At 36.1% G+C, this 144,179-nt stretch overlaps 2 long non-coding RNA genes across 2 annotated transcripts; one reads left to right on the plus strand and one right to left on the minus strand.

Moving 5' to 3' along the window:
• Positions 1 to 53,317: 53,317 nt before the first annotated feature.
• Positions 53,318 to 90,349, minus strand: LOC128090912 (uncharacterized). The gene is made up of 3 exons (XR_008211146.1): positions 90,129 to 90,349; positions 78,362 to 78,439; positions 53,318 to 56,781 (listed from the first exon to the last, which is right to left on the minus strand). It is a non-coding gene; the product is annotated as an uncharacterized LOC128090912 (long non-coding RNA).
• LOC128090911 (uncharacterized) lies at positions 85,798 to 109,474 on the plus strand. The gene is made up of 6 exons (XR_008211145.1): positions 85,798 to 85,843; positions 95,550 to 95,602; positions 97,404 to 97,535; positions 102,436 to 102,606; positions 106,626 to 107,797; positions 109,279 to 109,474. It is a non-coding gene; the product is annotated as an uncharacterized LOC128090911 (long non-coding RNA).
• Positions 109,475 to 144,179: the final 34,705 nt, after the last annotated feature.

Here is a 144,179-nt window from a genome sequence, read left to right on the forward strand (position 1 = left end):
TAAAAAGAGCCTTCCGTTACATTTACACAAAGAACAAGTCTCAAGCATTTCGCTTCTCTTCAAAGTAGCACTGTTTTAAATAATGAACAGTTGCCAGGAGGAATAACACAGGCTTATTTGTGGTTGTGTATTTGTCTGTCTGATCATTATTTCTGCTCTTTGTCCATCTCCAACCCTGCAGGTACAAGTAAATCCTCAGAGCTTAAAGCCTTCCTACAGAAAGTTATTTTCTTCAGTTACCTGTCAACAACATCTGTGGGTTTTTTTTTCTCTTCTTTTTTTTCTATTTTTATTTCCCCCCAGTTTCTGTTCTGATGTACACTTTTTTTTTTTCTTTCTGTGTGTGTTTTTTTTTTTTAAAAAAAGACCAAGATACTGATATCCAGCAGTCTCTCTGACTATAATTTCTGTGAATATAACTTGATGCTCTACAGATAGGAGTTGAAAAGCATATATAAACCAGGATATTGCTCAATATTCTTAAGAACAAAAAGAAAAAGGACTAGTGCAGTAGTAAAATGGCTACTGCTTTTAGCATTCTATCTTTCCAAGTATCAAGGCAGTAGTAAAAGAAAGAGTGTATGCATTAGTGATGAGCACTCTTTCTCTGAAAGATAAGTCAGGTGCTGGAATGGGCTGTCCAGGGAGCTGGTTGAGTCACCATTCCTGGATGTGTTCAATAACTGTGGAGATGTACTAAGGGACAGGGCTTAGTAGGAAAATTCGGTAAAAAAGGTGGTAAGTGGATGATTGGACTGAATAATCTTGGAGGTCTTTTCCAACCTTGGTGATTCTGTAATTCTGAACCTGAGCTGCAACTGGTGCAAGTAAGAATGGTTCAGTTGAAATCAACGCATAATTTTCATTACTGGCAGAAATAGCACTTTCTAAGAATCAGCAATAGATTTTGTATGCTCCAATAAAAACTTGTCTTTATACAATTTTAATGCTATTATATTTATACCTGGTGTAGGTATTAAAACATTGAAAGTGGGAAGAACAAATTCTGCAGATTTAACCTGAGTCTCCACCGCTTTCCCAGGAAAGTATCCCTTGTGCCTAGGATTCTCAATAAGCTTGCATAGCGGGGTTATTAGGTCTAAAACACATTTTAATATGGATTAGAAAGAGATGGCCTCCAATTCTATTAACAACCTTCTTATATACCTGAGAAGTTGTAGGTGTTTGGTATGATTGTTAAAATGGAAAGTTCTCATAAAAATATTTTGTCTATCATTCATAAGCATAGATAATGAGAACAGAAGGGAGAAAATAGTTGAAATGGATAAATAGTCCATGCTACACTGACAATGGGAGAGAGATGGGGAAATCCCATGTCTCTCTACAGTGTTTTTTTTTAAGAATTTGGTCTTCTGGAAATGAGGAAATTTCAAAATATGAACCAGATTTTGGTTTTCTGAAGCTCAATTTCTGCTGCTTTAGGGGTGCAAAAACTGCAAAAGATCTTTCCATCAGTTATTGCTGCTCTTTTGCTGAACACTTTCAAATCTTAAACCAACAAATTTACCTTTCTTTTGGATTCAGGAGATATTCTATAAGATTATGTAAAGATGGCATTCGATTTTCTCATAATCAGGAAGGTTTGCAAGTGTTTTTTTTTTAAACTTAACTTTTCTGTGTTGTCACAAAAATCAGCAGATTTCAAAAACCAGTGAGCTTGTCACACAAAGCATGGCAGTCTGAACTTAACTCTGGAAGTTATTGATCAGTTTTCAAATATTTCACCTCAATATACTTTGAATGATTTACTTTAGTAAAAACTACTTTAGAAGTTATATCCCATAAGATGATTTTCTTCCTAAAATTTGCTGGTAAGTGACACAGCAAATTCATTAATTTAACTATTATAAACATCCTCTACATCCACCGAGTGATTATATATATTAACTGGAGCATTAAAAATCTTTGAAATGGCTAAACTATTAATATTAATTAATGACTAATCTAGTTTATGCTTGAGAGAATACAGTGCTTATTTATATGATCAGATTTGATTTAATAAGAAAAAAATTATTGGCTTCTTACAAGTAAAGTAGGACAGTTAGGAACACACTGAAAGCAAAAGTCAATTTTGAACACAGACAGGGAGAAGTAGAATTGCTTCCCTGATGTAAATAGTTCAACTTTACCGATAATTATTCAGACAGTGAATTCTGGAATTGTACAAAAATACTAAAATTTTAGGAGTGAATTCACAAACTGTTATTAATCTTAAAAATTCTCCTAGAAGTTTAATATGCTGTAAATTGCCATCCTCTAGTCTTTGTTCTCTAGCTTTAATGATTTAGTTATCTAGCTGAAAGAAAAAATATCCCAGTCAAGCCACTGACATAGTAACTACTAAATAATCAAAAGGAACGTGTCATAAGGAAATACTATGCTGAATATTGTTTACCCTATAAATATACTTATTGAGATCAGTATTAAATGTAGCAACTAATGACTAAGAATATAAATTTGCACAGATAATTCAAAATGTTTTCATCTTGAAGTTTTAACAGTTTCTTTGTAAAGCAGGAAAAAATTCCAAGGCAACTACACTCCAGAGAAAAGAACAAAAGTGGAACCAAAACTTTCACTTACACTTCAACTCTTTAAATACTGTAGCAAATGAGTAATATTTCATGGAAGCACTAGTGTCTCAATAAGCAAAATATCCTCTTATAAGCCATCTAGTGACTATATGGAGCATGTCATGAAAAATCTTGGTGCTTCCTTTTCTGTTTGGTCAGATGAAAGTTCTGCACATTAATCTGTCAGTTCAAGCAAAACCATCCCAGATCTCACCTACTCCAGCTTTCTTACAGTGTCACCTTCATGGCTGTCTGTTTTGAAACATCAGAAATAAAAATGGGAAATTAAAATGGCTCAGAGCTTATGACTAAATGAATGAAGAAAAGAAAGAAAGTGGAGGATTCTGCCCTGCTGCTACTTCAGGAGGTCTGAGAGCTGTTGTTCATAATTTTGAGATTCAGGCTTTATTATTATTATTTTTTAATTTATTTTTATTTTTGCTAAGAGCAAACTTCCTCATATACCCACAAAAAATAATTTATAACTTCATAGGTCCTGGAATATTAGAATAAATAAATCCTGCCTAGACATCATTAGTCAGTTTCCTACTACTGCTTAAAAGAATAGTTGATAAAGACTTGTTCTGTAAAACACATTTCAAGTTGGAAGTATATAATTATGTCAGCAAATATTATGGTACAAATCTTAGAGAAACTAAATGTTTCTGTTACTTTGAGTCAGATTTGGAACAGATTTATACCAGGTATAAATTTTTCCTATTTTTTTTTTAATATATATTTCCTTCCCAGATGAATATTATTGTTGACCAGTATCTAACCATAATTATCTGGCATAATTTTACGTCAGACAGAGATGGCCATAGAGTTCACGTAGGTAATTTCTCTTCAATTGTAGAGAGTCACTGTATTTTTTTTTTCTTAATGTATTTTGCAAAGCTGCTCACACCATCAGCAACGAGAGTTGTTAAAAGTTATGTATTTGGCAAGCAATCATATCTAATGGGCCTTTCTTTTAAAATATATACATACATTTTTTTCTCCCAGCTTTGATGTTTCTATGGCAGTATTCAGTTCCTCAGTAAGTCAGCCATCTTGCTAAACCAGGTCTCTTGCAAATGAAGTTTGGTTTTCTAAACGAGGAGCTGGTTACAACCACAGATTTTTGAATCTACATAATCTTGGTGTCCTTATCACAAAATATGGTAGAAAGCCTTTGGGATGCAATGCTCACAAACTGTCTCAAGATTGCCCTCCTTCACAGTGGTTTCTGAAAGTCTTAGTCCCTGGATTTCTGTGCCATTTGGACTGGGAGGGTGACAGTAACTGAATGTTGACTGATGTCAGCCCCCATTAAATGGTTACCTGGGAAGACAAGTGTCCCTGTGAAAATGAGATGACAGCTGAGCTTTCCTCCAGAGTGCTAGAATTATTACTCCATTCAGAGTCACTGAGTGTGCAATGTGTAGGTACTGAAAGAATTCACTGTAGCATGGTACATGGTACATGGAGCTGCAAATAGGGTCATTCTTCTGTTCAGAGCCCCAGTGCCCAGAGTAATTAACTTCACATGCCATGGCTGAATGCTGAGGCTGAGTTCAAGTGAATTGGTGAAGAGCCCAGCCCAGAAGGGCATGGTCGCTTGAGTTCTTTATTACAAACACAATGAAAAATGTAATAATTTTTGCTATAGAGTATTGCAGTGCTTCTGCTCAGGAAATGAATTTTTATGTGTTTTGTATCTCATGAATTCTGCAAATTTTATTCCCTAGCGTTTAGTGTAAAAATCACTTTTTGTATTGCTAAGTCATATGACTAATTGTACAAACAAAACAAACTAGCCTCACACATTATAATGTTGAAATAATGGAAGCCATTAGGAGGTCACCAGGAAAGAGTGTCTATGTCATTTTAAATAGTCCTTGCACAGCAAACAGAATACTTTAGCCAATTTGTGTCTTAAGATTAATGACAGCAAATTTTATGTTTAATTTTATTTTTGAACTATCCCAGACAAAAATTGTCATCACTGCAGGTTGAGATTTTCCCTGTAATACCTTGTGCATACTTGTGCAAATAAATAACAGGTGCTGAAACCATCAAATCTCCCCCCAATATAACAGCATCAGGAATGCCATGATCTGACTAAATTATAGCAGTCTAGTCTGGATAATACAAAGCCTTCCTTCTGCCTCTGAGCAACCTGATGTAGCTGCAGGTGTTCGTTGCAGTGGACTAGGTGACCTTTAAGTGTCCCTTCCAACTCAAATAATTCTGTAATTCTATGATTTCTGTGTGGACTTTGGGTTGGAGCTGGTTGCTGCCTGAACTCAAGCAGACCTTGGGAGAAGACAACTTAGAAATCCACAGATTTAATATCTCAGACCACATTAAACCTCCCCCAGCCCCTTCTCATGTAAGCTAGGGGCTCCACTTACTATAAGAGAGGAGCATATGGGGAACTGGATGAGAAATAAGAGGGAGGTTATGTAAAATTCTTTAACAAACTTGTTTGTTGCAAGCAATTTTGTTGTGCTGTGTATCTCCCACAGATTTCAGTGAATTGATGCAGACAATCAGCATGTAAATGGCATACCTGTTATTTAGTCTCCTGGGGAAGTTTCATATCAAAAGAAATAGAAGTAGCTCACAGCAGAAGTCATCTACAGTGAGCAGTGAATGAGTGAAAGTTTGTCTTGGAGATTATCCTTATTATAGGCTTCAAACCTCTGGTTAGACGTCCTGATGAGTGTGATAATTGGGTAACATCTTCCAGTACTGAGAAGCTGCTTGATGAATGTTTTTACTATTGGGAAACCATAGAGTTTAAAGTTCTGTATTTGCAAAATGTAGTGGATGGAACATTAGTAAATATTTTAAACAAATCATAAAAAGGCCTTCAAAAGGCCACAATGTCCATCCTCACCCTTAAGACAGAATAAACTGTATCTGTACCTTGTTTTCTAAAAATCGTTCATTCCTGCAGAGAACTATTTCACATACTGTGAGTTATGATTAAAAAGCTGTGGTGAATTACTGAACAGTCTGTATGTGTTGGGGAATTTAATTTGTAACCTACTGAAAAGCAACCTGGATCTATAAAACAGGTTGAAGGACAGAACTCATTATCCTTCCTCAACCAGTAGCCTCTTAAAAACTTTGCACATCAGAAATGTCAAGACGAATGTCTTTGAGGTTTCCAAGGGAAAGGGCTCAGTCACAACTCACTGCAGTTGCAGCAGTGTGACCTGAAGCATTCTGGGTCTCTGCCCTGGGCTCAGTAAGTTGTTTAAAGCGGATGGCTGAAAGTCTAAGAAAAATTCACGCTGTTCTAGGATTGATCCCCACATGGAGCAGGAGTTGGGTGAGTGCCTTTCAGGGAGAGTCTGGTAGTGTTTTTCTCAAAACTTATAAAATCCCAGTTATAAGCTGTGATTGAAATCACTGGCTGAAGCCCTCCCTCATTGTGTTTTAACTGTACCTGTGGATTACAGAGCTGCAGTCCGGATGTAGTTGCTAACCTCCTCCTTTCATCTCCCTGGTTATAAAAACATTCTGTTTTTCTTTACAAATAGGATGAAGTCTTGACAAAGGGCTTGGTATGTAGTGGAAATAGTAAGTTGCATTAGTCTGCTGTAAAAATATGGCCAGTAAAGCAGCCTCTTGTGTATATTGTGTAGTGTATACACAGCTAATTATTAAAAATAGAATCAAGATGATGCTACAAATGCTGTTCTCAAGACTGAAAGATGATGCAGTGCTTGTTGTGGCTAATTGGAAGTGATCGTGAAAAACAACAGTTTGATGGTTCTGAAGGAGAGAAGAGAGAAAAGAAACCATAACACTACAAGACAGTTATAGGAGGTCTGACAAATACATACATAAAATATGAACTTGATTTGGTAAATCAAGCAGAGGGAATTTAAAAAAGTCTATGTTTTTGCCATTTTTTTTTTTTTGAAAAAAGGAGTATTCTGCTTTTTGAATGCATCGGAGAGTGATAATTAAAATATATGAAGGTAAATCTTCATCAGCACGGTTATTCAGACATTATAGACCTTATTCTCCATTTACCTATTTATTGCTTGAGAGGTACTTTTTATAATTTACAAAATAGAGGGCTCCCTCAAATATCAGAGAAATGTACTCCCAAAATCAGTTCCCAAAACCAAGCTGTTTCTCCATTCTGAATGAATGAGCTCACTAAAGTTATGAACAATGATCTGAAATTTTCTGGAAGGCAAGTGTGTGAAGTTAAGCTTAACTGTGGGTTCCCTGTCAGTTTGGCTTTTGTCTTTGGGATAAGCAGCAATGTCATTGAGCAGTAATACAGTGAGCATAGTACTACCTAAAAACATTAGGTACTTATTAGATTAGTTACGGGGAGAAGAGTACTTCATCAAATCATGACTCTGTTCGTTAAATGACTTCTAAACTTATGCACAACTGCATGATTTTGAGGATACAAAGAGATATCTCCATATAAATTAATTTAAAAAAAGGAGAACTGACATTGCATGTGATGTCAGATTTGTAAATCTCAAAGGGTAATGTATGATTTCATTATCTCGGATACATTCTCGCTGGATGATAAAAGAGTAACCAACAGTAAGATTTTTAACAGTTGAACTATGCCTAATGGCATGGGTACAGCACGGTATATCTTTTTATAATTTACAATGAAGTGTTGAGAAAGCTCTAGCCTACCTGGAAGATTCTCACTTATTCAAGTGGTTCTATTTAAGTCAATGAAACTGCCTGTGCCATGGCTTCTTAGCCTTTTAACATTAAAGGACTCCTTGAATTCAGCTGATTTTCAGATTTGAATTTCAGTGATAATGGTCTGAATATTTATTAAAGTTTTTGGAAGCTTAATATTCTTGTGATCATCAATATACAATTTTTTTTTCTATAGAAGAAATGACTTACTTTATTTTAGAACTGAAAGTTGGAAGATTTTTGTTATTTATTTTATGTAGTTTGTATCAAGGCATAACAAATCTCACTGGATTAAATTCTGTAAATTGCCCAATACAAAGTTTATTTGAAATTGTTGTCAACGCTAGTTAAATTTCATATATTTTTCCCCCACATTCATATTTTTTTTTTTAAAGTTCATTTAATATTACTCAGAACATTACTATCTACTGGGAATCATAGTATGTGCGATAGAGGTACCAAGATTTAGATACTAAAAAAATAACAAAAAGAACAGAGAAATAGAGAATTCATAAATTCAGCAACTGAAATAACTATATTTGGAAAGCATGATAATGGTTCTTAAAAGACAACATAGTTGTACATTCATGCTAATCAGCCAATTTGCTATTGCTTTCCTTAATGGTGAAAGGTATTTTTAGTGTACAGAATTCTGCTCTATGAATGTCAGGTAAATATTAAATCATCAACAAATGTCAGATTTCCTCTGAAAATGGAACTGTGTGCCTATACACTAGTACATCCATATATGAAATAAGGATGTGAAAAAAACTTACTAACTAATCTGTTCTAGGATGTATAGTTGCATGTCATGGAAGCAGTTGGCAGCACTTTGACAAAGGGACATGCAGCTGTCTGACAGCTGTGTGGTGCTCTGGTAATGCTGGTATAAGCAGAGAAGCAAGTACTTTGAAATTGGGTGACTGCAGAGATGAGTCACAGATGGTTTGAAAGAGCCCCAGTTTGGAGCTGAGCTCAAATGAAGTGAGAGTATTGTCAGCTTTATGAAAGTCTAGTGGTTGGTCTTTATGAAACTTGGCTTTCTACACCTTGTCCCATTCTCAACTGAGACTGTAGTTTCAAACTAAATAGGTGCAATAACAAGAAAAGACACAGCCAGGACCTGTGGGTTATCTCAGCTATATTATTGGCATTAGGCTGATGATGTGGTTGCTCCAAAAGTGCAGAGAGAGCATAAGGTGAATGTGTCTCAGAACCTGCTGTCTGTGCTGGAGGCAATTAAATGTCATAGACGTGCTGGCACTGATCCTCTGAAGTCATCTGATCCATAGTAAAAAGCTTATCTTTCATAGCTATCTTATTTGCTACATCTGTGCACTTTTTGCTCCTGCTTGTATCAAGATATAACTGTAATAATGAGGTGCTACTGGTTCAAGTGACCATATGAAAGTAATTAATAATCAGATAGGGAGGAAAAGGAGAAGAAGCAAACATAGCTCCTTCCTGCTAAGAAAAACTGAGATAATTTAACTCAACTCACTTTAGAAATATCTTTACCTCCTTAAAATAAGTGTTTTTGAGTTTTACAAGAAAATAGAATTCTACTAAGTACACTCATGGCAAATTGCAGAAGGTTATTTGTTGTAGATAGTACTGATAAAAGCTTTACAGAATTGTTGCTATCTGTCACATTGGGAATATATCTTCCAGGCTTCCTACTTAGCTGAAAGCAGAGCGAGCAAGCATGTTTATTATTTTAATATTACTTACTTCTATTTGTGACTAGAACGTGGCTTTCCGTGTGGGGAAAAGAAAACCAAAAAAACCAACAGCTCTTTCTTCATTAACCAAAGCTCGTTCTCCATTTCTTGGAGTCTCTGTACTACTGTTCCAGATGCTCAGGGAGTAAGGGCTGCTCCTGAATCCAGATGTTTGCCATTTGTCTCATGAAGATCTGCAACTTGGGAGAAGCTGAGTACTTTCCACTTTTAGGAAAAATAATTATTATCTCTCCGCAGTCAGTGGGCTGACAATACTGCGCTTTCAGAAGACATTTAACTAGCCACATAATACTATACAATTTTACACTTACTTTATTAATCTTCATTAGTTTAATAAACCATTTCACAATATGCACCTGTTGAGATAGATACATTTTGTCCTAAAGTTTTAATGAATAGTAAAAAAATAATGGTTAATGTCTGGACTTTCAGAGGCATGCAGTAATTGTTGGCATTTAGTGTACAACACAGTTTTACTGAGATAAGAATGTTGAGCAAAAAGGAAAAGGAAGCACTTCATGGTCGTCTTTTTTTTTTTTTCCCCTCACTCACTGTATAGATTTCAAGCTTTTAGAATAACGAGGACATAATTGTATAAGTGCTGCTTCCATTAGAGAACAGCTGATAAGGCTAATACTTTTGAAACTGTGCAGTGGGAGTTGGTAATATCTGAAAATAGAGATGCCTTTGAGAGTCTTGTATCTTAACTCTTGGAATACCCCTGGTTTTGGCAATAAATCTATTCTGAACAAGCAGTTTAAAGAACTCTGGAAAAAGAGATGGACAGCTGAACTTTGTTTTGGGCCAGATGACATTTTCCAAGATACTCTATGGGATATGCTGGGAGTCTGCCAAAGAAGGAACAAGAAGGTCTGAAGACTAAAGTTGTAAGGCAGTAGTCAGCATTTAGATGATTATTCAGTAAAAAAAAAAATCCAAACTTTATCTTGCAGCTATAGCTAAAATCATGTGAAGGAAATGATAACATTAGAGTGATGTTGAAAGGATTGGTTAAACATTGAGCAATTTGGGAAGAAATCACTTCCTTTGAGTTTGGAAGCATCTGACATTTCTTCCATGTGACCAACAAAGATATGTTGCATTATTTTTTTTTTTCACAAGCCCAGTCAAAATTCACACTGTGTTAAAGAAGATAACTCTTCTCAAAATCCAGTTAAAGAGACCTATCTTTTAAGTAGGGAGTTTAGATTTTGATATAATCAGTTTTGTAATTCATTCTACTATGTTCCATGTAAAAATGTATATTTACATAATTTGCATAAATAATGTACAAATAACACTTTTAGATCAAGGCTAGTATGTTATATTTACCAACTATCAGTATGACTCTGGTCAACTTCTTTGGTGTCATGGTGGAGACTTGCTCAATTGCTGTTGTGTATATTATGTAAGTTCTCCAAATAATTGAATATGATCCAATACTGACTAATTTGTTTTGAAAGTAAAAATTGATTTCTTGTTCTCTCTATGAACAGATTTAATCAGTTGCAATATTGTTTTGATAGAGTTTTAATTAGAGAAGGTTCTTTTTTCATTCAGATGCACATGAAACCCATAAAATAATGTACATTTTATTATTTTTTTTTTCATGTCATAATATGAAAAAATGTTGAACAGTGTACCTTGAGCAATCAGAGGCAAATCTGCATATAATGACCGTAAGTAAATAATGAGTTTGTATAGTGCATGAAAAGTAGAGAAATATAAGATGTAAGTCAAGAGTTCTAGGACAGCAGTAGACTTTGCAATTAACAACACAAATTTTAATTCTGTGTTTTAGGCTTATCTACGCAACATGTTTTCTCAAGCTCTACTTGTTTCTTAATTGGTAGAGGGGGTAAATACTCATGTGCTGTTTATTTAGGAGCTGCCATTCTTATTATTATGTGTTAACCAGATATGCACAACACTTCTGGTTAGAAAATATGCTGTTTACAATAAATAATCTGAGCTATTTTCTGTAGCTAAATATGGACCGATACAATCCTTCAAAATAAGCCATGTGCCACCACCAGAGTGGCAAGATTGGCACATGATAGGACACTACAAAAAGTCATTTTTCCCTTGCTGGTGAGCTACTCAAGCAAACTCACTATGCTTTACATTATGGACATGTATCTAAGCAGCTTTTGCGTTGGCAGCTTGCAAGTGGAAGGAAATAAATAGTGCATGTCTATCTGTCTATCCGTTATTTCTGTAAATATCATAGCTAACTTTTGATGCCATAAAACTGACTGTCCATAGCTAACTTTTGATGCCATAAAACATGACCACTGTGGACATCACCGTGGTCATGTTTAAGAGCTAAAGGCATTTGACCTTGAGTGACAGAAAGTATTTATAGCACTTTGATTCAGTTTTTCTTCATGTAGATCTGGAAACTCTTCTGTAATTAATAACATTGTACACTTGGTCTAGCTGATTTTCTAGTAATAGTCTGGAAAACTCATAAGGTAGGAACAATGTTAGTAATGTCAGTTGTCAAAGAAGAATATAATAGCATTACTGTGAAAGCCAGAAGGCTCATAAAAAAAGAGATGTGTTCATGTCCATACATTTGAGAGACTTAAAAAAAAAATCTAGACCTCAGGTATTTGAAAAGGAATGTCATTTTTCTCTGTGCACGATGTGGTCCAGAGGAATTAATTAACTTAGCTAGTCCATTTCCAAACCTAAAATGCTGTGAGGACTCCAAAAGCCCTAAACGTCTGTTACCATTGGTGATCTTGTAGGCAAACTGTGAAAGTGGTTTTTGCTTTCAAATGGCATCATGCTGGTTTGACAAGATTCTGAGGAAAGGCCTGACTCATAGACTGCTGCACATTGGAGTAAATATTTCAGCAGCACCTGGTAGGTGAGTTTTTCATAATACGCACTGCCTAGTAATATTTCTGACAGTATGCATGCATCCAGACAAATTCATTTTTGTCTGTTATTTCATTCTTTTCTCTCTTTTCCTATACAATTGCCGGAGAAATGCTACTTGCTTTAAAAACTCACAGTATATTGCAGGGCCATTAGCACAATCCCTGAAGAACATCTTGGCACATATGGTGTCTGGGGGAATAGTGAGACAGGCATAGGTTCCACAGTGATAGTCAGCTTCAAGGTATGGAAATGACTGTGATGAGGACATCAGCTTTCAGGAAAATCTAGTCAAGGGGAATAAAGTCCCATCATTACTCAATTGCATAAGCTTGTTGAGTAATGAAACTTTTTCTTGTCTTGAGACCAGATTGCCGCAGAACAGCAAGGTGTGTTTCAGTTCCTGGTTTGAGCCTCAAGCTGCTCCCTTGCTCAGGCCTGTTGTGTGTTGAAGAAGCTTTGCAGACATTTAAAAATGGAAATAGTGTGCTTTCTCAGGTGCTGACAGTGCAAGGCAGTCACTGAAAGAAAGAGAAGAGCTGAGGTATTGATCAGATGGGCAATGCTCATCTACAGTAACTAAGGGCTATCAGATTCTTGCTCTTTTCAAGACATAGCTGCATTTCGTAGTAAAATTGTTCTCATGGACTGAAACGAACTCTTAAAGACCCACAGAGACATTTAGGGCATGCCTAAGAATGCACTAAAGCATGGGAAGCTCAAGATATGTCGACCTTGTTTACCTGACCATGACTTGCCTCCCATTATAATTGTAATTACTAGTTTTCTTATATCTAACAACACACTTCAGTTCAGCTAGCAAGAATCAAGTCTTGTGGTTTTGGTGATAAAAAAGTCTATCAGTAAATGTAGCTACAGATAAGTTGCAACTAATGGTGACCAAGATCTTTTGCACTACTTAAGTATACAATTTAAGCCGAAAAAAACAGATAGTATATAACAGGGGAAGAAAATTACTGTAAAGTTCAAAGTTACTCCAAAAGAAGTTAGTCCTTAGTCACTCTAAGATCTGTTTATATAACTGTTTGGAGTTTTTTGTTATATTTTATGACGGAAATCAGTACTTTCCCATTAACATTGAACTTCTGGAAAATCAGGCTAGAAACATTCTGAATTTTATACATATATATTTTTAATAGATACTTCTTTTTCTAAAAATACTAATAAAATTCATTCTGAATAAGAGGATGCTGCAAGAAAAGAATATGTAATAATTAAGTTCCTAACATTCTCTTCCTATCCTAATATTTTGTGGAGATGAACAATAAATTAGTTTAGATGGGTAAATATAAAGGAAGATTTAATCTGAATACATAATAATACTAATGGAGAAGAAATCAGTGTCATACAATTTTTTTTCCTAAAGAAAAGTCTATCATAATTAATCTTGTAGATAAAAGGAGCTTGAATTTTGTAATGCCTTTTGAAAATAAAATACATAAGTTTTTCCAATAATTAAATAAAAAAGTTGTAGTTGGAAATTAAATATGTATCCTGCTTCTAAATATAATAATAATATTAGACATATTCAAACCAGTCCACACTATGAAGTGGATGCTATCAAGTACTTCAGAGACAAGCCTAAATACCTAGAAGGAGCCATTAATATTTTCTGACAGAGAAAATTACTTTTCTCATCCTACCCACTCAGGTGACATCTAGTGTTTGGATGCCAGTGGATAAATATAACCAAGGTAATGTTGGTTTTAACTGTGTCACAGTCCTCGTGCTAGTGCTCAGCCCTGTGATGAACAGTTTATGGTCTTATACTTGGTGCCACATCTGTATTGAAGATGTATACAGATTAATTGTCTGGACCTAAAGGATTTCCTTACAACATTTAAGAAATTGCTGTATCTCCACTTTAAATGTATGCTTCATCTCAATAAGAGAATATATGCATGTATAAATATATTAAACTATTTTTCCTCTTCTGAATATAAATTTACTCTTTTAATTTTCTTTACTTAGAATTTCAGCATTAATTTTGGGTACTGTCCTCTCGTGCTTCTTCCAAAGAGAAGAAAATATCACTGCCCTATCTCTTGTAATTCCTCTTTTGTTTCCTGACACATCACAGTTAATTTGGTGCATACTGAAGTTTATGAACTGAAAAGACAAATCAATTCATACCACATGCACAACAATGTTTGGATGCCAAATACAACAGGAAATCTATAGTAGAACATGTATTAGCAACCAGGTTAGTACCAGCTTTAAATGTTTAGTTTGAAGTCGATATGCCTATAAGCTCTGAAAGGAAGCTTATGACACAAGTAGACAAAGGACATGAAAGAAATGAAGGAATTTAAATTTGACTAAATGTAAAAATATAGAATTAGCTCTTTTCTTATGCTGTTCCTTTAAACATCTCTCCATCTGCCTCCCCCAGTAGAGAAATCAATAAAGTCATTAAAAAGACTTATCTATATTAAGGTAGAACAGAAATTCAGATGGCTTATTTGACGACTCGTCAATACTTTTTTTTTTAAATCAGAGTACCTGTGATTTACTAATTTTATGGATTATATTAATAAGAAATATCTGCTATCCAATCCTGCAACCTGGAATTTTCTTTTCCAGTAATGGTTCCTGGACGCACATTGAGAAACCATCAGCTGAGAATCAACCTCACATTTTCTACAGTTCCTACGGCAACTTGTACTAATAAAAATAGTTTCTTTAATAATTAGTTAGCAGAAAAGTCTCCATTTGTGTGATAGCATTTGACATTCTCAGCATCATGTGCAGAATGATGAATTACTAAATGTGCAATTTAAGAGGGTAAGTGTCAACTTTTCTGCTCCTGAATATCTTAGAATAAAATTTCAGTCTGATGGTGTTTTAGGAAGAACAGATCAAGCTAAGGGTAATTTTCTCTTCTAAAAGGTGTTATGTTTTTTCCTGATTTACACTCCATCTCAGCAACTCACCTGCTTTCTTCTGTTATTTGATTATCTTACAACCCATTCCAATCTTCTCTACCTCTCATATTCCTTCATAACAGCTTTAGTGGCTGTTAGCAGTCATTTAGATGCTAAGATTTATGGAGTAGGAAGCAGGAGTTTACCTTGTCATGTCTGTGTCCCGATTTTCCATTGATCTTAACTTCCAAAAAATTAACTTTACAAACTCTGACTAAGCAATACCATGAAATTTCTTGGAAATCAAATACAAAACAAGATTGAAAAAGATAAACGGGAAATAGATACTTGTTCATAACTGAAGTCACTGAGTGTGGAAGTGCAAATACCCATTGTGAAGTTAGTTTTCCTCATGCTTCGACTTTTATTCTTCTGTTTCTTTCTGCAAAACTACTGATGCTTCTATTTTGTTGACTAATCTTAGTGAGTTAAAAAGTAGTCTCCTGCTGATTTCAACCATAGTTATGATGCTTTTACTTGATTATGGGATTTTTACTACAGTGACACAAATGCTATTAGATGATAAAATTTATTATGAATATACTAACAGGTAGGACAAGAAATTTTCCATTGTAAATAAGTGTCAGATACTTGATAGATATCCACCAACTTAGTCTCACACTAGAAAGTGTAACATGAGGTTTTACACTTAGAACTAAGTTTCAGGAGAAATCAATACATGGGCAGGAAAAAGGAGCTACTACAGCTTGACCTTTTGGTTGTAACATGACTTGAAGGCAAAGAGAAATAGATAACTCTATCCTTACAGATTTTCACTGTCATTCTCAGCTCATTAATACCATTGTGTTGTGGAGACTGCTAGGAAATGGTTGCTAAATTATGTCAGTTTAACAAAGAAGAAGCAGTAAACAAATTAGGAAAATTCAATGCTGCTTATCTGAATTCAAAACAAGAAATTAAATTGAGTGCGGGCAATTTTAAATTTGGTCACAGTTTAGATAAACAATGATGAGTAAATATGTACAACATTCGCAAATATGTGCAGCATTTTAAAACATTTTTTTTCTAAAAACCAAATATTTGCTCTATTTAATAGCTATCTGTTTATATCTGTGCATGAAATAATTGCTCAGATCTTCGTCTTTATTAAATACTGAGCTTAGAAAATATGAGTTTAGACAAACAAAAACTCAGCTTTGCCTATATCATGTCAAACTGTTTAAAAAGTAATCATGCTTTCCTTATAATCTGGTAGTTTTTATTTCAGTTTTTAGAACGTATCCAGATACACACATGGCTTAGAACAATATAATACTAATAAAATGTATTCCATAAAGTATTAAAGTATTAAAACATTTTGACACAAACTTTTATTCTCATTTTTATCTGATATTTCACAATAATCATACTTTAATCCACCCTTTATCTTTCTAAAGTAGAGCCATTGAGGCTGTGGAGAGTTCTTACACGATAGAGACGTCACGTTTTGAAGCTATCCAGAGAAATAACTGGTACTTTGAAAGGTCACATTCAACTAAAAATAAAAATACATTCCATTTTAGTCTTTTAAAGTCTTCAAACAGCCTGGTCTGATCTTTCAGATCTGGTAGAGGTAAGTATAACTTTCTTTTTCTTTGCATATATTTCTATAGTAAGTACAGATTCATTTATTTGAGAAACACTTCTAACTATCAGAGGACAAGCAGGGAGCTGAAGATATTTAGTAATGCAGTAAAATGCTGAAATAGAAACACCATCCCTCAGGACAGTTACTTCTTATGAGAAACAAATACATTAAGCTCTGCATTCAGATTCATAAACTTGCACTTTCCTGGAACTGCCAAGACATGCCAAGCAGTTAGTGTTGCTCTGAAGATCATCTGTTGATACCAACACCTCATTTTAATAGGAAGTGTCATTGCTGAGGGCTGAGTTCTGCATTTTTTTCTTAAGCAAAACTCCCAGTGGAGAATTTGCTTAGCAAATTTAGTAAGATACTACACAATAGTACATAGTTAATTGTTTTTCTCTCTTCATTCTCAACACAAAAGAATTGTAGGTGCAGTTATTTCTTGAGATCCCTTCCAACCCCTGTGATTCTGCCAAAAAGGGGGAGATTTTACCAAAGCAGCAAGTGTTCAGAAATCACAGAATTGTAGGGGTTGGAAGGGACCTCCAGAGATCATCGAGTCCAACCCCCCTACCAAGGCAAGTTCCCTACAGTAGGTCGCACAGGTAGGCATCCAGGCAGATCTTGAACATCTCCAGAGAAGGAGACTCCACCACCTCCCTGGGCAGCCTGTTCCAGTGCTCCGTCACCCTCACCGTAAAGTTCTTACGCACATTTGTGCGGAACTTCCTGTGCTGCAGATTCTGGCCGTTTCCCATTGTCCTGTCTCCACACACTGCTGAAAAGCATCTGGCCTCGCCACTCTGCCCCCACACCTTAGATATTTGTAGACTTGGGTTGAAGGGACCTTAATGATAATCTAGTCCCAACATTTGTTTCCACAAAAAAAAAAACTTGCAATATACAGTAGATTGTACTGTGACACAGGGAAGACCACTCTTTTCATGGTTTGTTTATCTCAGTGAAAAACTATGGTCTAGAAGGAAAGACAAATTCCTTTCTTCTTAAGTTTCTGAAATAAATGTTGTAAACACATTGTTACACCTGAGTATCCATCACAAAAGTTGTCAATGTAAGAGACACTTCTCCCCAGATTTGGAAAAAGAACCTGGGTAGATATGTTTCTTCTGTATAAATAAATCCAAGATCAAGTGCTATACTGCAATACCAAAAAAACCTCACTCTGTTTTTGTTGTTGTTTGTTTTAAATAAATAAAAATTCTGCTGCATAAAAATATCAAACATCAGTATTTTTGTGACAGCATTTGGCATATCATATGGCCAAACTGCCGCCTTGTGACTTACTCTTCAATGTCCAGGGCATTGCTTTTGATGGGAGTTAAAATAAGAACAATAGAGACATGAGAAGTTACTCATGGAGAGAAGTTTTCAGAAACAGTTCACAAACAGATTTTTTTGCAATATTTCAGGCAGTTGCCTTCCAAGGTTGTTCACATGGTCTTATCTTAAAGCTTTTGAGCTCAGGAATTACACAAGCAATTTATCTTTCATTAATAAATAAATAAATATTACCTTTATAAAATTTATCAAGACTCTTTTTTTTTTAACCCCTACATTTATATTAAACATTCCAATGAAATTTTCATCACCTGTTAAATTTAAGAAACTGCAAAGAGTTCTGAAGATGGAAAAAAAAAAAAAAAAAAAAAAAAAAGGAAAATAAAGAAAAACGCACCTTTTTTTTTTTTTGTCAGTGATGGTCCAAACTGGAAAAAAATCCCTCAAACATGATGAATTGATGAACACATATTCTGACATTTTCTGATTGATCATGGCAAGTTTGTGCATTCAATTATAATTGCAACTGAAAGCAATCAGCAGTCATCTGATTTTCACAGCTGGTAGTAAATTTCCTTATCCACCTATGAGCAATAGGAAGATTAGTCATTCAGAGCTATTCAGCTAAGGTGCTTCACCTTTGGCTTCAAAAATGACCATGAGGTATCTCTCAAAAAGGCATGCTGATATTCCATATCCATCAACTTCTCAAAGGAGAACATCAGTGAAACCAGAAATAGGATGCCTTTGTGTAACACCATGTAGAATTCAGGTTTGTTTAAACCACAGTAAGTTTTCAAAATGCAATTAATAAACAGAATTTACATACATGTAATAGGAAAGGCATGCCTCATTTATGTTTCTAGGGAGTGCAAACATGTGGAAAGATATATATATATTTAATATGGAATAATTTACTTTGATTTTTTTTAGTATGTCTTAAAAAAACCAAAGCATTATTTTGTATGAGGAAATTACTTCAAAGGATTGCTATGTGAATCTCTGTACGTTTAATAAGGATTGCTGTGAGAAATAATTGCTTTAGTTCTTTGGGGGAGGGAGGGGCACAATAAATAATTAAAAGAGACTGATAATATAACTAATACTACGTTATGCAAATATACAGCCCAGGGAGGTTTGGCACAAAACTCATTTAAGTATATGTATATGTTGTTTATAGGCACCTTATCTTTCTGCTATGTTATTTATAGGCTGGATTGTGCATTTGTTTATGTGGCAGTGTATCCAGAGAAAAATGAAGAGCTATTATATGCCTTGATGTCTTCACCCATTTCTTGTGCTGAAATGGTGATCTGATCTTAGATGCACTCATAGGCATCATGAACTTTGACCTAAGCTGAGAACCCTCAGATTACCTCAAAAGGATGAACAAATACTTCAGTATTGGAAGTTTTATTTTTAATTTGGCTAATCGGTTAAAGTAAAGAACATTCAATAAGTGGAATTTCACAGTACTCTTCTGTTAAAGTAAGATGTTCAGTCACCACATCTATTTATAGTGAAATGATAAATACTGATATTTTTCAGTGTGGAATCTCTCTTTCTCAGGATTGAATTTAAAAGAAGAAGAAGTTCTTTCTTATTTACAGAAATGTTGGAAAAAAGTACAGGATGAACTAGCATAAATTTCTTAGCTTTGAATTTGCTTAAATAATTTGTTGAATGAGGCAAGATTTAATCATGTAAATTGCCATTGATCTGGACCATGCACCTCTGTATAAGCTAGATATAAGTAGGGAGTGCAACAGAGGCCTAATTCTAGAAACCTACAGAGTTAATGAGTACATTTGGTGATAACCCTGAACACTAGCAGTTTCTTTTTGGTCTTGAAATGATTTGCTGAATTTGTAAAATGCAGATTTTGTTCTAGTTCATACTAGTGACAATGCATAGGAGAACTAAGTTGATGTTTGTTCATCTGATGTTGCTTCCACCAGATGGAACTGATGATGTTCGGCCTGTTCTGGGGACGTAGCTGTCATGGAAACAGTGAAGAGCCATCAGTTGGAGAGGACTTCTCAGTAATACTGTGATGGATCAGATTTATCTCTGAACTTAAATCATATAATTTATCATTAATTTGTAACAACTTACTTTTTTTACTTTTAACCACTCTAATCTAAGTTGCTAATCATAATTATTTAGTGCATGCATTACCCTTTAATATAAATGTGGGGAAAAAACTGTGAATAGTAAAGAGAATTAATCATAAAATGAGCACCACATACTTAGAGAAGTCAGTAGTTTACTACATTTTCTCACAGTGGCAAAAGAATAGTTGAGTTTTGCAATGCTGTCTTTTATAAGGTAGATATTATACCAAGGAAGACTGAGTAGTCAGTAAAAAGTAGCTGAATACATGTGGCTGTGGGCAGCTTGTTCTAGTGTCAAGCAACCCTGCAGGGAGCTTGAAACAACATTGATCATTATGGTTCTATTCAACCCAGGCCATTCTATGATTCTATGTATACCAACCATAATAAGTAAAATCTCTGGAAAGCAGCAACGCAATGACAAGACAGTTTCCTTTAAAACTCAAAGCCAGCAGGTTGACTCTGAAGTGACCCTTCTTTAGTATCTTTCTGATTTTATGCAACTGGGGAGAATGCTCTCTTTATTAAAGTGACACTGTTCCAGAGCTAAGAATTTGAAAGTGTAAATCTTACTACATTCACTGGCTTAGAAAACAATGATTTTTTTTTTTTTTTGTTGTTGTTGTTGTTGTTGTTGTTGTTGCATTCTTTTCTTTCCCTTCAGTTCAAAGGTCTTAGTAATTGACAGGGTAAGCTATGAAGTACTTCTTTAATCTGAATCAGAAAGCATTTCACATCAGGTTAACGTGTTTTTTTTTGTTGTTGTTGTTTTGTTTTGTTTTGTTAAGGCTTCATTTATCTTGCCAATAACAAAAAGTGAGGAAAAAATTATTGTGGGAGTTCCGGTGCATGACTGAGCGTTGCATCTTCCTGTGATTAAAAGCTGTGTGACATTTGAATAATTGGATGTTATTGTTTGAAAATTAGGACTATATGCAGTACTTAAATTGAACTCTAAAAACATAGGTAATCAGTATAACATAAAATTTGTTAGAATTTGAGATGTCAGTAGAATAGCCATGCTAGAATCAAGTGAAGTCTTGTTTGGGAGGAAAAACTTCTGGGACATGGGTCATTTCCTCCTTATCCTGGGAGATCAAGGGTCATCAGTTTTAGCACTGATCCTGGAAATATTTTTAGATGGCTTTGCTGATCGGCAGTTTTGGATTGTAATGTACTGTATTACTTTCTCTTTTTCTTTCATTAAATAGACATTCTTAGTGAGCCAGTACATTGAAAAATGAGGGTAACTTAATCTCTCTTTTTCAGACTTTACATGTTAATGAATTGCCACATGAGAAGAACCTTAAGTGTCTTCAGAGCTCCTATAGTGACTACACATCAATGAAAGCTTTTTAACTTTCCAATCTGAATTAATTTCCCATGCTTTGTTACTAATACTTCAGCCTTAAAGACATGCATATCTTTGACCTGCTTTGACAGACATACAACTCTTCGTTGCTTTTTCATGTCTTGCTATTCTTACCAAAGATGAAATGTAAATATCCCAGAGGAGCAGCTAACATCTGATGAGCTAGCACAGTAACACTACACAGACAGGTTGTGGGTGCCCCTTCTGTAGAGATGTTCAAGGCCAGGTTACATGGGGCCCTGGCCAGCCTGATCTGGTATTGTATCTGGAGGTTGGTGGTCCTGCCTGAGACAGGGGGTTGGAACTTGATGATCCTTGAGGTCCCTTTCAACCCAAGCCATTCTATGATTCTATGAATAAACTAATGTTGTCATAGCATTAAACTGTAGGGCTGAGTATTAATGGAGGAACTTGTCTCTGCTACTTGATAAGATGCAGAAATTTTCTTGTGCAAGCTGTTAAAACTGCCTTCTCTTTGGAATATACTTGTTTTCTATCTCCAGTATACGTTATATAATAACAAATCTTTTCTTTTCTCTAAAGCAATCAGTTTTTAGATTTGTTTCAATTAAATCAATGATACTTTTATTCTACCAAGTGTCTTTTAAAAACAAAAATAAATAATTAAATAAAAATGTGCCTTCAAAGTCTTATTTTTTCATAATTTCTAAACGCTGTCAATATGCTTCGTCTACTTTTCACTAACAACCTATCTTTCTCAAATAAGATATAAATCAGTCCTCCTTGACTCAATAGTCTTGTATGTTTGTGCTATTACATCTCTGAATTTTGTACACTCATAATCAAATTCATCATACATACTCTGTAGATGTATTAACATTTACAGAAGTATTAAACTACACATTTTTTGACTTTTTACCCTTAATAAACACACTGTCCAGATTATTTCTACATTACAAAGGAAAAAGCAACCTTTGTACATGGTATTCCATGAAGGTTTTAGATTTGATGAAAGATGTGGTGATGGCTTTGAAGTGAATTTCTAATGTGGTATCAAGTGAGTGTAGAAATTGGTAATAAGAGAGTCAGCATTTTTGGCTACCTCTACCTATAATTACCAAAACAAGCAAACCACCACAAAAACAGATTAAAACTACTCATCAGTTCTGAGGCATAGTTATATAATAACAGGATCTCACTTCTTTGTTATTGCAGGGGCCTATAAGTTAGTCTGTGTCCAGTGATATAGCTCTTGTATCTAATGATAATGTGTTGAGATCAGAGAAACTGTGCTTCCAGTTCTTACGGCAGCATATGTTCTTTTTGCAAATACTTTCTGTTGTAGTTATTATCTGCAGAGGTGAGCCAGTTGGAGCAAGAGAGAATTAATGTTGAGTTTATTGTAGAGTTGATGGTGATGCGAGTGCTTGCTGTGTGCTGCTGATGAACTGCTGGCATTTAGAATGCCCACTGTCTACTTCTGTTAAAATTAGTTTGGTGCAGTATAGTGGTGAGAATGCCAGAGGTCATCAACACTAAATGTAGCTGAAGTTTTTTTGTTCCCTTAATTGCAGCAAAGGCGACTTTGGCAAGGGCTCTGTAGCAAATACGGGATGACAGGCCTGTGTTTACTGTGGCCTCTCAACTGCAGATTTTCCAGTTTTCTAAGAGCTTAGATATTGGAGGATAGTGTTATTTTCCTTTTGAGGAGATGTGCTTATAATGTTTGGGTTTTCAGGCTTCTTATAATTTGTGTTTTATTTCAGGGCAATATAAACCATTATCATATCAAGAAGTTATCTTTTGGTTTATATGTGAGTACCTATATTATTGAAGGAACACAAAGCAATGATTATTAGTCCAATTTTTTTATTATAGGAACTGTTTCTAAAACTGCAGCATTAGTATCTAATTTGAAAAGAAATGAGATTGCTAAGGGAAGCTGTGTTGATGTGCTCTAGTTGTAAATGAACAGTGCCATATTTCAACAATGAAGAAACTTCAGGTCCAATAGCATACAAAGTGTGCTGCATAAACAAAAGAAAACACGTCTCACTTCCTTCAGTGATTTACATATGTAAATGGAAAGACTAGGAAACCCGGATTCCACATGGATTTGTGCAAATCCAAATGCCTATGCATTCTTGAAACAATGAATGAATTAAAATTATTTTGGTTGATTCTGTGGGATAATCATATTCTTCAGTTGAAAAGTCAGTGAAAGATAATTCAATGAATTAGATGTTAGGAACAGAAAATTTATTTTAAGATTCTCAAAATGTTGGATGTGCTTACATTTTCTCTGAATATTGGTGAATTTAAAATCTTGTCATGACACTACCTGATAAGAAATGTCTGAGTAAGCTAGAAATAATGTAATGAAACATGCAGACTTTAAAAAGTACAATGAACTAAATGTGAACGCATTTCAGCCAAAATTATGGTCATAAGCTTCTCATTAATGGTTAAATTTATACACCATAACTTTACAAATGCACAGTTGAATAATACCGTATGTGTTATAGTTAATCTTTCCTTTTAAGGTATGGAAGGATGCAGGTGTTTATCTTCCAGTGATGTTTGGTGTTTTCACAAATAGTTCCTGATTTATATGGGGAATGAAGTACAACTTGCAAATGAAAATACTAACTTATTTTAAAACTCAAAAAAGGCCTGCTCTTATTTTAGATGAACTGATTAGCCCATTTGTAGTAATAATAATGATGACTTATTACTGTGTGACTCCTTTGAAGTTCTTTGATGAATATCTGATCCTTAAAACAGTGCCAAGTTTTGTGTACTTAAACCCATTTGCTATGGGCTTTTATATTCATCATAACCATTTCCCTGGAGATATTTTTGTTCTGGATCCCCTCCTGTGAGGAGGATACACCTCCTGCTATGAGCTTCCTTCAGTCTCTGAAGACTCCCTTAATGAGAGATTCCTTCGTGAGGAATGACACTTTCCTCTTGGGAAGAGAAAGGATTGGCTTACAAAATGAATGGGAAGTTTAGATGAAAAAACAATGCTTACTTTGAGAAGACTTGTGTTGGCTTAGTGCCTGAGCTTCCTAGCAGTTGATTCCTTAGGTGTAAGACTCCAGCATTTATAGGTGGTACTGAAGGAAGTCTTCAAGTCAAACGTGATGAGTCATTTACTTTTGGGCTGAGTGAGGAAGAGACAAGAAGTACAGCTTATGGCTAAAATATATATTTTTTTCTGATATAGGCTATTCATCATCTTGCACGGTTAGTAGGTGTTTGTAAAAGATTATGGCATGCATGTCCAAACTGCAGGCTGCATATGGCCCTGCACAGCTGGCATTGTGGCCCTGCCACTGTTCCACAACCCCTACCCCACTGCTTCTGTGGCTCTGCCCTGCTGAGTGGCCCGGCCTGAGAGAGCACCCATTGCTCAGCAGCAGCCAAAGGTTGGTGCAACACTGTCTGAGTTTGAAGCAGGGCACAGGGAGGGTGCAGTGCCATCTCAATTTATAGCAAATAATTGCATGTGTTTTGATTCATTGGCTGAACACAGTCCTGTGAACAGCAAAATATATGCAACCTTGCTTTTGTTCTGAGAACGGAATTTGAGAACAGGTTTCAAGACTCCCTAAGAAATTATTTTTTTGGTAGACTTGCAACTTCATTTTCAGTCAACATAAACATATTATCTGGGAATTTTCAAATGGATAGCACAGAGTTGTAATCAGGCATACAACACGAAATCTGGCTCTGCCTCCTTACTTTTATAAGCCCTCTTTTACCAGAGAAAAACATTCCTCGCATCACAGTCATGCTTTATTCATGTCATCACTTTGAATCGGCATGTACATTTGTGAACAAATGTTTTCAAGGATGAAGCACAGGAAGAGTAAAATTTAATCAAAAGTCTCTGATGAACACTCTGAGAACTCACTAAGAATTGCAGCCACTGTCATCAAAACAGATATTGATGCAGTATTTTCAAAAAAAACAAGATCACATATTCCACTCATTCTGTCTTTCTGAAGCTCTCTTATTTATTTTAATAAAAAGTGTTGAAAATTAAAATGTTTTGTTACGTATATACATGAACTATATGAGTTCTGCTCTGAAAATAATGCTTCCTGTTTTATTATATTGGCCCACAACATCACAGGCAGATGTTGGTGGTATGGCAGTAGGGGTTGAACCTTCCCACCAATATCCTGACAATTCGTCTTTATTCACTGCAGTTCAGACAAGCCAACAGCTTCAAGACTCATCCTAACTGGAGATCTAACTCCATTTAGGGCCCCTGTAGCTGTGCTTCTTTCTTTGCCGATACAATCAGAGCTTCCAGTTAATCATTCAAATGCTTTATAATCCATAATGCAGATTGATCTTGGTTTAGCGGTTAGATGGATCATAAGCAAAGTTAGAAAATGGTTTCCAACACCAGAAAGAGTTATTAAAACTTCCCATTTGGAATTACTATGGAAAACATTGCTACAGTTCCGTGAAATCATAGAATAGAATCGTAGAATCATAGGATTGCTCAGGTTGGAAAAGAACTTCAAGATCATCAAGTCCAACTGCAACCATGCTACCCTAACTCCAACAACCCTCCACTAAATCATATCCCTGAGCACCACATCCAAGCAGTTTTTTAAACACGTCCAGAGATGGTGACTCAACTACTTTCCTGGGGAGCCTATTCCAGTGCTTAACCTTCCTTTCTGTAAAGAAGTTTTTCCCAATATCCAACCTAAACCTCATCCGGCACAACTTGAGGCTATGAGACATCATGCTAGACGTCTCAAAGACCACAAAGAATGCATCATTTTATCCATTTGATGTTGGTTTCTGAGAATACTGTGAAAGCCCAACAGTTTCTTGTTTACTCTGTCATTCAAATCATCTAATAATATATGAGCATAATGTATTTAATTTCTTTATCCCAGAACACTCATGCTCTATCTGGGCTTTACTGGTGCTACAGAGTTCAGCTGAGACAGTACTTCTGTCTTATGCTTCTGTCTGCTGTCAAATGTCCTTTAGCAAATCATACCCCTTTCAAGCACTACATTTCCCTCTGAATTATTTGCAATACTACTGAGTGGTATGTAGTTTGTTCTCCACCCTAGCAATTCTGTTTCAAAAATAAATGACAATATTTTAGATTAAAAAGGAATCGTCTGAAAATAAAGACTGACAGTATGTCATGCATGCTAAATCATTTTGAAAATTCTGACCTCAAACAAAATGTATTATTACTCTAAAACAAAGAGATCCATTATTTTAGTCTACTGTTATTTTGCCAGCCCTTCAAGTTAGATTTAAATGAACTCAAATCAAAGAAGTATGAGAAAAATAAAGTAGGCTTAGAGACACTGCTCAAAGTAACTGTTGACTGCTCTCTGAATTTCAACTTCTCATATTAATAAGAAAATTTGTGAGAAAGATATAAACTATCCTTGAGGGGGTAAAACATAAGCAGAGTGGACTACTAGAAAGAATTTATCAAAATGTTAACTGAATGTTAACTGACGGTATTTCTCTTCTTTCAATGCCCATGATTAGCTGAATTTTTTATATCCATTACATTCAATCATTTCTCCTTCTGCTGGCATAAAAGATCAGATTCAGGTTGAAATTTGAGATGAAAAATATTTTTCCCATTATCTGCAAATCAGTGCATTATTGAAAGTGGCAAGGTATGTGAATAAGCATTGCCACCAGGGAGGATAACAAAACTAGCAAACAGAAAGGTTTTTTACAACTTAGAAGTCAAAACAGAGATCGAGTTTCTACAGTGCCTGGTTTTTGTTTTGCTTTTCCATGCTTCCACAGGAAGAATTTAAGTCATTTTTTAAAGCCTGTTGAATGGCACAGCACGGTCTAAATGGTTGAAAATTCTACCTATTTGTTTAAACTGTGAGTAACGCTCTGCAGAACTCAGGCTATCCAAACCTTAGTGATTAATTGAATCTCATTTAATTTGCTTATTGTATTTGCAATAAAACAGACTCTAAAATCTTACACTCAAGAGTTTGATCATGATTAACTATCTCTGTGAAGTCTGAAGGCAGGTCACAATTCCTGGTGATTCCAGAGCTAAAAGCCTCCTCAGTGAGGAGAGTACTCCCTTCTGAGAATGTTTGGAACTCTTAGCAGAAGCCAGTGAAAGAATTTCCTCCAAGAGATCTGGAGCAGACTGTAATTTTGGCATAATGTGTAGTTTGGTTCTTTTGAGTTTCTGGGTTTTCTGATTTCTGAAAATATATTGACCTTTTGAATATTCTGCCATTCTCCAATGCCTATAAACAGAGCAAGGATGAGGCTTCTTACTTTTTATTCACAGATAATTAAATAAAAAACATCTCTTTCTACACTTTTAGAACTCTGAGTTTCATCTCTTGTAATTTATTAGAAGTTGTGAATCCTTACGCTTTCTTCTGAAACCCTGAAACACATGGCAGGTGCTACTTTATAGTAGTTAAACTCTAAAATTCATGGTCAAGCAGGTTACGGTAGGGCAGCTTGGAGTGAACTTCTGAATGACAGCACACTGCTGTTGATGGGAAAGTGTTGCAGTTCTTTGGAGCTTTGGGCTCTTATTTTCTTGGTGCAAGAAAATATGCAAATGCTCTTTCTCACTTCACCCATGGACACTGTTCTTGTCAGCTTAAAGCAGAGAAGTCACAACGATCTTTGAAAACTACGGCAGGATTAACTTTAGCTGAATGAGACTTTACTTGCAGGTTGAACTGCTTACTGAAGAAGGGGTACTACCTCTGCCAAGATAGCCATTTTGTAGTCTCAGAGAGATACATTCAAATAATTTGGTGATTGGCACAGATAACATTCATGTGAATGATGTCCATGGACCTTTGGTTGCTATGACAATGCCACAAAGTGTACTAAATCAAGTAGTACTTTATTCTACCATACAGTAATAAGCATGTAGTTATATTGTAATTAAAGAGCATTTATTCACTGGTGCCTACTGAAAATGTCTTTATTGGTAATTCTGAGTGTGACTACCATGTAATTTGTAGACAGAAATAAGAGTGCAATTGTCCTGTTAGTAACACAGTAATTACCAAATACATCCAAGTATATTTCTGTTTTCTGATGTGGAGTTAGTGACACCTGCAAGACATAAATATCACACCAAGTACATATGCACCTGCCAAGTGATGTACAGTACAGTGAATAGATGGCAGACATAATTTCAGAATTAGGATTCATTCATTAGCATAAAAATGGTGTAACGGAGTATACTCACATCTGAAATAAGACCAATACACTGAAATTCACAGAACTGCACTGGCTTAGAAGATATGTAAAGATGTGGTGAATCAAACCCAAGTCTTTGGTTTGATGGATATAGTAAAATATGTTGTCATATTCACAAATCTGAAATTATGAGCTTATCATTTCCACGTAAACAACAGATTGACTGATCCAACCCAACTGAAAACTGAGGTTCTGCTGATAGGTTCCTATCACAGATCACTCAAGAGCAATGCAACTTTGCTCTACGCTAAGCCTCGTATTTCAGCTTCTCACCTCTTTCTTATTTCATTGCTCCAATGACATTTCCAAATAATGGCTTTGACAGACGGTGGGCCTCAGGCACTGGAACTTATCAGGTGAGTGGGAAAGCAGAAGCAAATACTCCAGGGCAAGAAATGCCATAAACATTTCATAGAAAGCACCGAATACATTATTTTGAAGCAAATGATGTGTCATCTTTGTGACTGATGCAGGTTACATCCATTCTTGTGAAACGTACCCCCACACCCTGTTCTAACAAAGTGCATGTTTATTACACATAAGTATAGCCTTATTCTTAGGCAAACATCTTGAAACCCAACTGACTACTCAGGTGTTTAAAGCTAAGGATATGTTTATGCAGCCTGCCACAAACACTTATCATCTTAGTCTTGAAACTTGTGCATCTAAATCTCACACTGCACATCAGAAGATCCATGTAAAAAAAAAAAATATATATATATTAATAAAAAACCCTAAGGCTCCTCATAACTAATTTTAAAAAGGCTTGGTGTCCAGAACTTAGTACAAACTCTGAGTGTTCAGAATGCTCAAATATCAGGCCAATTTTATACAAGTGCTTAAATAAAGATCCCTGTTTTAAGTTTATGTATTACTAGTTTATTTAACATGAAAATAGTCTTTGTTCTCCTTATAGAAAAGATGAAAGAAGTGGAGAAACACAAGACTGCAAAAGCCTTCCTGGACCACAAAGTCTAACCCCCAGAAAGGAAGGAAAGAAAGCTAATCCAGTGTGATGCAAGACAGCTTGCTGTTATTCAGGCAAAATATAAATATTTCTCTTCATACATATTGCATATCCCTTCCTTGGACTAAAACTCAACAACATAAACAAGTGTATCTATTTTTTAATCAGGCCTCTGATTTCAGTTATTATACTCATTTTGTTTAGCATTTTCCATTGCTTTTTATATGCTCTCTGAGTTTCTTTACCAGTGCCAGAATACAGCCACTTAAAATTTATGGCAATTCATTTAATATTGTGTCACACATCCAGATTTATAGCAATACTGTCTGGAGATGCCTGAACCCTATATAATGAAACACAAGGCTATTGATTACAAAATAGGATGATGAAAAGGGGACTGGATTGTCTTTCAAGTAAGTTGTGGAGGAAAATATGAGTCATGTAAAATACCCGTACAAAAATAGATCAGAATAAACCCTCCCTTCCCATATCGCTGATAATTCAGAGCAATATGGATGACTAAAGGGTTCTCCAAAGTCTGTGGAGATGTTGGAGTACTGTGCTTTCATCCTTCTCTTTTCTGTCCAAACTAGGGTGATTCAGGGTAATTAGTTGTTAATTGGCAAATGTCAAAGTACTCTAAAGCATATTTTACTGAAATCATACAGTCATTGTAGCACTGGCCATTAATTTTTGCTTAGCCTTTTTTGCAGAACCGTACTAAGAGTAGAGTTCATGTCTTATAATATACTTGAGGTTCTCTAGGGTACAATAACTTGCATTTTAGCTGTTAACACTCTTGATTAAAACTTTGAATTAAATGTAAACAAAGGTAACTGTTTTCCTGAGAAGAACAGACTGCACTAAAATGGTACCTATCTATTTGTTTCCTCAATACAGTAAGATATGTGGCACATATGATATAGAACATATGATATAGAACTGAGAACACATATGATATAGAACTGAGATCAGACTGTATTCCGGACATCGGCAGCACTCTCTGCTTGCTGCTTATGTAACTCACAAAAGAAAAAGAGAAAAAGAAAGGAAGGAAAAGAAAACAAATAAGATAAAGAAAAACAACAACAACAACACCTTCTGCTTAACTAGCTTCCTGTGACTGTGTTGCCAAAACAGCTAAAAAGTCTGTAAACTGATGGCATGGACTTTTATTGACAATGCAATTGCTGCTCAGTTCCTATGGCCTTGTTGTATCATCGTTACAGTCCAGTAGTTGTATTTCAACTACAATGCTTTTGGAGTTGTTGTGACATTTGTTGCTTCTGGAAATATCTAGAAAAAACAAATTCCTTTGACACTAATGGATATATCTGCAGCAGTGTAAACAGGCTAAAAGCTGATAGACCATGAAAACTGAAGCATTATAGTGTATTAGAAAATAATATAATATCAATTTTTATTACTGATGAATACTTTATACCAGGACTAACTTTGTCCAGTTTTTGAATCAGCCAAAGCAACACTGGACACATTTAACAAGTTTTGCATGCAGGATATATTTAGAGAATCTGATTATTTGGATTCAAAGAGATTGAGGTTTGTTCAGATTATCTACTAAAGGTCAAAATATATGACTGCACTCCAACACTTAGAAGTTTCCTTCCAGAATTGTGCTGAGAAAATTCGCTCGTTGCCTGTTTTTTGCCCATTATATGGATAAACTGAAACCTTCATTCTCCAGAGCTGTCATCCTTGTATCTTTCATGTGTACTAAAATCACACAAAAAGTGTTTCAGAGTGAAACAACAAAAGTACTTCATAGCTCATACACTTTAATTGGTGTCTTATTGAAACCTGAGGCTTTATCAAGAAATCCTGATGTATTTGTGCTTGCAGGGACTTCAGAAACTCTGTGTCAGTTTGTGTCTTCGTTGATATAACTTTCATTCCCATATATTTTTTCATAATAATATTCATTCCAGTATAATTTTTGTTTTATTATAAAACATTTATAGGTAAATTTTTGTTTATGTATTTGCATATGTAAATAAAAGTTTCAGTATAGTCAAGTGATGAAAAAGAGTTCCTTAAATTTTTGTAGATATTTCTTCCAGACTATCTAACTAAGAAGTACATAATTATTTAGTTTTAAACTAGCAAGATCTTCTAAAAGGCTTTAAATTGCACTACTTATTCTTAAAATAATCTTTTAATAGGTATAGATAAAGAGATTTATTTTAATGCCATAATCCAGGGATCTCCAACCTTTTGTCTTGCTTGGGCTACAGTCATTAAACAGGAACTGTCTTGGGCCACATATGCATAGGTTGCTCTAAAAGTAATGCCTCCTAATTATTTCTATGGAAACTGCAACTGAAACCAAGAACACAAAAGCACTATTTGACAGAGCAAAATCCCAGCTACAAAACACTAATTTTCAACATAGTCACTACCATTAGCTATGCATTTCTGCCTCTGCCAGTGATGAAAAAGAGCCCGAATGCAATGCTCTTCAAAATCTACACCTGTAAAAGTGACCCACGGTCACTGTTGCCATGCTAAAAAACACCACCCACCACCTCTCTGTGCTCACATCTACTGTTTGATCTCCACAAACATTCAGCAATCATCAGTGAATGGTAATGGGTGCAATTTTTTTTTGCATGAAGGAATTCAGCGACATGTCTTTGCTTCCATGTCAGACACCATTTTATCATACTGCCTCTCTGCTGCCATCTGTCACACAGCAGCAACACATAACAGGATATTGGTGGGAAGGTTCAATCTCTATTACCATAACACCAACATCTGCCTTCGATTTTGAGAGCAAACATCATAAATTAGGAGGCATTACTTTTGGAGTGGTCCTTGTAAAATATAAAATATAGTTGATAGGTAAGCAATTAAACTTTTGTTTATCAATATTTTTATGAAAATTTTTAAAAAAGAAAGCAACTAGCAACTAGCGGGATATTTGACCCTGTTTTTTGAAACTAGTGCATCAATATCTGCTTTAAATCAGTGGTTGCAATTCTTAGTGAGTTCACAAGGTGTTTGTCAGAGATTTTTGATGAAGTGTTAGCCATGTTTCATCCTTGAAAACAGTTGTTCACGAACACATATACTTCAAAAACATTGACAGGAACAAAGCATGACTGTGATGCAAGGGATATTTCTCTCTGCTAAGATAGGGCTTGTTGAAGTCAGGTAAAGAGACATAGTCAGACTTCTGAGTGGAATACCTGATTGCAACTCTATATATACCATTTGAAAATTTGCAGGTAATTTATTTATATGGACTGAAAATGGTCTTGGGAACATATATTGATGATTTTTTTTGGTCAATCTTGAAACCTGTTCTCAAATTCCTGTATCAAAACAGAAAGCACAGCTGCATGTTATTCTTTGTTCATGAGACTGTTCAGCCAATGAATCAAGTGCATACAATCATTCGCCATAACTTCAGTTACCACTGCATTGCATCTGGTTTCAACTGAGACGATGTTAATAGCACATTGCTGTTTGGTTACTGCTGAGCAATGGGTGCATGCCCAGGGCTAGGCTAGGCCTCTTGGCTGGGCCCAGCTGCTGTCATGATGGCATGGGGCAGCAGGCGGCTGCACTATGAGCTGTGCTGGACTGTGGGTTTGACATGCTTGAGTAAGAGCGTATATACTCAAAAACCAGGTTCTTGGAATAAAGGTTTTCACCTTTAAAGTTTTTTGCTGCAGCAGCAATCTTCCGCCCAGAGAACCGAACCAAAGAGGTATTATACAGAGTGAAGAAAATCAGCAGTTGATCTGGAAGAAAGCCCATTTAAACATGGTGCATTCATCCTACAATGATCAAGTAAAACGTTCATCGTACATGCTCTTGATTTGTGCATGCTCCATTAATGAAATAATTGAACCTTGAGTAGTTCCACTAATCAAAAGAAATAAAAAATCAAAAAATCAAAACATAGGAGGAAAACAAAGAAGAGGATGGAGAAGTCCAGTTGGCTGAGGCAGAAACTATGAAGTAGGAGATCTGAGATTACAGCCTACTTCTGTCTTAAATTTATGCCATTTGCACCAGTTATTTAAACTTTCTGTTACTCAGTTCCCTAGGTATGTACAACTCAGGAATAATACCCTCTCCTTTCATTATCTTAACTGCCGTGTTTATTTAGCCTGTCAGATGTTTGGCACATGGATCCACCTCTCTCAGCATTCCAGTTTTGATAGAGATGTCTGTCTGACACAAATAATTGATGCAAACAACAAGAATCAGAAGTGTCTCACATTGACTTTCCTGTGTGGCTAGAATTGATAGCAAGTGATTCTACACAGCAAACACAGTATGGTACCTTCTCATTCCTTCTTTGCACAATCTTTGAGTCCAGATTCTGTTCATTTGCTGATATCTTACTGTGAGATTTAAGAATATCCTTTTAAAATTCTACTTTTGATTTGCTTTCTTTATGTTCTCGAACATAACTGTAAGTTCAGGGATGCCTGATATTTTAATGTACTTAGGTGTGATTTTTTATAGAGGTGTGCCTCCTTACCTAACCAAACTTCAAGTGAGTTCATTATAAGAAATTTAAAAAGAGCATGGTGTGTAATTAAGTTAGTATCATGAACGTAGTGGGTTTGGGTTTTGTTATTAAGAAAGGGTATTACTTACTTAACAGTGTCTGTATGCTGTATCTGTACGTGGCCTAAACAGAAAGACTCAGGAGAAGTCTTCTCTGAGAAGAGCTGGTATGAGTGGAGTTCTCTGCAAAATATAGATGTGGATCTGATTATACCTGTTTTACATGTGAGACACTTTATAGAAGCAAACTGAAAATGTGTCCAGTAGTAAAGAACAGCACGGAAGAGAGAGGAATATGATTAAAGCTACAAAGGAGGAAAAGCATGAAGAAGTGTTTGAAGAGCAGATAGGTTGGTAGGCTGTATTGTCTGAGTGGGCAGTGACAGCCGATGAGAAAATAGGGAAGGAAAATTGAAGGTTTTTAATTGGATGGAGGATCTAGAAAATAGTTGTCAGAAAGTGGCATCCAGGAAGCCGTTTATTTTCCCAACATTTTTCAAAGAGCTTCCCATCTTGACCAAATGTTCAGAATTTATTTTACAGAAGTCTTTACAAAGAAATTAATAGTTGTCTACAAAGTGAAACTTCGCTATGATATTTTGTTGTATCTGTAGGTTTGGATACAAAGGATAAAAAAGCATTGCATGCATGCACAGTGGAGAAAAAATGTGTTACAAATAACCAGAGGCTCATAAAGAGCATTGCATCATGTCCAGAAAAAAAAACCAAAAAAAAACTTTCAGGATTGTAAGCATTATTTTAATTTTATCATAACATGTCTCTATGTTTTGTAACACACATCAAAAATTAATATTTATTTTTGAATGGATGGACTTAGCTAAGCATCAGAAAGAATTGACTCTCAGCTAGCAAATCATTTTTATATTAGGCAAAGCAAAATCTTCACAGCAAATGTATGTAAATCATTAACTTTCAGTGCACCAAAGGGAATGTACTTCATACTACAACCTAAATACTAATGAAATCAACTGAAAATGATAGTCATTAGTCAACTGTGCCTTGATAGGATTCCCTGTGGACTGATATAAATTCACCATTAGAAATGGATTCACTCATAGTCCACAGCGATCATTTAATCCCTCTGTAAAGCAGATTTAAATTCAATGTTTAATATGTTTTTTTTTTCTCCTTCATTTCAGGCCTCATGTTTCCATATTTACAGATTCTTTTAATCTTTTTTTAAGTTACTTTAAGTTTTTATCTGTATTTTCTTGATTTTCTATGAATATTGTTGGCCTATGTGAATCATGCAACCACAGATATTAACGATCATCAGTACAAGTGAACTAATTAGCACAGAGCTCAAAATAATGATGCTTCTTGCAAGTCAAATGACTCACTTTGGTTTCAGTGCATTAAAGGAATGTGTTACCATGTTGAAATACAGGGGTAGCATTTTGAATGATACCCAAGAAAAAGCTATAAAAATTCATTTTCTCTTTCCTTACATGCAAATAATTTTAAATACCCTTTCAGTATCAGATTCTGACAGCTTATATGAGAATGTTAGTAGAGACTCAGGAACACATGCTTTTATACAGTTTTTCAAACCTTGGCTGAGGTTATTTTAAAAGAGTGAGAACTAAGATTCTTGCTACATTCCTGAGTCAAATCATGAGGCATGGCACTAGGAGTATATTTTACATAATCAGGTTTTGTACCACTGTGATGTGCTCATTTCATTTCACTTGTCAGATCTGTGTAGGAAACATTAGTGGAGCAGCACTAAGCTGTTACTAGAACAGAATCTTTCTCAGGGAACACTCCCACTGAAATTAGTAAGAATTCTCTACCTAGGAAGAAATATAATGAAATAAAAAATGTGTAGTATTTCTTAGGAATATTGTATCTATGGGTTTTCATGGCTCACTGCCATATCTACACAATATTTATGTTAGATAGTCATCAGACTATGCAAGTGACAATGTCCTGCATGCATTCTGCTTTTGTATATTCTCCCACAGTAACGGTAATTACTGTGGGCAGTGTGTTATGTAACATTGAAAATCATAAAACCAAACAAGAGAATGAACTCGAATATGGACTACTGATTGCCGATATACTTAAAAGTCAGCATGTTCCCTGGACAAGTTTTGGCACATTTTGGCTAGGACTTTTATAGTGAAGAACTAAGCATGGCTTTTATCATTCTCTAAAGGCAGTAGGGGCAGCACAGCAGATTTGATTCCCTCCAAATCTCCACAGTGATCTTCAATATCTTAAATGCCACTCTATATCATCCCACTTTACCCTCAGAATTGCAAAACATATTCCATCTCCCCTTTCATGATGTTTTTTGTCCTTTCCCTATTTCCCTAGTTTTTTTAAGACAGGTATACATCAAATATAATCACCCAAGTCACCCTACATAAAAACAGCAACAATAAAAAATTCTTAAAAGTGTATTATATACTTTGTAAGTCATAAAGTATAAATCATAATGATTTTTCATACTTAATTTGAAGCAAATACAGAATCACAGAATTATATAGTTGGAAGAGACCTCTGGAAATTACCTAGTACTACCCTCTGTTAAATCAGGTTCCCTACAGTACGTTGCACAGGAAGTCATCCAGGTGGTTTCTGAATATCTCTGGGCAGCCTGTTCCCATGCTTTCTCACTCTTAAACTAAACAAGTTTTTTCACGTGTTCAGATGGACCTTCCTGATGTTGAAGACTGTTACAGCAGTACAATAACTGCTTTTTGTTTCTCTCATAAGCACAAAGACATCCTTGGCAGATGAATGCTGGAATGCTAAACTCCTGCTCTTTAATGGAGTCCAATGTCATCCTGGTCATGATGCAAGCAAGTTGATGTGAATTACTTTCTTCCTAGAAAACAACACCATCTGTCCTCCCTCCTGTCTTTTCAGTCAGACTAGTTCCCCAATCCTGCTTTAAATTAAACAGTTTATTCTGACTGGACAGGAATTATGCTCACTCGTATTTCTACTTGTAAGTAAGATAAACTCGTGGAAAGCGCATTCATAATTAATTCATTAAGTTGTGATGCTTGAATTTTACCAGCAAGGGAAAAACAGACAGCTTTTGTGAAATCTATTGGTTTAGATATACTGAACCACATTTTGAAAAAGTTTGGTCCTTAACCTAGTAGACTTTCTGTGCAAAAGTCACAAACATAAAACCTACTGTTACTGTTATTAAAAATCTCAGCTCAGAGCAGTACTCAATTTATGTGCAAAATCCATTCAGAATGCATTAAAGAGAAAGAGAATGCTAGTTAGATCAGCCAGAACTGAAGAGAATTCAGCTTTGTCCTAGTTTACACAAGATTGGATAAGAAGCTGTGGGCTTGACATGCAATTCTATCTCCCTGTCCTTACATGCATCCTTGTCATCTCGCAGTCTGTCATCTTGCTTCCCCTGGCTCCATCTCTACTCTGTTTGTTTCCTACTTTTATCTTTCCCTGTGGTCTGAGCTCTGTCCTGAGGAGAACAGTTGGATGGAGAAGCATGGGGTAAGGAAGAGCAGTGAGTAAAAAAAAAAGCAAGAGCAAAACATGATAAATATGTCACCTAAGTTCAGCTTGCAATTAAATGCCATTAAGGCTAAGTATGCTTTTTTATGACATTTTCTGTTTTCACAGTTGCTGAGCAGGAGATGAATTGAGAATTATAGCCTATCCTCCAAATCCAAAACAAATCAAAAAAAAGCAAATTTAGATCTTTTTATGCAACCGCCCTTCCAAATAAATCTGGAGTTTCTGTCTGGTAATTTGTGCCGGGTTGATGTTTGTTTTCTGAATGACTGTATTGGTCTATTTCTAGAGGTATCTGCCTGGAAAATGGGGGAAACAGAAGACTGTATTAAGTTTTACCACTCTTCAGCAAATACTTGAGGGAACAATCGTTAAGTTGGTTCAGTCTTGTGAACCTTACTAAGTCTGGAAGACCAGAATCGAAGAAGAAGCACTTAGGGAGTACTAATGACAACAAACAGGTTTTTGGAGAGTGCTGTCATTGCTGTATGGAAGAAATTAATTCTGAAACTGGGAAATGAGAAAGCTTTTTGTAAAAAAAAAATGGTTTATGTACTGTTGATCTTTTAGAACAAAATAAGAGACTGAAAAGGCAGGGACTTTGTTGCTACTGATGACATATACATTGTTTTATAAAGATTTCTAGACAGAAGAAATGCAAGTTCCTGAGCACACTTCAACCAATAGATGATTACATCTCCATATACTTCATATTTTGGTCCAGAACAATTTTAAGGAACATATAATAATAACTTTTTTGTTGCATGTATTTATCAATTATATCAGTCATTATGTGCTCTTTTAACAGCCAAGACTTCGGATTTGATACAATGACTTTTCATCTCTATTTTATAGTTTCTAAAGTGATCTCTGATGGTCAAGAATACCAGTAAAATGAAGAAATAAAAGGAAATAGAGTCATAGAATAAATACTTTTTTGAGGTCAACTACAGTACAACCTATAGTATATGACCCCTTTTTTTATATAGCTAGCTTATCTTCAGATGGTGTAGTGATGCTTAAGACACCTGGTCTGAGTCACTTTTGATAACTTGTCCCATGTGCAGAGTTGTAGTGCCCAGCATGGTTCTTCTATGGGGAGCTGGTCTTTCCACCTTCATGTGCCTCAGACAAAGTGGGGAATCAGAACCTGTCAGCAACAGGGACCCACATGGAATCAGTACTGAAGTATCACAGAATCATGGAATCACAGAATAGCCCAGCTCCCAGGGCCCCATCCATCCTGGACTTGAACACCTCGAGGGACAGGGCATCCACAGCCTCTCTGGGCAGCCTGTTCCAGCACCTCACCACTCCCACTGTAAAGAATTTCCCCCTGACATCCAACCTAAATCTTTCCTCCTTCAACTTAAAACCATTTCCCCTTGTCCTTCTGTTATCTACCCTTTCAAAGAGTTGACTTCCCTCTTTGTAGGCTTTATAGGGTTTATAGACTTCCTTTAGGTACTAAAAGGTTGGAATGAGGTCATCCTGCAGCCTTCTCTTTTCCATGCTGAACAAGCCCATGTCCCTAAGCCAGTCTTCGTAGGGGAAGTGCTCCAGCCCTCTGATCATCTTTGCGGCCCTCTTCTGTACTTTCTCCAACATCTCCCTGTCCTTCATGTATTATGGGCCCCAGACCTGGACACAGTACTCCAGATGGGGCTCACAAGAACAGAGTAGAGAGGGACAGTCACCTCCCTGTCCCTGCTGGCCACCCCTTTTCTAATGGAGCCCAGGACACCATTTGTTTTCTGAGCTACAAGAGCACACTGCTGGCTCATGTTATGTTTTGCATCCATCAGGACCTCTGGGTCCTTCTCTCAAGGACTTCTCCTTCCAGTCTGTATGGATGCCTGGGATTCCTCTGGCCCAAGTGCAAAACCTTGCACTTTGCTGTGTTGTACCTCATTAGATTAATCTGGGCCCACCTTTCAAGTCTGTTGAGGGCCCTCTGTGTGGCATCTCTTCCTTCCACTGTCAACCGCACCACTCAGCTTGGTGTCATCAGCAAACTTTCTGTGGGTGCACTCAATTCCGTCAACGATGTCATTGATAAAGTTGTTAAAGAGCACCTGTCCCAAGACAGAGCCCTGTGGGACGCTGCTTGTTACTGGCCTCCACCTGGACATAGAGCCATTAATCACCACTGTCTGAGTGACCTTTCAACCAATTCCTTATCCATCAGGTAGTCCACACACCAAATCCCTCCAATTTGGAGATAAGGATGTGGTGGGGCACCATGTCCAAGGCCTTGTTCAAGTCCAGGTAAATGACATTGGTCACCTTTCCCTTGTCCACCAATGCTGTCACTCCATCATAGAAGGCCACCAGGTTGTTTAAGCATGACCTTTCCCTGGTGAAGCCATGTTGGCTGCCTTGGATCACACACTCATTCCTGATGTGATCAAGCATGTCATCCAGGAGGATCTGCTCTATGATCTTCCCAGGTACAGAGGTGAGACACTCCGGCCTGTAGTTCCGAGTCCTCCTTGCTCCCTTTCTTTTAAATAGGAGTGATGTGACCATCCAGTTATCTGGGACCACACCTGATGGCCACAGCTTTTCAAATACGAACCTCAGCCATCACCTTCGGAAACTTGGAATCTTGTATCCACATGGAATCACACAATCCTTTAGGTTGGAAAAGGTATACTGAAACCATAACTAACTCAGGAGATGTTAATGGCCACTAGATGATGTCTTCCAGTAAGTGTGACCTGGAAAGGTGAAAAGGTTCACTCTTTGACCTTCTTCAAAGACAAGAGATTCTTGTGCCTCGGTTCAACAAAAAGGTGGAAAAAGCTTGTGATATAATTCTTAAGAATCATCTGCAAACCACTCTCCTTGCTTTCTCTCCTTCCCCTCAGGCCCTGCACACAGTCTGAAATCAGAATTTACTGTCATTTTGTTGATGATTCAAGAGGTAGTGACCTTCTTTCCCACAGAAGTAATGAGTCATCAGCATGGAGAACAGTAAAACGTGGTCTTTGAGTAGCCCTTTATCCATGTCTGGCTATTTATCCCAGGGCTGCAAAATACATAATGAGTATTAACGCCCATAAATTAACTGGCAGAAGGTATATTGATGCCTCTAATCCAGAGTAGTTTCCTGATGCCTATAGTGGAATCAGCTCTATCCTAACCCTTACCACTCAGCACTGTGTTTATTTAAGTGGTGAGGAGACACTAATGATATTAAGCAACTTGCCGAAGGTCTTACTTGAGCACTGTGGCAAATCCACTGATTAACACAGGGATTTTAAGTCCCACACATGTGCTTCAGATACATTTGCTTCTTGGTATGCTCCATGAATGTTACTCAGACCACTCAGAGGAAACAAATACTTTTGTTGACACTGTCATTTTTCTAACAATAACATGATTTTAGTGTGATGGTTATTTGAGTAGCATAAATGAAAGGAAGCTGCATCACCTACTCATGTTTTTGTTATATTTATTTGAGAGTTTCTTATAAGTTTTAGCTTTAAATTGTATTTTAAAGGCACCTTCTGGGACCACTCACAGTAGCACAGCAGATATTAATTCTGACTATCTTGCTTCTCTTTTTCTATTCCCTTTAACAAGTTTTTTACTAGCTTTCGTCAGTGCAGATGAGGCCTGTGAACCTGGCAAATATAAAATAGATTTGTGAGGCTTGCTCATTAGACACATTTTACTTAAACGGGGGTGCAGATTGCTGTGGTGCCAAGTCAAGCAAACAAGTGAGCAGTCCAGCCAGCAATGATGAGAGATGGGAGCTGGGTTTGCTCACTGCTCTGTGTTGCCCTTGCTGTCACGTGCATCGGTGATTAACCTGTATTACTCACACAAGGCTAGACACACTGAGAAGGCTGTACGGTATGTACAATTCGAACATATAAATCCTAAAGCTTTAACTTCGACTGTGCATCGCTATCCTTGAAACTTAAATCATTTACTTAGGCATACAGCTCAGGATCAGAATGTTTGCTATTCTTTGAGGGTTAAAAGTTTTCTCCTTCCTTGAGCAACAGTGCAGTTTGATACTAAATAAACGATCGATACTGATGGTCACGTGTCTACACATATGTGTTTGTGTACATATCTATATGCATATTCTGCATATTCTGTGTTACACATGCATGTATGGACAATGTAGTTACTTACAAACAATACATTTATATATGAAATCTATGCAAAGCTTATTAGATTTCTCTGAAGCTCTGTGAAATGCAGTTTTTTTCTTAACTAAGCTGAAGAAAAAAAAAACAACAGTATGATATCTTTTTTATTTCCAATGTGTTTGGAATTAAATAATGCAATGCAAATGCTGCTGATTGACAAAAATTCCTTATATGTAAGTTTTTGCCATCTGATATTCAGTATTACATGACAGTTCATTCCCTTTCCCCTCTCCTCATTTTCTTACTTCCTATGTCTACCTGTTCTATATGCTTTTACATGCAGAGGTTACTATGCCCTGTATGTGTGGAAATTACTTGGCAATTTAGAAACATGACCTGGCTAATCATGCTAGTGATAAAGAAATATAAATGATTCGTATAAATAATAATAAGTGCATAACACTTTATTGATTTTGGAAGAAATATGTCCATTATGAGATATTTTGTTCCTTATGCAGCCTTTTAAGATCTCTGTAGTTTTATTCTTACTTAGTTTTTGCAGTCCATTAATCTAGACCTTGTTTGCATCACAAAGACTGCAAAGGTAGTAGGGAAAGATACAGTATACCTTTCTATTCCTAGATTAGGTAATCTTAAAACTTGATTAATTACATCTCTTTTTACATTAGATCTGCTTAAAATTTCTATTCAAATTATAATGTTATCATAAAGAATCCCTTCAGCATGGCAGGACTGACAGTAGTTCCAGTATGTAATTAGGACATATAAAATATTCACTATAAACAGAATTTTAATACCTACAACATCATCAGAGGAGAGATTTTATTTTATGGAATGCTTTTATCCTATTTTGAGGCTCTAGCATAAGCTGGTGTCTTATTAATGTGCAATGAAACAATGAAAAGATCAAGTCCACTGGCATCCAGATTGTCTTATGTCAGGAGCTGTTGTGGTTTTTTTTTCTCCAGCAGCCTCACATAGTTCTTCATTGCTAAAGCAATGCCACAGCAGTTCTGATACAATATGCAAAATTTAACATCTAAGATAGCATTCCACTCTTACTTATCCAGTCACTGTAATTTATTTTCCATTACTGATCTATTTCTTTTCACTAGATGTGAAGATAATAATAGAGCTAACTATCATTTTGAATAGATAGGTATTAGGAGGGTATTCTTTATCTTTCTATCTGTATGGATTTAGCCAGAATTAATTTTCATTTGCAACCCTGATTGCACAGAAATCTCATCCTTATATTGCTCTGTTCTTACTAGAGTACAGAGGTGTCAAATACTATCAGGTACTAAATTAGCAAGGACATTTTCACTGAAATTGATTTCTTGAGTCTTTGGAATCCTTGAAATCACTCAAAGTCCTTGTTGCTTTTCAGGTACCCTATTAATCTTTATAGGGCTGTATTGGCATTGTTGGCTGCAGCTTTCCTGCTTTGCTCTCTGGACAGAAGTAAACAAACCAGAAATGGGCAGAGATCCACTTTTAATTCAGAAAAATCCATGTACGGTTTTTAACTGAACAGAAAAGTCATACTAAATGCATTAGTAATCACAAAGTGTAAATGAGAAGTAAGGTGCTGAATTACTTCTGAGTTAAGATAGTGTTCATGTCAGTCTCACTACTGACTTACATTTGCTTATCTCTCAGTTTGGTTTGAAATCTAATGAAGACATTGTTCAGAGCGAGGTGAGAGATCCTCATAGAAACTCAACATATTCTAAATATTAATGGTATTAGTGGGGAAAAAAAAAGAAAAGGGAAGAAAAATGGCTTGAAACAAGGAGTAGTGAGTCTGGTAGAGAGAGAGAGGAGGAGGTAGACTGCAATCGTAAGACCCCATTTGCAGGGAAACAAAGAGCAATCAATGTAATAGCAGTATAAAGCAGTCAAAAAAGGACAAAGGCTGCAGTCTGACATCTTTTATTCCTGAGTCCAGGTGGAGCTATAATTGGCGGTCCCAGCTTGGAGATGAATGCAGTGTAAAAGAGCCCTCTCCTTGGAACAGCAGACAAAGAAATGCCCTGGTTTTCAGAAGAACAGTCAAAGAATATCTCTAGTTCTTTAGGTGCGAAAAAAAGAAAAAAAAAGGAAAAGCCCCCCCCTCCCCTTCCGCCCCCCTACAAAGTCAAAGGGGCCATGGGGAGAATAAAATCTTGGCATGTTGTAAAACCTGTGTCTGGAATCTGGGAAATCCAGGGCTGTTTGAGCTCCCATTACCTTCCTGCTTGGAGCCTTTATGGGCCAGTGAGAACAATCAGCTAAAGAGACCCTGACATCCTCACACAGTGTTGCTGGCTGTATCCTCTAATTTGGGTGCCAAATGCTAACTCCTCTGTTCACAGTTAGCAAGGATGACAGAAAATCTGGGCAGGATCAGTCACGATCACTGACATTTAGATTTTACTAAGGTAGAATGACTGGTTGCTTGCTATACATGAAAGAAAAGACATTTTTTCTCTCAGTATTCTCAGCTGCTGTACAAAATTCCAGCTATGAGGTACACTCCACAAAGAATACATGGCAGCTTTTGTGTTGAAACATAGGAATACTAAATATAGGCAGACGAATTTATGTCCTTTTCAATGCAATTTACTACCACAAATTTGCTTCTCTATTTTTTCTCACTTTAACTCTGTTTTCTTAAATTTATGAAGTACTTCTACTGTACAGACCACAAAGTACATAGATTTGATGATAAGGAGTGCTTTGCTCTTTTTTTTTTTTTTTTAGAAAAGGAATAACAGACCTCAACAACAACAACAAAAAATAAACAAACAAATAAATAAATAAATCTAAAGTATCTATGAAAGACAACAGCAAGGGAAGAATAGCTTTTACAGCCTCTCTGAATAAACTAGTTTCTTAGGGAATAACTGTATTAAAATTAGTCAGACACCTACACTTCAAATTAACCAGCAAAAACTGCTCATTTTCTTTTCAGATGTTCTAATGCAAGTATGCTTAATTATCATTTACTCAGTGGGGGACATGGATAAAAAAGACATATAAGTGTATCAGTTTACTCCTGTCTTATGGCCAAGAACAGTTTGGGAATAAAGGCTTAGTTCTCTGAGATTGTTAGTTTGCTATCATTGACCTTTTGTTTCAAGTTTTAATTTGAAGTTTGGATGAAGATTTTTAGAACTCCTAGAAAATTCAGCTGTTAGTTGTTGAGCTTACAACAGAAAGTGTTTCTTTTTGTGTGTGTGTGTGTCTGCCTGTATTTGTGTTTAAATCTGTATAAGGACACACATCACAGCTTAGAACAGAACATAGTAGCCTGATTAGGTCTACTACTAGTAGTGTCTTGCCAGCATTGCCCGTTAGTATGTGCTTAGAGTAAATGCAGTATTTATATGATGTTTAAATTTGATATTTTCCCAACATGCAATTATTTGCTGTTGAGAGAATTTACTGAGCTGGATGTGGTTTCTGTGTGCTTAGTAGTTCTTGCTGAGATTATTATTCATGTATTTGTCCAGTGTATTTCTGAACTCATTTACACCTTTCAGACTTACAGAGCTCTTTCCAAAGATGTTAGCTGTTTTTTAGAATTTGATCCATGCTGCTTAAATTCTGCTGTGATTTAGGTTGGAACATCATGCAGAGATGTTCTTAGGAAGCCTGTCACTGGTTTCCATCTAGACAGAAAACAGATTCTCCATCAAGTCCCATTCTCTCAGACTGCTGGCAGGGGAAAGACTAAAACTACACAGTTACATTGGAAACTGTTGGATTATTCCCTTCCAGTGATGTCAATAGGCATAGGAGCTCTGCCTGCATCCATATAACAACCTATTTTACCCTTCAACGCTGTTACCTCATCTGTGTGCCTATTTAGAATAGTCCTTGTCCCATCTAATTCTCAAAACTTAATGAAAATTGTTAAGTGAGTGTTCATGTTGGGACATAAATGTTGGTCAAAAATAAGCCAGAAGCGATTCTAGAAATGTGATGCTACAGAGGAAAAGTTCCAGTGCCCAGGTACTTTACCAGATATCCTTTCATTTATTGCCATCATTGCAGTCTTTCAGAAGCAGTAACAGACTTCCTTGCCTTATTTATTGACCTCTCATGCCAATCCTAATAGCCATTCCTGAACACACTCCTCATACCTACCAGTGTTTGAATCCCTTCTACTTCTGCATCTTCAGCCTGATTTCTGTCTCTCCCCTTTGGACTGCTCATTATGGAGTTAAAACTCCATGCAGCCTTATAACCACAATATTCAATGATCCATACAATAAAAATGGAATCCCATTTAGTTATTTTCAGTCTAGATCACACAACGCATTCAGCAGCAATCTGTTCCAGATCCTCATCTTGACATGTAGCCTGTGTTATGTAGTCTTTCTTCAGAAAAAGGAAGGAAGACTGGAGAGGAAATCTTTATGAAGAGATGTAGATGTACATTTTGCAAGTGTTTCTTCCTGATGGGGAAATCTCCACTTCAAAAAGCTATGTCTAAGCATTATTATAAAATAGATCAGTGACTATTATTTGCTCCTGAGTGCAAGTGGTCTGCCCTGATCACAGTCTTCCTTTGCGTTTCAAATAGGCATAGCCCAATTGGAAGTGTCAGTTCAGTTAATTGAATGAGAGAAATCTGTTTTACTTTCCAGCACCATTTTCAGTATGGTAGTTGATTTTACTAATAGTTCACATTTCTAGTGAGTCCTCTAAGATTGTTGGGCCTGAACTTCAGGCTGCACTGGTTGCTTGCTTCACATCACCTGTCAATTATGATATCGCATCTCTTAATGGAATCAATTTAATCAGGTTGACAATATGTAAACTGTATACTGAAATTACAATGAAAATTAAGGGATAATTTCTAGTGAGTGCATATACTGACAGTGACTCCAGACAGCCAATCTGTCACTCATTTGTAGTTCTACCGGTTGCTCTCTGGGCTACTTTTTGCAACCTATTTATCTAGCTTTTTCTACAGCCTCTTTCCTATTCTTGCACATATAAAGTAGGACAGTGATGTTGAAGTATATCAATATGTATTAGCTGTATACATGCACTGAACTCAGATGTACAGGACAAAATAATTACATTCACTTGTGATTGGACGCATTCCATGTACATGGAAAGCCTTATAATTTATGATAGTCCTTGTAACTAACTTTTTAAAAACTTTTTATGTAATGCATATACATATGGTTCCTAAGCATATCGAAACTGTTATCATATTTTTATTAAAGAAATTTATCTACATGCAAGTATGAAGTTTTTTACCAAAAGAACTTTAAAATCATCTGCTAAATTTTAAAGCTGGTGACAGGAGAAACATGAAACTGAGGTGGGAAGTTGAATTTTGATAAATTTTACCCAACTTGTTTTTCAGTCATCCACTCCTGTACTATTTGTCGCTTGTGTTTACCTGCTGTGTTTGCCATAAAGTCTACAAGTGCCTGAAGCAGGGAGTATTTTCTGGTTACATGTCTGTATACTACGTAGTACAATTGAACCCTGATTAGGTGCTTAGGTAGTAGTGTGATGTAAATAAATAATAATAACATTACAGTGCATGGTCTTTTTTGACTGAATGGGAAGGTGAAATAAGTGTACTGTATATTGTAAATTGGAATCAATAAGAATCGTAGAATCATAGAATGGTTTGGACTGGAATGGCCCTTTAAGATTATCTAGTTCCAACCCCTTTGCTATAGGCAGGGGCACATCTCTCTAGACCAGGTTGCTCAAAGCCCCGTCCAGCCTGGCCTTGAGTGCTTCCAGGGAGGGGGCATCCACAGCCTGTGTGGGCATCCTGTTCCAGTGTCTCACCACCCTCACAGTGAATAATTTCTTCCTAATATCTAGTCCGAATCTCCCCTCTTTTAGCTTAAAACCATTTCCCCCTGTCTTGTCACTACATGCCCTTATAAAAAGTCCTTATCCAGCTTTCCTGTAGGTACTGGAAGGCCACTGTAAGATCCCTCCAGAGCCTTCATTTCTGCAGATTGAAGAGCCCTATGTCTCTCAGCCTGTCCTCACAGGGGAGTAAACAGCCATTATAGTCCCAGAATACATCAGAAGAACAAGAGGCTCAAATTGAAACTTTATTTGGTTTGGAAGAGCCAATAATTGACACTTATTTATATTCATTGTATTTCATCACATAATTGGAATGAGCTTCCATACTTATAACCACGATCCAGCTGGATTTGCTAGCCCCATCTGACAGACACTGGAAGCCAATTTAATTTGAAGTCTAATATTTTTGTAAGACAGTCAGAGAGTCTTTTCTAATCAACACTTTTTTACAACAACTGTAATTTTTGAACTCTTCTTGTGAATGTGTTATATTAAAAGCTAAACTGAAAGGGATGTTATTGAAGATATGGAACTTTGTGACCGGAACTGCTACTCTGCTTATTGGCACTGCTTGGAGAATGAAAGGGCTCATAAGAGTTCATACTCTATTAATCCTTGTGCTCTCTAATGGTGTAAAAGAGGAATTCTCTACTCGGCTCTTGTGAGGCCCCATCTGGAGTACTGTGTCCAGGTGTGGAGCCCTAAGTACAAGAAAGACATTGAGATTTTGGAAAGGGTCCAGAGGAAGGCGACTAAGATGATCAGGGGGCTGGAGCACCTCCCCTATGAGGACAGGCTGAGGGAGTTGGGCTTGTTCAGCCTGGAGAAGAGAAGGCTGCGGGGTGACCTCATTGCAGCCTATCAATACCTGAAGGGAACCTACACCCAGGAGGGGAGTAAACTCTTCAAAAGGGCTGACAACAGCAGGACTAGGGGAAATGGATCCAAGTTGAAGGAGGGAAGATTTAGGTTGGATGTTAGGGGGAAGTTCTTTACAAGGAGAGTGGTTAGGCCCTGGAACGGGCTACCCAGGGAGGATGTGGATGCCCCGTCCTTGGACGTGTTCAAGGCCAGGTTGGATGGGGTCCTGGGCAACCTGATCTAAATGTGTACGTTTGGTGGCCCTGCTAGGCAGGGGGGTTGGAACTACATGATCCTTGAGGTCCCTTCCAACCTGGGTGATTCTGAGATTCTGTGATTCTGTAAAAGAGGAATGTTAACTATTAAAAACAATGCAAGAAATATATGAAGTAGACACTTTTTCACTTGGACAATATTTAGAATAACATACTCGTAGGAAGACGTATTCATCAAAGAATAGTGAAGTTGTAAGGCATTTGTGATCATGCCCAACTGGTGTTCATTTTTCACAATCCTATTCCATTAGTTTTAAAATCAAAAGAATAAGGAGTAATTTAGTAGTTGGCAGCTCAAAAGAAACGTCAGTGGGCAGCTGCCAAACTGTGTGGCTGTGCTCTAACTCTTCCTTGATGATCATGTTACTCAGCCTCAACTATCTGAAAGGACAAATGTATAGTGTTGTGAAAATCATCTTCCAACAGTTATCACAGAATTTCTGCAACAGCTTTTAGCAAATACACTACAGCTTAACTGTCATAAGGATTGAAGTAGTTTTTAGGACTCTTGGAAGTTAGCAAAGATGGGACATTTACAGGATTGTATTTGCCCTTGAACAACTCCTGAAAGTGTATTTTAGGGCTTAATGAGGTCCCTGAGGTCTGAGTGATGAAACTGGCTGCCCATGATAGCCCTCACTAGACAAAACTACTGCATCAGAGATTAGTTTATGGAAGTGCCTTTTACTGATTTGTTCTGTAGGTCTCAGTGACACTGGAAAGTGGGATGAACTCCCCACCTGAGAGAAATTGTTGAAATAGCTCTGTTGATCACAGAATTAAGGAAAACACTGCACTGCAGTAAAACCTTTTGGGAAAACAGAGCAATCTAGAATGTCGGTATATATTAAACTAAATTATGAGGCAAATCTCACTTCTCAGCATCATAGCTGCCAAATCTTTTAAAAAAATCTCCTGTAAATTATCTTTATTTCTGTTTTATGTTGATCATGACTGTTCTTACCCAAGTCCCAATGTCAGGAAAATATTCAGACAAAGATCTCCTGGAAAAGGAATTCAGAACTGCCCTGACGACAGTGATGATATCACCACCTTCACAATGACAGTGCTAACCTTATCCAGTGCTCTTGACTGCATGTTGAAAATGAAGGGTTACATGGAGCCTTTTGGACTTTGTGGGGCTGAGATATTGCCAGATCTCATTCTTGGGAAATTCCTGGAAGCAAGAAGCTGGGCCAGACTGAGTAATCCCATCCAAGCTTGGTACTGTCTGGCAGTATAAAAACTGCCTGCCTTGGAGAGTCAAAATGACCTGAGATCACTTTAACTGAGACACATTTCAGACTGATCAAACTGTTACTCTCTATAGTTTTGATGAGACAAAGCTACGTCATTTTGACAGCACACTGTTATTTAGCTCAGGGAAGTTCACAATAGAAAACAAAACTGCGAAAACAGCAATTAAATCTGAAAAAGTCTTGAGATGCAGTCCACACTTTAATGCTATCCCTGTAGGACAAATGTTTATGCACTGCAAGCAAAGATTGAATCTAAATTAGCAATCTTGAAATTACAGTGCTCGATAGCATGCTAGTTATCAGTTATTGCTTGCCCTGTTTTCACTTTTTAAATCTTCAATTTTAGAGTGGGAATTTAATAATTCTTTCATAGCCATCTGGGACCACCTTAAATCATATCTGTGACTTCTCACTCTAACTGAATTCAGCTTTGAACAGGCTCAGCAGAAATTTAGCAGTATGTATGATGTATTACATGTGGCTATCAGAGTGCAGAAAGTACAAGCAAGACATCAGGAGAAGTGGGAAGGCTTAGAAATCATGAATTATAGGACAAATTGTATTTTCTGGGCTATATATATATATATATATATATATATATATATATTTGTTATTTGAATTTTTCCAAGCCTCTCAAATCAGTATATGAGTTCATAAGTCTTAAAAGCCAACATATGATCAAAATACTATGTTTTCCTTTGTTTTCTTTATTATTATTATTTTTTCTCCAGTAATATAAGCCTATTTGCTCTTTGGAAAGTTGATTTAGCTAATTCAAAATATTTCTAGGTAAAGAGAATCCTATGTTGCTTAAATACAGTACATCTAATTAGCATGTGCATGTGTGTGTGCATGTATATATGTATTTGTGTAAATATCTACATGTGTTTGTATGCATTATGTATTTCAATTGCATTTTCCTCTCTCCTTTGGCTTTTCCATTTACGCATCTCAGGCTTGGCTTAGCTACTGATCCATTTTTACGTTCTAGGTAACATTTTCAAAAGTGTTATTGTATGTAAGAAAGTAAATGGCAATCAGGATCTGAAGACAGTTTAGACTCTTGTGAAAGTGGAGTCAAAGATTCCCTGTCACTTTGATGCATGTCACTTTGAGGTTGTGGATGCCTCGTTCCTAAAGGTGTTCAAGGTCAGATTGGATGGGACCCTGAGCAGCATGGTCTAGTATTAAATGGGGAGGTTGGTGGCCCTGCCTGTGGCGGGAGTTTGGAGATTCATGATCCTTGAGGGTCCCTTCCAACCCTGGCCATTCTGTGACTCTGTGATTGTACATAAATTGAGATTGACTTTTGAATCTGTATGTCTGAATCCCTTAGATATCATCTTAGCAGAACTATCTCCCTTGTTCTCTCATTTACCTTCAGTAAGAGCTATCCAGGGAAATACCACAGCTTTTTGCTGCAGAAACAGAGAGGGAGAGAGTATTACCATTTGAACACCCTTAGTATTCAACGGTAAAATTCGTATCTCCAAGTCAAGTTCTCCAAGTATTTTGAGATCACATCTTTTTAATCTTCTGAATGCTGTTCCATGAGCAGAAGGTTATTTCTTTATTAAGAATTACTACTAATAATGATAATAATAGTAACAACAATAAAACAAGTTTTTTTCACTATATATTTTGTGTCATTCATGCTATAAAACTACAAAAGCATATGGTCTCATTTTGTTTTATGGTTGCTTGAACTGTTTTGTTTTGAATGGTACACAAAAGAGTTGAGTTCTTCAGCAATTTTGATTTCATTACTTTGTACTGTTTTTAATTTAATTTAATTTTAATTTAATAATTGTTAAAAATTACACTTTCTTGGTTAAAATAATTTATTATATTTTCAGGCATTGTACAGTAGTAGAGGCACCTACTGATTTATGGGAGTTGAACCATGCTAATGTATAAGTATTGGTCCCACTGGCTTCACTTAGTCTCCAGAAGCACTTAAAGGACTCTAGCTGTTTGAATAACTGCAGTCATTATGCTTTGCTTACGTAGATATGAACTTTAGTAAGTGGGGGATATGGACTTTTTCTCTTTTTCTTCTTTGCACGGTCTGCCTAAAAGCAAACAAAATTCTAGTCCATTATGTTGCAAAATGTTTCTTGGAAGCTGCAAGAAATTGATGGTATTTCCTTCCTTATTCTGCTCCTTGATTAATGAAAAATATCAGAGATGTCAGAAAGTCTGGGCTTAATTCTGCAGAAGATGCTTATGCAACTAAGCTCATATAGTTCATATGAGTTGATGTATGTGTACGCTGTGTACTCTCCGATTCTCATCTTCTCCCATCAAGAGAGAACTATGACTTCTTTCTTCTTATTTCTGGCATTCCTCATCACTGAAACTACACTGCATGGAAGCTTGTATTTTCCCTGATCATCTCACAAAGTGAAGTTGAAAATTGGCTCCGAATCACAGAATGGCCAGGGTTGGAAGGGATCTCAAGGATCATGAATCTCCAAACCCCTTCCATATGCAGGGCCACCACCCTCCCCATTTAATACTAGACCAAGCTGCCCAGGGCCCCATCCAATCTGGCCTTGAGCACCTGCAGGGATGGGGCATGGCTGGAGCACTCTATCTGAGCATTAAAAGGCCTGAATAGACCTCAGATATTCTTCATTCTTAGAAGAATCAAGAGGATTTTCTAGAACCAAATTTCATTGTCTTACTACATATGAGAGCTCAGTTCATTCTTTAATGTCTCTGGGAAAATAATAAGTGAAAATTTCTAGTTTTGTCTGCAATTCTCTCAAATTTATTTAAACATTCATCCAGAAATTTAAAAAAGAAAGGAGAAGAGCAATGCATTATACTTCATTTTTTTCATTAGTTTATTTGTTTGTTTATTCTCATCATTTTCAGTGGGATTTTTTTAAAAAATCTGGAGCTGACTAGGAACTCATTGAGCAGATAAAATAGTTCAGATCCAATCTAAAGTGAAATGTAAGTTTTCACGAGCATTTTGTAGGATTTGTAAGGAGAAGAGGATGGGTATACATTTGTAAATATAGTCCATTTCCATCTTCATTTCTTCCTTTTTCCCTTTTCTTTTTTCTCCAGTCTTCTTTTTCATCTCCCAAAGCACTGATTATTGAAATAATCCATGGACTTGTACCATATATAGATTTTCAGTTGCTAAGTGCTGGAAATTAACCATCTATGCTATGCAGTTTTTAAATGGCTTCTGCCTTCTGGGGGTCCTGGGGATGATTTTTTATGTGACTCTGATAAAGAAATACTGCACAGAATGACTGATGGACAAAGAAGCATGCTAATCATTAGAAAATATTAGTAATAATGATCAATAAAAGTGTCCTGAAAATTGGTGTACAATAGGGATATGAAATGTTACTGATTCTACTAGTGTTACCAGATCAGCTTCAGAGTCATCTACTGATGTTAGCTTTACCACTTGGCAGAAATCAATTAAGTAGTCTTAGCTTTTGAAATTATTAGATTTTTTTCTGAAAATGATCACATTTTCTTCTCATCTCACTGTGTAACACACTCATACAAAAAGGGTGATATTGCTGTATTTGAGTTCTGTGGAAGATAGAAGCAGAGCTTTAAAGACCATCCATAGCTACTTAATCTGTAGCCCAAATCTTGGCCAAATTTCAGCAATTACAGTACTCACTAAAATAAATACTCATATTCATGTAATGACAGATGAATGCCCAGTTACACTGCAGCAAGACACATTTTCTGCAACAACAAGCAGCCTAAAAAGAACTGTAAAAAAGTAGCTGATACAGGACCTCGACTAAGCCCAAGTGAGTGAGTTATTTGTTCATCAATGGAATTTCAATGGAGTTTTCCAAAAGCCTGCTTTCTGCTTTCACCCCACAGGCTGATGCCTTAGAACAGGAGATTTTAAAGCAGATGACTCAAACAGCTTTTGAAAAGATGGGGAGATGTCACATTTTCTTTTATGTCCTATTTCAAAATTTTAAGTTGAATATGTGAATTTTATTGGTTTGGTTCTTCCCTTCAATTTTTGAGTAATTCAAAATAAAGAAGCCAACTGCAGCAAAGAATCAACCAACACATAAAGGCCTTTGGGGGATGTTTGGTTTGCAAATGAAGAAGACAAAGCGAAATAGAGATTTTCCTATGATCTTGAAAGGTTTCCTTTGTCAGAAAATCAATTTCTGTTCCTTAACCATTTCTCTTTGTAGAAGAATTATTTGCCTGACCTTTGCAGCCAGTTTCTGACCTCTTTGTCTTATTTAAATATGTGTGTGAACATGTACATTCACTGCTCAAACTAGCAGACTGGTACACTTTTTCTCATCTTTGTGCTAGATGAAGATACCACTGATTTTCCTCACCCTACTATGACCACTGTGAATGTGTATACACATACATTCCGGCTAAGTTCTTTGTTTCTAGAATTGTTTAAACAAGAAATAAATACATAAAAATATTTATGGATTAGAAAGTTTACATAAGTAGATGGAAGATTCAGATGGTTTATGTGTTATTTTTCATCTCCCCCATCAATTCATTTACATTTCATTGGCCAAACTTAGCCAAAAACATTTCAAAAAGATGAATATTCAAATTTAAATGATCTGCCTTGTTTATTTTCTATGATTTTTATATTCTTTCCACAAGCATCTGCTACTAGCACCAGTCATAAGTATGAATGAACAAAAAACTGACAAGCTTCTTGAGAATGTTTCTTCTATTTTAGTAAGGAAAGTGAATGCTGCATCGTGATTTTTACTTAGTTAATCCTGTTATTTCCTGCAGTGATTCATCATGACTGGTCAAAACTAAATCAAACAGGAGAAACAAATGCCAGTTAGGTCTCACTTAATCACATACTAATGTAATGATAGATGCAGATATTTTTCTCTGCATGACCTTTGTTGTTTTTATTGTTTGTTTTTTTTTGTTTGTTTATTTGCTCCTTAGCCCAGTATCTACATTTACTTAAACATCATAAAAATCTGGAACACAAATTTAGCATTCTTGTTTTAAAGTGTTACTATTAGAAAGGTGGAAAATTTCCGTGTACGAGCAGCAGTGAAGTTCTAAAACATGGTAGTCATGTTTTTCAAAAAGTAGCCCATTCAGTCTGGAAAAGAGCCACAAGGATATAGCTGCTTTGTTTACCTCTTATAAAGCTTATAGTGACCTCATGTAGAGCTGAGTCTGTTCAACACTGAAGAAGACAGATCTTTCCCGATTCTCACATATGTGAATGATTTCATAAATCTTGAAATCGCTGGCATTTTTTTTCAATGAAATTATTCTTAGAAATTCAAAAACTGATATTCCTATGAAAAAATTTATTTTATTTTATCCATTTGTTTATTTCTTTGTTTATTTATTTATTTTTGCCTGAAACTTCCATTTGCATATTTGGTCATTTTAGTATTATGATCATTTCATTATTGACCTAGGTTTCCTTGGCTTTATGGTTGGAATAGATAATTTTAGAGGTCTTTTCCAACCTTAATGATAGCAGGATTGTACGATTCCACTAAGTAATTTTCAATTTCTACAGTTATTGTCCTTTCCCTTCCCAACTCCCAGAATTTATTAATACTTAAGAATAATACTAGTATAGTAAATTTAATAAAAATATATTTTTAATTTTAACTGAAATTTTCACTTTCAAAGCTTTCTTAAGAAGTAAACACCGAAAAGCAGTAAAAACTACAAAAATATATCTAAATATGTGAAGACTGGTACATTGGAAAGGCTTTCCAGAAACAGGAAAGAAATAATTATTCTGAGTTTTTTTATAGGTGTAAATGTGGTTTGCATGAGCTACAAGTAGTGCTGATAAAATCAGACTTGCTCTTTTCAGGTGTTGGATCAAATAAAGATAACTTGAAAACAGAAGCAAAATACATGCACAGACAAAAAAAAAAAAAAAAGCTTGCATTTTTTCCCACAGTTATTTTTTTCCCCAGATTCCTGCCGTTTACTCCTGGCTGATCACACTACATCTAATTTCTAAATTAGTCATAACTTCTCAATTCTAAAATTTGCATATGCAATACACTATTTCCAGAAATGTGAAAGACTGTTTAGTCAAGGAAAAAAAAAAAAAAGGAAAGAAAAAAGAAAAAATTCTTGCTTCTCTTTAGAAGTTTAGAATGTTACTTATTGTTGGAGGCACTGAACAAAATGTGCTAGAGGAGGTTTGGGTTGGATATTAGGAAAAAATTCTTCTCAGATGGAGTGGTGAGGCACTGGAACAGGCTGCCCAGGGAAGTGGTGAAGTTTTCAGCCTTGATGATTCTCGATTCTATAATATTCACGGTGATAAAGTTGCTAAGTTTCACAGGTGTTTTGAGTATTTATTTCCTTTACGATCACTTGAATTTAAATTTCTTATAGTGTAATTGATCAGATTCTATAACTTCATACAACTGCCATAGCAGTTTTCAGATTGAGTGGAATTTTCCTAATTTCTTTTCAAATAAAATTTGAAACTTACCTTCTTGGTGGTTTGGTTTGTAAGATGAAATTGGGAAAGTATACTACAAAGGAGTTTGTAAATAGAGGTAACAAAAATAAAATCTCATCATTGTCATCACAGAAAATCTGAAAATGTCCTGAATGTATGTACATAAACTTATGTTTTTAGTTTAGTATTCTGACAATTTAGAAGGCTAATACAATTAAACGTCCAGGAAAATAGATATGTATCCACAATTTTAGCTCAATTTACAGAATGTATTTGCTCAAAGGTATTGATCCTTAAAAGTAGACAGATGAGTCAGAACTTGTTATAGCACCAGGGGATTCAAACGTGTTCTCCACATTCCCAAACTCTTCCATAGTCTGCATTTGCATATCAGGAAGTTGAGAGAGTTTTGAGGAAAATAGGATTGTTGCTATGTTCCTCCAAGATGTGAAGGTGTTATCTTCCACCACATGAAGGTCCCATCACCAGGCAAGGCTTAATCTGTAATGAAGGGGCAGGTCAGGGCTGGATGCTATGCTGAAAGGACAGCTGAGGGTCTAGAGGTATATAAATGTCTTCACTCTCAGTGCAGTGACTGAGGAGCTATGAGGCAGTTCTGAAATAAACTCAATGAAAAGGGAAGTGATTAGAGAGCTAAAAATGTTAGATTTTTTTTCCTAATTGGGACTTACTGATAATTATGGCACTAGGTTAACAAATTAGCTATCTCCTATACAGTGGCTTTCCTTTTCAGTCACACATTGAAATTCTAATTATTCCAGAGCCCATGTAGAATTCTTCAGAAGGGGACTTCTTGATCTTGTCCTTATGATACTATGATTCTATGATTCCTTTATTTTCTGAGTTCACCTGATTGATTTGTCAAGAGGATAAACAGTATCTCAAATTAATTCAAGTGTAAGTTTGAATCTGCTAGGAAAAACAACAAAAGAAAAACAAAACAAACAAAAAGAAACCTTTGTTTGTTTGTTTCTTTGAATTTTCCTTTCCTCACATTTTTTATTACATATTTCTCCCTCTGAATATTGTTAACATATTTTACCTAAGTCATATTTCTCTATATATTTGCAAAAAGCTATTCCACTGACTTTTGTAAAATTAGAAAATTACCATAGAAACTGTTCTGTGTTTTAAAAAAAGATATCATTACACCAAGGAGAATGTAAAAATAATGACTGTTTTCCAAAACAGGAAAACATACAGCTCTAGTCTATTATTGGCTGCCAATGGATCAATGGATCCAATGTCTGGATAGAGATCAGAGACGAGTGGTATCCCAGAGGGATCAGTGCTGTGGTTGATACTCTATAATAACTTCATCTGTGACATTGACAATGGGGTTGAGCACACCCTCAGCAAGTTTGCTGATGATACCAAGCTGTGGGGTCCAGTTGACACACCGGAGGGACAGGATGTCATCCAGAGGGACCTAGACAGGCTTAAGCAGTGGACCCAGGTGAACCTCATGAAGTTCAACGAATCCAAATGCACCTGGGTTGAGGCAAGCCTCTCTACTCATACAGCTGGAGGTTGAAAGGATTGAGTGCAGTCCTACCAAAAATAATCTGGGGATACTGGTGGATGGGAAGCTGGATGTGAACCAACAGTTCACAGCTCAGAAAGCCAACTGTATCTTGGGCTTCATCAAAAGAAGAGTGGCCAGCAGGTTGAGGGAGGTGATCCTGCACTTCTACTCTGTGCTGGTGGGTCCTCAGCCAGAGCACTGCATCCAAATGTAGAGTCCTCAGTACTGGAGAGACAAGAACCTGTTAGAGCACATCCAGAGAATGGCCACACAAGTAATCTTCTCTTACAAGAACAGTCTGAAAGACCTGGGGATGTTCAGCCTGGAGAAGAGAAGGCTGCAGTGTGAACTGATAGTGGCCTTTCAATATCTGAAGGGGAGCTACGGGAAAGAAGGGGACAGAATCTTTAGCCGTTTAGGAAATGGCTCCAAAGCTTAGAGAGAGTAGATTTAGATGGATATAAGGAAAAAGCCTTTTACAGTGAGGGTGGTGAGTTACTAGAGCAAGTTGCCAAGTGATGTGGTTGATGCCCTATCCCTGGAGACTTTCAAGGCAATGCTGGATCAGGTCCCGGGCAACATGTTGTTACAAGATCATTTCAGGGGAGTTGGACTAGATGACCTTCCAGTTCTAAGGATTCTTTGATTCTGTAATCATTTATTTAGTTAATATTTTATTCCCATTAAATAGGGAATAAAATATTAACTAGTAGTCCTTTTATTCCCTATTTAAAGGGAATAAAATATTAACTAGTAGTCCTTCTCGATAGCCTCACTTAGTTTATCTAATAGGGAATAACAGCAGTTTCTGATTGTAAACAGTGAATTTTAAATAATAGCACAGTGTTTTGCTCTGAGTTCTTTTTTCTCTTTCCTCCTAGGATGACAGTGCTATCACATTACTTTCTTCAAAAAAGTTCTTTGTTCTCAAAAGAGAATGCAGTATTTTGAAAGAGAGACCATTCAGGTGGAAAAAAAAAAAAAGCCTCAGAAATACATATCTGTAGGAACATTGGATATTTTTGATATTTAGTTTCTGTTTAGTTCAGTAGAAGTTAATGGAATTGGAAGAACTCAGAACTTTAGAACAGTTCTATTTCACTGGCCAGAACCATATCCTTTATATTTGACACTCTCACTTGCGTCCACTTCAGGGTCTCAAAACCATAAGTACTCCAATTTGAGCACTCAGTACACATAGGTATATTATTCTGATTGTGCACAACGGGAAGCCAGAGTGCATCTGATTTGAAAATACAGCATTTAAAGTCAGGGTGAGCATTTAACATATTAAAACATTATCAGCTCTGTGATCTTTTCTGCACTAGTGGCACAACAATTATTTTTGGAGAAACAGCATGAGATGTCATAAACACAGGATTATGACTTCCCTCAGCTAAAGGAAAAGCTGATTTGTAAGGGAAAAAGCTATTCTAATACTAACATCTTTAATAATAGCAAGGGGAATAAAGAACATTGCTATCTAAGGAAATTGCTCAGGGTTTTTTTTTTTTTTTCATTTTAAATGCACTCAGTATGAAAGGCTTCTTTAAAGAAAATTAAAGGAATTGTGTCCTTTTTTTTTTTTTTTAAATCTGTTCAGTTTTAAGGAATTCTTCTTGGTTTTCCTCTTCAAGGAAATTTTAGGCAAAATGTGAGGTAATTGGTTTTAAAATCAAAACCAAAGATCGAAATCATAATATGTTTGGGATAATGTAAAACTGATATATTCACTACTCTTGACAACAATTGTACGTATTGGTAATTTTTTTTTTTTTTTAGTTCATTTTGTCAGTTTTTTTTTTAAATTCAAGCACTTGCTTGTTATTCCAAATCTAATTCCTTCAGTTACTCAATATTTATTACAGTTAGTAAGTACAGGAATGCATGAAAAAGAATTAGTCACAGTAGGCACTGCAGGCACAGGATTGGAAGAGAATCTTATCTGCTCCACTGATTGATGAGGTGTGCACTCTCGTGCCTTCTCACACACCACTGGACTCAGATTATGTCTATGCTAATACCACTACAGCAAAGGCAAAATGGACATTGTAAGCACTAAATAAGGGGAGAAGAGTGACACAGCTGAATTACTGCAATATTAATTAGGGGTGAGAACAAAACACATTCATCTTATTATTTTATCTGTTTATGATGAGTACTAAGTCTTCCTATCTTTCTTCATTCAGTTATCAGTAAATGGGCTGATTCCTTGAATAACTTTTAAGGGAATAGGTCTCATAGAAAGATTTATTCAAGTGTGTAAAGGGGAGAAGAATTTATCTGAGAGACAATAGGCTAATATGGCTGAAGAGGTAGAAGTGTTTGCTTTTACACTGAGAAAGAAGAAAACAGGGTTGGCATATAAAGAAAGATGAGAAGATGGAATGTTTACTTGTTAGAAGATCAATGTTCATAAGCAACACTTTGAGATGTAGTGAATGCTGAATGTGACAGGAGAAGTAGCTTGGTACAAATCAAACGTGTGAAAAGTCTCAGAGATATGGTTATAGACTGTGGAATAGCATATCGAACAGATTCAATCCTTCAGTCATTTAAAAGCCAGACTAACAAAAACATTATGCATATTATGTATATGCATGATACATGTATAAAAATACATTAGAAGATAAATATATATTATTTAATGCAACTGAATTTAAAAATATAAATAATCATTTCATATAAATTCTGAATGTAAACTCATTTTATATGTCTTATAAAATTCCAGAACAGAGCTTATTTATATTCAGCAGTCAAAATGGGAATCTAGACGTACCCCTACCTCATTGAAATCTATTCATCAATGTTCAAAAGGTGTCAGTATTTGTGATTATGGTTCTGCGAAGTGCTGAGAAGGCACCATATATCAGCTCATTTTGATCAGTGGTTATATTGCCTTCAGTTATAAACTGCAGCAGTTCTTTTTCCATCTGCAGGAAAGAACTTACCGTGAAGCAGCTGTTATTGTAAGATTTCCATCTGAATTGTTGCTGCTCCCATTTTAGCACGCAGCCTTTGGATAACATTTAAATAATCAATCTTTTCCTTGCTTATCCAAACCAAACCTAATGTGTTGAGATTTGTCCTTCACTGCTGATACAAATTTATTTTATTAGTCACATCAGTTAATTTTAATTATCATCATTATTCAGTTATAACCTCATGTCTGACAATAGGAAGGATATCAGTGCCTATTCAACTCCTTATCCAAAAGTAGGAAGGTTACTGAGTGAGATTTATTTTAGGAAAAGAGCAGATGAAAGGCAATATCCGGTGTAGTAACATATTGCTAGCTGTGCACTGCTATGTAAGTAGACAAACATGCAATGTGTGGGGTCCAAATTGTGATATTACTTTCCTGTTTATCTTTGTGAATTCCATTAAAAATATGTACCTTTATTGAACTTTAACAAAAAAGACAAGGTAGTTTTATTTTTATTTATTTATTTATTTATTGGGGTCTCCATTCTAGTACTTCTGAAATTTCACTCAAACCACTTGATTAAAAAAGATTTACTGAGGACAAGCTTTCTCCATGGGAGCACAATGAAAGAATCGAACAAACCAATTTCACTGTAATTTGAGAATGCACTGGTAATACCTCTCTGCTGAACCTGATCTGTCTCACCTTGTATCCCACTGTGTAAGGAATGGGGAAAGAATGTGTTTGAGCACATGTCTAAAGGGCTTGAATGGCAGAGGATTGAAACCTATCCTGGTAATGGAACTTTATAAAAGCCTGTATGGTCTTTGAACCTGGCTCTTTTCCAAAACAGGGGGGCACTGTTGTATCTTGTTTGTCATTTCTGCAAGCTAAATAAAAAAGAAATTAGACTGTAAAGTAGGTCCTTCCCAGAACACCTTTGAAAATTACGAAAGCATACTTACAGGGGAAAGCAAGGGAAAAAATTGGAGGCCAAAGGGTTTTTTTTCAAATGTACTGCAGAACTCCTGGTAGAAGAGAGCAGCTGAGCTACAATGAGGCATGACAGAGCAGTCATTAGAAGAGGATGTTCAAATAGTCAGTGTCAGAGGTAAATAAATTACAGCATGTAGGATCATATGAGAAGAATTTCTCTTCCAATTTTGAATTACTAGCAAACAAGTTTTCAAATGATGGTGCATCTTGATGTACATAAGACACACAAATTTGTGTGAAAAAGAGTGGAAAATCCAGCCTAAGTATGTACATGGAGGAGGCTATAAATCTTCTACCATTTCATTTTTACTTCAGAGAGTTTTTGAGCAGCTAAAAAGGGAAACCATCCAAGGCATTGCACACTGTAACTGTGGTTTTCGCTCTGCTAAGTACTGAAGTTACAGTCCTGCTAGCACTAAATCCATAGGAATAAACTGTGTTCTGAGGCTGATCTTGCAGGATACAGACCTTAACCAACTCAACATGCAAAACAAGAGAATCGCAGCATGTCTTTTGTGCCCACGGCTCTTTCTCCTATTTACAGATACTTCCCTTACTTCAGGAATTTTTCTTTTCAGATATTTTCCAGTTGCAGACTTGGATCAAAAGAGGCTTCTTAGTATTTTTAGGCAGCAAAGCAAAGCAAACTGATTAATATAAGGGTCTAGGAAGTGGGAAGCTATCAACAGAACCATGCCCTTGTGTAAACAAAACAGAATGCTAAATCCTCGATTACTTTGGAGGAGGTGGAGCACATGCAATAGTTAGTCATCTCCAGACTATCTCAATTACTTCTTAAAAGAAGCTTTTCTTCATTCTGTTCCTTTCTTCTTGCTTGAATAAACTAATAAGTTTACATGATCAGCTTATATGATCAGTTATTATTTAAGCACCCTATTAATTGATTATGAAAACTTCAAGAAATAAAATTTGGTAGTTTTAGCAAAAACAGGAAAAAAAACCTTTTTTTTTTTTTTTTAAGTTTAAAGATCTGAAATATCTGAAGTGAAAATTTTGTCTAGAATTTTGCCATAATTTTTTAATTTTAAAAGCCTGAAGGCAAAATAAGGGGATTAATCATTTCATTTTTGGGTCAAAGGTAAAAGAGAATTTATTTTGTCCTTTTCCTTCCCAAAACTAAGAAAAAAAAAAAAAATCAGAAAACTCCAGTGCAGCTCTATCCAGTGCAAAAGAAATCACAAATTGAATGTCCCCTCATGTGACAAAAGACAGAATATTATACCTGCTAGCAATAAATTTGCCCTTTATTACAAATGAAGCTTGATTGTATAATACCATATTAACTTTCTTTCTTTTGTCATATTTGCATTAATTGCAGAGCCATGAGTGTGGTGCCAATTACTACAAAAATATCTGTGAATTGCTGACTCATAGCAGTGATTCAAGGGACTATGCTAATGTCGAATTTCTTTGAGTGCAAAAATCAAATAAAGATTGACATTTTGTTCCCCCCTCCCTTTTTAGATGCAAGTACATTAGTATATTATCCACTTTTCATCTGACTCGTAAAAATCATGTTTCAAGTCATAATGTTGTACTCTTTGTGACAGAGGCAAGGTTATTTTCTACAGGGCTCTGTGAACAAAATTCATGAGCAAACCCTTAACTCGACAGAGCTTGCCTGCTGCTGCATTTTTGTTACCATTTGGCAGTTCTGACCTTTTTAATCAGAGTCACTAATTTTCATGAAAATTAGTGGGGATCTGAGCATAGTCCCCATTTCTGAAGTCGTGCATGAAATTTTACTACATCATTGACTTAAGAGCCTACAAGACATTTTCTACAGCACTGAAGAAAATATCATTACAGAAGGAGACTAAGAGTGGGATGAGGGGGTAGTAAATAAGGCGAGGGAGGAGTCTGGCACAGAGACAGCGCATGAAGTTTCCATCCCATATTTTTCTCCTAGCTGTTTCATTATCCTAGCTTAATAGCACTATCTATTTTTGTTCTTGATTTTAATTATGAGGTGGGGATCAGGTGGCTGGGGTCTGAATAGTGTGAAGAACATAATGTAGGCTGCCACTTTTCTCCTCTTTTCCTCCATTTTTGTTTCCTATGAGCCATTAGAATAAGACAAGGCACTGAAGAAATGCACGCTCACAAAGGAAACACAGGGCAGGAATTAAGATCAGTTATTCTGATTTTTCCATATTTTTTTCCTGATTTTTCCCATTCCTTCTGTTTCCATAGTCATTTTCACCTTTTCAAAACTGATGCAAAATCGCTATCAGGGCCAAACAGTATCAATTCACATCTGCCCTGCGCTCACTGAGCAAGGTGGAAGGTACTGGAGGATCAGGGCCCTAATCTCTTTATCCTAGTCAATTCATGATGTGCCTTGGACAAATTGCCAAGACACGGCCCACTCCTACTGAGCCTGTAGAGGTCTAAGCCATGCTGTGAATGGAACATATGGCCCTTCTGACAGCACTTACGCTGTAATCAAGCCTCAGCATGACAGAAAGATATCTCTTAGATCCATTTTATATCAGCTTCAGTTCGACAATTCCTGTTACTCTGTCTTTTATAAACTTGGAAGGATTTTCATCTCAATAAGCAGGATGCACATCCCTATATGCTATGATCTGAAGCATGCTACATTCGCAGCAAGGCTGTGCAAGTGTGGCAAAGGAAGCTGTCAAGCCTCAGCTTTCTGCAAACACAGTATAATTTGAAACAGTACCAGCCCTTCTCCATATTGAGGAGTCCCCGGGTCAGACAAAAAGGACAGCAACACTTGTGAGCAGATGAAGGTCACAAACCAGCATACAAAACAAGAGCTCAGAAATGAGCAAGCCAAGTGAAAGTCCTTAGGTCAGAGATGCTCAGAGATGCCTTTCCCTGCTGTTGGGAGAGGAGGTATTCAGTGTTTAGCTTTACATACGGATACACCGAACTGATAGCTGATTACCATTGAAGGCTCTCCAAAACTTTTTGGGAGCCTTTAGGACAACTATCCATTCAGAAGGATGAATATATTTTCCTCACTGAGCCACCTTTTGGCACCTGGCCATTAAACTGACCTGCCTCCTGTCCACATGAAGGCTCTAAAATTCATGGGTGTACAACATTTTGACTTGCCTGAGCCACACTAAGTGGAGAGGAATTGTTCTGGGCTGAAGTTTTAGTTGCTGTTAAGCCATAGGTATCTGCCTGGGGGGGCCTGGCTGGGCTGCTTGATGGGGAAGAACTGTTACCATGATGGCATTACAGCAGGAGTGCAGCTAATTACTAGCTGTCATGGGTCACATGCAACCCATAGGCCACAGGATTTACATGCTTGCTCTAAATGTTGCAGCTCAAGATCAAGGACAGTTTTTGTGATGTTTCCTTTGGGTGACAACCTGAAGCAGATAGGACAAAGATCCCAGTTTTCTGCTTAAATCAGAGATAACCATAATGAAATACCAGAGTGGATGTGGGCAAACTATTCTTCCAGCCCAGCTGGATATTCAGTCTAAACTACCACCAGTTATTTCAGGATGATGCAACTTTGTACTATCTTTTGTTGTTGGCTGCGATCAAAACCAAACCCACAAATAGTGTTTCCTTCCTAGTTCTACTCAAATCTTCACTGACAGCTTTGTTTTCCAAAGTGCTCCTGAGAATTTCAAAAGCTGAAAGAATTGATGCACTATCCAAACATAATATGATAATGATAACGTGTAAGCAGATAAGGCTATCAAATCAGTAGAATAAACTATCCACTGTAAGATATTTTTAGTCATTGATTCTACTTTACAAGGCAATCTGAATAGGAAAATAAAATATTTGTAGAAAAATAAAGGGATCAGAAAGGAAAAGGTAATACAGAGAAGAAACAAAACAGTGGCAGGAATTCAGAGGATAAAACAAAAGAAAAAGATACAGAGGAACAGTCCACACTAATGCCATATGGCTGACAAATCTAAATGCAGTCTTACCTGCGTGGAGCTCTTTATCTACACATTCACGCCAGACAGGACAAATTAGTCAAGTATGAGTATATTTAGAAAAAGTGTAGGTGTTTGAGAAAATAGTTTGGAGTGAGGAGCTCAGATTGCATTTCTTGTTTCTGCAAGTACTTATACCTACTTTAGAAGGAGTACATTTGGAGTACTAACCCTAAGTAGGGCCTCACAACAGAGATGGTTCAATTAGAGTATTTTTCTGAGCACAGCTTAGTGTCCTATGATGCAAAAGGTGGACGTGAGATGTTCTGTATGCCAAAGGATGCTTGCTGAACCCTGGTCTTGAGACAGAAATAGCAGACACTGAAAGAGGCCAAGGAAAGATCACAATGGACAAGGGAAGATCACAAGAAACTGCCCCACAGCTTCTATGGTCACAGGCCATATTGGAAAATAAGAGTGATTCTTGCACACTGATGTCTCATGTAAGTGGTGCACATTTTGATCACACTGAATAGACATGATGATCTGCGTCACTAGTGCTTCTGGACTCAGCTGGTTCCTTTGTTCACTCACATAATATGGCCTTATGCAGAGGGTGAATGTATAGGACTGATTCATGATTCTCATGTAGCTTTTCTATCTATCTGTCTTAGCTTTATGGTGACCCTAACAAAGATTACCCTGTCACTCCAGGGGAAAGAGCAAGTGGATAAAGCTACACTTCTGTGCAAAACTGGAACAGACATTAATCTATATTTTTTGTAGTGATCATAAATGACAGAACTGACCTTTCATGAACTGCAGTTATGGGTAGGTCTGCAGAGCCTAAAATTGTATTGGACAGCATGTCTGCTCAAGCTAGTAATTCTGCTGGTACTTGTCAGAGGACATGTCACTCTTGCTCTTGTATACTGTGAACATAAACTTTGGTCTGGGGAAATGTAATGATTCTCAGAGCCAAATTCATCAAGCTTCACCAATGTAAGTTGAGTGCTTGTGAATTTTGAGCTGTTAAGTTGTTTAGGGACAATGCTTTCTGGGTGAAAATGCTGTGATATGGAGTCTAGAAGACTAACCACAGTGAAGAGTGATCTCTGTTGTACTCACTGGCAAATAAATTTACAGAACAGCTTATACAAACCGCAGGCCTGCTCCAAAAGTGATATCTTCTTTTTTATTATGTTGGTCTACAACATGAGAAGTGGATGTTAGTGGTACTGCAGTAAAGGGAGAATCTTTCTGTCAATATTTTGCTTCATTTTGTTGCTGTGTGACAGATGGCAGCAGAGGGACAGTCTGACAAAATGGTGTCTGATGTGGAAGTGTGTCTAAAGCAAAGGTATGTCACTGAATTTCTCTACATGGAAAAATGGCACCCACTGACATTCACTGACACTTGTGAAGGTTTGTGGAAACCAACCAGTGGATGTGAGCACAGCGAGGTGGTAGGTGATGCATTTCAGCAACATTGTTGTAGCTGTGAAACAGTGGATCACCTGCAGTGGTACACGTTTAGATGAGCATGGCATGCAGGCTCTTGTTCATCACTGACAAGAATGCATAATGGTGATAACTGTGCTGAAAAAAAAGTGTTTTGTAGCTGAGAATTTGCTTTATCAAATTTGTATCTGTTATATTTTCCACAAAAACAGAAAGGAGGCATTACTCTCAGAGTGATCTATATTCCTGCTTAAGAATGTAACTATATGCGTGTCTTTGTACAATGTGAAAGAAATTGCAGAGGAAATGTAGATCACCAGGAAGTGATGGAAGGAAATCATTTACAGAATTTCATTTTTTTTTTTTCTGCTGGATAGTGAGTTTTCGCTCGTGAATTATTCTCATTATGCATGACGAAGCAGCACCCTTAAAATGGTCTAATAGTGAGAAGAAAATGTATATCTCAGTGGAGATTTTCCTTGCAATCTTTGAAATTACCTTCAGCTTTGTGAGGGTTATATATGATAGGCTTAAATAAACTGGAATCCACTCTTTGAATGATCTCTAAGAGATACAACAATTTACAGTTAAAGTTGGAGCAGACATTGTTATGGTTTGCCTGTCTTCATCTGCTGGCTGAACTGCATTACAACTCTACAATTTTGAAGAAACTTGGTTGGGTTTAGAGACAACAATGAAGAGCAAGATGTTTAGAGTCTGGATTCCTATTTCTACTTCAGATAATTACCTAGAATGTTAAGCCAAAAATCCTTCATCTTGATTTAGTTAAGAAATCTTTTTCTTATCTGTCACCATTCTATGACAGACAAAGATGTCACAGGTTTTTGCTGATTTATAGATTAACTCCTGCACCCATCAGCAAGACAATTTTTTTTCCAAACAGTACATCTGGATGCCAAAAAGGATCTCATTCTACATAATGAGAACATGTCATGTACGTCTCAATACCATTGCCATATCTGTTTTTGATCACATGAGAATTATTTATTTTACTAATATAATCAAACAAATGAAAAACAAACTCAAGATATTTATATTTCCTAGTTAAAAATGTGGCTTGGTTAATGTTCTCAACACTGCTGCACCTGTCAGTGTTGCGAAAAGTCTCTTCCCCAGATTGGCATCACTATGTTAGCAGAATCCCTATCAAAGATGTAGCTCTGCCAAGGTAAATTTGTTTTTGCTGGCTTTGCTTATAATGTTCAGAAGGCCAGTGGGGAAAAAACAAACAAGCAAGAGCTAGCTGCTGTTGGATGACATATTTTTTTCTGCAGCTAGATGAATGTAGATGAGCCTTTGAAAGAAAACTTAGGGGAAAAAAAAAAGGTGAATGACTGTGTTTTCTCTATGAAAAGGGAAGTAACACTCCCATCTACTCTAATTCAGCAAAAAATTTCCAGTGCTTCTAAGAGATCATGAGTTCCATAAAATTGAATTAGTAAGGCTTTCAGTTATCACATGGAATATTTTTCTATATTACATAATTTAAAACTTCTGTTTTCATTAAACAGTCCTAAAAAATGCTCCCTCAGAAAGACAAATATCTTTGCTACATATTGCAGAATAACAGATGATAATCAGTTTGACTGGACATCAGTGTTCTGGAATACTTGATTGCAGCTTCTCTCTTAATTCCTTTTGACTATGCTGCTTTTCTCTGCACTTATACCTTGGGTAAGATTTCCATTTGTGAATTTCACTCCTAACCATTCCACTCACAAATAGAGTTACATTCTTTTAGAAAAGCTATATGGGCTACGCAGACCAAGGGAACCATGGTGAAGAATTGAGTTGCCTGCAAGAGGTAATGAAGTCCTCCTTTCTCTGGTTGTCCTCCATAACTCCATTCACTAATGGAACCCCTTATTTTTGTCCTAAATTTGTAAAATAATTTATTGTGCATGCAAAATTGTGCTGTGCCTTGGAGTTAAAAATTCCACCTACTTTTACCAGATATTTTACCAGCTAATTTAGTCATGGTTTCAGTAGCTTGATATCAGCAAAATCAACTAGATTTATTTTTATATTTCTAATACATTTTTACAGGAAAAGAAGTAGAGCATTGCATTAAGTAGGAGTTTTATTTTTGTAACATTTTTTTCCTCTCATTATCAATTCAGTGGTTAAATTTACATGCAGAGGTGTTGATTCTCTGAAAAGCAATTCATCTTTCTTGAGTTTAGCTGTCACAAATAAAATAAATGCCCCAGGAATTGTTACTATTTTAGACTGGATGTGCACACTTTATGGACTGATGTGCTAATTTTCATTAGTTTGGATGAAAACAGATAGCTTGGCTTGTAGCCTCAGTAGTTAAGAGCCAAGTGATTTTAAGATGAAGAGAAGACAAAGTCTGTGGTATCACACTTAGGTAAGCATGGTCTTGTGGTGTTATTTTGCTTTTTTTTTTTTTTTTTTTTTTTTTTTTTTTTTTTTTTTGTGGTGTTTTTTTGCTTATTTTGCTCAACATGGGTTGAAAGCAGAATGTAATACTGAAATATTTCAGAAGAAAATTCTGCTTTTTAGATGATTGATCTAATCCCTGTGAAATCCATATTTGAAGTAGCACTGAGAAAATATTTTTTTTTAATTATGAATACTTTCAAGATCAGCTGAAATTGCTGACAAAAAAATATAATGAAGTCACTCTAAAAATATTCATGAAAAAGAAGTTGGTGTTGTGAAATATTGAAGAGCAGTTTGAATCACTAATATTTTATTTTGACAATTTCAACCTGTTGCAATTTGATTTCATAGAAATATTTTAGCATGTCTACCTCTAGTTATATTTTGAACTGAGAAATGTTGACCAGAAAATTGGAACCATTTTTTGAAGAAGAAAACAACATGTCGTATTTTAATATATATTTGTCACTAGAAATGATGCTTGATTGGAAGTGACTGTATTTTCAGATGAAAAATGTTAAAAATTCCCAATTTCTTCTATTACCTACTCCTTCTACTATGAAAAAGCCATAAGCAGTCACTAGGAAGAATGGCCTGCCTGGCTAACTGATAAATATTCTGACAGATTCTTTTAAGTCAAAATCAGCCAAGAGAAAGTCTTACTTTTCCTCCTGAGCTGGTCTTTGTGGTACCATCTGTAAGTGAAGTTAAAAAAATGCAGCAAATGGAGATAGAGTTCCTTCACTGCTTGGGCACATTACCCTTTCTGCATCATCTAAAAGTTGTCACTGCACTGTCTGACAGCACCATCTGGTTCAGAATACAATATTTCAGATATGGCCATTTCTACACCTAAATGTGCTTCCACCATATATAACTTAAGTGCTTTTTGCTTTTGTGCTATAACTTCTGAAATTGTAATGCTGATGCTATATCTTCAAATGATCCAAAAAAGCCAGAATATTTAAACAGAAGCAATGAATAATGCACATCAGAAACAGAGAAAAGCAAACAAACAAAAGTCAATGGGAATCTCCTCATCTGCCATGAAAGGCAGAAGGATACACAATATGCATTGCTCTCATTTTTAGAAAGGTTAGAATAATCTTTGCCAGCTGTGGAGAACTCTCAGGAGCTCTTCCAACAGTAGCAGGTCATTTACAGCATCACTAGCTCATACCATCCAACCTGCCCACCTTTAATGTATCAACCAGGAATGATCTACAGAATATAAAGATCTCTACAAGTACAGTCTTCTGAGAATCATAATCACTGGCTATATGGCATTTGTACTGAATTAGAATTGCAGAGCCTGTTTCATACTGGGCCAATCTTATCTAATTAAATAGGAAAAACATATTCAGTACTCATAACTGTATTTCTTCCATTAGCAAGTGGGGAAACTACTCTTGGAGATGAAAGGAAAGATTCAGTGGAACACTCAAACTATCTTGCACCACTCTCTGACAAAAAGCATCCATAAATCTGTTTTTATGTGGTGGTTGCAACAAACTTCTGACTGCTTTGTCTCATTAGAGTTGCTGAAAGAAATTGGAATTTGTCCCTAGCCTGGCAAACTAGGCCCTCTACCTGTAAATTATTAAACCTTATGTGTGTCAGGTGTGCTCAGAAAAGAATAAGCCAGAGAATAGAGAGAAATAGAGGTTGCATCACTAGATGCAGAAACCAGAAAAAAAGATCAGATGAGAACAATCACATTTTGGTTTGCTTCAGCTTTATTTGCCTATTAAGAAACATGGAACACTGCAACTGTCAATGAAAGGTCATAGCAATACAGGGAAAAACAGGCTCTGTGCACACACTGATGAGTGAAATGTAGCACTTTACTGACTGATGTGGGTATTGTTTTTTGAAAAAATATTTAATGATGGAGAGATGTGCTCAGTCGGAAGACATCATTTTTTCATCGTACTGGAAACAGGAGGATATGCTCCACAGAACTAACAGAAAAAGTTAATATGATGCAAACTTATGTGAGTAAATACTGGTTCTGATGGCAGAGTGGACTGCTCAGCAGCACTGAGTTTTCCAGAGTGCTACTGTGTCTTAATGGCTCCACCTAAAATAACAAACCCTTGACAAGTGCCATTTGCTAACCTGAGTTGTAAGAGCCTCAGCCCACTCTTGATCTCTTAGGCACATCAAATTGACCCTGGCACCTCCGTGTGTCACAGAACATGCACAGCTTTCCCTCAGGTTTTACTTGAAACAATTTTAGGCAATCAAATCCTGACTTGCCTGGGCTCTGTGTTACACCTTTGGCTGCATTTTTGCAGGTTAACTGAACAAACACTTTAGAACATAGCATGTCAGGAGAAAAAATAGGAATCAAACAATTAAGCAAAAATAGAGGTAGTTAAATGTAAAATATCTGAATATCTCTAGTTTCTAATGAAACAAATACTGCAGGCATCAATTGGATTACGTGCATAGAAAACTGAAGGGCCATGAGTGTGATTACTTTGTAGTGGAAGTCTGAACAAAGATGTGCCTTTACATTGTTACCCTAAAGGTTCTCCATAACAATGACAGTCATCTGCAAAAATATGAGTCTCTACAGCATAATATCACAGATTTAGCCATTAAATGCCATTGGGAGCAATGCTGCTACTCCTAGGAAAAGTGCCATTACTGAACATCTATAAAACAATAAAAATCTCAACTTATCTTCTACAAGGTGTTACTTAGCAATCAGTTTCTTTTCTGCTTCAAAATCTGGAATAAATGAAGAACAGCTGGAGGATAGAATGCAGGCACTGACTGGCCTGAAGCTCTGGGCAAGAGGCATGGCAGAGACAGCTTTTGGCCTCTCCAGTGGGCTGTGCTATCTGGCCTTCTTTTTGTCAGAAAACAGAGTGTTCATACTAGGTACCATTCACCACAATGCATCAGGTTGTCTGAAGTTACACAGCACAACCCAATTTCATTTACTGCAATTTCACATGCATTTTCTTTACTGAAACAATAAAAACAAGACAAACTTCCACCATTATAACATTTTCACTGACACAACAAATGCAGAAATATGCCTTTAATATACCAGCATGCAATGATTTGTAACAGTATGTGAGCACATAAACGATGACTGACCAGTGGCAGAGTGATCTCTAGCAGCATGATTCATTCCAGACATTAAATCCTTATAGCTCTCCTGCATCCTCAATTCAAAACCCCATGCTTTTCACATTGCTCACTAGACCCCGAGAATAACATGATCATTTCGGAAGTTCAGGCTTGCCTACAGGCAAGAACTTGTCCCATCATAGCAGAAACAAAAGTAGCATAGCAGGATCTTCACTATTAGGGACAGTGGCAGGAATTGTCCTCTTGAAACAACAGCTCTCTTATGTGTGAGCTTAGGTGTCGTTATTTTGTTTTTATAAATATCACTCTCAACTGTCTCTGTATCAACCTAGATACATAATGAGCATAATAATTCTTGGCAGATAATGAGAAGTGAAGTTCCAGAAAAATATTCACAGTTTGGAAATGTTTTACATTGTCAATGTCAGTAAAAGGGAATAAGAATATAAAACCACACTGATATTTTGCAAATTAACATTTGATTACTGTAGCTCCTCTAATAAATGTATAATTAGAAGGGATACTAAGGACAACCCCTGCTGCTTGGGCAAAGATTTGAGGCTCTTTGGCAATACTATTCTTTCTACACTCCTCCGATAATTATCTCCCTTAGTAAGCTTTTTTGCTTACTAAGACAAATATCCCAGTCCAGATAAAGGTGTTACAATGGACTAGAATGTGACTATGTGTGAAGTCTGATAAAATATATCAATGTAGAGATAAAACATTTATTTACAGACAGAATTGTGTCTATCTGTGATGTAGCAACCAAATCAATTTGTCAACAAATTAAATGTACACTGCTGGCATCTGGCTTCTAGAAACTGGCTATTTTATAAATATAGAGATAGATAAATTAGCTAGATTAAATAGATAGATATAGTATGCTTGGGCTGAATAGCTATGAACCCTAAAGGGATTTATCTTATAAATTCTTGTGTAGTAGATTACTTTATACTCAAGGCTTATAGCTATCAAGGCTTTAAATCATAGATTTATTGGCTTTCATGAAAGATGACACATGAATCATTCTGTACTATAAAGAAAAACATGATAACTGTTTGTTCATTTTTTAATTTGTTATATGAGGAAAAACCCTTCATTCTCTTGTTTTGATTCAGTAGCGAATTACAAAATGGCAAAGAGGTAAAAAGATCTTTAGTCTTTGGCATTAAATAGGCTTTAAGGTCTTCCTGATGAACAATTAGTACCCGCAGGCTACAAGCTATGAGCTGCCTCAGTGGGATTCTTGTGCACTCATTTGCTATGCTACACTCAAGCAGAGTAATGCTTGCATTGCTTAAATACAGTAAATGCTCAGCAGGCACTGGGGAAGAAGGCATGGGAAGAGCTGATCTGAACCCAGCCTTAGAAAAATAGAATATTAGAGGAGTCAGGTAAGAAACCAAAGCATTATTTATTGCAATAGCCCATGTGCTGTTTGACACAATTACTTTCATGAATTTGGAGGTGCTGGAGTTCTAAACCAAAGATGAGTAGGGAAAAGGACAGTTTTGGAGCAGTAATAACAAAGCACAGATGTGAATTCCTCACAGTCAGTGCTTCAGAATGTTTGTTTAATGCTGAAGAACATTTGATGTTCATTTCTTCCTCATTCTGCTTGTTGTACACATAGGTCTTGCAGGTTTTGGCCTTGTGTACGCTATGTATTGTGGCGGGGTGTTGTGAGTCTTCGGTGATGCAGAATGTATTGCTGAGGACCTGTGTGAATGAGGACTTGTTTGCCTGAGAGGACAGAGGAGGATGTACGATGTCCTCAGGTTATGTCTCCCAGCTCTCTACTCCTGTGCTCTATATCTAAACCTTGTTGAATCTGCCAGGTTGGTACATACACACAGCTCCTGCATGTTCCACTGTAGTGTAGACAAGTTTTTCTCTGAACCTGTGTTTATAACCTAACCACCTCAGGTGTGTTGATCCTGATTGTATTTTGTACTTACTCAGACAGAAACAATGCTCAAGGAAGTTTCTCATCTGTGGGATGCAGTAATTCATCCAGTTCAGTGCTTTTGCAGCCATCAGATAACACTTTACATTAAAACACCTCTCTGTTATACAGCCATAATTAGCTGGAACAGCTGGGAAACAATATGCAGATAGTGTTTAGCCTACTGTTTAGATTCTACAAAACTGCCCTGTAAAATTATTTTTTATTATTTAGTCAGTATTTGCAAGCAAGATTATCTCTTTCCTTGAAAGATACTTCATTCATTTTTTCATCCATTAGTCTCAGATGAAAAACATGCCAATGATATAATAAATAATTCATTGCTTACATTAAACTTATTAAATATTATTTCTGTCCAAATTATGTACCTATACCTTAACTCCATATATAGGATCCTAATTTTCAGAATAAGAGAGTTCCGTTAAAGAACTATCCCACAAAACTGAAAATACATAATGAATACAGTGAGCTACCACTCATTACTGAAAGTTTGTCATGGAATGTGCAAGACATATATATGAAAAAATACACTAAAATTATTGTTCAGATGAAAATAAAAACCAAAACATCCTACTGAAACTGCTTTGGTAATCTAGGAAATAGAACTAGTTACACAAAATGCATTTGTCAGAGCTACTGAGGCTGACTGCCGCTAAAATATCACTATGTAGCTTTACATCTTGTCCAAAAGACAATAAACTAACTTCTGATCTCTTTTATCCCCATGTTAGCATGGTGTTGTTATCTAAATGTGGTAATGATGTTGCTAAAGGCAGTTTCCATAAGCTTTGAGAGTACCCAGTTATTGTTTTGGTTATGATTTTAAGTGGCCACGATAAGCAAACTGAAAGATAACATCTTCAAGATTCAGTGAGATTAAATATAATTAAAAGTGCTGTTAACACTGGAAATGGGAGACATGAATACCAAATTTTCAGTGTTGCAAACTTCAACTAATTCAATGAAATTGATGGAAATGATTTTGCTTTTCTCTCTTGCTCAAGCCTACTACCAGTATACACACAGTCTGTATGACCTAACAATTTTTAACCAAGGAGATTAGTCAGAGTATGCAGTAGAATAACCTGTTAGATGTACATAGGTTAGAAATGTGTTACTATTGAAGGAACACATTTTCAACAGTTCTCTGATATTTTTCCTCAACTTTAAAAGCATAAAAAATGTGCCACATAATACATCATATATTTTCTCTGTTCAGTTATCAAGACCTTAATATTTTACCTTTGTGTATTTTTTCAAATTCATTTTAAAGATGGCATTGAAATTCACAGCTGTTTCAAAAGGAACATAGAATCCTGAAAGGACAGGTTTATAGAATTTTAAAATAAATTTCAAATGCTCAGCCTGTCATCATACCATCCATTGCAATGAGTATAAATAACATCCCTTTAATATATGAAGAATTGGGAGGGGGGAAAGAAACAGATATTTGCATTGCAAAAAAACTCCAGGTGCTCCTTGGAGTTGTGTGGGACATACTCCAGTTGACAATATGGAAATTCTGTCGCTCAGGCCAAAAAGCTTGTTGCTATGGGGACAAAATAGCAGCATCACTTGACAACTTGGTGTTTGTTAGAATTGGCAGAAACTTTGAGAGAGGGGCTGCTGGAGGATTTCATGTGGGTGTGTACTAGGGTCAGAGGGATGGTTAGGAGAAAAAAACACTGAGAAATTCCCTCAACCTTAGAATCTCTCCTTCACGTATATCCTTTTAAAATTATTTATTTTTTTTGTGCACTATACCTTCTTAGTAGAAGAAAAGGTTTTGAATCAAGAATGAAAGGAGGGCTTGTGTTCAGATACCAACTAGCAATGCATCAGTTCTAGGACACATATATATTGAACAGTAAGGAAATCATGCAAGAACTGGCAAAGAGATAAAGGTGCAGTAAAAGCCAGCATAATTTCTGGTTGTTTCCTCTGAGTAGTCATGTCATCTGTATCACAGATGAGATGATAGTTGGAATATTATAGTAACTGCAGCTCAGTATGTAGAAAGAGATTAATTGAAATTAAAATTTAAAAACTGGTAGTAGTAATTATCAAGAACTGGGTTTAAAGGTGTAAGTACTAACAGTGTTTAGTTTGGCTGAATGTCAGATAAGATATGTCTCACTAGTTTGTTAATACTTCAGGAGTCTGAACATCAAAGCAGTTAAGAAAATACTTAGTCAAGTATTGGAAGAAATTGAGATGGAGCTGAGGAAAATAGAATTTAAATCAAATGCAAGGGAAAGAATCCTACTGATTCTACAGAATGCTACAGGTAATGCTACAGAATGATCACAGTGTATTAGAAAGAGTATTCTTCACTTGGAATGTCCCAGGTGACATTGGACAACACATGGAAAAATGTACATTAGATATAAAATGTGCACTGTGTTGTAGCTAAGAAATGTATCAATCTTTATATTTTGAATTCTGGGATGCATGAATAAAATCTGGTGAGTGTATTAAAGTGCCTATCTAGCTGAAACAAACACAGGAAACAAAAATTGAAAAATGAATCTGTAGCAGTGCATGAAGAATTGGGAAGGTGCTATATTTGAGTAATGTACTTTTACCAGCAAAAATCTTCAGATTCCAGTGCTGCAGGAGAGTGGAGGGTGAGAAATGCTGTCCCATTCCTGTCATAGGTAAAAATACTGAATTTTCATGAACTGCAACGTGGTCTAAATAAAAGGATCTGGGATTATATTATTGCAGGCATTCGGGAATGCTTTTCATTCCTTTGTATTTTTTTAGGGGAATTCTAGCTTTCTTTTGTCTGCTAGAAGAAAGAAAAAGGTGCATGTTTTCTAAGCTGGTATGGTACAAACTATATATTAGCTGTGACAATGTTTTTTAGTCTTTTTTCCTGCAGGCAAAATGCCTCTGTTTCCCTTCTGATCTCTTATGATCATGTCACCCAGACTTTTTCCTTTCCCTGTGCAAATCAAAATCAATTAGAAGTATCCCCACAGGACTTAGTTTTCAGAGAACATACAGATCCACACCTCTAATTGAAGTCAATGATAGCTGCAGGCATGTGGTATCTCTGGAACTGAGGCTCTATACAGCTAAGTAAGGAAAAACATATGGATTTTGTAGGTAATATACCACTGGAGAAATCTCTAAATAGAGACTGAAATAATGAAGGTACATGTTTTATACTATAGTCCAACTTGCAATCACTAGGCCGTCTCACCACAGGGGAAAAATGGATATTAAGAGTTATTGAACATTGCCATTTTTTGCTGTGGATCAGCTTGAAGTTATTTAGCACAGATGTTTCTGTAATTGTGACACACTGGGAAAATCCACAGGCTCAATAGCCCTCAAACTTGCACTTCCATCTGTGCAGTGTGATGGTCTACATTTACAGCACATGACTGCAAAATAAAATGCACAAGAATAGTGTCTGGTTTAAGATCTACTGCCATATTTTTTCTAGCACTATCTGCACTTTTATTTACCTGTACCTCAAGATCCTATGTTTAGATGTAGTCCAATTATAAGTGTCATTTATGCCTAGTGAAAATAATAGTGTGTTAAAATATGTACAAAATTTGACAGTATGGTTAGAAAGTTTTCATGATGTGAAATGGCTGACAGAAATCTAACAGTATACTGTTAAAACCATCAGTCTTTCTATTTATATTGCTCAAAGCTAGGTCATCTTTGAGCCATTTTAGTAGCTACTAAAATATAGGTTTCCTATGATTTTATTAGAAAAATATCATGATTTGACTCACAGTGGTGAGAACCCAGATTCTGGAAAATATTTCTTCATCCTGCTGTCTTCATAGCATTTGATTACATTCCAATGAGTACTGGGGAAAAAAAAAAAAAATTCCAACAAAATTTTGAAATCAAAACACTATGTACTAATCCAGAAAATTAGAGAGAAGACTTCTGCCATTTTTGAAAGATAAGTAGGCTTGACTGTTAATTATTTGTAACTTATTTATTCACTGTAGAATCAGGCTAAAAAGGAAAAATGGATAGACTTTCAGAATTTAGGCATGTGCGGCCCAAGCTACAGAACTAGATGGGATTATCATCTATGGAGGGTAGAGTCTCTGTTCACAGAATCACACAGAATCACAGAATTGTAGAGGTTGGAAGGGACCTCCAGAGACCATTGAGTCCAACCCCCCTGCCAAAGCAGGTTCCCTACACCATTGCTTCTCAGCCTTTTGGCTAAGATCAAGTGTAGTGCAGATCTATTGTCACACTTTGCACACTTTTTCCATCTTTTGCTGTGAATTTCATTGTGTATCCCTCAATAGCTAGAATGAAAGTGAAAATATTACCACAGGTCTTGACTTTATAGGTACATGGACTGACTTGTCATTTAACTTTTTTTTTTTTTTTTTTTTTTTTTTTTTTTTTTTTTTTTTTCCTACAGCAAACTGCTTTTTTTGTTTTGCTACCCTTCCTTGAAGTCTTTCCATTGTTTTCTTCAGTAGCCTCGTTGTTGCACTGGGAAGTAAAACAGCATCTACTAGTGGACACTGTAAAAATTTTCCCACCAGACAGAAATGTTAAAATAATAAAAGAGAATGGGATCTCACGTTATAAATAACGTTCTTTTTTTGAGAGATTAAGGGAAATTTTCTCATGTCTAAAACAGATAACAATCTTGTACAATTGTTTCGAACAGTCATTGAATTTCGCCTTATAGAAACCAAGATTATAATGTAGCAGGCTATAATTTGCCTGGAATACAAAAGACATTATTTTATTTTTTGCTAGAAATGTCATAGGATCTAGAATCCTCAGAATCTATTTTACATCTTCCTTCCTGCCCTCCCAGACTGATGCTTTGGAAGCTCAAATCTGTCATGATCTAAGAGAAAAAGCAAACTGTTCATCACTATTGCAAAACCAGAACATTTCTCGGATGAGTTTTGTCCATCTCCTGAATCAATTTTGTTGTTGTTGTGGATAACACATAGGTTTATAAGATATCTGACCTGTAGTTAGATATATGGGATGTTGCTACTCAGAACTACTGAATACCCACTGCTATATTTACACAGTGTTTTCTTTCTCTCAAGAAGACAGAAAAAGACTTGTGCTTTAATTCATAATAATAAAGCACATCCTCTCTGTGTGTATGACTTTCTACCTAAAGTGTATCATTAATATATAACATACACATATCCTGAAGAATCTTGTTCCCTAGCCATAACTAGATTTTTTTACACAAAACCTAAAACTGTCACAAAATCTGTGAAGATGAATATTATTCAATATTATTGTTTAATCAAGGTTAAATTAAGGTGCTAGACATCCTTTTTCCTCTTTCCTTACTCTCTCTCTCTCTATAAAAAAAACATGCATACTTCTTTTTCCCTATTTTTTTTTTTTTTTTCCCTTCTTTTTTCTTTTGCCTTTTGGAATGACTTTGGGCAGCCCTTAACAATATGTGTCAAAATGTAAAGTCTGGACTGCATCGTGAACTGTTTCTCTGCTGACTCATCTGCCACAGCTAATCAAGACTTTTTCTTCTACATACTGCAACATTTTAAACCTGTTAGCAGTAAAGAAATGCTCTTTGCTCAAAAGCTTTTAAATTATAGCACATGGTGGGTGGCTGATAAGATTTTTTTTTTTTTTTTTTAATGGAAACTCTTTTCTTCTTATTACTATCTGGTCTCCTGTTCTATATATCAAGTCACAAGGTTGCTGGTGCCTATTAATATTTTTTCTGAGCTGGGGAAATTATTTCTATTTAGACAATCTCACACATTTTCAAGCTGATTTCAGCTGTGTGTGTTATGGGCAGACAAGCCTAAGTTACTCTTTTCTTGTCTGACCACCATGTAAGAAGGGGAACACAGATCCTAAGTGTATGTGCTTTGGGAATCAAGTGGAGGACAGGAAGGCTTTTGCTGCTTTTGTGGGGTGTAACACATGGAGTTCAGTATAGCTTCTCAGCTGTTTCCACAACAGAACACAACTTTGAGAATTCTTCTAGATTTTATTCTTTCCTTTTCACCTGTTCTGTGATGTCTGCATTGTCCTCCATCTGAAGATGTTGGGAACCATTCTCCACTTTAGCAAATTACAGGCTCTGTAGGGAACCTACATAACTTGGACTCACTAACTTCCCTTAGAATGCTGGTGGTTCGGAAGAAAGACGGCTTTCGAAGGAAGAATCTTTGCAGATTGTTGAACACTGCAATTTTTTTACATTGTCTCTGAAGCAGTGCTCAAGTTCTGCTTCACTACTTGCTGTTTTCAAGTTTTCCTTTTCGCCCAGTTAGTATCATCAGACAGCTAGTTCTTCTTAGTTGAAGGAATAAGAGTCTCTTTTCCTCTGGGTCTCACAGTGTCTCAAAGAGAAGCAGAAATTAACTTTGACTATGTCGTATTTACTAAGTGCCCCATTTAGAGTGATGTTTTGTACTTCTTCAGTTCAGAATTTTGATGTTTTGTTACCAATTAACTTTCTTATCTTGAGGTCCATGAAAACTAACATTGTAATCCGGAGTATATTTCAGAAGATAATATAGATATATATATGTGGCATATAGTGCAAAATCACTCAAGATTTTTTTTTTTTTTAAGATCTATTCTTGCTGATTTTGTGCTTTGCAAAACAATTAAAATGGGGATTTTACAGACATAAAACATTAAATTTTTCATGTGCTCTAATACATCCCTTTTACTGAAGTTATGATATTTATATATGAGGTATTAATTTCATGTAACATTGTTTCATCTTTATTTTTTTAATTGTAAAATGATTGTGAAAATCATTTTTCTCAAGACATTCTCACAACGATGGTGAAATTCAGACTATTTTCAAATAAATAGAACATTAGTTACACTTATTCTTTATGGAGATTTTCATGGTGGAAAACTGATGGAAATGCTGAATGTAATTTCAAAGTTCAATAAACTTTCAATAATTTGGAGATTTTTGTTTTCTGAAAATATATCTAGAGTGAAAGGAAGTTGCAGATGTACTGTACATAGGACAGGTAAACTTTAAAATGTTCTTAACCTACATAAACTCTGTCATTCTGTCTCAACTGCCCATAAGTTCCTAAAATAAATGTTCTGTAAAAGTAGAGATAGTTTTATTTTTATAAGATATAATGTATTTTTGGTTCATTTCTCTGTCCCACAGTGCAATTTTCTTCAGTGGTTGAAATCATGAGATTGAGGAGGAAAAAAATATTTGAAGAAATTATTTCATCCCTTTTGTTTGTTTAACTGTTATTTAAAGCAAATGCCATCCCTTGGTGTTTTTTCTCTGAATTATACAAATTATACAAATTATCATTTCCTTCAGTCTTTCCTCATAGCCCATTTTTTTAAAAACCTCTGATCTTTTCTTTCTGTACTTTTTTTCTAGACTGTCTATGTTGATCTATGAGTTTAGTGAAGTGTAGTGCCTAGGATTAGACACACTCTTCCATTTATAGTTGTAGTATTGAATAAAGCATTGAACAGAGCACAAGGATTACTTCACATTTCCTTTCAGTCATACTTTTTCTTATACATCCTGCTATACGTATGCTATGCTTTTTCCTTTTTTTACATCAATATGATACTGTTGACTCATCTTTTTTTTTTTTTTTTTTTTTTTAAATAGAACTCTTTGTAGCCATTTATTCGTCATACTGTATTTATGTAGTTAAATAATCCAGCATAAGTATAGCATCTTGCATTTCCTGCTGAATGTTTTCATACGTTCTATCTGTGTTCCATCTGTAGTTTGTTAATGTCATCTTGAATTCCATCCTTCACTTCTGACATTTGTTCAGTCCCTTCCAGTAAATGGAATCTGTTTTTTGTAATAATGCTGCTCTCTTGTTCATTTGGGTCATTAATGAACATACCGAGGAGGACCAAATCCAGGAAAGAAACACTATTAGTACTTATCCTGTACAAGTATTAGACAAACATAGAGAAAATAGAGATCTATGCAATCATCAACACGTGATGTTTAACAAGAACAATCTGGGAAGGTGCAGTGATGGCAGTACAAAAAGACTGGGGGATGAGATGCTGGAGAGCAGCCCAGCTGAAGGAGATTTGAGGGTCCCAGAGGGAGAGCAGGTTGAACATGAGTCAGTAGTGTTACCAGGCAGCCAGGAAGGCCAACCATATCCTGGGATGCATGAAACATAGTATTGCCAGATGGTCGAGGGAAGGAATTGTCCCACTCTACACTGCAGTGGTGAAGCCTCACCTCAACCAATGTATGCAATTTTGGGTGCCACATTGCAAAAAGGACAAAAAACTATCTGAGGGTGTCCAAAGGAGGGCTACAAAGATGGCGAAGGGTCTGGAGGGCAAAATGTATGAGGAGCAGCTGAGATCGCTGTGTTTGTTCAGCCTGGAACAGAGAAGGTGAGGGAAGGACTCATAGTGGCCTACAGCTCCTTGCAGGGAGCAGAGGGACAGTGCTGAGCTCTTTGGTGACAGAGAGAGGACCAGAGGAAACAGCATGGAGCTGTGTCAGAGGAGGGTCAGATTGGAGATAAAGAAAAAATCCTTTGCCAGAGTGAGAGGGGCATGGAACAGGCTTCCAAGGGAAGTGGTCACAGACCCAAGTTGCTGAAGTTCAATGAATGTTTGGACAACACTCTCGGACGTATGGTCTGATTTTTGAGTGGAGCCAGAATTTGGGCTCAGTAACCCTTAAGTGCTCCTTTCAACTCGGGATATTCTGTGGTTCTATGATTACTGATGAAGAAGAAAATAAAATCCTCATGTAACAGTTGGCTTATTTGATTGTACTAGCAGTTTTTTGTTTTTTTGTTTTTGTTATAATTTGAATTCAAAACAATGACAAAAATTCTTCAAAAGGGAATTTTCATTTATGTACTGATTAGTTTTCTAATTTCTATCAGCCTACAGATGCCTTTTTAGACTTGCCACGTATTTCACCTGTGACTTCAGAAATCCTACCATTCAAATTGCATTGAAATATACATAATAGTATGAAGCATTTTGACAGCAATGAAGTCTTATTAAAAACAAACAAACAAAACCACACAATTTTTTTTTTTTTTTTTTTTTTCCTGTGAAAAAGTGCCTATCATCTCAATTATCTGTGGCTTTTAAGCTAACTGCCGGGAAGTGAAATGTTACATGACAAAGTGAGATGAAATGGTAAAGGTAAAAAAAATCAACTGATTTCAAGAAAGCCCTTCTGACAATAAAATGAGACTGAGCTACTACGGGAAAATGTGGAAACTTGAATGCTTTGGATTTTTCAGAGTTAAGTGAGCAAGCACCCCACAGTTGGCCACAGAGGCCAACTCTGCCTTGACACACAGATGAGCTCATCTTAGGTCATCCATAGGATTAATGCAAGGACTTTACAATTCTATAGCTTCTAGAACTGAGGAGCACACGATCCCATTAGGCACTGCAAAGAAGGAAAGGGAGTCAATTCTGTGCTCGCTGTTTCTCTATACCTGAAATTATGTGTAAGACTAATACACAGTCTCTTCAGTTTTTCTTACTAGTATCCTGATGTTGAGTATTTAAAGTAAGTTTTGTTTTAATAGTCCAGTTCTTATTAAATTATTTTTCTAATAAGCTCTCACACAGAGAGAAAAACCTTCACTAAATACGTTTTTAAGAAAATCATTCATCTTTTAAAAAAAATGTAATGAATACCATTCCAGTGGCTGTAGATTGCTTTAAACTTGTGAAGGTACAGAAAGAATATAGGTTTTTTTTTTCATGTCTATTACTAAGTGTCTTCAATTTTTCACCTTATTTATTCCATGCAACCAACTACCTTGTTATTTATACTCTTTATATGCTATTTTATATAGGTAGCAATAAAGTGCAAGAGAGAGAACAGACCACATGTGACAGATGGTAAGGGTACACTTGAGCTATTGGGAAAAGTATTACAAAAATGAGGAGTATTCAGGAGCATAAATTATATTACACATAGGAAGACAATGTTTCTAAGAACTGAGAAAGTGTGAATTTAGCCTTGCTCCAGATTAACCACAGTCCAAAGTCACTAATGTAACTGATTTCCAGAGGCCTAGGGATCTGCAGCCAGGGACTGGGAAGAAGGTGATGAACTATAGGAAATACATACCTTTGGCCTATTTCCCAGCTCTCTCCCTCCCTAGCTGCAGAAAAACTGGCAGTTGGATATATCCATCAGTTTTGGCATGGTTTCTCCCCAGACTTCAGAAATCATCCTTATGGAGAAAGACTGAGAGTCTTGCCAGCTGGAGGCAGATATTTTGTGTCATGTTGAAGTTGCTGGGAACCCACATGGAGATTGTTTCCATTGCTGGATGGATATCTACTCTTGATTATGAACAGCAAGGAGAAATCCCTCACTTTTCCCATCACTTCTTTCGTGCTTGATTAGTCTCTGACTGAACTACCTCTGTTGTGATACTATGTTATTTTATAAGGAAACTCGGCACTCATTTTGACTGTTGTAGTTAAATTTGGTTTAGATGGAAGAAAAAATGGGAATACAATCAGGAAAATTAAGGGAAGTTTAATCATTTTAATCATAAGAAATTAATATATAGGTTCTTTAGTTCATATTTGATTTGCCTGACACACACAGTAAGTAAATTCCAGTGAAATTACACTTGGTTTAATTCATGACAATTTCATTTAATGTACCTTTCTGGAAGTTGTAAGTGCAATTCATACAATGGAATTCACATTAGTTCTTTTTGACCTTTGTATATTTAGTTGATATGATTGTCAGAAAAGAGATTTTGTTTTACTAAGTGTTTGTACATAATGTGACAGAGTGGGCCTCTGATCTCAAGTTGGACCCCAGACACTACTGCAACTCAAATAACAAAAAGAGTGTTGTTTTTTTCTTCCTAATAGAGAACTTATATATATTTATATATCAGGATTTGTCTCCTGCTTTTTATTCTTTCCTTCAGAAGTTTAGAGTGTTCTTTGCTAGTAGCTCAAGTACTAAATATTTAGCTTCAATTCATATGAAAGTTACTTTGATCTTTGTGTAAATAAACAGGCTCTCTTTCTCCCATAGGACTCTTTCTTGAAAATGATTTCTTTCATCAAGTAGTTTGTCGCATCTCTGCGAACATCAATACTGTTTCCTTCAGAACTTCAAACAAACATTTCCTGCACGTTTACAGGAAACATATTAAACACTATAAATTGCAACCTGACTTGCACCTGATTCAACAGTTAGAGAGACTTGGGCAATTGAGTGGCACAGCCCCCTCCTGTCATCCTGGCAGGTATGAAACATCTTTATTACTATCTATATAAAATATTAACAATTGTACATACACCTATATATGCATGCATATATATTTACACGCATACATAATTACATACATATATGAATATATGTATTTAAACACATTTATAAACATTTATGCCACCAGAGTGTTTCAATATTGATGGTTTAATCTTTGTAATTATTTAATGCATGTAGTTAGTGACACTTGTCCTGGAAAATTCCAAAGCATAATGCCAACAACTCTAGTAAGCCTGTTATTCAAGTGTGGATCCTTAAGAAGAGAAAGGTAAGCAAACAGAAATTTAACATACTGAGGAAAGGAGAAGGACAGAAACCCCATCATGATGGAAGTTTACCCCTAAGAAAATTTCAGCAGTTTTTGGTTACTCTCCAAACAGACTATAAACTTTGTTTTTACGAAACAACTTAATGTTGCTTTCCCTCTGCACACACTCATAAAATAAGCAACCCAAATTCTAGGTGAAGCACATTTTGCCACCCATCTTATAGATGAAATCTTGGTATATTTTTGGCTGACTTTATTCATGAAATCTGTGGGTTTTCTAAAGTTTTTTACTTTCACACAAGATTTTCACCAAATTTATAATTATTCAATTATAAAGTGCTCTACTCCTTACTTTATGACATGTGAAACTATGTGACTGGAATCTGACGTGTGGTATTTAAAATGTGATGAATTGGACAGTTAGCTACGGAGGAGGCTATCTCTAGAAGACATAGTTTCAAAAAGTGATTGCTTTTCTGCAAAAATACAAATTTGTTGAGAATCTGAGAAAGAGCTTCAAATGAAAGATCCTTTTCCCTAGCCAGCTTCTTTGGCACTAATTGTATGGTTGTCCTCTTCACCTTGTATCAGCTCTGCAAAATTTAATGTACTATGAGGCCACTTCAGAAGTTTTCTGAAGACAGTCTGATTTTCTTAGAGAGCAAGCCAGCCATCTGTGAAACCAATTTTCATAACTCTACTGGCCTTTAGTGTCCTTTTTTGCACTTAGAAAGCTTTGAAATAATTTTAATTGAATCAAACTCATGAAATATAATGTTTCGGAAACACTGCAACATAATCGCCTCAGTCTGTGATATTTACATACTAACATGATTATTCTATCTGCTGTCTTGCTTTAGAGCTCCATTTTTACAATGTTATTCATGCCTGCAATTCTGTGCCTTGCAATCAGTCAAGGCTATATAATTCTAGTTTGGTTAAGCAATAAGAATATTGAGCAGCTAAGCTTTATCATCTTTTGGTGAAGGAACCCTTCATTCTTCCTGTCTTAAGACTCAGTTAATATTCCAAATAAATACACGGCTTCCAAATAGGTACACAATTGGCCTTTAGTTAATCTTTAACCAAAGAGATTAAGGAAATTCCAATCTGTTTGACCCTGCAATGCATTTGAATCCACAAACAGTTTTGGTGCCTTCCAGTTTTTCTTTCCAAGAATCAGCTTTTCATTTGTTACCGTTCAAAAGGGAGCATTCTCTCATTTCTGAATGAGCAGACTCATATACAGAATAAACATGGCTTTATATAACTGTGCACTTAGCTGATGTAACATATATAAACTTTCCCTCTTTTTGTGCCTAGATATGTCACGGTTACTATTAACTCTCAGTGTAAAGACTGTGGCCAATTTGATTTTTCTATTCAAGTGCTGTATACTACGCAGCCAGTGAATTACTAATAGGTCCTTAAAGCCCTAAATAATGGAGTCTACTCTCAATAGACCGGAATGCAATGAAGACATAACCAATCTTGACTCTTGCACCTTAATCCAGGAGTAAGCCTTACATAAAACTGAACGTGCATGGGATAGAGATGTGTCAGGATGCCGGTTGTGTTCCTGGGCAGAGTACTGTAGAAATTCTCTTTCTTTTTTTTTTTTTTTAAAAAAAAATAATTCTTGCTTTTGAAAGAGACATTTGCACTCATTTGGATCACTGCTGAGTTGGAATAGGTATGAGTTATTACCAAGACTGCTGAGGGAGCACAGTAAAGCATGACAGCCAAAATGCATTGGTATCTAAATGCATTTGTGAAAATTCAAGAACTTAGTATGTCTTATAAAAAGCTGATCTGAATTTTGTTACCATTATCTCACTGAAGCATTTGGGAATGTAGGCCTTGGTTTTATTTTCCAATCTTATCTAGTCCTGAGTTTTATCAGGATCAGGATGCATTTCTGGCAAAGTCCTTGGATGGATCCAGGTAGTAATCCCCATATTCAGACAGCAGTGTAATTTAGGTATTTAACGGCTTCCTGGCATCTAATTGAAGTGTTTTGGCAAAAGAAAGAATAAGAATGATCTTAGTTTCCAAAGTTATGAAAGTGTGCTATTGAAACTAAGTATCTATTAAGTTACCATTTCACAATGTCTCACTTCAGAAACAATCTTTTATTATGACCTTGTCATATTAATGTACTTTACATTAATATGAGAGTTTTGAGGCTAATTCACTTTCTCTCCGATTAATTTTTTTAAAATAAGTTACATTCCATATTTGCTCATGTTGAAATCTGTGACTAAAAACTCATGTCACTGATAGTGCTAATATGTAAGCATAGACATTTGGGGTTTGGATTTGCTAAATCTCGGAAAAGATTTCGCAACTGCAAAAGTATCTCGTTGAAAATGAACACTATTTATTAATTTATTTATTTTAAATGTGAAACTGGAAGTTTCTTGAGTTTTTGTCTTACTCTTTCATACTTGCACTGTTCTCCTTTTTCTCAGCTTTCTTTGATCTGCTTATGCTGCTCTGTGAGTAAGAAAATGGTTTCATTGAGACAATCAGTGAAAATTTACTTTTAGGGAGGAGGGTAAGACTAATCTGCTTTATTTTTTTAACTCTTTGTAAACCAGTCGCTGTTAGGTAGGAAATCTCCGGTTAACCTGGTTTCTCATGCCACTTAACCCACACCAATTATGCTGATGGGCCAGTGCTATCCCTTGGAAAACTCTGTTAAGTGCAGTTGGATTACACAGCAGTTGGATTAAATTGTAGTAGATTAATTCATGGTAGGTGAGATGATTCCTTGGAACATTCTGAAAATATGAATCTCTCTCCACACACTGGCTTCAGGGCGTCCAAAACAGCAACAGTTTTAAAAGTAGAGAAGGAAGGAGCTATTTGCCTATCATTATCCTACCTGCCTGCTGTGCCCTCCCTTTCCTTGTGCCTTCTCAGTGCCCTCCTTCTTCCTTCTCTCCTGTTGCTCTCAGTGCAGAGAAGTAACTGGGTCAATCTAGTGGGTCACTGACAATGCAGTACACACCTCACCATGTGATGTTTTGAGCCACACAGGATTACATGCTTACGTTTCTCAAAGCCTATTCTATAGGGCCTAAAACAAATCTTCTCGCGATGAAACAGTAGAGAAAGTAGTAAAAAAGCATACATTTCAAAGTTGAATATACTTTTTAGAATACAGATGTAAACTAAACATTTAACAATATTCTGACACTCAGTTTTTATGGAAGATCTTTCAAAGTGGGCATTCCTTTGTTCTCTCTGTTTAAAGAGATAGAAAAGACCCCCACAAAGTCCAGCTATATGTAGCACAGGATCCTCGTTCTAAAAGGAAAAGAGAGAAAATCTTTTACATGCCATTTGGTATCAGTCACATTATGTTATGTAACATGACTGACTTGTCACAACATAATGCACTGGGGAAGAATGACAAAAGGTGTTTTTTACAATTTTATTTGAAGAAGTCACAACACTTCATACAGGCAAACTAATATATTTTGCTGTTTAAGGACCTGCTCTAACTGCAGATTAAAAATACACTTTTTTCTGAGTCTATCTCTGAATACACAAATATTTTTCAAACATAACTGCATCATAATTATGAACAGGATTAGACAATTTCTTTACACAGTAAAAAATGAACAAATGAACAAATGGTATAAATATCTACATATAAATATAACAAAAGGTATAAATATCTACAAAGTTATGTAACAAGCAGGGCAGTGCACATATCATGTAGTTACACGGTTGATATCCATGTATTCTGCGATCATTTTAGACTTTGATGATCCATATTGCAACAAGTCTAATAGATTTAGCACAGACATTCAAGTTTCTGTATGCCTTTTATTTCTATCATAGCTAAATGAGAATGTTTGTGGTAGTGGGCATTTTCTCCATCCCACAGTTCTTATTATAAAAATTGCAGTTTATTTTGCTTCCTGTCAGAAGCCTCCTTGTGACTAATTTATGCCAAACCATTTTGCCCACCTTCTTTCCCTACCTGTCCTTTATGTTCTTCTCAGCTCTAATTCTGGCTGCTTTCCATCAGGTTGAAAGGCATCAGTAAAAACCTCTGTGTTAATCCCAGGCAATGCACATCACAGAAATCTGATGACAATATTAGCAAAGAGTTTGACTTGAGTCTCCATCAAGACTCAACACTTGAATGCAGTTAGGTCTAACACTGATGTACTAAGTCATGCCTGTTCTTTGGCAGCTGCATAGTCTTGTCACCTTTGACTTATCTTCCCAGCAGTGTTGTGTCCTTTGCTAGCTCACTGCCATTTCTGGAAATGTCATCTCCTCAATCAGAGCAATTATGGAACTTACATTTCAATGCCAAGAATGACTGATTCAGTAATTCAATGGTGCTTGAATATGCCAGTTCTAGAAATACTTAGGCTTTTTTAAAATATGACTGTGACTTGGGCAAGTCAGTCCAGAATGAAGGTACTCAAAAAGTGAAAGAAACTGCGTAGACTGTTATCTGTAGTCCTTCTGGGAAGTGCTTGTTTCTCTGCTGAAACTCTTCATCTCTGACCAGGAGAGCCAGGAAGGGTTACGAAGCTCAACTTGTTAGCAAACTCATCTAATGATTCTGCAGAATGTAAATTATATCTGCTAGAGTATGCTAATGCTAATTTTTATTTAATGACTGTGCAGGCTAGCCACAATACATTCAGTTATTTGTTGATATTTGTCTTCAAGGTATCAAATTATCACTTGTGTTCTCTGGAATCACTTCAGATTTATAAAAGAGATGGAAAAAGTGAACTCACAAATAATAGTAATAGCACAATTTCAAGATTCTTATATGTGACGCATCAGAAAAAAACAGGTTATTAATAATATTTTACAAAAGCACATTAATTTCACTTATCTTTGTCAAGAACTGTATGAAAACTTTCATTTTAATGATAAAATATTTTATTGTTCATTCCATGTGCTTGATGTTGGAGATATAGGGAAAGAAATGGACATCAGTTAAAATCGCCATAGAGAGTTGCTAATTTACATTTTCCTTCATGAAAGCGGGACTGGGACAACTACTGCTGAAATATAGAGTCAGGATTTTTTTATTGCTACTAAAGATGAAAGGCTGATAATTCCGAGCCCTGACAAAAAGATGTTCATTTTAGAGTAGATTGAAAACAGAGCAATATTCAAAATTCTCTATCCTTGAGTTCAGTTTCTTGGCTTTAAAAGCACATAAACAAACGAGAATAAAGATACTTCCTACCTTGAAGCACAGTTTGTGCTTCTGGGCTGAAAGAATGAAAATGAGCTAAGTTTAAACGTTAGGGGCTTTTCATCCCAAAGGTCATTTGATTACAGACAAGTTGTTTACAAGACTGAAACTCACTGCTATTGAAGTAAATGATTTCAATAAGGTTAGATAAAAGCTGCTCATTTATTTTATATTTCAACTACTTTAAATTCAACACCTGATTTGCTTTCTTTGAAATATATTTGATACTCTTTTACATTAAGAAAGTAAAGCTTAAAGGGAAGATATTTTCTGTGGTCTATTTTGTAAATTTCATATGACTGGTAAAAATAAAAATGTAGTGATAAAGAATTCCTCCATATTTTCTCTCCAACTAGAGGGGAGGGAAAGTAAAGAAAAGTCAATACTTGGCTGGAATCATGAGCAGCTTGTTGGCTGAGTTAATCAGTCAGGAGCCCTGCAGCTGGTCAGCTTCACCTCACCGATAAATGTCACGACTCACTGCTGTCAATATGAATTACCAGAAAAGGTTTCCTAGGAGCTGGGGATGAGGGAGCCGTTTTCCTCTGAATGAATTATACAGGCCAAAATAATACTGAAACGAGATTAGAATTGGTTGCTGTGATTGACTAGGCAATTATTTAAATGTACCCTGGAGGTAAGACAAACAGTGGAAAATAATGCAGCCCAGGTCACAGACTGAAAGAAATTTGTGCATTTAGCAAAGGCTTAAAAGGTTATGCTCAAAAGCTGATGGAGTAAGTCATAAGCAAGTTTGCTCTAGTTTTGAGTCCTAGGAAGGGTATCTAAGAAAGCACAAGCTTTCTGTATAAAAATAAAGAAGGCAAATAATGCTTGAAGTTCAATGGAAAGCTTTCTCCTCAGTTCACTTGCTGTGTGCTTTGCGCAGCACCAGCAGAATTCCTCACAAGAGGGGGCAAAGGGAGTAAATCTGCCCTGCCAGGCTCGGACTATCTATGCTCCAGGAACAAGAGGGGGCTACCAAGCACAGGGCTTTTGTGCAGCACGTTCGGAATAAAAGGAGAGCTCTGCAAATGTACAGCCAGCCAACATTAGTTTCAGTCACAGAGGATAAGGAGCACACACAACTCTGTGAGCAGGCTGGGTGGTAAGCACTTCTGACATTTGTTCCCAGAAATAACAGTGAGTGGGTAGCTGCCTTAAAACAGACTAATGTGTGTTTTAATCGCTGCTTCTACACCTTGTCCTCATGTGTTACATGTTAGGCTGCACCCTGTTGCTGCCATTGGACGTGACAGTTTGTTGACATTGCAACATGTAATTTCAGGCAAAATAATAAAATTTTAACAATTGTAAATATGCTATTTTTATGCACCTTCATAGGACATATTCTGCAAGCAGTTTCAGTGTTGTTCAGAAAATAAAATCTTCTCTTTGAAGAAAATCCAAACATACTTAACTGAATGTTATGATCATAGAGCAAAACACCTCTCCCATCCCCCAAAAATGTTATCTGAAAAAAAAAAAAAAAAAAAAAAAAAGATTTGTTAAAAAAATGAAATGGGATGTTTATTTTAATTGAAATATTTAATTTAGCAATGCTGAGTTATTTTCATTTCAATAATACAAGTTATTTTCATTCAGTGAAGCAGAAAATGGAACTGAACAAAGTAAAAAAGTATCAGAAAATGATGTTAGACTATTCTGAACAGAACCTAAAAAAATCTCATAACTACCAAAAATGTTCACTCAATTTGGATGATTTATTTTAAACTTAATTTAAGTAATACTGTTGTACTGTCACGGATACAAAAAATAATAATAATCAGAAATATGATTTCTACCAGAAGAGTGTCAAAAGCCTCAATGCAAAAATGTAAGAATTAAACATTCCAATATTATAATAATGTTTTTGAAAAGAATCCTTAATGGTAGCAACATGCCTTTGTGAAACATTTTGATTCTTAGTCCTTTAAACAATAGAAAATTGTCTTGTCAATCCATTCAAGCAACTCTTTATTTGCTTATGTAAAAAAATGATAATGTACTTTAAATTTAATCCAGCACACCTATTTAATCCAGAATTTTTCCTACAATATTAAAAGTAAACCCCAAATCAGAAAGAACGTTTCCATTTTATTAAAATAATGCCTTTGGACTTTATTCAAATGAATCAATTAAAGGAAGTTTTAAACTTTCTTTCCAGTTGAAATGAACATGAGATTGGACAAGTTCATTATTTTGATTATAGTAACATGGCATTTCTCAGTGGAAGTAAATGTTCTAGCACTGTATGAAAAAAGATAACAAAATGAAGGATTCAAAAATAGTGAGTAGTAAGGCGATTCACTTGGCAAAGTATCAGGTTCTGGTGCACTTAGGCTTAGGCATTCTTAATTATCTACTGAAAGTATCTAGATTCTACTTTTCTTCCTTTGATATTGCACAAGAAATAAAGGATCAATTATAAACAACGTATGAACATAACTTCTGAGTTGAGACTTAGGGCTTTACACTGCTTGCATTTCTGCTAGGCACAGGTTGCACAGAGGCTGAGTCTCCTCCTTGGGGACCTTCAGCAGCTACCTGGATGTGGACCTGGGCCCAGTGCTCTGGTGTCTCCACTGGAGCAGGGGTTGGGCCTGATGGCCAGCCTCAGCCATCGTGTGATTCTGTGGTAGGACAGACCACATATGGGAAAAATATTTAGAAGTTCAGAACGTGCACTCTCACAGATAGCCAATCACATGAGAAGTTGTAAGGACAGCAATTTATTATGTTCCATTCTATAATTCTGTTTGTTTTAAAGTAAATGAATCTTTCAAAATGTATTCTCAAAAAAAAAAAAAAAAAAAAAAAAAAAAATTCCTTGTATTCCTCGTATAAGCAAAGAACTGCTCATAGTTCCTTCAAAAAACAAACAAAAATATTAGTACAGATAATGGAAATGAAAAACAAAAAACGTTAAAATTAGACGAACTCACTTCCAAATAATAACATAAATTAAATAATTTTCCAAAATGCATCTTATCACAGCTGTCATTAGAGTGCATGAAAGATAATTGATTTGATGGATCTTATCTCTCCTTCTGTTTTTAAATCTCTCATAGCCAGTAAAATTCCTGAATATACATGTTTTTTTTATGTCTTCAGGATTTATTTACAAATAAATCACAACAAATGGCATGCAAATAATGATGCCAGCTCTGTTAACAACAAAGGTGTGATTTATAATGGTGACTGTAAGTATTATAATTCAATAAACAGTTGCTAACACATTTTGATCAACTTTCATATTTTAGAAGTAAAAAACTATTTTTTTTGTAATTATTTGTATTAATTGGATGAGATCCCATTCTATGTTATAAACTATCAAAAAGAAGTGTCATTTTAATTCTCTCCATGTGCTAATATAGAATAAAAACTAAAGAGAGAGAAAAGTCAAAAATTATAAAATTTCCATAATAAGTGCTATAACTTCAATGACAAATGATGGAAATATCTCATTTTGGCTCATGGGAAATAACTATCTGAATAAAGTGGACTTTTGTCTCATTTTTGATTGGGAGGTTATATAAAGGCTATCACAGTGACAGAATTCAGATCGAATGCAGTAGAACTGAACTAGATAGGAAAGTTCAGACAAGAGAAACTCTCCCCTCTATCTGGACTTGGCTAGTGTTATTAGGAGCTGCGGAGAATGCAGAAATGCAGTGGAGACAGGCAGGAGCCAAGCAGTAAATTGACCCACTCATCTCCCTGCTGGAACTCTCCCAAAGAGCTTTTATTTTATACAGTACACACCTCCATTGCTCATTTCAAGGTCAAGTAACTGAAGGCGTCTCGCCACTTTCCAGGTCCTCAATATTTAAGATTTTCCAAGTTATGGTATCTTTTCCTTTTTCTTTCACATCATCAACTTTCTTTCTTAGCAGAAGCAGCCATCAGAAAACCATGGCTATAAACAGCAGTCTGTAAAGTCTGTAGACAAATTTCAATCTAACACTGCAGGCAATAAATCAATGCTTTGCCCTTATGTAGCATCATTTATCAGCAATGTCAAAGTTCCACAGCAGCATTAGCCTACTGTAAAAAGAAATCTGAACCCCTAGGGATTCTCCTGGTAGACTGCAAGGACAACATTCACGGAATTGACATTACGTGAGATAAAATGCAGACTGAGATTGTCTCCTCCTCTCCTTCCTCTTTCAGGGTGACATGCATCACTTGAAGAAGGGAAGGGAAACAACTTTCAAGCATCTTCAGTGAGAAAAATGTTTCCTTATGTTCTTTCTTTTTAGGGCATTCAAATAACAGGCAGGACAATAGTAGCCTGTGAATGTACCTATGAAGTGGATATGGATTTCTCTATGTAAGCCACAAAAATAATGCCTGAATCTGAAGTAAAACCAGAAGTCACAAACTATAACCTTTGGACCCAATTATCACATCCCATCATGTACTATGTCTAGTATGAAAAAGGGAGAGAATACGAGAAAAAGAAATTATTCCTTTCAACTAGTTGCTCTAAAGATATGGATCAGACTGCTGAGGATATTTTCAGCACAGTAAGAAATGCAAAGCTCATGTGCGGCACCCATTCTCCACTTTAAAAGCAGTGTCAACTACATCCTGAAGGAGAGGAAGAAGGTCTAATTTGCTGAAGGCCATCCAAGGAGTTCCCAGCAATGAGATTGTCTTCTATATTACAGTTCCACTATGCTCCCCAAAACACAGAAATGTTATTAAAACCAGAGATACATCTGTAAGAAAACTAAAACTGCATAAACACAATAAGAGTTCTCTAGAGTCATAAATACTAAATAGCAAGTAATATCGCTTTGTGCATGTGCAAAATGTGGAGTAAATAAAAAATGAGAAGAAAATAAGCAACTCCTGTTAATTATCTCTGACACCAATGAATGGTCAGTTTTAAAATGTGCTAGTCCTGAAGGAAAGAAAATTTCAGTGTTACCTCTAGTAAGATTTACTTACCAGTTATAACTCATTAAATCTTTATGGATTTTTATTTTGACACTGGGAGAACAAGCTTAGCTTGAATCATGACACAAAATATATATTCCCTTCACCTACCTGCAATGCTTTTAGTAAGAGGTCAACATTAAGCCAAATTGACAGTCCTGATTTTGCCAGATGAAGATGAACAGGTTGATGATGACTCCAAACAGAAAATATCAGAGGGAAAAAATGATTACTTATTTGCATACTTGTCTGTTTTCATTTTTTTTCACTAGCAATTCCTTCACGAATCATATTCCTAAGAGAAGTCACTGATATAACACACCTCCTTCCATGTCGTCATCTGAAATATGCATGTGCCTAATGCACAGTGTTGGAAATGCATTTGACTGCTACAGTACATCTTCCCCTCCTTTTACCTCACATTAACTACAGTTGTTCTGAGTTACAGAATATAATCTGTGTGTGTTGTATTCAGTTTTAGAAAGGCTGTATGGATTCTTCTTCAGTGTTCCTTTAGAAATACTACCAGCAACAAGAAGTACTCTTGACCTTACAGGCAACTTGGAAGAAATTGGAGAATGATCAGTTTGCACAAAGATACTCTGTGTTATTGTTAATATGAAGGAACTTATTAGCACTAATAATGCTCTAATAATGAGAATAAATATTTCAGAAAATAGAGTATTTTTAAAATAGCAATTTTTTTTTTTCTTTTTTTTTTTTTTTTTTTTTTTTCCAATAGAACATAGTTGCAGAATAATCTGTGAGATATGCGAGGAGGGATCTCTAGTAAGACAAACATGATGAAGATTTTAGTGACAGAGGAAAACTCCATTTCAGCTGACACAGCGTACCTTCTGCCAACGAATTATAAGGGTCCTGAGCATAGAAATAAATGCAGCAAAATGAAATACACAAACACTGTGCAGAGAATGAATAAAGGAATCTATATCTGCCCTTGTGTCAATTCTGCCTTTGACTAATTCACATCTTAAAGTTGCCACTTGATGTATTTTACAACTAAGGATTTCATTTGTTCTTTGAATGTTCAGTTTAATGCTGATGTTACTGATGTTCTTTTAGTTTCACCTCGTGAACCAAGCCCCATGATCTGGACTCATGTAAAGAGACCTTCTGACATCATCACAACTCTTTCTGAGAGGAGGAATCAACATCAAGGAAGCTAAAACTGAATGTACTTTCTGGTAGCACTAGGTTTCTATTTATGCATACATGGTAACAAAACTTTTTTGTTTTGTTTTCATGACAATTTTCTTCTACTTCAAAATTTTCTTTTCCACATTAACATTGTTGCCCTTCTTTCTTCTCTTGACTGATATTTTCAGGGCAATTTTTGCAAAGGTCTACCTGTGGACATACTGTATGACGATATGAAATTGTACCACAAATTATTTCTTTGTGTTTGTGTTCCCAGAAAAAAAATAGCTGCTTTGGAAGACTTATGCCTGAAAACGATCCTGACTCAAATTTACTCGACATTTTGGAAAAAAAATCATATTAGATTCTGTTCCTTTGTCCTTCTTTGCGCTGTTCATTTTCTGCTACTTTATATTTCCAGAAAAAGCAATTATCAGATTTCAGGTCTACCTCTTCCTTCCATCAATCACACTCTCAATTTCTACCTCACACATTTGCTGCTTGGACCATTGTTTATACATCTTGCTCCTAAAATCTGAATTACTTTCAAAATGATTTTTAGTTTAACGATGACAGGTAGGATTCATCCTATCCTATAGTAACAACTTTGAGCTCAAAATAGTGGTGTCTTCATACCTCAGATAATGTTTACACAGAATATATTAGAAAATAAGAAAAAAAAAGTCTTGTGTTTTAACATGCACACACACACACATATATAAACCTATCACCATGATAGAGGAAGAAGAAAGAAAAAAAAGAAGTTTTGGTGAAACCTTGGTTCCCTCTTTATATTCACACAATCTTCAGTATTATAAGCTCCACTTCAATAACTGAAAACAAAGGCAATAAGAAGCAGCAGAAAACTTTCCTCTTGGAATAATGAAGGCATAAAGCAAATTAGTGTCTGAAAAAAACGTTTTTCAGGGTAACAATTACTTCAGCATAGACATATAACTAATTGTCTTTGATTCAAAGGCACTGAGAGGTTTCTTAATGGTCACCTGCAAAATCTGATAAAAATCATTTGCTTTCTGACAGTTCAATCTTTGGACAACATGATTATATCTGAATTGCTACTGCAAACTCTTTTTAATAAAAAAAACAAACACTTGTCTTTTTTATGTCAGTTTTTTGAAATCTGAGGGTGATGATTTTGACAGTTCACTAGTATTAAATCTTCTTTGAGATGTCCACTCTGCAATTTTGTCATTCTTACCTTGATCAGGCAAACTGATAAGCTAATACACCATTAAAATAAGTTTAAATACTACTTGGGACTGTTTTTAAAAATAACTAGAAAGAATGTAGAACAAAAGAAAAGTTTTAATAATGAGAATAATTGCTCAAAAATAATTATATCAATGCATGTTTCGTACTGGAATCTTTCTGGAGGTGGTAATGTTGTGAACCCAGATGAAAGGTGCCCATGAGGGCCAATGGCATCCTGGTCTGCATTAGAAGTAGTGTGGCCAGCAGGAACAGGGAATCATCCCCCTGTACTCAGCACTGGTGAGGCTGCACCTCAAATATTATGTTCAGTTTGGGGCCGCTCACTACAAGAAAGACATTCATGTCCTGGAACATGTCCAGAGAAGGGCAATGAAACTGGTTGACTGGTCTGGAGTACAAATCTTACAAGGAGCAGCTGAGAGAGCTGGGATTGTTTAGTCTGGAGAAAAGGAGGCTCAGTGCCTCGTTGCACTCTATAACTTCATGAAGGGAGGTTGTGATGAGGAGGGGTTTGGCCTTTTCTCCCAGGCAACAAACAGGACCCGAGGAAATGGCTGCAAGTTGTACCAGAGGAAGTTTAGGTTAGACATAAGGAAAAGCTTTTTCTCTCAGAGAGTGGTCAGGCACTGGAATGGCTGCCCAGGGAGTTGGTGGAATTGCTGTCCCTGGCAGTGTTCATGTACAAGTACACGAACAAGTACAAGTTATGGGTTAGTGGCTTGTGATAACAATGGTAATGGGAGGACAGTTGGACTAGATGATCTTGTAGCTCCTATCCAACTTTGTGATTCTATGACAGGAAATAGTTGAAAAAAATTTGCTTTTCCCTATAAAATTCTTATTCCTACCCAACAGTTGAAAGCTTGTTGTGGTGTTCCTGAGATGGTCTAACAAGTGCCAGGTAAATAACTTTCTCTAGTGATACTGTACAGTACAGTGCATATAGTACACGCTGCTGGCTCCTATTTGCTCACTGTAGTCCAGAATCCCCCAATCTTGTTCAGCAGAGCTACCTCCAGACTGCCTTTTGGTTAACTAAAGAGATGGAGGAAGATTTGCAGAGTCCACTACAGTTCCATTTTTCTTCATCAAAACTGAAAAAACAGTGAGAGCAACTGCAGATGTTCTTAATGCGAGTTTAACTGCAATGTATCATTCCTCTCTGATTTTAGAAGGACTTTCTACATTTTAAATGCGATTCTAACCTTCTTTTAGAAAGGGGAAAATATGTGGTCATACCTGTCAAACCACTTTTACTCATGCTACTAAATTGAACATCCGCAGACCTATCTTCCATGCTCTTCTCATATGAAGGATGAAATAGAAACTGCTTTAATCACAGGGAGTAAGTATATAGCTTTTTTATTTTACTGATTCTTGTGACTGAGGCTTGAAGGGGTGCCTGGTGTTCACTGGCAGAATTTGTAGCTTTCTGGTCTCTGGAGTTAGGAAAATGTACCTGAAAACAAAGAAGATAGTTTAAAGAGAGGGATGTAGAAAAAGAACATACGGGCCACAAAGCTTTATTTAACATAATGAGTTTTAGACCAATGATAAAACTTTTTTAGTCTGAGTCATGAATTTTGAAAGCTTGAAGTTAGCAATATTCATGCTGACAGTGGCTTTCCTGAGATATGTAGAAAGGAACCTGCCTCTTTAAGCCTCCTACAGTTTCAATTACTTATCTTTGGTAGAGAAATTTATTCAGATTCCTTGTTTTGTGAAAACCTTACCTTTTTTTGAATAGCATTTTCAAATTACCTAAGCATACTGTAGTGTGAATAGCTTTTGAAATTCTTACATGTGGTTTAAAAAAAGTCTATTCTAACTTGATTGCTTTTACACTTACTTTAATGAGTCTAGTGTTTGTAGAGTAACACACCAAATGGTGTGACACATGAGACATCAGTAGCTTTGCCTAGCTCATGGTAGCTCCTGCACCTTCTACATGTTCTGAGGAAATAATATCAGAAAGGTCTCAAATATGCTTGCAGTACACTTCAAACTCAAAGCTCATATTCTGTATTTTAACCTCTACAAGAACTTTTAAAGTACCATGCAATATTTACATATAACAAATATAACAAACAATATAACAAAAATCGTCATATTCAGATGTATTGTAGCAAACATATAACGTTTTTCATCATCCCCATGAAATTGTTACTTCTCCTAATAGGAGAAAGGGCAGCTAATTTTTTGCCTAGAAGAACTAATACTATTTTCCAAGCGGAAAATTTACTGTATGTGTAATTTACAAAAGGATTCTGTTAAAAAAATATAAAAATTATGAACAAGGTGCATTAATATAGAAGAATGAAACAGAAAACATAATAATTGTAGTTAAAACCTAGAGTCTAACAAAACAAATTAACTATTTCCTTAGCATAGCCAGTTACAAATTTTCTAGTATGGACATCGAGAGATACTAACTATACAACAAACCTCCTTCTGACATCTTACCAGGTTTTAGCATTAGAGAACATAGCAAGTTTTCAGACTTCTTTAAAATAAAATCATCCTCTGAAAACCTTTCTTCACCTTCATAGAGGGTCTCCACAAATACAATCCAAATTCCAGAGGTAAACCATATAACCATACCACCCGCACTGCTGAAAACGTTACAAAATTGTATTCAGTTGCCTTCATTTTCTTCATTTACTGATGTAGGATAACTGTTAAGTCAGGGCTTGAGCTGGTGATTGAGCACCTGGTGAAGGGGCATGGCTGGCCCAGAGAGCACACACTGTGTTTGCACCTGGTGTGCTCAGAGAGGGCTGGACCCAGGGTGGAGTCACCCTGGGCTCATATAAGGGCCAGCCACAGAGCAGGAGAGCTCCTTCTATACCTTGGCTATTTCCTGAGAAGATAATGCTATATTGCTAGAGACTGTTCACCAGCTGAGTGAATTCAATTTTTCTTTCTGGATGTGGTTATTAGCCTCCCTGTGAATACTTTACCTGGTGTTGCCATGAACCTCGTGGAAGTGATTCTGCATCTTTGTAAGTAGAACAACTGGTTATGAATCTATGGCGTATGTTTTGTAATAACTGCTTTGAGGATTATATTTAAACATATTACTTTTGCAGGATGTTCTGAGTTCCTTATTTTCTTCTTGTTTCTGCTGCTGCTCTTGATTTGCTTGATCATCTTTTGAATTTTTAAAGAGATATGCTAACTTCCACAAGAAGCACTGTAGTAAATTTGGCAGGTGTTACTTGATTTGGAATCTGCGATGTGATGATCTTTTTAAGCATATGGGTAGTTGTAGGCAACAATTTAAATAGGATAAGGCTAAACTTTCCCTGGTGGTGAGAAAGAAACTGGATTGTGTTTCTTTTTCCACAGGCTTTGTGTTAGAGTAGTTTTTAACAGAGGTTACTGAAGTTTAGAAGTCTATCTTCCAATGTAGCCCTTCAAATTTTGTCTGCTCCTGTTAGGTTTCAAGGCTTCAGGCAAGTTATAATGCGGTCTATCAGAAGACCTGGACTTTCATTCTTTTTGCTAGTCCCTAAATGCTAAGGTACAGATAATGAATACCTGCATCAGTATACGCCTACCTTCCCTTGTCTAAAAGCTTTTCTTAAGCTTTAACTTACAAAACAGGAAGATTTATTTCTTTTTATTTGTTAACTTGTATCTGGTGCTTTCTGTCCTTTATCCCTAGCACACTGGCTGACTGACACCATATCTAGATAACTGGTAGTCTTCTTTCCTCCTACAGTAATACTGACATCTCAGGAAGAGAAACAGTCAAGTGTTAGATACCTATCATTGAACCAACACTGTAAACCAAATGGCTAATTGGGCAAAGAGAAGATCTGAATCCTCTATTGAAATTGAATGACTTAAAATACCTGCTTCTGGGTTAGGGCACTTGAGCCTGAAGCTAAAGGTAAGACATGGTCATGGCCAGGATTGTTGTCTTGTCTTTGCTTCCCTGACTCACAGCACATTACAAAGAAGCTTTGTAATATTAAAGCAAGTGTAAAGAAAGCAGCTCTGGGGCACCTTTCCTGATCTAGGAAGTAGAAATAGTGTTGAATTTGATTATATTTGTGACTAATTTTCTGTATTATGCTTGTGCTTAGAAAGAAGTGCCATCACAAATATGCTATTCAAAAGAAAGCAGGACTCTAGAATGACCTATTTAAATAGGTTTGCACTTGTGCAAAAATTTTATTCACAGTGCAGTATGCAAAAATACTTGCATAACTTGGAATATCTCTAGAATTTCATTTTTACTGTAATGATGAATTTCATGGGAAAGCCCCAGTGCAAAGCAAGGTAAATAAAACTAGATGAGGTGTTATACATGCAGTTCCCTCTCTGACTAGTTGAGATTAATGGATCTGCTTGTGGCTCGTGTATTACTCTTCCCAGCTAACCAGAACTGAAATGTCATGTGCCTCAAATTACACGTTATTGTTTTAACTTGTAGCCTATCTGTGGACAGAGTATCAGTGTGATTCTATTAGGTTCTATCATTTGTTTTGACTGTGATTACTGGCTCATCTAGTTTTGATGAAAAGCTTCCTGAAAAAAGCTTAGTCAACAAACAAGAACTTCTTCTCTAGGTCTAAAGGCACTGATGACAGAAATGAAAGAGAATTGGAGGATCTTAATTTTAAGACTAAAAGGTTAATGGTATAATTTTCTTCATCTCTGGAAATTCTGAACAATAATACAATAGATCTGCTTTCTAAAACAGAAATTCACAGTTACCAATTAAGTAATGAAGTTAATATCAGATATTAACTTCATTAGTTAATCAGTCATTAATTAGTCAGTTAATAATCAGAATATTGATATGAAATCTGATGGATTTCTGCCTGTAGGTTCACAATGAAGACTGGAAAGTACGCATGGTCACTCAAAAAAAGGTGTGTGTGCATAAAGCAACATCAGTAGAGTGAGAAAACATTAGAACAGAACTTTCAAGATGACAAGGCAACAGCTGCCACCAAGCCTCTGCTTTGCAACTAAGGCTGGGCAAGGAAAGTGGTTTCTGTATGTGTGATGTGGGAAACAGTTGAAAACAACATCTTCCTCAGTAAGAATGTACTGAGGAATAATATGAATAGGACACAAAAGGAAATTGTGGAAATGGATTCTTTGTAACAACAATGCCAAAGGGAAGAACAATTAAATAGAAGCATGAACTGAGCGCCAAAGCACTAAATTCTAAGGGCTTTTATTTTTTTTTTCATTGAGCAGGAGATTTAAATGATAGAACCCTTAGGCTTATGATCTTGGCAAACTTTATTTTTTTTGAATAAACAGTGTTACTTTGCCAAATAGATTTCACCAAGTTTTTGCAGCTCTTTCAAAACCATTCTAGGCAACAAATAACAATAAATTCAATGAAAATAATAAATATATTTTAAAATAAAACAAAATAATAATGATGAAAGTAGCAAATGAAATTCAAGCTGAAGGTTCTTTGGAAGAATTCTAGCAGAGATAAGTAATGGAGTTTGTTTTCCTGTTTGCATCATTAATTTGCAATAAAACATGAATTAGGAACAATTTTCTAAAAGTGCTTTCTCTGCCTTGCAATGTGAGACTTGTCAGAAAATGTAATCTGTCAACCTTTTTCCTTTTAAAGATCTGCTGCTTCTGGCTTGCATCTGAAGTAAGAGGGATTTGTGGAGAACTGCTGTGCAGTCTAGATGTACTGTGTTGTTTTTGTGTGCAATGATTTTTCCTCCTGTTGTCCTACTTCATCCAACAAAGCAGGGAATTTTCTCTTATATTTGCAGAGTAAAGGTGTGATGAGAATAGACAAGTTGAAAGCACCAGAAGAGACTACAGGTGAATGAGCAAAGATCAGTAATACAAGAAATGAGATTGGCTATCAGAACAGTACAAAAGAGAGGTTCCTTCATTGACGTTCAGGTTGTAGATCAGAAAATGAAATTCCACTTGTGTTACCCAATAGGAAGGACATAATGCTAATGGTATGACTTCCTATCCAAAAAACTGGACTCCTAAATGTAGGAGATCAACCTGTCAGACCCTCTGTTTTTGTCACTGTGCAATCAAAACAGTCGTAGCATACTTTAATAACTTTCAAGTGATCTTCACATTGTTCAAGGTGAAACTACAAGTAATTAATTCTGCTTTTACACATTTCTTGTGTTGTTACTATATCATTAACCCTGTCACCAAGGCTTTTGAAAGCAATCTGGAACAAGTTGTATCAAGCATGGTGTGATGTGATGTGATGATTCTTTGTGGAATTCTCTGTATTGAGACTAACACTTTATCAGAAGATTCCCATTGTAAGCATCCTTTCTGATTCTCCAATAGCAATCAGAAAGATTTGTCCATTGCTATTACATCTGCACAGAAGAAATAACAGCATCAGAGGTGAATTATGAGGGGAAAGAGGAAAAGAATCACAAAGTACTGGTTTCATTAGTGTTCTCTTGCAAAAAGAGGCTCCTATATACAATTGTTAATACAGAAGTAGACATGGAATGATGCCATACATAAAATTGCATTACTTACATCTACTTAGGAACAATGCTACTAATAAAATAAATCTGAATCAAGCCCTGTAATGGGGTATCCAGATAAAAAGGCTTAATTCAATGAAGCTTAATTTAAAAAAAAAAAAAAAAAAAAAAAAAAAAAGAAAAAGCAGGAGCTTTTTCCTTTAAGTAAAAAAAAAAATTGTGAATAATGCCTTATTTGTCTTCACAAAACGGGAGAGAGACCTATGACTTAACATGGAAAATGTTTCATGTGGAACAGGCTCTTCTCAGAAGAGACTTTTAATTGTTATGTAGTCTATTTAAAGAAGAGCAGGCAAGTTTAAAACTCAGTGTATCCACACTGAAAAGCATGGCATAGAAAGAACAATTATGAGAGGGATTTCAAGAGATTAGGAAAAAAAAAAAAAACTGTCTATTCAGGCTACTTTACTGAATTGGAGACTACTAATTATTTTTTGCCTTTATTTTCATTTCTGTTCAAATTAAATTGTGCTGCTTTGGTAGCGGCAGCAGTGTGATATGTATCCTTATGGTCTGCATGGCCACCAGTGGAACTCTGTCTGCAGCTTTTACCCTTATGTACCAAAGTACGTAAAGTGAATTTCATCTTGATCTCTGTTCTCTGAAGAGTTAAATTTTTTAAAAAACAGTGAGATTATTGAAGTAGTTTCTTATAGAAACTATTCACAAAAAAAGGAGATCTATTGTAAAATGTAAGGATTAATTTATTAATCAGAGCTTTCTGAACTCTCACATTAAGCAGCTTTGTTATGCTAATTCTCTTATAAATGAATAATGGACTTATTCTCCCATTATTGCCTATCATTTTAAAAGACTCATTTAGAAAATGAAGATGTCCTTTTCAGTTGAAAATTATGATGTGCTTTATGGCATAAGTGTTTTTTTTTTTTTTTTTTCTTCAAATTGAGTATTTACTCCCTATAACTTTCTTCTTCCCCCCTGCTCAAACTGTATTCATTTGTCAGTGCTCAAATTGAATACGGCCATAATCATTTGTCATAGAGATGCGTGCTGTCTGGAAAGAAAAAAAAAGTGGAGACAATGGGCTCTGAGAATAGAGACCCAGATCCACAAAGCTATTTATTTCCTTATTTATCTGTGGGTGTAGCCTTTGCTTTTATAGACATTTAAAATAAAACTCTGCTGTGAATAATGGCATAGAAGAGAAAATCAAGGAAGTGCAGCTGTAGAAAACAGTCAGTTCAATCACAGGGTAAGATTTATGTTGTACAGAAAACTATTTATTAGAAGAGTTTAGTTCTGCCACACCCTTCCTGTGTGATCTGGGGGATGCCATCCTATCTTGCTGAGTATAGATGTATTGTCAGTTAAGCACAAGCCTCAGGTCCAAACCTACTCATCAGTTAAATTTATGTCATTGTATCTCTTGCAGAGTGAACAGTGAGTTCTGGTGTTCTCTGAGGTTTGGTCCTGGCAATGCTGATGCCTTGATGTGTGTTTTCTTCTCTTCACTATGCAGAGATTAGAGATGAGTGAGGAAACAGGACTGAACATGCTGCATGCAGTTGGTGAACAGTTATGCTGACCATACTGTGTCATAATGCTAATACAAAATGTTTCTGTTCTAATAATGTGCTCTTATGACTGGTAAACATAAGCTTCTTCAGTCTCGGACCACAGCTGATAGAGTCCTGAAGGGAAAAGCCTTGGGGGATGTCGTCTTACTACATTCCAGAGCAGCAGTAGCGTATTTACCTTTGCCTTGTGCTTAGGGCCTGTATTGGGTTTATATGCCCAGAGTTTGGCAGCAGGGGTTCTGCAGGAATGGCCTTTGTGAACAGAACCTGGAAACTACCCCATGTCAAATAAAAGCTGATTCTAGCTGGTTCCAAAAGGGATCCAATCCACTGTTGGCCAGAGCTCAGCTGTGAGTAGCACTGGTTTTGTGTCTGTGACCACTAACCTACTTTATTGTTAATTGGCAATAAATTACATTAATCTTTTCAAAATGGAGTCTGTTTTGCTTATGAGAATTATGGGTGAGTGATATCCCCTGTCCTTATCTTGAACTATGAGCTTTTTCATCTTTTCTCCTGTTGTCCTACTGAAGTGGAGAAGAAAGCAGCTTGGTGGGCTCTATGCACATAGTCAAATTTAATCCCCCACATGGCTTTTATACAACACTGTGCAAAAATGGCCTGAGATTTTAAAGGATCTCCATGGTATTGCTTGTTGTTGGAAGGTATTTGTATATAGCCTAAATGGAGGTTGAGTTCAAGCTGCCTGTAATGAAAAGAATTACATCCCCTCTAAAACTTGTGCGTTACGTGTGTTCAAACAATCAACGCTGTCTATAACATTTGGATATTTGTCTTCCTTAAGCTTCTTTTTGTAAGCATTTTTATCTTTCAGATTAGGCATTGTGTCATTTTCTCAATATCAAAACAAAAATATTATTTTATTTGTTCTTCATTCACCTTTTCTGCCTGGTTTGTAAACTCTTTCAGATTTGTGTCTCCTAATGTGGATGTACAGCATGTCGCACAAGATTTATTAATGCCAAAATAAATGTTTGGTTTTTTCTTAGCAACTTTTCATTTAAAGGTAAAATCACATTGACAAGGATTGATTACAAATAGTAATAAAAATGTAAATATTGAAGAGGATGAAGTTGAGGCAGCAAAGTTTTAAATAATAGCTCTGGTACTGCTGAAGAACTTGGTTTCCTAATAGTAATTTAACTTCCTTTCCTATTTTAACTGCTTGTTTTCCTAGTTTAACTGTTCTGCTGTTTTTGTACCTTCTAACTCAGTCCCTTAGGGATGTAAGCACAACAAAGTTGGTGAAACTCTATTTCTTCAGAAATATGAAAAGTTCATCCTCTGAATGGTGCTGCAGTTCATGAAGTTAGTGAAAACACAAAATAAAGATAGCTCAGAGCAGAGTACAGGTTGTACCTTGCTTTGGCTAACAGGCTGCAATTTGTAATGACAAAGAGTGAAGTGGTCAAGGTGTAGAGAGAACTAGAGTTGGGAGAATACATTTCTTTTCCAACAACTCAGTGTTACCTTCAATATCTCTAAGACTTTTTCTTAAGTGAGCACACAATAGCTTTGCTACCTCATGGTTTCTTTGGAGAACCAGCACATTAAAATCAGGTGATTTTAAGTGATTATCAAAATGGCAGTACAGGAAAGAACTCTTGTGTAGCAGTTATTTTTCATTACCCTTATCCTTGTTTTTTCAAATGTAGCAGTATTTGAATATTTAGGATGGCAGAGGAGAAGAATAAAGAAGCATTCACAACTGGGGCTCAGTTTTTATTTTTAGCTTAGCCTTCTGCCTGAAAAAAATCTTCCCCCCTACCCGTGTAAACTCCAAGGGAATTCAATTTTGAATTTCAATTCAAAGTGGTAGTCTGTCTGCTGTCAGGAAAGAAGACATCTTTGGCTTAGTCTAATAGACTCTAATGGATGTCAAACCATGGTACAACTCAAAGGACCAAATGTGTACAATGAGATCCTCATTCAGCAGACATAGCCATAGTTTCTTATGGAAGGCTGGAGAGGAAAAGAACTCAAAGCACTGAATTACAAACTAAAGGAGATGGTGTGATCATTTCCCTTCATTTTCACTGTGTGTTGTCCCTTGCAGACCTTCTCTGAAACAACATAAAATGTACAGCTTTGAATGATCCTGGGGTTGAGGAAAGAGGGAAAACATGCCCTCCAAAATAATCCTGCAGCTGCCTTTTGGTCTGTTCAATTTTACAACTGATCTTTCAGCTGTCAGTTGTCCTCCCTGTAGCCCAGAAATGCTAACACATACTCTTTCTCCTGTCCCTGTGGGCACCTCTTTTTGCCAAATTTACCCACACTGATCCTACAGTGTTCCAAGGCTGGGAAATTTGCTTGTGCTTGGCCCTGTGCTCTGCCTAGAGGACTGTGGGGGAGGCACTGCTATCAATTTAATTGCTTATGAAAAGGTTAATAAATGGAATAGTGAAACAAACTGGGCCTTACTAGTAGTGGAAAACAAATTTTATTGTAATTATGAAATTAGGTAAATTGACCCTTTATTTTCAGGTCTCTATCCCTGGGGCTCATCTGCTTTAGAACCTGCAACAGGAAAAGAGCCAAGTATTTGGTAATTATCAGTGATTTATGAAACCCACATTTTTTCCAGGGAAGTATTTCAGAATACTCCTAGTCTATTTTGTTCCCTCTCCTGTTTTCTCTTTTCCATTATCTTCCTGTTGATGTGCGCTTCTCTCAAAGGAAGTCAAAACTAGTAATTGCTCTGCATCTGAATTAAAAATAAATAAATAAATAAAGCCCCGATGTTTCTTGTAACACTGGTGTTCTTGCTTATGTGAACCAAATAAGTGCTTTTTTTTTTTTTTTCTAGAGGAAAGGAAAGGATAAGAAACAAAGAAGATGAAAACAAAGGGTCGCTTCTGGGTGGGTGTTAAAATTAAAGATTTGATGATGCAGATTTGGCAAACTGCAAAGGATAACACAGAACAACATGAATATATTTAAGAATTCTTCAGACAGCAACACAGACTATTATTGCAAGCAGTGTTTGGTTTCAGACTATCATGCTTTTCAGCTAAAAATCTGGGCATTTAGCATGAGTGCTTTTAAATTCCACTGTGTAGGACACAGGGCACTGCCAACATTTCAGAATATTCTCCTTCTGGCTGATAGAATAGGAAAGTTGTTTGGGCCAGCAAAGCTCAAAAGCAAAACCAAACTGCATTTCTGGGTCTATCTGGGAGGCCAGAGATTTAATAAATTTAATAACCAGCTAAAAAAGACAGTTGATAACAAATAGATCTGTAAATACTAACTGATGAAAAAGCCCCATACACATGAATCTGAAACATGTATTTTCTAAACTGCTGTTGTTACTACAAATATTAGGGAAGGCTGACCTGTATTTTTCTCTGTACTTTTCTTCACAGTTCATCTGTTTGATTTCTCTTCTTGCAATGAAATCACAGTCTTTTACCACTGACATGCCTGTGTAATTATCAGGTTATGAAAACAGACTATAGATGAAAGTGAAATGGAAAAAGAGGAATAAATGTGCTGGTTGCATGAGTGCTATCAACAAATAACTGTTAGTCTTCATTTTTACCAGAAAAAAGAAGTTGTAAAAGACTTCCCCAGTACATGAAGGGTGTTCTTTAAAAAAAGTGGGCTACTTTTAGCACCTCCTATATCAGAAATTCTATTGTTTCTCTTTGTCAAGAAATAATACAAAGATGAATTTTCTCTCCATTTCTGTTCTTTGTTCATAATGCCATATTGTTCATAAATAAATGATACAGTACAACCTTTCTATAAGGCTTAATCCCAAACAGGATATAAAGTATGCATAGACTGAGCACACAGCAGCTTTGTAAGAAGTTGAGAACACTGAGAAGCATTTGAGTACCTTGAAAACAGAGGGCAAACATATGATCTCAGTCACATTACTTGTGGTTGCAGCAGTTGAACAGATCAATATGATGGGAAAAGGTGTTTCACCAGAGGTGCAATGACAGAAGGATCAGCATGATAGAAGGGTTCTATAAAGGAAGGGAAGAAGATTGCTTACCATATTGGATTCCAGGTTCACAGGGGAAAGCTCCACACTTTGTCCAGAAAGAGATCTTTCCCCAGTGCCACTCAGTCCTTAAATGGAGTCTAAGAGAATTGGAGCCAGGCTCTGCATATTATTCTTTCAGCTGTACCTACCTAAACACTGTTTCAGCAATTCAGTACCAGGAGTAGATTTAGTGATCTAGACTTAAACACCAATTTGCTGTCATCTCAGTTCATACTTCATTATTAGGCATAGATGCATAGCCAGAAGGAGCCTTTAGGTGGAACTCAGCATGATATCAGGTTGAAGACTGGGATAGAAATGGAAAAGCCAACAAAAACTCCTATTTTTCTGCATTTTTCAGCCAGAAAATCAAAGGTAATAATTAGATAAGAAAGCAAAACACAAACATCTGGATTAAATATTGATACACACAGACAACCAGTAAAACTTTCATTACTTGTAAACGAGCCAAAATTTTACCTTGGTGTTCATAGTTGTGAAAAAGAACTGTTGTGGCAATGTGTTCTGTATTATATAGATAACTAATGTGATATGGGTCAAGGAATTGCTGTGTGTTATAGTTAGTCAGCATGAAGACAGAAGTTTTAGGATGAATCATTGGTGTAAGAAGGGCCAGACTTTACAATTGCAAAAGACAGACATGATTTGAGATCTGTGCTCATTTCTGGAGCTGTTTGCAACTTTGAGCTGCTTTATTTCTTTCTCTTGTTTTGAGATTTTCTCTTGGGGATTGCCATAAATTAGGTATCTTGGTGTTAATTTTAGCCAAAGGACATGAGAAAAGATGTAAATTATCATAAAATAGGTAATTATCCTTCATGCACTCCCTGATTATTCCTTTTTAATTGAATGGTCTAGCTGAAGGAAAGACCACAGTAAATGGAATAAAAAAACCCATAATACTCTGCACATGTATTGTACTTTGGGTCATCAAAGTGTTACGTAAATTAGCTAATTAATGTAATAAATTTTTGAATGCTTTTTTTTTTTTTTTTTTTTAAGATAGGACATATTTTAAGAAAGACAGTATCAGCACATAGTTTGATTATCTATGTCAGTGTTCATTAAGTAAGAAATAATAGAAAATGATGCAAAGATCTCATGTAAATCAGCATGGAATAAACATCCTCTGGGTTAATTTTGGTTTTGTTTCAATTTAGTTAACAAAGATTTCCAAGCACACAAATATGAATCCAGAGCACTCATGCATTTTATGGAAAGTAGTATGCGGGTTTGATGTCAGCATTTAGAACACAAATTATTCACTGTTAATTATGGTGTTTTATTTTGTTGTTGTTGTATTTTTCGTTAGTTTTGCCTTTATTATTTGTTAATTCTTTGTCTACATATCTTTTCTATGAACTCATTTCTTACTAGGGCCTCAAACCTGTTATGGGTCAGGATGTTTTTCTCTTCATTTGGGACCACAAAGAGTTTGAGCTTCCTTATGTGTACCTTTACACTGTATCCTGATAATTACTGATGGGGAAAATTCTCTGTAGTACAGAACTACTGTGTCATCAATAGCATGGACAACATACTGTTGTTCTCATATGAAGTTCCTATTTATGTCAATGAGAGTTTTGGGCTTAACTGAATTAGCATTCAGTCAGAAACACTGTAACCGTTTTCCTGTTCATTAAATTCCATAGAAGTCCTGTGATTGTTCAGTAGTCTTCATCATAATTTCTGTTCTTTGTCCCACATTTATATTTTGTACTATCAAATTTACAATAAAAAGCTTCAATAAATATGTAACAACTGCTTTGATTTTATCAAATTTAAACAACTACTTTGGTATGCAGAAAGCGCAGAGTGGAGCAATGACTCTAGGCTTGCTTGCAGAAGAAAGTACTTAGGAGTAGGAAATTTGGGCTTACATCCTCAGTTGTACAGGCACATATTTTAGTAAAGCCTATAATATCATTTGCATTTCTGTGACTCTTCCAGTTGATCCTACACTGTTTGTGCCTTTTAAATTGGCCATCATTGAAACACATACCTGATGAGTTACACTGTTCTTTAAGTCCAGCTATTCAGATATCTTTGAGGATCTGAGTAGAAAATAGTTTTATTTTTCTGTGATATTCTGAAAATATGAGATATTCTACTCAATAGAAGGTTCATGAAATTCTTGAAAAAATTGCCATTGATGCCTACTTGCTTGGAAGCAGGAAGCCAGATTTGGCAGTAGGAACATTACTTCATGAGTTATTTTGCTAATAACTATAAAATATACCTCAGTAAAGTCCTCCATTTTGTTAACATCTGTCACATTTTAAAATCATAGAACAGGTTTTCCAATCATGGCACTTCATTTGTAAAATGTTGCAATAGTGATATCAATCATCTCAAATAAAAAAAAGTTTGAACTTTGTGAATTGTGTAAGCAATTCACTATGTGAATTGCTTAGTTCAGAGATATTTAATATGTATACATGATTTATGTGTAACACATGCATTTGTAGGGATATAAAACAGGTATCCAAGCGTAATTTTGCTATAAAAATACAAGCAGAAAAGTAGTAAGTTGCAAGCAAAGCAAGCACTCTCTCCTCCTCAACCACATTTTTTTGTAAAAAAGATGCAGGTGTTCACCACATGAGAAGAGAAGGAATGAAAATGTTAGGAATGCTCTATATGCAATAAATTTAATGCAATGTTCATGGGCACATCTGTTATATATTGAAGTGTTTTTACTAGCAAATTTAAGGTATGAAGGAAGATAAAAGTACTACAGCTAAAAATTGGGAAATGAGTTTACATGAAACAATGTGAAGATTTTCTGTTTTCAGTGAACACAGAGATCAATTTTAAAGCTAATGACAACATAGGGTAATTCTAGAAAGATGTACATTATCAAAGAATCATAAAGAAAAGACCTCTGAGATCATTCAATCCAACCATCAGCCATCTTTACCATGCCCACTAACTGTGTCTCTCAGTATTACATCCACACATTCTGTGAACACCTCCAGGGACAGTGTCTCCACCACCTGGTGCAACTTAAGTTCATTACCTCTCATCCTATGATTTAACTGATTCAAACTGATCCCTTATATTGGAGATTTTATCTTGCACACAGGTTTGGTACCAGCAGGCAAGAATTATCTGAAAATTCTTTCAGTGACTCTATTAAAAGCCACCTAATTTATTTTTTTATTTTTATTTTTATTTTTCTCCAGTCTCCTCCCTGTCTCCCCCCATAGGTATTGCCTTTAGTTTTTGAAGCCTGGTATTACTCTCACCATTATTTGAAAAGGCATACTATAGACAAAGTAATGTGACCTCCTAAAATATGGCCAATGCCAAAAATGATACTTTGATTTAAAAGCTATGGATGAATAATATAAAACTGTGTACAATTAACAAATGTATAGTTAGAAGAGTAGTGTGGTTAGAATAGCATTTTACAGGTTTCTAGCTAGAAAGTTCCCTGTGATAGAAAGAGACAATCAAAAATTAAATACTCACCTGTATCCTAGACTCACAGTTGAAAACTGCAAAAAGGAGAGATCTCCAGAAAGAGATCCTTACCTAGGAGCAGTCAGCCCTTAAATAGGGTCTAGGAGAGGTGGAGCCAGGCTCCACCCCTTCTGGTCACACAGGTGAATTTCCTTCACCTGTGCTCCCACAGCTGACCTAGTCCTTGCCTCAGGTGATCAATCAGTGGTTCAAGCTGTTACTCAACAGTTCCCATACAAACTGCAATGATTTTTATTTTCTTTTTCTTTTGCACAGATTAGAAACTCCATGAAACAGTTTAATTACTAATTCTTAAAACTGGCAGTTGATAGAAATTTTTTCTTTAAATTTGACAGATTTTGAATTAGATCCAGAGTTAAAAGCCACATTGCACTCGTTCTCTCTGAAACTCCTACAACTTACTTCAATAGAGAAAAGTGAAATTTTTATTTCATGTGAAGAATTGCTCCTAGTTTGGTACCAGAATTTATCCATCCTTTTCTTTATGTATGAATTCTAAAAAAGTAACCCCAAAATAACTAGTAGAAACACAGAGAAACATGCTCATGGATTTCAGGCTCTTTTCCAAGTACTTCAAACACATAAGGACAACAGACAATTCTTTGACCTATTCTGTGAACGTACATAGCTGAAGTCTGAGAGGTATGCTAACAGAATATTCCTGTAGTTTTCTAGAAGAAAGAACTCCTTATGATCCCAGGTTTTTACATTTTCATATTATGTAGACTGAGTATTTTTGTAGGCTAAGGTGACTGATGATAGCTGAGTCTCAAGGTTGGAATGAATCTGATTGTCTGTGAATTGGTAGAGAAATGAATACTCAAACAATTGTCACTTACATTGTTGGCATTGCTTAGATGAAAATCAACTAAAACTTTGAAGCAGTTAATAATCTTGGGAATGGTCACTGAATGATAATATTGGCAAAATTGAAATGATAAATCAAAATATAATAGAAGAAAACAAAATAATAATAAAAAGCTGGATACTGTCTTTCTTATCAGTTTCATTTTGATTGTTTAGTTCTGAAAGGGGATGAAATGAAATGATCTCTCTTGCAATGGAGAAAATGTCTCAGTCACCAACTACAGGCTGAGGTCACACTGAATGTGATAGACCACCATAGGGAAGCCCATTCCTTTAGGGAAACTGTTGTATCCATACTGTATTTCATAAGGTTGTACGTGGCAAATGTGAGTTTGTTGTAAAACTGGATATGTGTGAAGCAATCCTGATTTAGATACGTCTGCCCCAAAAATGAGGTATGACATATACTCTGGTCTTCAGTGAGACAGTGTGTATGCTCACGTACAAACCAGTGAGGAGTTAATATTGATTTGGGATGATATACCTGTACACTGTATTCCAAATTCATGTAGGCTTACTGATTTAGCTTTAATATATTGGTTTGAAAGTCGCAATGATTTAGGAGTAATTAAAAAACCTCAGCTATAGGAGCAGTATGGATATGTATGTGAGGTAATCACACACTCTTCCAGTTTAATTTGCCACAGAATTTGAATCAACACCAGCCCTTTAGATAAAGATCTGATCTCAGTCTTTGTGATAGATTAGTCCACAGAGAGGCAAATATTCTGTGATTCATAACCCTGTCAAGTTCTTTAATGTTAATGTTTAATGTTTACAGGCCAACTGTAAAATTATAACAGGATACTCAATATTGAAAGGCTACTTAAATAATTTTACAATGGTGGAAAAAGTGCTGAATATAATAACAAATGTTTAAAATAAAAGTTGTTTTAATTGGTTTACCAAGATGTTTTGAAAATGAAAGTAAGGCACTGCACTCTTTAAGTGCTTCTATCTAGTAACAACCCCTTACTCTCTACTTTGTAAGTTACTGAAATGCATGCTAAATGACTTGTAGTATTCCAGAGATAGTTCTTGGACTTAAGAGAGGAAAGAGCTATTGTATATGCTGAAAGCCTCTTTTTTCTTTTTTTTTGTTTGCTTTTTTTTGAAAGTTGATCCATTTGTTAGAATTTTTGCTTATGGAAATTGCTAGAACCATTGACACATCTGCTATATGGGGAACAATGTTTAGGAGCAGTATGCACAATTTAATGGTAATAACTGCAGTGAATTACTGTGCACTAGAATATCTTCCAAGTCTTGTATCTTTCATCACACACCTTTTTTGTGCTCAGTAATCCCTAAACTTACATAATACAGAGAAAATGGCATTCAAAGTGATCTTTATGAACGTTTTTTGTGTTTCATAGCTTGAAGATAAGAGCTTCTGTCTGCTGTGGAAAGTCTCTGTCAACAGAATCTGCTTGATCAAAGCATCCTTTGTCAGTTATTAGTAGAAGGAATGAAAATCCACTAAATTGTGATTCTCTGTTATCTGTAGCATTTTCAGCTTGCAGCTTTTGCAATTTTCATGCTTTCGAAATTGTAACAATAGTTTAACATTTCAAATATGTTTTTGGCATGCAGCTAGGAGAATATCAGGGGAAGTGTTTGTTTCTTTTCTTTAGAGAATAATTGAGGGTGTTTGGTTTTTTTTTCTTTTTTTTTTCTTTTTTTTTTTTCTTCCTTATTCTTTTCTATTCTCCATCATTTCTAGTTTCTGGACTTCTACGGCATGCCGATATAAGCTATTAACCATCATTGTTGAATGGGTCCCTGCTTAGCTCTTCTGATAAACTAAGCTGCTGTCACATTTGGGGCAATGTAAAAAATAAGCTAAGAAAAACTGAAACACTTTCACTGTAAAAGCAAATGATTCCTATAGACGCAATTGAATGACATGAAAAAAGTGAGTATGAGTTAATGTTGGACTGTTTGTTTACATCCTCCTACCTAATAAGGTACCCTTCTAGTATCCTCTCATCTTTTCTAAGTAATTCACTCTTCATTTTAAAAATCTGAATACAGTATATTTCCCCCTTTCTGTTTCCAATATTTTTAAACAGTTGAATCACTCGAGTGACTGATTTCCTCCACTATGCTTCATTAAGTAATTGAGTCAAATTGATTCAAAATAAAGAGAGACACTTTATTTCACAATGATTGGTTTGAATCAACATTTACCTTTTTTTCCTATTGCCTCTTTATCACACACTTCTCTTCAATGTTCGCAGAGTTCTTTCATTGTCTTTAGCAAGGCAAGTAGTGATCATAGGCATTGTTCAGATATATCTGCAAAGAATACTGTGTCAGAACCTTTGTGCTTCTAGACGGTGATTAAAGCTGTTTTTAAAATCCTACTTACTTTCACATCACTCAAGAAAAATATCTCCAAGCTCTTTTTTTCCAGATTACCTAGGAAGGTTTTCAGAGAAGAAAGAAAAAGAAAAAAAAAATAATAAAAAAGAGAGAGAAAAAAGAAAATGAAAAAGAGGGAAGGACTAGCTTCATTTTTAGTGGATAATAGAAAATATATGGGGAAAAATAAGAGAAAAATCTATTCAGTTTTTTCCATTGAAAAAAAACTGGAGAAAATAGTGAACAAAGTAAAAGAAAAAAAAAAGTGAAGGCATTCATCAAAAATGTTTCCACACAAAGTATACAATCAGGTCTTTTTTCAATGCCTTTCTTTATGTTTATGATTCACTGATTAACATTTTAAACCATTGAGAGTTTTTAACTGGACGCTGAATGCCTGAAAATAGGAGGATGTATCACTGTAATCACTGATTCCAGATGAATTCCTGAACTTCAGGCCTTCATTAGCATATCAGTTATATTTTCCCTGACATTAAATTGCAACAGATGATAGTAATCAAGAAACAAATAATAAACCTGAAACCTGCGTATCTGTGACACTTCCTCTTCTGATAGCTGCTGGCAACAGCAGGTTCCTTTAATAGGAAAAGTATACTTCTAAAATGTCAGTGATTGCAATCAGATTTTCTTTGAATGTATTTGCTTAATATAGCAAGAGGAAAAGAAAATAAAAAGTAGAAAATCTGTTTTTATTTTCTCTTTGGTCTGAATTCATCTCAGTATCATTATAAAAACACCAATGCTTCATTGGTTAAGTTGCTCAACCAGATTAATGTTCCAGTACTTTTTCTCAGAGAATAGATCTAGACTTATAGATTGTAATATGGCTAATGATCCATTTCTAGTCTTGCTATTGTTAGAAGATTGCTATTTATAATTTCTTATATGCACAATGTGCATTTTAAAGAATATTACCAAGGGGGAAAATGCTACTGATGCTAATCCTTTAGTATTCAAACAACAAAACCAATCCAGTCACCAGGACTGTAATATTATCTCATGCAAACAAAAGCAATTCTGTACTATGAAAATATGTATAATCACTGTCTGTCTTGTGGCTTTCTTTACTATATCTTGATTTTTCTCATTTTTGGGAGGCTAGATTTATTTCATACTGAAAATCCAAGAAACTCATTTTCGGCGTGTGAGAATATTGCTGTGTACACAATTTAGGCTGAAATGAAGGGACATGTAGGCTTGTTATCACCTGAATTACATGAGTAGCCACCATTTTTAACTTTACCAAAGTCATTTTTAAATAAACTGGCATAAAGAAATTGAGAATTTGTTCTAGACTTCATACCTCAAATCAAAAGGTTTTGATTGTAAAGCTCAGGTTAAATGGTTTTGGGAGACTTTTATAGTAACTATTTCATAACAGCAAAAAGTATGGATAACTTCAATTTTTTTTAAATTTAATTATTCACAGATAAAGCTATTGTAAATTCATAGACATTCATATGAATGAAGCATGTGGATAAATATTTGTTTTTGGACATTCATAGTCTGGAAGATGCCATTTAATTGGAAGAATTGTTTACCCACTGGTGGAGATGAAGAAAACAGTGTCTACTCTTCACTGAACTATAAGAATGTCTGAAAGGCAGTAAGAATAAGCCAAGAAGAGGTGGTCAAAGTGTGATTCAATGAAACTTGCTAAGCAAGTTTGATACTGAGCATGAGCATACCTTCCAGATGCTTGTCAGTAAGGCTTTTGTTTTTTGTGGTTTTTGTGTTGCTTTTTTTTTTTTTATTAAATTTTTATTTGTGTGTCTGTGTGTCTGTGTGTCTGTGTGTAAGGCATTTTGTGGCAAGCTCTGTTTATTGATCCCATTCCACAGAGCAAGTGAGAATACTGAACTGATTATCCTAGAATCCCATCAGCTTGTGTTTTTGCTGTGGATTTTGGAATGAAGCAAAGCAGAATGAATCCAAAGGTGGACATATATTTTGATGGTGTAAATATCGCTGATTTGTGAAGGGATGCAAGCCACGCTGCAAAAAACGTACTGGTGCTGAAACATGCCTGGTAAAGAAAAAGTCATCACTGGCTCTAGCTCTTTTAAGTTTGTGACTCTTGAAGTCTTTCCCTTTTACAACTGTTTAATGTCCACTGTTATTATTGATGCTACTTTCTGTCCCATGGTGCAGAAGCTTCATTTGAACAGAACAAACCTCAAAGGGCAGTTGCCCTGAGGACACAATAGAGTAATAAGATGCAAGCAGAAGAAATATGGAATATGAAAGTAATGGTGACACAATAAACTCCTGTTAGATCAAAGGCAGAGAGGCAGATTGCCCTTAGGACAAGGACACATACTTGCAAAATGGCATACTTTGTAAATGAGATAAAGAATAAAATGGGGAAAAAAAAAATTCAGTGTGGAGCAAACTGCAGGGAGATCTGATTGGTGGTGTGATTGATTGAAGGAAAGTTACATTGATCAGTTCTGTGCATTAATAGGCTGAAACAGGGAACACAAATTACACTAATGAATAATGTATATAACAAGTTTGCTAGCTTTATGTGTTCACAGGATTTTACAAACATTAAATGAATCACAGAACTGTATTGCAAAGGCTGAGGTCTGTAATTGTAGAAATGTGCAGCAGAAGAGACTCTCTGAAGGTTATCTAGATTATTTTTCTGTAGGAGGCAGAATCAATCATACCCAGATTACACCAGCAACATTTCTACAGTTTTATTAATTATATCTAATATGTCCAGGGAAGGAGATTCTGTAGCCACCTTAGGTTGCTATTCACAACTTTCATTGTTATACTTAAAATGCTTTTCCTAATACTGGCTTTATTGTGTGTTGTCTTTAATGAAGACAATCTACTTTCCTTAAATGTCCTAAATAATATAAATAAATATTACTCTTACGGTTGAAAAATTGGCTGAGTAAAATGAGTCAACAGGGAAGGTGGATTTAGTTCAAAGACATGGAAGCAGCACTTTGCTCAGTTACTTAATATAAAAACGTGTGCCAGAATAGGTCTTAATGTACATACTTTTAATCACTCTCCTTAAGACTTTTATATACTTGTGAGCATGATCTGACACAATAATATATAGTAAGTGTACAGTCAACAAATGTACAGTTGGAAGAATGGTGTGGTTAGAACAGTATTTTACAGGTGTCATTGTTTGAAATATTATTGTGGTGGAAAAAAGACTGTTGAAGAATTGCTCACCTATATCCAAGGATCTAGGCTTATAGTGGAAAACTCCAAAAAGGAGAGATCTCTAGAAAAAGACCCTCGCCTAGTGGGAGTGAGCCCTTAAATGGGGTCAAGGAAAGGTGGAGCCAGGCTCCCACAGGAATCTCTTTCACCTGTGCTCCCATGGCTGACGCAGTCCTTGCCTCAGGCGATCAATCAGTGGTTCAGGCCATGACTCGATAGTTCCCATACAGACTTTACTAATGATTCGAGGAACATAATACATGGATGATATATGAAGAAGCTTTACAGTGAACATGCAATATATGATGAATTCACTGTCTTTCTTCACAAAGCAGAATCTACTCTATATAGATGGAATAAAAGATTTTTTCTTAGGATTAGCCTAAAATAATCAATGAGTGAACAAGAGTAGAGATTCTGCCCCAGATAGTTCAAGGACTCTTACACTCAGAATTCTTGTCTCCCATCATAAAGTCACTGCTGGAGCCTCTGACTCCGGTACATAAAATAAAGGTATGTAAGGCATACAGCTTTATTTTGTCCTACTGTGCATGTATCAAACATGGTGATCTAATAACAATTAGGGGCTTCAGTCTTTAGATCACTTAATCTCTTTGGTGCCTATACTTGTAGTTATTAAAAAGTAAGAATTTTTCCATTCTGTAATTTGTAGAGAGAATAGACTTTTTAAATATTATTGTTATTATCCTTTCTTCCTTTATTGTCTTGCCTTGAAAAATGCAGCCCTTCACTAATGACTTACAAACATTCAGCAGTTCAGGCTATGCAATCATAAGGAGGAGAACTTTTTTCTGACAATAAATCCATGAACAAAATCAAAAGTGGACAGGTAAAATGAAGCTTGCTCATATCCAGTCTTTGAATACTGAAAAGTGTATTTCACTCCATACAGCACATAGCTACCAAAATAGATTATATCAGAAAGAATAAAAATATTGTTCACTTCAGTGTTTTCTGTCTGTTAAAAGTGGTGGTAGGAGAGGTGGCTGCTTCATATGAAAAATCACATTTAGACTTAGAAAGTCTCATGACAAGAAGAAAAAAAAAGAAAAGTGCTGACAATAATATTTTGTAACTATATTTATTTTTTCAACTCTTCTGAAATATATTTCTTTTCCTGTGAGTGTGACCACTGCAGAACCTTATCTGATGCATTAGACAGACTAATTTCTATGTAAGGCTGCCAGTGTGTATTTTTGCATGGAAAAAAATATGGTCACACTGAAACCGTAATACATTTTTTATTTATTAGAAAACATTTGGTTTTGTCAGTCTTATTAGCAGAGTCACTAAATCATACTCACTCTTCAGTAAATGTCTGCAATCTCTATGCCCTCAATTAGCTTCCTAAAATACTTGTATCTACTGGAATAGAGTGGGACTACTGTGCCATTTGTTTTATTAATATTCAGAATCAAATATATCAAATTGTGTGTACTGTCATTTTAAGTCATGCAAAAACATATAATTACACGGTATATATAAGATAAAATTCTTTACAGTGCAAAGTTTTCAGCAGTTTTCATCTGCTGAGCACAGAAGCAAAGCAATTTCAGTTGCTCATCTGAAATTTAAGTAAAGAAGTAGAAATGATTTTAGGACCCCACAGCAAATGACATAGTCATCGGCACCATCAATTTGCAATGGACTCTCCCTGAGTCCATTATAGCTACATATATAATCAAGAAACTGGATCAAGATGAATTTTTCTTCCATCTATGATCAACTATCCATCCAGACACATATTTATATCACGAATCAACCATTTCTTATCCCATGACAATGCACACAAATTTGATAGTTTCTGTTCAAGTCAAATATAAGCATAGTAAATGGTCCTTCCAGCCTTTAGGTACCTTAGTAGAGAATTAAAAATCACAGTTCTATGCTAATAGTCTTTCTTAGTGCTGAAGAAATAGGAAATAAACTTGCCTCAGCTACTGTTCTTCCCAAATTTATACTACATTCCCAATCTTTGAAGTTGTCACAGCATCAGTGACAACTTCATCACAGTTGACCCATCAATCAGAAACTAGTACAGAACAATGTGATGATGTATGTTTGATGAAGTTTAAACTTCTTTTAACTAGAGAAAGAGTTGGGCTATGGTAGAATATAATTTCAGTCTTTTTGTCCAGAATGGAGACCTTATCCAATGTTTGTTTCTCAGCATTCACAATTTTAAATGTTTGTACAACTTGCGTATAATTTTCTCAGCTGTATTTTTCTGAGACTTTGAAGGCAAGAGTTTTAGAACCATGTATTATATTGGTGCATAAGCTCCACCTGGCACCACAAGGTGTTAGCCTCAGCTCCTGTTTCTTGGCGTTATCAAGATGGCATCCAAGGTGATGATAACATTCTGTGATATTGCCTGGGCCGGGGAACCTCTTCTTGTTCTCTTCTCTTAAAATTTATTCTGAGTTTGAGAGTGTCCCCGGTGTCAGGTGTTAACAAATTACTGACAGATTGCACTAGGCAAACATGCATTTCTCTCAGAATGACACTTTCTCTGACTCCAGCACATAAAATGGTTGAATTAAGTCAGTTTTGAGCAGCTGGTTGATTTGGGAAGACATTACTAGGCACAATTTATAGTATACTATAAGGAACACATTAGAGTTCCAAAGCACTGCTAGCAATCTTATACAACTGAATCTGGTTTCGTTTCTCAGCCACTATTTACCACAGTGCCTTATGAATAGGCAGAAGAGAAACTAATTTGTGCCTTGCTTGCCTTCTCTTGGAGATGCTTCGGTGGTAGAAGCATAGTTTGAACCTGTTACTTTAAAATAAAATTCCATTTGATGTTACAAATGCTTTAGAACTGTAGTCCTAGCAGTTTGCTAGATGCCCTTAAAGCCCTTCCAGGTTGACATATTTAAGTAGAGGCAGCTTAATTCTCCAAATCAATATACAAGGGGAAAAAAAGTCAGCTGGTGTTTGACAATAAGATAATACAAGTTGTATGACTCCTTTCAGCCTGCTCAATTATTATGAAGGCCAGGGATTATTTAACACACTTAAGAGTTGTTAATTTTCATAGCAGTATCTTGCAGACAGCCTAAATTAAAACCGACTGCTGCTGTGCTGTTGCTTTGGATAATCTCTCATTTAGGTGCTCTGAATTTCCAGACAAGTTCATTAAGCACAAACAGACAGAACTGCGGAATTTACACATGCAAAATATTGCCAAGCAGATGTCAGAGTTTGCTGTACCGGGCCGTGCCAACGCTGCATTCTTCTTCTATTTGCATATCACCTCATGTTTTCTGGTATTATGCTAATTGCTGCTATATATAGTGTTTGGCCACTTGCTATCAGAGTTTAAAATAATGTTATGCCATTTTATTTTGAAATGTGGAATAATTTATTAAGAAGTAGTCAAGTCGATGTATTTATAAATAAATGCAAAAATGACTGACTTTTGATGGAACAGTCAGGCAAAACTCAATGTTGCGCATGTAAGGAACTGACCCAGAACCTGATTCAGTCCTTATTCACTATTCTGTTTGCAAATAACTCTCTCTTCTCTTTCTGAAAACTCACAGGCCATTAAGTAGATTTAACTGAAAAATCAAGAGAAGTTGCATATCAATAATATTCATAGTTTTGCTAAATTTGTGTACTACTTTGCATTAGATCCTAGAAAGTCTGGCTTGCTGTAAAATATGCATAATGTCATGTTAACTGAATAGTAAGATAAAATATAAGGAAAATTGTGATTAGATTTCAAGGTAGAATGCTATTGGCTTTTGCAAGTAGTATCTAGCTTATGGTAAAAGAGGAATGGTAAAGAGAAAACAATAAGGAAGACATGTCTAAGAGAAAAGGGTTATTTTTGACAAAATGTTGAGATTCTCAATAGGTATTGGTTCTGACAGTGGGGTAGGAGGATTACTTTGAAGGAACTGAAATAACTGAATACTAGCATCTACATCTTGCAGAGAATATATAATCCAGCATTATTTTCTGTCTTCTAAATTTTGGCAGGTTGTCTGAAAGGTTATTTTTTTTATTTATTTGTGTTCTAATTAGCCATTAGTAATCAAACATATACCTAAATATATCTATTTATAAACACAGGAAAAGTTCCAGAGAAGGACTGAATAGTCTGATGTCACCAACTTGAAAAGCACAAGAAGAAATATAATATTGGAAGAACCACAGGAAATATTTGCTAAAGACAAGAATCGATTGAGAACATGAGCAAATATTTTCAAAATATCTGTAATACAGATATAGATCTTGTCCAAACAGGAGCATGACAGAAGAGGACAGGATGATAAAAATAGTCTGAATTCATTTTCCAACAGCTTAGATTTTTGAGATAAGTTTTTAGAGTAAAATATTTATATTGAACTTCACATTTATAGATCACAATCACATCTGCCCACTAACAAGAAACTAAAGTAATTTAATTGTATGGATATATTCATATACAGACACAGATATATAAATATCTGTAGATGCGTAAACATTTATATATATGTACACAATTATTTGTCATTTTGAAAGAAAAATCACTAGATTTTTGCAGACATCTGAGAAAGTTGTTACCAAACTTGAATTCTGAAACTTAAGACCCCTACAAAATTTGCTTCAGCTGAGCTTTGAGACCAAAAAGAATGATTTTAAATACGGCAAAATACTTAAATTTAAGATCTAATTTGAAAATCTTCAAATGTGTTATATTAAGAGTTCATGATTTCATGTTAAGGCAATTTTTTTTTTCTTTTTCATGTTGGATGACAAACTGAGAATCTGGAAAGAATCTGTTCTGAAAAAACTGACATTAGGATCTTCTGTGGCTTTTAAAAAAAGTTTAAATTCAACCACAAACCTAACACACAAATTAATGTAATTATAGCATTATTTTGTTATGTTTGAGCAGTCACTCAAATTGCTGTATACATAACATGAAATTCTCATCTGAGTAATTTTTGGTGAAACATTTCAATATGTGATAAGTTCCTTTACCCTCAGATGTACAGCCTCCTTTTTATGTATTTGTTCCTACCTTCTTTTTTCATCCAAGTCATCCATTTTAAATTAATATAACATGTTCATCACTCAAAACAAGAAACGTATTAAAAATGCACTACTTTTTCAATTGAGATTTCATAGAATCATATAATCATAGAATGGCCCAGATTGAACTGGGACTAAAAGCCCACCCAGTCCCAATCCCCTGCCGTAGGCAGGGCTGCCACTCATTAGATCAAGCTGCCCAGGACCCCATCCAACCTGGCTTTGAAATGATTTGGTTGTACTTTTGAATAAGGAGTAGGGCAAATAGTGTTCTTCAAATATAAGAGAAAGCAAAAAGTCAGATGTTGGGGGACAAGAATAGTGATCAATTAGCATTGTAAGTTAAATGGTAGCAACACTACCTGAACAAACAGAAAAATATAGTCCCAATAACACAGAGAAATTCAAATAAAATCACTGGAAAGCAATTTCATGTTTTGTAATTATGGTCAAGATTACAGAGTATCTATATTATTGAATTTAGTTTTTACTAATAGTTTCTTCCTTTCTTAAGCCTTTCTGTCATCTGATAGCTCACTTTGGCCATTTGCTGGTAAATTTTGAAATAGTCTCTCTGACAAAGAGTATGGTAAAAATCTGTCAAAATTAGTATTACTACGTGTGTGCTTTCTCTAAAGTGCTGACATAATAGTGCATTGTAACTTCTTTTTTTAACATGGCAAAGGAATCTGGAGTTGTTAGAATATATATTTTTTAATGTTTTAAAGACCTGACGCATGTTTGGCCCCATAAGAGCATTCATAAAAATCTCAATCAGAACACTTCTTTCTTGCCATACTGTTTGGTTAACCTTGAATGAGTCTATTTACTGAATGCTTTTAGTGCTTACTGATTATGGGGAAAATTGTCAGCTATACTGTTGAAAAATTGATTGAATTTGGAGTGAGCAGCAGAACAAGGTCCTGTGGGACAAACAATGCATTTGTTTGTATTTATTTTCAAACATTACATTCTGTCTATGGTCTTTACTTTACATCAGAACTTTACATCAAAACTGTGATCTGAATCTATGACAGATTCACATGAAGGAAAGTTGATGGTGAAATACTGAGCTCAGTGCTAATAAAAACTCTTAATAACCATAATGCGATGTGAATCCATCAAGACACTGATAGTCATAGCACTTTTTAGTGCACAGCTCTGTAATCTTTGTAATAACATTCAGTAGCTTCCTTCCTTGTCAATCTGGTTAACAGCTTGAAGGGGATAGAGTTTAAACTAGGTTGGATCTATTTCCTCCCTCTATGAGAAGGCTTTTTTTTCCTCCTTATTTAAAAAATATGTATATCACTTAGTTTTAGTAGTAAATCTCTGTCAAAATAGAAGGAGATCTTCAACTGTAAGGAGCTGTCTTTTGGAATCCTAACTGGAGACCAAGACTTGCAGTGTACGTCATACTGACAAGAGAATTTATGATTGCAGATTCTCTTATGGTTTCTAGTTATGGGAAAAACTCTCAGAATTTTTTCTTCTTAATGCATATTGAGCTTATCATCACTCCTCCAAGCAAATGAGGGTAAGACTTCTTCAGAAAAAAATGAGGATATTCTCAGTGAGTCTGGCAAACAGATTTTTCATTATATTTGTTAAATATTTCAAATATTTGTATTTATACAGATATTTCAAATATTTACATATGTTTTCAAAGTATTACAGAATTGTAGAGTTTGGAATGGACCTCCAGAGAACACTGAGTCCAACTCCAAATTTTAATTGATCTTTTTTCAAAATTTTGCTGCAAATTCCTCTCCATGGAAAATTTACATTACATTGTACTGGAATTCTAACTTGAACTTAGAATTTCATGTCACAACCTACAGCTAACTATTACTTTTTCACACATTAACATTCAAATTGTGCATTTTCTAAATTATCTGAATGGTTCTGTATTTTTTCTAAGAACAAAATTTCATGTGGCTGTAGTTGAAAATCACACAGTTTTGTGGACACCTCTCAAAAAGCACTTTTAGAAATATGTATTAAAAGAGATTAACAAACTAAGTTTTGGAACTTTTATTTTCAGAACCTTAATTTCTAGAATGTTTTGTCTGCAGTGAACCAACAGGACTGACCAGACATGACTTCACTAAGTTAGCATATAAGGATAACAAAAGATAGAATGGAACATTTCCTCTTTTATGGACATCATACTTGAAGGGTCCTAATGGTCTTCATCACACTCTCCTTTTATTTCACCTGTGAAGGAAATCAGGATTATACTCAAAAGAAAGGTGAAGTTGCAATGTATTTTGTCTCCATGCAGATAAATGTTTCTATCTCACATCTCTAATTTTTCCAAATGAATGTTTGAGGCTTTTCAATGGCATCTTCTGCGAGGATTTGGCAGTAGTTGTTGAAGAGCAGCTGGCTCAAGAATCACTCTGGATAAAGCAAGTGATACGATCCTGGCTAGAGGAGATCTGGCATATCTGCTGCTGCCTGATATTTGATACTTGGATACTCCAGGGCTTTGGTCCTCGTAATTCTTGGATGATCAGTTTTCAGCAGTTGCCAGGATTACCTTCCCTCATTTGCATGATGTAAGGGGATTATCATTTTATTTCTGAAGAACACTTTGTCACTTTAAGGCTTTGCTACCTGCACAGTGTCCTACTTTAAACTACTTCTTACATTCATTTGGAAACAACACTTCTTGCATATAAGAAAGCTCTTATCAGTGTGGAAGATAGGCGAAGTAGATGTTCCAAAGCAAAATGCAGCAGTTTCACAGTTTCTGAATGCTGGTTGTAATATTTATGGTATAAGTATCTTGAGGCCTCTTCCTTTGAGAAATAAACTTTCAGCAACAAATTATCAATTTGTTGCTCAATTCAGTGGTTTTCTGCCTCTATCAGTGTGGAAAGATTCACAACACTTCTTTTTTCTTTGACTCAAAATGAAGTGAATTTTTTTTTTTAATCCCTTACTATTGACTTATTTTGATTTTTATTCCCTTTTCTCCATTTTTCTTGATCACTTGCCAAACTTGCATAAATTGAATTTTTTTTTTCCTTGTAATTTCAGTCTTCACTTTTATCTTAGGGAATAAGAAGAGTTTGTGTTAATTAACATCAACCTGGTAATAGGCACTCCCTTACAAATGTAATGCAAGTGGTTTAAAACTATGATGTTATCATAGCATGGACAACTAAACAGAAGGCTTTTTCAGTACAATAGAGGTATTTCAAATAAGTTTTTCCTTGCTGAATCATTAGTTTTGTAACTTCTTCCTCTGAATCAGTGAGGATATGTTTGCCTTTAGGGTGTGCTTCAAGGATCACCATTTAAAGCAGGCTACTGGGAAAGAACTTGCTTGAAGAGCGTATTTTTTGATGGAGTTATCATTTCTCACACCCCAATTTTAGGAAAAAAAACCAACCGACAAAACTCACCAACATTCATTTATTCCTTCTTTATGCAGTGATAATTTTGAATCAAGCATCCACTTCAATTTTATTTTTTTAATGAACTTGTTATAAATAGGCACAGCTATAACAAGTGAAGTCAATAAATACTGTCTCCATTTTATTTCACTTAAATAACAAAACATTGTGACTACATAAGCAAGTTTAAAATAAACAAGATAGAAACCTCTCATTCTTTAATTATAATAATATGAGTGTTATGACTATCATCAGAAATGCTCATACAAATACTTTTTAATTGTTCCTCAACATGGTAAATTTATGTCACTTTAATTCCAGATGGCATCTGCTGCTTTTAGAGTACATGGCCAAAGCAAGTTTCTTCAACTGGTGTATAAATAGATTGCGTTTTTCAGCACGTCTGTATATGTAATGTAACTGGGATGAAAAAAGTCCAAGTGCGGTGCGAAGATATTTTTGACTGCCATCTTGTAAAGACGTCTGGTAGAGGAAAGCATAAAATTAGGTCTAGTGTGCTTCTGAGGACTGTTTTTATGAACTTGATATTTACACAAATTAGTCTCATAGGCTGTGGAGAGGGGTATTACCTATTCATCTATGTTCATGTAGTCTAATCTACAATTTCTTGATTTTACAATCTCACTAGTTGCTCTAGTCGTTGGTGGCACTGGATACTATTGGGAAAAAAAAAATCACCTTAAAAAGGAGGAAAAAAAAAAAAAAAAAAAAAAAAAAGGAGAAAGTGAAAGAGGAAGAGGTAGAAGTAAAAACTGTTAGCATTTCCCAAGCACTGTGAAAACCTCAAATGGTGAAAAGGTTGTCTCCTCTTCAAAATCAAATCTTTATAATGAAAGATTTGTTAGATAAATGTAGAGCATTTTTGAATTTGTACATGCAGTTCCTGAAAAGACACTGTAATCTCCTCTGCAATAGTGATTACCTGAATTAGTACAGTAAATATCTTTGCAATATCCTTTTACTCCAAGAATCAGTGGTTCACATACAGGATGAAATTCTGTTGCTTGGTGTTAACTTTTCACCTAAGTTACATTATTTTGTTTCCACCCCCCGTGTTCACTGGCTGGCATTTGATGGCTGTGATGGCTTCTTTCATGTGCAAATATAAAATGGTTTTCCTGAACATTCATTCATGAGACTTTGAATTTTGACTTCTTGGGCCAGTAGAGGAAAACAAACACTGCGTAAACATGGATAAAGCTAATTTGTTTAAAGGTTCATATGAATTCAAATGCGAATTGTCTCATTTATTCAAAAAGTTCTACTGAATTAAAAACAAAGTAACAAACTGGTGTTTGCTACAGTCAGAAGGATTAAAAGTAAAACCAGTGAATACTTGCTCACCATATTCTCATTTATTTCTGTGTTTACTTCTAGTGCTTCTATCACACTTCTATTTAAAATATAGATCTGAACTCTCCAATGGTGTCTGAACAGATTGTTGTACCCTTGCAGAATTTCATTGACCTTTCTGTGCTCAAAATGCTGCCTTCACAAAAGAAACTTCTGGGGTGGGCTGTCAGTCGCAGCCTCTGTTCTCATATTCAAACCACACTGTGAAAGAGTTATCTGAAAGTGTAGAGATAGTAACTGATAGTACTGAAATGTATTATTTTATTTCTTCACTAGTATGGATGTATGTTCTCTTTCTTCCTTTCTTCCTTCCTTTTTTTTCCCATCTTTTTTAATTTTGCAGGCTTGCTAAAACAGATATCAACAGTATTCATATAAAGCCAAAATAGTGAACAAAGTCAATCTTTCACACCATAGTCACAACTGATTGAAATATAATCAAAGATCCAGTTGTTCAACTTTTTCCCGAGCAATGGGGGGATGATCTTTTAATAAACTACAAAAATATAACTATTGAAAGAAAAGAAAAAAAGAAAATGGAAAATATTCTTTCAACAATTTTCATGAAATACTCTGTGCATTTTTTGTGAAAAGACTAGCTTTCATTAGCTTACACTGAAAGCTTTCATGAGGATTTCCACCTGAATATTTTACATTTAAAAGTAACAGATTTTAGAATTATTCTCATACATTTTCATTTTCTAGTTTAAGTATTGTGCATTCATGAGCCTTGACACTGAAGAAAATATTTGCAGTTCTAATTGAAAACAAGAACATGGAAGAAAGATCAACTGAAAATTCAGTGGCTTTTGATGTGTCTGGCGTTTTGTTGTGAATATTTCACAATGGCCCAGAAAGAACAATGCTTAATTTTTTGATCCTGGATTGAATTTATAGCTCTGGCAGTCAGAAAATCATCTCTGGACTTGTAAAACACAAGCATTTTATCCGGAAACCACTGAGAGAGAATAAATATGGAACCATAGAATGTCACTCATTCAGAGATACTTTTTGTCACGTAGTGACTGGCTTGAAAAAAGAGGCACAAATAAATATAAGTTCAATCAAGTGTGAGAAGACAGATTTTCCAAGTGAAAACAAGCATAATCTCTATACTGGTTCTGAGGCCAATTCCAAGTTCATTATACTGTCAAGGACATTTTGTCCTCACTTTTATAGCAATGTGCTTTGCAGTCAACATAGTTATTGATACAATATATGTTTATGGAGAAACTTCCATTAGAAATAGACCCCTTTACTCCTAATCAATATTTCATTTCTTTTATCAAGTAATCTCATTCAATTTCTTCAATACAACAATACTAACAATACAATCTCTGAAAGACCACACAACAGGAAATAGAGAATTTGGGAGAAGAGAAAGGAAAAAGAAAGCAAGCAAGAGAACAACTTGCTTTGCTCTCATTATTGCTATCCTGTCAAAAAATGTGCAGAGCCCTCTGTCAGCACATAGATCCATTCTTCTTTGTTCTTTTTAATGATATTCTTATAGAAGTTACATCTAAGTTCTCTATGCGTATCCTTCCCTGACTGTGAATCAGAAGGTATATGAAGATCCATTCATTTACATCATAATTCTGATATCAGCCTTTCCTGTTACCACAGAAACACAGTCCATGACCATGCTTTGTATAAAAAGGAAAATATATGATACCATCAATGATGACAGCTCCCATGATTTAATCCTTGATTTTTGTCATAAAACTTGACCTTTACTTGATCTTACTACTTTACTTGCACATCTGATTTTTAAGACTGCTGATAACTTGGCTTCATTTACTTCCTCAGTCTGCTCTAATACAAATTTACAAGGATCAGAGTTTCCCAAATGCATCAGTTCTCTGTGGCTTTTGTCTGCTAAATAGAATGCTCTATTTTTGCCTAACCAGAAAACTAGTGTCTCTAATGCCTCTAATGCTTATCATAAATTATCTTGTCTTTCAGGACTGAAATATAATCACTCTAGAATATTTCCTTTCTATCCTATTGTTGCTTTGTCTGTCTGTTTAGCCGTTTCTACGTGTCAGACAAAGCCCACAAAGATCAAGTCCATTCTTAGCTTTTAGGGGTGGTTATAGGTCATAGCCATTTGGTTTCCTTTTCAGATGTTTTTTATTTAAGTTCTCCTCATGCTGAGAAATCTGATAAGTGAGTCGTATGTGCTGTTACCAGCATTCTAACTTTTAGAGTTCAGAAAGGCTGGAATTTGTCAGTAAAGATATGAACTCATATATCACCCACTGTTTGAAGGTTAGCAACATAAATCTCTCAATAAAAGAACAAAGGCCTACAAGCATGTTCTCATTCTCTTAGCTTTCAGTGATAAGGAAGCCATTTTCAAAACAACAATTAGGTAAAACCATAAAAATGCATACTGCAGTTTTGTTCTCCATAAAGTAGAGCCATAATAACCTAGCATTTATATTCAGCAAGAATAGATAAATATCTAAAATCTCTGATTTGCCTCTAATTTTTTTCTTTGACACCTCCCTCCCTCCCCACCCCCCACACACTCTTATTCCATGTACTACATGTTCTCTTTTATTTTGGCTTTTGGACCTTTAACTCTTATTTTACTTCAGGAATTATTTATTACCTAATTGAAAGCACAGTACATTTGAGGCTAACATTTTGGATGAACAAGGATCTCTTTTATAGAAAAATCTATGGCTCTCTCTAGTTTCGATATCATGAGAAATCTGATGCTGATAATACAGAACATTTCTATTACTCTTTTCAGCTTCCAAATGCTTTGCAAATAAGAATATTTCAGAAATACTGAAAGTAAAGGAGTGATGGTAAATCGAGAGTCAAAGGCTAAAGAGAGATTATTGTTGAATATTGTGGTTCTTCTGTCCCTGGACCAGTTTCCTGTTCCTTTGATGAGATGACCTTTTTCTTTATGGCAGAATCTTAGCTGGGATGAGGCCAGATTTCATGGCAATGATGCATTGCTTCCCACCAATATGTTTCTGCTTTGGCTGCTACGAACACAGCACTTCAGTTTGGTCTAGTAGCTGATTTTCTCAGCTGATTTGAGAAAAGAAAAAAGGAGAACCTCCTGTCTTAGATACTACTGATTTTGTTTCTGCTTGCTTCTCTAAAAACTGAAGAAGTTTAAGTGGAACACACTTTTTGTGTGTGTTTTAAAAAGACATCATTTTTTTTTTTTATCTCAGTGAGGAAGAACAAGTTGTATTATGTCCATTGTATCCCTGAACCCAAATGATTAATCTACCCTGATCCCAAATGATCCCAAACTCTTTTCTAGTGTTGCTGGCTCTAGAAAATGGGTCAAATCACTTCACTCAGATTTTCATCCTTAGTAAAGTGACTGGAAAATTATAACATACTAGATGTGTAAAACGTTATATATTATAACCACAATTTTACTATTTATTTTAATGTTTTTATAAGCCAAAAGGAAAATAATTTTTCTGTGAGTGATCTCTGTATATTGATATTATAGCTTTGATATTATATGTGTATCAAAGCTTCTTCTTACCTATAATCTGAATTACCACTTATTAGTGGGTCTCATTTCCATAGTCTGAGAGACTAGTCCTCATTTCTTGAATAGCCAAAAGATTAGAAGGCTTTTTTTATTCCTTTCTCCTTTATTTATTTATTTATTTATTTATTTATTTATTTATTTATTTATTTATTTATTTTGTAAATGAAGAAAGGGGAAGGTGGGAAAGCAGATTTCTTTGAATGCTGCAGTGTCAGCACTGGTCACAGTAATGGGCAATCTAAGCTGCACCATAAGATAATAAATAACAGGAGATAAAAATATGAATAGCTGAAAAAAACCTAGCTAGCTGAGAGATAGGAAAAAAATGTAGAATACATGATTATGACAACCGCCAGCATCATCCTGACTGCAAATAAATGAGCTAATTTACATGGGATTTTTATTTATGAATTCAAGACTGTGGCTGAGCTATACTAGGAATGCAGCCAGGAATGCTTATGTTCCCAGTATTTCCTTTGGGATATAGAACACACTGATATTTAATTGCAACTATATGGAAAACAAAGGATAGTGGGGTATACAGATTTTGGTGGAGATTTTTGAGTACATAACATCTCAAAAAGGTCTCAACAGGAGTTCCAAACACAGCTGGAGTGCTGCTCAGTAAGGGATGATTCAGTTAATTCAAGATAAACATTCACAGAATCACAGAATCACAGAATTGTAGGGGTTGGAAGGGACCTCCAGCCAAAGCAGGTTCCCTACAGCAGGTCACACAAGTAGGCATCCAGGCAGGTCTTGAACGTCTCCAGAGAAGGAGACTCCACCACCTCCCTGGGCAGCCTGTTCCAGTGCTCCGTCACCTCACTGTAAAGAAGTTCTTGTGCACATTTGTGCAGAACTTCCTCTGCTGCAGTTTCTGGCCGTTTCCCCTTGTCCTGTCTCCACTCACCACTGAAAAGAGTCCGGCCTCGCCGTTCTGCCCCCACACCTTAGATATTTATAGACCTGGATCAGGTCCCCTCTCAGTCTTCTTTTCTCAAGGCTGAACAGACCCAGTTCACTCAGCCTTTCTTCATAGGAGAGATGCTCCAGGCCCTTCACCATCTTCGTGGCCCTCCGCTGGACTCTTTCCAAGAGATCCCTGTCTTTTTTGTACTGGGGAGCCCAGAACTGGATGCAGTACTCCAGATGAGGCCTTAGGAGGGCAGAGTAGAGGGGGAGGATCACCTCCCTCGACCTGCTGGCCACACTCTTTTTAATGCACCCCAGGATGCCATTGGCCCTCTTGGCCACAAGGGCACACTGCTGGCTCATGGCCAACCTGTCGTCCGCCAGGACACCCAGGTCCTTCTCCACAGAGCTCCTCTCCAGCAGCTCATCCCCCAACCTGTACTGGTGCATGCAATTATTCCTCCCCAGATGCAAGACTCTACACTTACTTTTGTTAAACCTCATCCGGTTTTTTTCTGCCCAGCTCTCCAGCCTATCCAGGTCTCGCTGAATGGCAGCACAGCCTTCAGGCATGTCAGTCAATCCTCCCAACTTCGTATCATCAGCAAACTTGCTGAGGGTGGCCACATCCCCTCATCAAGGTCATTGATGAAGATGTTGAACAAGACTGGACCCAGCACAGACCCCTGAGGAACACCGCTGGTTACAGGCTTCCAACCAGACTCTGCACCGTCAATGACAACCCTCTGCACTCTGCCAGTCAGCCAGTTTTCGATCCACCTCACTGTCCACTCATCTATCCCACACTTCCTCAGCTTTGTTATAAGGATGTCGTGGGGGACAGTATCAAATGCCTTGCTGAAATTAAGGTAGACTACATCCACTGCTCTCCCCCCATCCACCCAGCCAGTGACAACATCATAGAAGGCTACCAGGTTGGTCAAGCACGACCTCCCCCTGGTGAACCCATGCTGACTACTCTTAATGACCTCCTTTTCTTCCAGTTGTCTGGAGATGACATCCAGCACCAGATGTTCCATCACCTTTCCAGGGACAGAGGTGAGGCTGACTGGCCTATAATTGCCTGTATCTTCCTTCTTGCCCTTTTTGAAGACCGGAGGGACATTGGCTATCCTCCAGTCTTCAGGCACCTCCCCCGTCCTCCAAGTCCTCTCAAAGATGGCAGAATTGTTCAGCAATGACAGAAATGTTCAGCAATCACCTCAGCCAGCTCCCTCAGCTCCCGTGGATGCATCCCATCAGGATTTGTGAACATTGGTGTTGCCTAGGCACTCTCAGACCACCTCTTCCCTGACAGAAGGGAGGTCTTCCATTCCCCAGACCATCTCACTAACCTCCAGGGTCTTGGATTCCTAAGGGGGAGCTTTTTCACTGAAGACAGAGGCAAAGAAGGCATTCAGTATCTCTGCCTTCTTAGCATCCCCCGTTACCAGAACACCCCCGTCATTTAGCAGGGGAGCCACATTCTCCTTAGTCTTCCTTTTACTGTTAACATACTTAAAAAAGCCTTTTTTATTATTATCCTTTATTCCCTTTGCCAGATTTAATTCCAGGCGGGCGTTAGCCTTCCTCATCGCATCCCTGCAGGCCTTGACAACATTTCTATATTCTTCCCAAGTGTTCAGACCCTTTTTCCATATTTCATGGGCCTTCTTCTTTCCTTTGAGTTTGCGCACAAGCTCCTTGCTCATCCACACAGGTCTCCTGCCACCCTTTCCCGATTTCTTCCTCACAGGGATGCGCCAGTGAGATGATGTAGGTAAATCCAAGACAGCCACAGAGGCTTGGCAGATACAGCATCAGACTACAAGAGTCCCATGCCCTTTCAGAGGGGTTGCTACAAGCCAGGGCCACAAGCTGATATATATATATATATATAATATATATATATATTTATATATATATTTTTATATATATAAACTGATGTAACAGCCCTAATTAGCCCTAATTAGCAGCTGGTACCTTCACACTGAAACACCATAAAAACTCTTAAACTGATCTCAAGAAGTACAATGAAGTGTATGTAATTTTTCAGCCAAGAAAATTATGCCTCATTTTTTTTCAGTTCTTGACACTGGCATAAAACTGGAATAAAATACTCGAGTTTTTACAATTTATAGTGATATTACAAATAAGTAAGAGAATAAAGAAGGATTTTCCTTAAAACAAAGAAAAATCAACAAGCTTCTGAACATCCCTAGTTGTGAAATATGGTGTCCTAGTTCAGGAGCATAAGGGATGTTGTAAAACCTTTCAAATAAAACAGCTGAAAAGGCATATCTTTGTAATCCGATACCTAAAACTGGTTAAGAATGGAAGCACAAGCTATCTGCTTTCACAGCTAAAAGCTCCTCCTTTTCCAGTAGTAGCTGCTCTCATTTAGAGAGCATAGTTAGTCCTGTGAGATCAACAGACAGTAAACCTTACATGTGGCAAGCTATTTTTCACATATGGGGTTGAAATTACACCAGCCTGGGACCAGAGTTAGGACTGCCAGGTGTATGTTGTTTTAGGAGTGGTTGAAGGGCTCAAATAATATACTTTTATGCTCCTAACTCTTATTTCCTGAGACTTAGGCAGATATCCCTGGAGAAAGAGCTGAATTCCTCTGGGATATCTTTGCTAGGAGGAAGAGAAACACTCTACATGAAATACTGCAGATTTTCCTCCTTCTAAATCTGTCAACCTAAGTATACCTTTTAAGTATGCCAGCATGGTTTGGAAGGCATGTAAAGAATCTAAGCAAGCATATAAGCAGCTAATTTGAAGTGCACAGATGTACTCTCCCTTGGGAATTATCTCAACTCCTGAAATTTCAGTCCAATAATTACCAAGGCAAATCACAAAGATTTCCATTTACTAATCTGGGGCTTCCTGAAATCCTCGAATTAAACCACAGCAAGAGGGTTTCAGTGGTGTGAAGATTTAGTTTTTGTCATGCTCTTTTCTGTGCTTCCTTCCCCTCCACCACAGTGTGATGAACAGTTCTGGTGATAAGGCAGAAAACTAATGCCAGGAGGCAATGATCTGTCCTGCATTAATGAGATACTACCAGTGTTATCCTTCAGTGCTCTGTATTACAAGGATATTGTTTAATACAATCATAAACTGTCTTTAAACTGTGACTAGAAATAAAGATAAAATAGCAAGAGAATATTAAGACAGAATCTACAAACACTGAAATTTCATTCAGATTTGAAATGTTTTTTCCTGATTATAGTAATTACTATTTTCAATTATAAGTTGTCAAAAATTTTAAACTTCATTTTCTACTTCTCTCAACCAGAATCTGCCCCAAAACTTGACCATTTATCACATAGCCAGCTGACTAATATGGAGCTGCCTCCTTTCCACATTCCTTTTGCAGCAACAAAATACAGCAAAACCTTTTGTTCCTGAGAAGGATTCTCTCTACATAGCCCACCTAAACATTGATGAATACTTCTGCTGAGTATAGATGCCTGCAAATGCAGCCACACATGTCAATAGCAGAGATTAATAGCTAAGCAATATAGAATGAGTTTTAAACCAGACCTTACTGTGCCCTGCTCAGTTGAGCCCAGCTCAAACTTAGCTAAACTAAAATTGGTGAAATAGCATCATACAGGCATTGCTGGTTCCCTTGCAGCTTAAGCTTATTATTAAGCTTATTGTTATTAAGTTTATTGCTACCTGCAGGTTTCTATACCAGCCTCAACTTTTCATTGCCTCTCCAAAGAGGCACTTTTCTGGAGTACTCATCAGATGCTTTCATTCACTCAGTGTGCTTGCTCCTCTCACCATGAAAATTGATAACATATAGGGATATATGAACTCTCAGGATGAAGAGATAACAGCACATCTGTACACATGCTGTATGACTGTACTAAGAGAGAAGGATCTAACTGCTAACTCCTTACTCTGTGCTTGCAGAGCACTTAAGAAAATGGCAAAAGCATGGAGAACAAAATGAACCATGGGAAACCTTCAGATAAGAAAGTAAAAAGGAACAGTTTAGAGAAGAGCTAATTAGTGCTGATCAGCAATGCAAACTTCAACAGTGAATGAGTACAGCTTCCAGAAATCAAGATAATATGCAGAGTAGAGAACACTGATGAAGAGATCAGAACAGAAATAATGTGTTTTTTTTTTTTTTTTTTTTTTTTTTTTTTTTTTTTTTTTTAAGATAGCAATCCTTGATTCTGAGGTTTCTAGGTTACTTCTAAATATCTGCAGAACATCTGTATTAGGAACACAGTAATAATTCTGTTAACTAGAGCCTGCATACCCAACAGAAAGCCTCTGGGGCTCTAAAAAACAACAGCAAAATGAAAGCCAGTGCCATCCAAAGACTGAGACATGGAGATCTTTGCAGAAATAGGTATTGGGGATATAGTGTTGGTCCACACCAAAAGTTATATGAAGGGATTTTAAAATGAGATAAACTTACTTGGCCTTTGTCAAGAGACAAGAATAATGAGACAGTAGATGAAACTGAAAGGAAATAAATTCAAGCTGATAAAAGGGAGTATCTTTTTATACAATGCATAATTAATCAGTCAAACCCACTGCCATAAGATTTCACTCAGACAGAGTTCAGAAAGAAAAACAGGCATTTATATGGATAATGAGAACATCTTTAGATAAGATTAATAAAAAAAAAGAAAAAAGGATAGAAAGAGTAATGCTTCATGACATAAATCAGGCACTAGCTTAATATGGAAGGCATTAAGAGGATACGGCATTGGAAAGGTAATGCTAACCCCACAGAGATTTTAGTATCTTTTATGAGACTTCACCATTGTTCTGAGCATGTTCTCATGCATTTGATGTGCTTTATTTGTAAAACTTTCTTCGTTCTGGATTTACAAAGCAGGGTCTGTAGTAAACACAACAGATGCTCAAAAGTATAAAATATTTGTGCATACAGTAAGGGCGAATTTGACAGCAAGAAGAACAGTGGAAGACTTGATTGGCCTCATTTCTTCTGCAATAGCAAGAGATTGCAAAGAACTGTGAATTTTAGAATAGTTGAAGTTTAGCTATTCCAGCCTGCTGTTTCTGCCTCAGTGAATTCTGCTTCCATCAGCATCAACGGGATTGGAATAAGACCTCAGGGCAAGCATTTAGCGTAGACTTACAAACTACGCATTTATTTAAGTAACTTCTCTGGGGGTATTGACTGGTAAACCTTTGAAAAACCATCCTTCCCTGTATATTTTTAAAATGTCAGCTTTCCTTATATCACATGATGGTACATCTCTGCTTAGGAAATGATTATTTTGGTTCTGTCTTGCAGGATGATGAATCACATGATGACACACCACTGCACTTTTAAGATTGTTGTGTTTGCATTAGGGAATGGCTGAGCTGACATGTAGAAAGGAAAGCCAGGCCAGAGTCTTCTCAAAAAAAAAAAAAAAAAAAAAAAAAAAAAGATCTGAGGTCAACAAAGGTTAGTAGGTTTTCATTATTTCACATTTTTCTGTTTTGGGATTCCAGCTGTAGCCTAAAATAGCAGAGATTATACTTGTGGATTAAGGCCGTATTTAAGTACTTGACTTCTAAGAGGACCAGGCATGCAGTATAATGAGCCTGTGGACAGAGTCTAAGAAGATCTCAGGCATATGCATGCAATAATAGGAGACAGGGAGACAAACAGCTAAGTGTGTTCAGCCAGGAATGTATAACTTATGTTTGCGATCTAATGGTGGAGGTTGGGGGGAGATTGGTACTGGAGCTGCAACTGAGTGTCAGCCCTATGAAGAAGGAAGAATAATAAGGTGTTGTATGAAGAGGAAGAGAGGCAATGTCTGGAAGGAGAAGTAATAGCGGCAGTACATCTGGACCACTGGCTAAGAGCAGAAAGAAGATGCACATGCAAATACCAGAAGAAATGGGATGAGAATGTCCCCAGTGTTTGCTGACTCTTTGCTATCTTTAGTCACAAAAGGCAAAGAAAACAGCAAGCTCTTTTAAGCTATTTAGCTCCATTTTGCAAACCACAGAAGTGGAGAGTGAGCCATCCAAAATTTCAATCTGTCATGATTCACTCCTCTCTAATTTTGATATCTGACTTGAAGTATCACAATGTGCTTCACGATTTGCAGTGTGAGAATGAGATGCCTAGTATAGGATGCTTTGGTCTGAGAATTTTTTTTAAAGTAATATTCAGTGCAAACCTTGGAAAATAAGATATCTTAATTTATTCTTATAAACTCAGTTTCTCCAGGGTGAGGGTGTGTGTGTGTGGGGAAAAACATGCATCCACACACATAATGTACCCACCTAATGTCATGGTTCTAAGCTCTAGCTTAGAAAACTATCAACCAATTACTTTGGATTTCAAAAGTTTTAGTTGCAAAAGTTAATGATGATTTGAAGTGCTTGCATGTTTTCAATCAGATATTAAACTTCTCAATTGACAGCAGAATGTTTCCCTTTCCTCAGCAGACATTCGTATCCATATTTTGAATCACTTGCCTCTTCACCCACTGCAAGTGAGTTTACTTTCATGAGCACCAAATGCAGTTTTGGTGCATCCATAGCTGAACTCCCTGGAATCTCAGAATAGCAAACTGGATTGAAGATTTGATTCTTTCTCCTCTCACCCCTGCACATAAGCCTCTTTCTACTACCAGTTGAACTGAGGTATGTAAGTCCAAGAGTTCACAACAAAGCGGAGCAGTTTGCTTTGTACAGAGTGATGCTTTTTCAAGTGTTATATCTTTTTGTCATCTTATTACTCCTTTCAGAGCCATGCCTGCTTCTACTGACCACATTTTGACCAGTTAAAAAAAAAAAAAGCTAAGATCTTCAAATAGCTTTTTTCGCACTTGGAGAAATCTGTTTGCTGTTTATTCAACTGCACACAGTATTCTCACATAATAGTGTACACTGCAGTTAGACTGAATACATTCCGTGTCTGGGTGTTGTTTTTTTTTTTTGTTGTTTTTTTTTGTTTTTTTTTTTGGTGGGGAGGAGAAGGGGAATGTTCATTGTTTTCCTATTGACTCAAAGGTGAATGGATTTTTTTTTTTTTGCCTGCCACACTGAAAACTGCCTATGTGTGTATACTTATGAATAAATGTATACATGCACTGGTGTTTGCATGTATGCATATGTAAAATTACTGATGTGAACAACTAGTTGTTGGATCAAACATGCTTTTCTTCTCCTTCTCTTTATCTCTCTGAGCCATCACTGATACACCAGGATACAACTAACAAGCTCCACAGACAGTGGCAGTATTTTATCTCTAGTCATTTGTCAAAAATGTCCGTTCCTTGGAAACTGGTCACTGCAACCACAAACAACACTAAGCAGTACATATATATATGATTATTTTTTTTTTTTTTTGGTGGTAGAATATATATTTTTTTTTCTTTTCCTTTCTTTTCTTTTTTTTCCCCCTCAAGGAATATGAATGCAACTCCTTTTCTTAACTTTAGTCAAAATATAATCACTCTTGTTGCTATCTGAACATGCAGGAATGCCCTCATAGTGTTCTTAGAGTATAGTTCACTGATAAATAGCTTTCTTTTTTTTTTTTTTTTTCCTAGTGTGCTTATCTTGAAATATGAAGAACCTGTTATTGTTCACTACAGAATAGTAGAGATAATACCCAATTTCCAAACTTTCAAGTGGAGCCTTATCTTGTATCCAGTGAGTAGAATAAGATATACACCACAAATGGCTTTTCGTATACCATTAGTTATAATTTTTCATCCAGTCAGATACAGATAATACTGATGAAGAGCTGGAAGGAGAGATGGAATACTGAAGTTAAAAACAAACAAACAAAACACTCCTGAAAAAATCTAGTTTTCTCTTATTGTTTCACTCAACTCTCCAATAATTAGGAATGAGTAATATTCACTGAAAAATTCTCATTTTCAGAGGAAGTAGGACACCCAAATTTGTGCTCTTTGTAACGTGTCATTGACCTTAAAAAGAAATAAAAATCCATTATCTGTCAGTACTGAAGGTTGGAATTTGGCAGGGTCAGATGCAGTCCTGCTGGGTAACAAGGAGAAACAAAATTCTGTATTCATACGTTCATGCTAGGTACAAGTGGCTAGTATTAAAATTTTCTACTCCTTTGGTGCTCCCAGGAAGAAAGGATCAGCAAGTCAGCCTTAGTTGGAAATCAGGATACTGCAACTAAAATAATGGTTAGCGAGTGGCTTCCTTTCCCAGAAAAGAATAATTAACTTCAAATTATCTTGATGCAACATTGTATAGTAGGTATGTTGCAGCTTGCTTGCCATGTGAGTGTACAGACTGGCCCACAGAGAGTATTACTGAAGCTCATGAAAGACAAAGTTTGTCATTCTAAGAGTGTGGGACAGAGAGGACAATGTGGTCTCAGCAGAAGGCTTGGCAGCATTGCTGAAGATGAGAATTTGTGACTTGGTGAACAGACAATAATAGTGCAGACCTTGACACCTCTGGCTGTTATCTGGAGTTAAGTCCTATTGGTTTGTGACTGAATTTTGTCATCTTTTCAGGGTCCTATGCAAACTTTTGACATTTAGTTTCTGCCCAGCTTTGTATATGTGCAAAAAACCATCATTACCAAAGGTGTCCTTAGCATTACAACAGGGAGGCTAAAGACTATATTAGAGAATCCCAGAATGGTTGAGGTTGGCATGGTCCTCTGGGTCCACTAGGTCCAATCCCCACTCCAGCAGGGACACCCAGAACAGGGGTCCCAGACCCACATCCAGGCAGCTGCTGAAGGTCTCTAAGGAGACTCCGCAGCCTCCGGGCAACCTATGCCAGTGCTCCATCATCCACACAGCATAGAAGTGCTCCTGGTTTTCTGAGGGAGCCTCCTGTATTTCAGTTTGTGCCATTACCTCTTGTCCTGTCACTAAGCACCACTGAAAGGAGCTTGGCTCTGTCCTGTTTGCATTCTCCCTTCAGATATTTGTAGACATTGATGTGATCATATAGTCATAGAACCATAGAATAGCCCAGGTTGAAAAGGATCATAGTGATCATCTAGTTTCAACTCTTCTGTTTTTTGCAGGGTTGTCAGGCACTTGACCCAGCTGCCCAGAGCCACATCCAGCCTGGCCTCAAATGTCTCCAGGGATGGAGTTATCACCCAAAACTTCCTCTTCTTCAGACTGAATAGGCCAAGATCTCAGCCTCTTAT

The sequence above is a fragment of the Tympanuchus pallidicinctus genome, unplaced genomic scaffold, assembly GCF_026119805.1.
Source record: "Tympanuchus pallidicinctus isolate F22 unplaced genomic scaffold, pur_lepc_1.0 scaffold5, whole genome shotgun sequence".
NCBI lineage: Eukaryota > Metazoa > Chordata > Aves > Galliformes > Phasianidae > Tympanuchus > Tympanuchus pallidicinctus.